The 144179-nt window shown below is 46.2% G+C and overlaps 1 long non-coding RNA gene across 1 annotated transcript; it reads right to left on the reverse strand.

Moving 5' to 3' along the window:
- Positions 1-6837: 6837 nt before the first annotated feature.
- On the reverse strand, positions 6838-98525 carry LOC109273028 (uncharacterized). The gene is made up of 4 exons (XR_002082718.2): positions 98482-98525; positions 96090-96418; positions 31962-32241; positions 6838-7072 (listed from the first exon to the last, which is right to left on the reverse strand). It is a non-coding gene; the product is annotated as an uncharacterized LOC109273028 (long non-coding RNA).
- Between the last annotated feature and the right edge of the window lie 45654 nt (positions 98526-144179).

Genomic DNA, 144179 nt, shown 5'->3' on the forward strand with positions numbered 1-144179 from the left:
GGGATGCTTAGAACTCGTTTCTTTAGTGAACACTCAGACCCAGCAAAATGCTTTTGGTGGAGGCCTGGATTTGAATCCTGACTCAATTTACTAGCTGCGTAAACTGGGGGCCCGAGACTCCATCTGGGTAATAACATTAAAAGGAGTAAATAGGGGGTGCCTGGGTGGCTCAGTTGGCTAAGCGCCTGATTCTTGATTTCAGCTCAGGTTGTGATCTCATGGTTTGTGAGTTCAAGCCACACATCGGGCTCTCTACACTGACAGCGGGAGCCTGCTTAGGATTCTCTGTCTCCCTTTCTCTCTGCCCCTCCCCTGCTCATTCTCATTTGCTCCCTCTCTCTCTATCTCAAAATAAATAAACCCTAAAAATTTTTTTTAAAAAAGGAATAAGGAGTATGAGGCATGTTGGGGCGCCTGAGTAGCTCAATTGATTGAACGTCCGGCTTCGGCTCGGGTCATGATCTCACGGTTTGTGGGTTCAAACCCCACATCGGGCTCTGTGCTGACAGCTCAGAGCCTAGAGTCTGCTTCGGATTCTGTGCCTCCCTCTCTCTGCCCCTCCGCCACTCACACTGTGTCTCTCTCTATCTCTCAAAAATGAATAAATGTTAAAAAAAATTTTAAAGAGAGAGTATGAGGATGTAAATACTTAGGGTGGGAGCCAACGTTAACTGTAATTAGTCGAACAACTTTCAGAACTCTGCCAAAAGGGCCCTTTAACACAAGGGAAAATGGGCCCCTATCTCTCCTACGTTAAGCAGCATTTGGTCTCACTTCAAGCTATGAAGAAACTCGTAGGATACCCTCTCCATTTTTCCTCCATGGCTGCAATTGCTAATATTTTCGATTGTGAAGACGTGTGTCTGCCTGAGCGCGAGTGCAGAAAGCCCAGTCCAAGGTGCAATTATGCATCACATGACTGGGTCCCTTTATTCCCGGGGACCGAAAGTTTTTCTTCCCCACACATGGCTCAGTGCCCGGATACCTGCTCAAGGAGCCACACTGGAAGGCTGGCTGACGCTCACATGCAGAGATGTGACAGGAAGGGTCCCCTTCAGGGGAACGTGCCCTTCATACCACACTCACCCTCCCAGGCCTGGCGTCCCCTACGCTGCGGTGTGCTGAATATTTGCCACCGCTTCTTCTAAAACCACTTCTCAATTACTCGTAACTGAGTTGCAGAGAGATTATTATTCTTCGTTGAAACTTGACTTCTCATCGTGAAAGCAGATTTTCCTCATTGGCGGCGGGGGTGGTGGTGGCGGGGGGAGGGTTGGAATTGCATTAAAATCTGTTGGAAAATTTGGGTTGGAACAAGGCACAAAAATGTTCCTTGCAGTTGCAGACGCCTCCGTTGTCATTCTTTAACAAAATCAGGGCTCACTTTGTAAAAACAAACATGAGCCAGGCATGTTCGCTCTTTTCTTTGGAATGTGTCCGTTGTGCTAAATTAGATTGTGCGAAAACCCTCACCAACAGCCCCAAGGTTGTGCGTGGCCATTGCTGACTCTGCAGCCGAGGAATTAAGGGCTAAATTTGTTCTGCTGAGTGCCCGGGTCTCTGCTTATTCAAAGGGCATTGGGATTCATTTTGGAAAATCCTAGAGATTACACACAGCCATCGCTCTAGAGGTAAGTTAAAGAACTGAGGATACACCCAGGCGCATGTCTTAACTCACTGGAAAAAAAACAAAAACGGAAAAACATCTGATGTGTTAGAGGGTGCCCTAGTGATCTGAAATAGGTAAAATGTCTCCTAAGGCAGCACTTTTCCCTAAAAGCTATTTTAACCCATGTGCCTCTATAGCCTCAGAACCGCACAAGAAGTACCACCTGGGGGCGCCTGGGTGGTTCAGTCGGTTGACCATTGGACTCTTGATTTTGGCAAAGGTCATGATCCCTGGGTCGTAGGATCGAGCCCCACGCTGGGCTCTGTGTCTGACTCCCCTCTGACCCTGCCCTGCTTGCACTCTCACCCTCTCTCTCTAAAAAAAACCAAAACAGTACCCTCTGATGCTCTACCATGGACTGGCATCGTTAACACAGTGAACACCATAATGGCAACTCCCAGAAACACTGGAGGGGTTTGTGTCTTCCACCTGATTGTTGTTGACTCTTACTTTCTCGTTCCATCATGATTCCAAGGGAGAGGAGGAACTTGGATGCTTAACACAGGGAAAGCCTTGAGTTTAAAACCTTTCCTGAACCTACTCAGATGGGGAGGGCTTCTGCTCATGAGCAACTGGGGGCACTTCTCATTCCCACCCCCTCCTGGACACACAGGTTACTGGGAGCCCTGCTCTTTCCATAGCAGCCTTAGCCTGAGCCTGACTCTAGATCTTGGAACCCTTTTCTCTGAGAGGTAAGGAGGGCAGACACACCCAAAGTGTGCGTGATCTATCCTTAGAATGGAGGGATGGATGCTTCTAAGGCTGCCCTATAAAGCCTACACCTCCGTCTCCCTTTACCTGCCTATCCCTGATTCCTTCTATCCCTCTTATTTCCAAAATCCACGGCCATAACCTAATTTTGCCTGATTCCTTAACCTATAAACTTAGAAAATCAGAAGTCCGCAGCTCTAACATTCCTGAATTGTGCCTGATGATGCTTTCGTTTGTTATTGTCGTTCTGTTGGTCTCTGTTCCTCCTATGGCTCCGGTGGGTCATGTCTATACGCCAGTATGGGAAAGGCAGATGTAGATTTCATTGCATTATCACAAAATGCGGTGTAAGGTCACAACTAAGAGATCTGCTATAACTCTCGTTCTATTGGTTGGACCATACCGACATCTGAGGACAACGAGCAAGTGTGCAAAGACATATACCCAAGTAAACATATCTCTCTCACACGCACGGAACAGACAGGACGGGCCTGAGGAGAGGGTGGTACAGGTCCTTGGGCCGATCCAGTTACCGAAGAGTACAAAACATGGCAAGAGTCAAGCTCTGGTTCCTATTTCATGAGCAAGCTGGCGGCGAGGGGTGGGGGGGGGCGGGGGAGAAATAATTTTCTATGGCAACACAAGCTAAAACATATTTTTAGAACAGGGTCTTAAAATTTTTAGAACACTGGGGACCCTTTGAAGAAATCTGGTCTATAACAGTGAGAATCATTTTGAAAACCAAAACCCAAACAAACCAACAAACAAACCAAACAAAAAAATGCTCTAAGACAAATGACAAGGAAAGTGTGGAAGGGTCAAGCAGTTGACAGGTCTGCTGATGGCTGTGTGCCTGTATGGACCAGGGAGGGGCCTGAGGAAATTTATCTCATGCTTTCCTTTTCTTTTTTTTTTTTTAATGTTTATTTATTTTTGAGAGAGAGAGACAGAATGCAAGCAGGGGAGGGGCAGGGAAAGAGAGGGAGACACCGAATCCGAAGCAGATTCCAGGCTCTGAGCTGTCAGCACAGAGCCCGACGAGGGGCTTGAACTCACGAACCATGAGATCATGACCTGAGCCAAAGTTGGCCGCTCAACCGACTGAGCCACCCGGGACAGTCCCGAGCCTCCGCCCCGCTGTGGTGATTCTCAGTGACAAGCTCTCCCTACCAGCCCTTGCTGCCTTGCCTGGCCCAAAGCTCCGTCTCAAAAGGTGCCAAACTCGCACGCAAGTAAAACCAAATATCTACGCACACTGTCCACAGTGACAGGATGCATCAAGATGTGAGGAAACGTTCCTAGAGACACGTTGGTTGTTCACTCCTTGTTCAACTGTTTGGAGACAAAAGCAAAATTAGGCCATCTGTGTATAAAGTGAGTCCCTGTCACCAGCATACAAATGAACCACTTGACTCTGTTTTGTCCGTATGTGTATTTTTCTGACAATTTCACGTTTTGAAATGTATTCGTTCACGAGTCCCCGGGGGAAGGCTGAACTGCATAGGATCGAGCTCGTCACGGATGTGGTCACACGGGGCCCCGTCTTCACTGGAGATTTGTAAATCTGGTTTGTAGTTTGAGGTCTTGGAACACCATCTCGTTTCATGTCTTTATGTGAACAGGTCTGCCCTAAGCCAAGGACTATTTTGCTCGATTTAAAAGGGGAAAAATAATCTCGAGGAGGGCAAAAAACAAGGGCGGCACATATGATTTGAATTACAGGCAGATAATCACCATTCATGACCAGTCCAAGCTGGAAGCAGAGCTTGAATTTCTCCTCAGAGACGTTTCCCGGCTTAACTTTTAACAAGGGCTACAATTGAGTATGGCCTTTAAGTGAAAAATAAAGAAGTTCAACTTATTTAAGGCCTTTATTGACTTCTCCAGCCTCCTATGAAATTAGCTCTTTTGGAAGAAGATCATTTATGAGTTCCATTGGAAGTGGTAAAAATAGCCCTCCGACTCCCCCCACCCCTCAGCAAATGTTCCAAAGAAAGATTTTTTTTTTTTTTTTCAAACAAATTTTCCAAGCGGCATCACGGAGCACTGCTCCGTAATTTGAAGAGCTTAAATCAAAATCTAACAGTTTCTCTCTCTAAAGGCTTTCTTTCCCATTGCCCTCCAAGATGACTGGAGAGTCATCTTACCCCATGAGCATTTAGGAATCATTTTGGCACACAGAAAGATACGAAGTGAGGATGTATGCTGTGGCTCAAAATCCTGATGACATATATGCTTCTTCTGGCTATAGTTTCTTTTCAGATGCCCGTTCACCTTTCAGAGACAAAAAGGAATGAAATCCAAAGATCTGTCTCTGACAAATACCATCAAACAAGGTGTGATGGATCCGTATGGTGTTTGTGTATCTATGGGGTACATGGTTTACGGTCATTTTTCCCAATCCTGGTTGAACAGAATCACTTGGGAACCTTAACCAAAAATCCTGATGCCCGGGCTGCTTCCTGAGCACTCATATCAGAATCACTAGGGATTCCTCTCTTTTACGTTTGTTTTAAATGTTTTTATTTATTTTTGAGAGAGAGAGAGAGACAGAGAGACGGAGCGCAAGCAGGAGAGGCCAGGGAGGGGCAGAGACAGGGGAGACACAGAATCTGAAGCAGGCTCCAGGCTCTGATCTGTCAGCGCAGAGCCCGACGTGGGGCTTGAACCCACAAGCCGTGAGCTCATGACCTGAGCCGAAGTCGGACACTTAACCGACGGAGCTACCCGGGCGCCCTGGGATTCTATTTTAGAGCACAGATTCTGGGCTCTGGAATCAGCAAAACCTGGTTCACTTTTTTCCACTGACTGGATTTTGGATGAGTTACTTAACCTCTCTGAGTTTAGATTTCCAAATACACACACACACACACGCTTAACATGCACACGCATATACATGTATTTTTATAGCTAACAATGTCTGCTTTATAAGTGGTGAAAATGGAAGAAAATATTTGCACATGACATAGTGCCTGGCTTACCGGCGATCCGTAAATGTGCAATAGCTTAATGTTTTGAAATCTTTAGCAACGTTTTTCTTCAGAATGTCCTTCTCAAACCGTCAGTTTGCCTTTCCCTTCAAAATCTCAGATAACGTGAGGAAGATAAGTGATGGTATGGACAGAGATGAAGGAAGGGAACTTGTGAGTGACAACACAATGCCCCCCAAGAACAGAAGAATAGAAAAGCGTTTCCTGGAGGCCGACAGAGTCCAATAAGGAGGCAAAAATCTGAAGGCCTCAGAATAAAGACCCCGACTGCCCCCTGAGCCATCCCCCAATCTAGTCCTGGGAAGGAATCAATCCCCAGTTAAGTTTGTGGGATCCAGGAGCAGGGGACACCTATGATCTGTTTGCTGGTAATGTCCCCAGAAGGAAAGAAATGACAGCATGAAATTTCTAGGCGGATGGGGACTTAGCCTCACAAGTATTCTATTTCCCAAGTGCTTTTGAAGCCACAAAATGACTCCTATGCAGTATGAAAACAGTGAAGAGAGCCATAGGACATGGGGTGGCCTTGTAAATGGGAAGATAAGTAAAGGAGAGAGAGCCACTGACTGGTGGCCAAGAGCTAGCCCTAATTAGGAAGGACTCGGCAGGTGCCAACGTGGAGAGATGGCGGCCGTAACTGGGCGCGCCCACACATACCCCTTTGACACTATATCAGCCTCCCGTCACTTCCTTAGACAAAACCCAGGGTAAAAAGATGAACCCAGAATAAGAAAAATAACGAAGCTGTATCTCTCACGCCAGATTTTGTGACCGAGCTTCATACCTGCTGTCAACACTAGTTACCGTGGTATTTATTTTCTTAACCAATTTTTAGGGTTCGGTGCCCACGTCATGCAACAGGCCCGAGAGGAGGAGGAGACTTTCATAATATTCATGTAAGAGCCCTGGAAAATAAGACTGGAAAGATCAACTTTTGCCACCACACGAGGGCCCCCCAGAGAAATTGAAGTGAGTCAGGTTAGCAGTAGCTGACCCTTTTACGGTCTCTGGGAGAACAAAACTCCGAGACACCATGCTAGACCCGAGCTATAACAAGCTAACACAACAGAATAGTAAACAGACAACAGGTAGTTTGGGTCGCAAAACACCAACCAGGTCTTCTGATTCTTTCCCCTCAATTGATGTATCTGACTCGGGGAAGTAGTTCTAATCCATAACCCAAGGCTCTACGACTGGCCCTGCTCAGGACGTATCTCACCGCCATGTATAAAATAAAGTTAACAACTTTTGAAATACTGCTATCGCAATTGTGCTATTGTATGTTATCCTGGATTACCATGTGGCCCACGATCCTTCGATACTACAAAACTCAGCTGGGCCGTGAGATCTAACAACATTCATTTAAAAAGAGTTAGTTGGTAATGTTACATATCAGTTCGTTGTTCAAAACATTTATTGGGATTTAACACTATGATGTAGATAAACAAGTGTTCCCCAGCTGCTAAATCTCACTTCATATATTTTAAACAATCCACTGTGCTGGCGATTTCTGAAATGTGAAAAGACGTCATATCCAATGCACGTTTTTAAATGTTTCTTCTGAAGCTACATCTGCTTCACATCGCTTGTTCAAAGTGTTCCATTTTCCTCCGGGGTTACTTAATGATCATATTAGAATGGGCAAAAGTCAAGGACTACATCCATTTTCTGAAATGCAGGGGCCTTGGTATTGCACTCTTACCTAAGAAAAGAGAGGGAGAGATCTGAAACACTAGCAAAAGTGTCAACCAGCCAATGAAACTGTAAGATTAACAAAGTCAAATTTATACAGTGCAATAAGGTTCTCACATAAAAGAGGGCGGCATGGAGGAATTTTTTTTTAGGCTATATTATTACCCTTCACGTGACTGGGTCATCCACTGAACTTTGTGCAATTTTTCAAGCTGTTCCGAACTGACTAATCGTGGCATGTAGTGTATAATATGTTGAAATGTGTTGAAACTTTGGGTAACATTCCCAGTTTGATATTTAAAACACTTGGTCAGCTAGAAAACGTTACGGAGCCATTCCGCCGCTCTGTGTGCATCGTGCCTTCGCAATTTTCATCTCATTTCAGCCCACGAGTTTGGAAATGCTGTCTCCCTCCCCGCGTTTCAAGCAGGCCCGTGTCTCGCCAGCAAATTTTACAAGCAAGAAAATGAAGGCAAACTATCACGTTTCCGACAGAAACAAAGGGAATGGTGTTGTACCCGACATCCTTGTTGGTCTCCTAGACTTTGTTCTGTGTTTTGGTTAGCAGAACCTACTCTCGATGCCCCAGGAGTCTGGCAACATGATTACTATCATGGGGGGGTGGGTACCTAAGGCTTGTATCTATGGCTCTTTCTGAGAAAAAGGAGTGGATTACGTAAGCGGATGCTTGAGATACTTCGTGTTCTTTTGCAATTATACAGCACGTGTGTCCTGAGAAGCCTAGGGCTTCCTAGAAGCAAGAGAATGAAGGTGTTTTCAGCATTTCAGGAGGGAAGGGGGCCACTGGCAAGTGGCCATCTAATTTGACCAATGTAAATAATGTGCTGGCGTAGCTTGTGCTCTAAAAATAGCCCAGAGTAACTGCAGACTGTGGCCAACCTCCCATATACATGGAACGCGGGCAGAATTTCTGGAACCTGAATTTGAAATATGGCAGCTTGAAGAAAGGTTTGAGACCCCCTCAGGCGATCGGTGGGTTTTCATTTGAGGGACCGGCTCTGAACGTTGCTCAGAAGCAGTTGCTCTGAAACGTTGCTCTGAAGCAGTGGGTAACATTAGCTAAGAGGCAAAGTGTTGTTCATTGGAGAACAGTAAGAGGTAGTAACTGAAGAGAAATGACTCGCCTGGGGAAGAGGTTCAATAAGCAGTGATTGAGAGAAAGAACTATTTTTTTTTAAAATATAAGTTCTTCAGAAGCAGTTAATGAACCCCAGGGGGGAAATTGGTGTTTTTATATTTTTACCTAAAATGTCATTACCCAGGCTAATGACCCCCTCATCCACCCAGTTTGACTCTTTGTGATTTCTGGTGGCTCCCTTCCACTCCAACGCATCACCGGAGAGCTGTGCCGTACTCCCCCGTGAGGATAATGTTAGTGGCACGGATCCTGAAGGCACCTCATAGAAAGAACTGGCAGTATCTTTGGAATAAATGAGGCCTTGCCAAAGGTTGCAATTTTGAGGAGGTCAAAACCCTTTGGTATATATGGTTCCATACGGTCACGTCCTGCTAATTTAGCAGTAAATAAAGCCGTCAGGTGGTGGTGATCTCCTTTTAAGGGTAAATGCTTCCTCTTTCTTTGCTCGAGCCTTGGCACTTCTTGTTAGCAAAGTACAGTCCGTACATAGAGCCTATTTTCCTGCTGATCCAATGACCAGCCTCCTCTAGTCTGATCTCAGCAACGCTTCCCCAGCCACAAGAACTGGCTAAAAGGACTGGGTATTACAGAAAGTGACAATGGGCGGGAGCATATTTAATTGCATGTTTTCAAAATGAGCGTATGTCCTTGAGAAGAGAAACAAGGTGATGCAAAAATTGGGGGAGGACAGAAGCAATACTCTATAGACAACTGTTCTACTAAACATTTTTAAGTAGAGCCCCTTTTAAAGTTAGGTTTTATGGGTGCCTGGGTGACTCGGTTGGTTAAGCGTCTGACTCTTGCTCTTGGCTCAGGTCATGATCTCATGGTTCGTGGGATCGAGCCCCATGTTGAGCTCTACGCTGATGGCATGCCTGCTTGAGTTCTCTCTCCCTCTCTCTGCCTCTCCCCTTTCATTCTCTCTCTCTCTCTCTCTCTCTCAATAAATAAATAAACATTTAAAAAAATAAAGTGAAGTCTTAAATGGAACTCCAGTATTCAATACATACCAAAGTAGAATTTCTCTAGTTGACTCTGGACAGCGCGGTGCCCCATACATTCTCCAAATCATTGTGCCCAAACACTTGGTTTTACTGAAGATTTGTTTCCCTGGTGAATAGAGTGGCCTCTGAACTTGCTTTATGGTTGACCCAAGGATGTCTAATCAGCCTTGGTAATAATTAATGCTCACAAATGTTCTACCTCATAAAGTGCTGTAGCATTTAAATGCGTGCACAGTACTTTTAACTTCCCCTCGAAGCAACAGCATTGGAAAGACTCACCATGATTTTTCCCCCTTATATAAACAAAAAGTTTCACACCCAATCATCTCTAGGCAGGGGGAAGAAGAGAATCAATTAGAACCTAAGACGGAAACATCCCCCTTGGAATTCAGCTTCTGACTTTATGTATGAATTGGACCATTCACCAAATATGAAATGCTCACAGCAGAGAGAAGCTTTTCATCTGTTCCAACAGGAGCTGCAAATCCCCAGTGCCAAACATTTTGCTGGTGTCAGTTAAGGCCGACTTCTCAAATTGCCACAGGGAAATCTCACAAATCTCACCATATCTTCAGAAATAGCATTTAGGGTTTTTTTTGTTGTTGTTGTTAGGGAAACAATCAAATAAATCCCTGACAAAATTGTCGCCAGCAGAAAACACACTTGTGGCAATCAAGAGATGCTCCTCACGTGAGATCAGGAGGTACGGTGGAGATCACAGCTTTGACCCCCTCGCGAGTGACCCGAACTAGCCAGAATCTTTCGCGATTAACTAAGGGGTGACTACAGATACTTCCTTTGGGAGCTAAGACCCAGTGTTCCTGGGACATGCTTTGGCCTCTAATTTTGGAAGGCTTTCTATAGAATGATAGAGATGATTCCCTCTCTCTATACTGCAATGCCATAAACACCTTCAGTAAGTTCCCGGTTCAATTCATCACAACTATGGAAACGTCGAGTGCCCATGGAGAGCTGGCCAGGAATCAGGATGGGCCGTGCTTTGTGGCAGCACAGTTTTGCCTTAGATCCATCACATAGAGGGGGCTGTGCCTGGAAAATGCCCTTCTCATTGCAGCCCAGGGGTGGAGACGTTGGTTGGTGTATCCCAGTGGGGTTTCACGCTGGGCTGCTTTCCAAATGGCACAGAAAGAAGAAACATGACCTGCAGTTAATCTGACCACGAGATTCCACGCAGATCAGTGCAACCTGTGAATTGGTTTCTCCCTTCAGCAACGAAGTTTCTTTCGCAGATTAGCGGGAGTCAACACTTCTTTAATAGCTTCATGATAGGCATTCTTCGATGGCTGACCAAGTTAGCTTTGCCTCACCACCCCCGCCCCAGGTAAGCTGTGAGGTGGGTGGGTTCATAAAGTCCATCCACATCGTTCTGTCTGGTCCACCGTGACATGTTAAATGTCGACAGAGCCGGAATATAGGTTGCCCAGGTGAGGAGCCGGCATCAGTCCAGAAATGCATCAGCCACGGACGGGAGACCTAGAAATGACTCTAACCTACAGGAAGCCCACCGGGCCCGCTACTACATTTGCGTGCTTTCCCCAGGAAGACGGTAGTGATCTCGTTGGCTAAAGAATTTGAAAACAGGAAAGAGACGGGTGCCTGCCTGGATGGGACACAGATCTGGGAAGCATTTACCACATGGCACTGGACTTATTTACGTATCTGTCCTTCTTCCACGGACAATACAGCCCTAAGAAAAGAGCCACAGTTGCCACATCGAGCACAATTCCTGGCACATGGTACGATTCAGTAAATGTCCAAAAAGTAATGATTTCTGTTTAGACTAAAGAACCATGGACAACATCACTACTCAAAATTCCTCTCTATCCACCAAATTCAATAACGAAAGGGCTAAGAAAAAAGGGTAGATCTTATTTTTACTAACTACATCTCTCTGGTAAGACAAGGCTACGTCAATAGCAACAGGTCTCCTTGGATGCAACTGAGTTTGACCTGGGCCACACTCTGGTTACCGGCATGACCGTGTCAAGGCTTGGAAGGAACATTTTATACTCCACTGGGTTTTGATGGTGGCCTTTGGGGATGGCAACAGGTGTTGTTTTTAAGTTTATTTATTTTGAGAGAGAGAGAAAGAGCAGGAGAGGGGGGCAGAGAGAGAATCCCAAGCAGGCTCCACACTGATGTTTCAGAGAAGCTCGAACTCACCAGCTGTGAGATCATGACCTGAGCCAAAGTCAGGAGTTGGACACTTAACTGACTGAGCCACCCACGTGTCCCCACAATAGGCATTTTTAAGGGCAGCTTCCTCCATTTTCCCTGGGACCATCCATCCGCTGGGTGATAGTCCTTCTAACTGGAGCCCAGACATCAGAAAACATGAAATCATTCACTTCCCAGAATCTCTGATGGGCCATGCCTGAAAAGCTGTTCCAGACCCCAGAGGCATCAGGGCCACATTCCTTGACTAAGGACTACTCCAGAATGTTAGGACTTGGACAGATAGGTCCCGGCAGTGCTCCTGCTCTGGGCAACTCATCGGCAACAGTTTCCCGCTTGGCTTCCTCCAGGCTGCGCAAAAGACCATTTTGTCTTTGTCAGTTATTTGCCTCCCTCATAGCTCTGCTTTTTCTCAACGTGGTTTTGGCTCACAAGCGGCAGAGCCCTCAAATTCATCACATCTCGGTGGTCTGTCCAAAGTGGGTTGGGTTATTTGCTTTGGGGGCGGGGTTGTGGGTTTTTCTGGCATATTGAGAAAGACAAGGCTTTGCCCTCGTGCTCCCCACCACTGCCCATGGCTGACACTGTCCACGGAGAAGAAAACCCCTGGCCATCAGGAGGCCCGTGTGGCATACTGCCCCTGCCCCAAGCTGATAAAGAAAAAGGCTCAGCATGGCTGCCTGGTCCGGGCAAGGGTCGCGGTCTCCTGAAGGAGGCCTGGGCGGCAAGCACAGGCCTGTCACAGGTTCCTTCCCAGGACACTGGGAGCAGCCTGGGGGCACAGAGGGTGAGCCCTGGCAGCCTGGGAGACCAGAGAAATGAGTGATGGTGGTCAGCAGATTGTAAGACCAGCCGTGGAGGAGACGAGGTCCCGCTCAGCATTCCGAAGGCAAGTAGAGAGGAGGGGGCTCCAGGATTTTGCTGGAAGTTCCAGAATCCAGAAGCTTTTAAGGGATGTTCATGGAAATCATTACAGGCTTGAGCATGCCCGGTTTTTCTTTTTTGTTTTCTTTTTTTCTCCCAGTCCAGGTCCTTGAAAGGGAAGGAACACAGGAGTATCTGTGCTGGAGAGGACCTGTGCTCAAGGCCCCCTTGGAGGCACCTGGAGGGGCAGGAGCCGGCCGCCCCAGACAGCCGTGTGTTCCCCACTGCCCCAGTCTTAAAAGTCTTAGGGCTTTTAATAAAAGTGGCAATAAAATAAACTTTTATTCAAAATGCATTGGATCGACTTCAAGCATTGTCCCCCAGACTCCCCACCACATCCCTTGGATCAATACATCAGAGTAATCCAGCTGGATTCATTTAAATATATCAACAGTGGCTTCCTGCAGCCTGTTCCCTGGGTCAAAAGTGATTTTCAAGACGTTTGGGGCAGGTTGTCATTGGAATACCGTTTTACAGGCCCAAATTACTAGCTACTAGAGTCTATGGAAAAGTGTTCCCCTTTAAGTAAACTTTCTTTCTTCCTTTAAAGCCTCGGGGAAAAATAACAATTCAAAAGATTTTTTTTTTCTAAGCTCTTTTTACACTGACGGTCGGTTTTTATTGCCAAAAACCATTTGCTGTGTATGAAGCACTGCGAAAGGGCCTGGGTGCCTTATCTAGATGCTATCTGCCAGGCTGGTTGCTGCAGGATAAAAACGAGCATTTTCCATTTAACTTCAAGAGTTTGCCTGGCCTATGTTACCGGAGATAAGGGCTGGGGACAATGGAACTCACCACAGTTGGGGAGGTAAAGATAAAGCCCTGCCTGAGCCGCCAGCCCAGATTCTTCCATGAAATACTAAAAGCCCCGTCGTTTGACATACGAAGTTCAAAACTCCTTTTACATATTCCGTATCTGCTATTTTGTTTGAATTTTTCATCATTCAGTGCGTCCTGCCTTATTTCCACCTGAGGCCCCTCACCTGGAACCCCTCGCTTTTCTCTGCTTATCCAGGCTCCTTTCGGCCTTCCAGGCTCTCTCGACGCTCTTAAAATTAAGGGGCCTCTTTGGAAGCTCGGCGCTGGCCTCGACCTGCGTGTCGATTTTCCCCTCCGAGGCTCATCTGTATAATGGGCTTGTCATCTCTGACCCTGCAGGGAATTGTGAGGCCAATACTGGCAAGGAACGGCGTGATGCTCTGAAGACTGTAGCACGACGCAAACGTGCTCACATCTCCTCGAGCCCGCAGCGCAAACATCTAGATCATTTCTGTAACAATTAGCTCAAGCCTCTACCTCTGCTCATCCCTTTTGCGGGGAAGACATTTGGTATTTCGTTTGTCTCTCTTTTCTTTTTAAACCTTGTTGATTTTCTTTTCTTTTTCTTTTTTAAGTTTATTTATTTTTGAGAGAGAGAGCAGGGGAGGGGCAGAGAGAGAGGGGGACAGAGGATCTGAAGCGAGCTCTGTACTGACAGCAGACAGCCCGATGCGGGGCTCGAACTCACGAACCGCAAGATCACGACCTGAGCCAAAGTCAAGACGCTTGACCGACTGAGCCACCCAGGCGCCCCCAGTTTCTCTCTGTTGTGAGGGTTCGTGGATAAGGACAGGTTACCAGCGCAGGAAAATATTCGTGAACAAACTGACAAAATGGACCATACGATTAGAAGACGTATCCTCGCACTATCATTTTTATATAAAGCTAAGGTGTGATTAAATTAGAACAGCTCAGATCCGAGCCCTCAATCGCTGATAACTGGTGGAGCAGGGCCGGTTAACAAATGAAGAAAAGGAAAGAAAGTCATCCAGAACGACGACACAAGGAGCAAAGTGGGAGCAGGAGATATAAATAGCCAAAGATGAAGAGGGGCTCAGGAGGAAATAGAAATGGCCTCTTACATTTGTGCCAGAATGACCTTCTTTGTGATCTAGATGACGAAGGTCAGCGATAAAGGGGTTGTTACTCCGAGACAATTTTGTCAGAAAAAAATTATGCCTCGCGTGCCCCAACGCTCTCTTAATTCTTTGTTCATACTAAGAAATCAGCACATTGCCTCCCGATAACCTACATTCTGCTTACTCTAAGGTACAGTAAACCTACTTTCCTGGCTTTTCGTGCCCTTGTCTTTCAGGGCAGGATTGCTCCTAGCAATTCTGGGCTTGGTTTTAAATGGTTTCACTTTTTCTAGAACCAAGTATCTTCGGATAATGAGGGTCTGTACACACCTGCCCTTTTGCTTGGTGTCCCTTCCGGACAGGAGCCCTGGCACGGCTGTCCCCGGAGCCCCCCGAGAAGGAGGGAACGATCCGCTGTGGCCTGAGGACACGAAACCCCACAGTTGTACCTGGTAAGTATTCCACAAATGATCATTTCTGATCATCTCTAGAAAAGAGGATGTCACCACGTGAGAATAAAGACTGAAAGCGTGGCACTAGGCTGTTCGCTTGTTACAAAGAGAAAATAGATTTATTTCCATGAGAGAAGAATCCTGGTCACAAACGGTAGCACAGGCTGGGGCTCTGTACGGAAGGAGGACCTTGGGAACCTGGGGCGGGCGGCCCCTGAGGACGTCTCTCTTCAGCCCGGGGTCTCTGGCAGCCTGCCTCAGCATCCCGGCTTCTGGAACCCCGCCGCAGCCGTCAGGACATATGGGGTGATGAGAAGCTAACATCAGCGGCTCCGAAGATGTACATCACGTGGGGGTCGGGAGAAGAAAATTTCACACCTAAGGTGCGATTCACTGCGGGGCTGGACTGGACCATAGAATGTATCCAGAAGCACAGCCGTGAAGACAGAGAGACGGTGATATTCAGCATTGGAGCTTCTCGGGATGGTGTCAAACTTCTCCTCGAGTTCATCATGTTAAGGCGCTGTGAGTCCACCGCGCGCGAGGAACCGGCTTCGCTGTCAGGCCTGTCGCCAGGAGCTCCTAGACCCTCCGTCATCGCCAGGAGCGCTCCGGTGACTCGGAGGTCTTTCCCCACCGCGGGCGGGAACAGCGATGCGAGGACCTGCAGGACCCTGCGGTCGTGGCTCGGAGCAGGGATCGGTCTCAACCCGGTGTAGACCTCCCGAGGGGCAGGGGCAATGGGCCAAAGGGGGTCTTGCCCCAAAACTCGACCCCCCGTCCGTGCTGAATCATGGCCGCAGGTGGGGAAGGGGGCCAACCATCCAAGGGGGTCTTCGAAAACACAGGCCGGGCTGCCCCCCTTCCCCCCCTATTTTCTTGCAGGTGAAAACCATATATTCATTTTCAAGGTCTCTTCACAAATGATGATTTAAGGGTAGAGGACACAGAAGAACGAAGTCACGTGATATGCTTTAATTAAAAAACAAGCCACGGCCTCTTCGACGTTTTGCCGTTTCCCACCAGCTGCCGTGGTGTTTACTTTAAATACATATAAATGTAAATGGCAACTTAAGATTATAAATCTTTAAAAGAAAAAAAAAAAGAAGCATGTGAGCCAAATCTTTCTTTATCTTGGATACAGAATCCTACTGAATCCATTCTTACACAGTCAACGCCGGAAGGAGGAGAGAAATTATTGAATTCCGTCAATTTCCATAAGGAGTCTGCTGTCTAGAGACGAGGCATCATCTGCCTGAGTTTATCTACCAATCTGGCTCTCAAACAAGAAAATGACGCTTATGTATTCAATTTTTATGGAAGGGGCTGCCAAAAACATGCCCGACAAAATTGAATAGGCCAATATCTGAGCTCTTGACGTGTTTGCTCGTCCAGGAGGGATGTGCCCGCAGTCAGGCCAGCCTGGGTAACGAGCTCCCGTTCTCAGGACACTGCGGGGAAGGAAGGGGCCCTTGGTAGTGTCGCTGAAAACATGTCCCAAGCTCAGGGAGCCCCTGTTCAAAGACATCGTGGTGAGCCTACCTGCGTGCCGTGACCTGAGGGGCTGCAGTGTGAGTGGGGCGGACCTGTGGGCCCTGAGTGGGAGCTGCAGGGCCAGGTATGACGCTGGCGGGGAAGCGGGGCTGTGCTCCTGAAGGCGCCCAGAGCCAGTGTAGCCAGAGGGCGGGAAGGGCCCGGTGCTCGTGGAGGAAGGCTCAGGTAAAGGCAAGAGAAGCACTTCAGAGGCCACCACCGTAATCCAGGCCAGGATGGAGAAACCAAGATCAGGGGTTTGGGGAAGGCTGGAAACGAGATAGCACAGGCAGAGCTAACACAGAGCTAACAGATAGTCCACTGGCTCGGCTGTGGGTCCGGAGGAGGGAGGCGTCAGGAGCAACCACAGGTTTCTGGCTCCAGCTCTTAGGTAACTGGCAACCGGTTCACCATGCAAAGACCAATGGGAAGGTTCAGATTTGCAAGGGGAAGGAGTTCTGCCCGCAGGAGGACATCCAGGTGGAGAGGTCAAGACGCGGTTGTTGAAAGGGGCCTGACATCAGGCACGAGAGACCCTTGGCGTTGGGAGTCACTCCTATGTGGACAGATACAGGAGTGGGGAGAGAAGGCAGAGAAAGAACAGGAAACGGGAAAAGAAATAGATCAAGGATGGAACAGCAACATTGAAGGAAGGGAGGAAGGAAGGAAGGAAGGAAGAAGGGAAAAGAGTGGTCAAAATGGAGGTTGAGGGGACCAGAGGTTTGGGCAAAATGAAAGAACAAGAATTTTGCGAACAGGAGCGCAAGATCTACTTGGTTAGTGGGGTGGTTCAGAAGGGGGGATGAGCGCGTTTAAGCCAACAACCTACCAAGGGACAGAGGTTCTAAACCCCACTGACCAGCTCCCAGGGCTCTGAGAGCTCCGCCTCCAACTTTCGAGCTTGACATCTATTCCCAGGGCAACAGAAGACCCCAAGAGGGGCCGCCCCCTGCTCACGGCAAGGATCTTGCTCCTGTGACCTACAGGCCACGGGGCTCCAGACTCAGGCCATGGACCACTCCGTGATGATGGCTCCTCCAGGGGCCCGACGGGTGGGGAGAAGACCCTCGGAACCTCAGGTCTCTGAACTTCCTGATGCCTCTACTGGTAAGTCGTCTGCTCCGCGTCTGGACTCTATGGCTTTCCTTTGCTCAGAATCACTCAGGACAGGGAAATGGGTCCTGTGTCCACAAGATCATGTCACACCACCCTTATTGTCACACCCGGAACACAGCATGCCGCTTTGAGCCTTCTTGTTCCCATTTTTTGTGCCATTAACCTTCAATGGCCTAGAGAGGAAACTTCAAACTCCTTACCTTGCTCACAAGGCCCTTCACATTCTGACTTTGCCTCCCACCATACCCTCCGGCCATGTCCCTCATGGCTATTAACCCCCCCCCCACCTCCCAGCTTCTCTGTGCTTCTGTCTATCCTCTGAAACGGCCTATCCTTTCTCTCTCTGTTTTTTTAATATTTATTTATTTATTTTGAGAGGGACAAAATAAAGAGAGAGAGAGAAAGAGTGGGGGATGGCCGGAGAGGGGGAGAGAGAATCCCAAGCAGGCTCTGCGTTGTCAGCGCAGAGCCCAACGTGGGGCTTGATCCCATGAACCATGAGATCATGACCTGAGCCAAAATCAAGAGTCAGACACTTAACCGACTGAGCCACCCAGGCGCCCCTGCCTAGTCCTTTCACAGGGCCACCGCATTGCACATAGACTACAATATAAATGTCCCTCCTCCCCACCCTCCCCCCGCCACACATGTGGAGTTGTGCAGTGTACAACCTGCACTGCCATGAAGGGCCATCCTGCCCTTTTAATGATGCCCTGCCTTTGTATATTCTTTCCTTGTTTGGAATGTCTTCAGTTCTCCTCTTTATCCCCTCTCTAAAACTTTTCCCAACTCCTCTGGGTAAGTTATTTGCTTCCCTTCCCAGACTCCCTTAGCAGCTTGAACAAGCCAATCATCTCACATACTACTCTAATGATCTGCTGACTTGTCTGTCCCTCCCATAGTCTGGGGGCAGAGTCATGTTCCATTCACTATTTTGTTTTGGTTTTGTTTTCCTTTTAAATCCCAGGTGCCCAGCCACATAAAGAGTGCTCGTAAAAAAACATTTTTCTAAGTAGGATTGACAAGCCTGGGCAAATGCTCTCACATCATCATATCCAGAGAAGAATCATTCCTAATTAAGTCTTTTTGAATAAATAGTCTTTAAGGCAGATTCCATCACCTACAAAAGTCAGAAGATTCTAGGAGTTGCTCACACTCATTTATTTATTCAACAAATATATACTAAGTGCCTGCCACGCCCCAGGCACTGTGCTAGGGGTGGGCATTCCACAGAGAACACAGCAAAGCCCAGCCTTGTTGAGCCTGCCTTCTGGAAAAGGGGAGTGGGGAAGAGTTAGACGATCCACAAGTAGACCAAAAGCCTTCTAGAATGGTAGATGGTAAGAGGTGCTAAGGAGAAAAATTATCCTGGGGGTGGGGGGAGACCTGGATGTCAGTGGCAGAAGGGAAGGACTGTGCTAGTTTAGATCTGATGGTCAAAGAAGGCGTCTGATAGGAACATCAGTGGGGTATCTGCACAAAGTCTTTACTTAAAAACTATTTTTGAGCACCATATCTGCGCTTAGTGTGGCCAAATACTTTCTCTGCTCCCTTGAAAGAGCTTTTATTTCACCTGTCTTGCCATATCCTCAGGTGTCTACAGGCAGCCATTGGTGCTGCACCTACTGACATCTGAGGACTCCGAGGAGGAAGGACCAAGGGCACTTTCCCCAAGAGGAAAGGACAGACGCTATGGCAGCCCAGCCCCAGGACTCCGCTTCCTGCTTTCTGATGTTAAGGAGGAGGACAGAGCACCCAGGATGGACCCGCTCTGCTTCCTTTCCTGCCTTGAAACATTTTATGGATGGCATGAGCACTGGGGCGTTGGCGGTCCCCTCAGGCACTCTGAGGATGTTTCCTCATTTGTCAAATGGAGATTTTAACACCAGTCCTGCCTCTCAACCCTGTCCCAGGGCCAAAGGTAAAATACACATTAAAGGTAGGTTATGAAACAAGGCACGTGGTCAGCCCTGTTGCTTTTCCTCACAGGAGGTATATAAGGGTTTCTTCTCCCCTTGTGGCCACCATACTTCTTGCCAACTCGCACCCCCCCCCCCACCATTTCCCTTTTTCTTTGTACTTGAAAGGTGCTTTCCTTTCTACTGCCTCACCTAATTCTTGCACCATCCCAGGGGGGGCAGACCTATTTAAGAGACTGGGAGTCTGAGACCCAGACAAGGGGAATGACAGGGTCATCAGTTAACCCGTGGCCAAGCAGAAATTGAATTCAGGTTTCTCCTTTCTTCTTTCCCTCCATAACCACCTTTACAGCTTCCATCACCGCGCTGGGTGAGCACACACACAGACACGTACACGCTCACACTATAGATGAGGGTCCGTAGTGGCCCAGGGTTTGGGTCTGCAAATAAAGCTATAAAAATATCGCTTTCCAGCTACCTTTGATAATGCTACTCTCATCAATGAGTTCGATTTAGCGAACCTATATTTGGGTACAACTTGAAGTCTGGGCTTAACTTATCGATTTGGGTAAAGGGCATTCTCAAAGCGCAAAGACTTGCTCAATATAAAGCTACATGCTGGTGAGTTCAAAAAATTTTTCAGAATTCCAACTTTCCCGAAAATGCTAAAATTCTAAATGAGGCAGTGACTTGGACAGACAGGAGGCTGGCTTCTTCCCCTAAGTGATTCTGCTGCTAAGCGCTAGGGAATGATGCAAATGTGGTGAGTGGCTAATAATTAAAGGATTTAATTAAGCATCGTCTGGGAACATGTCTAGCTGAGCAGCGTGTGTATTGGCAGCCCCAAGCAATCGGGTGGTTACGGCAGGGAGGCAAGCATTGTTAAAGGCAAACGAACTGATTATTTGGGGAAGATTTTCTACTCCAAGGGTCAAAAGAAACACATGTTAACTGTTGATAATACACATTTGGGGCAAGCGTTTCAATGAACATGGTAAGAAAAAAAAAGGGGGGGTTTTAATTACTATCCCATTATTCACTGTTTGTGAACCCAACATCTAGCACCTGGGAAAATGGAGGTCAAGAACAATCGCCTGTTCGTCACTCTGTTTCTGGACCTGGACACATTGTAGGTGGTCAACCAATGCTCAAGGTTGAAGTAGCAAACGAATAAACAGACACCGAAAGCAATCACACTATCATGTAATGTTTAGTCAAAATTAAAAAGGAGGAGGAGGAGGAGGAGGAAAACCTATACAGGATACAAAATCTGTACATACTGTGATTCCCATGATGTAAGCAAAGATATGGAAAAAGAATCAAAGGAAATGTTAGTGGCTATTTGTGATAGATGAGATCATGATGGGTGTTTTTCTCTTTCCTGCTTCTTGATTCCCTATAATTTTAAATTGTAACTATATATATATATATATATATATATACACACACACATACACAAAACACTATATTTTGTTATTTATGTATCGATTTATATACTTATACATTTATAATTTCTGTTATATATCATATAATTACAAATTATTATATATAACATGCATATGATATATATCAAAACCCATGAAAATAGAAAAAATAAAAATGTGTATATCAAAACCCAAAAAAGAAAATGCTACTTTTTTAATTTTTTTAAATATCGGTTTATTTTTGAGAGAGAGGGAGAGAGAGAGCGGGGGAGGGGAAGAGAGTGAGGGAGGCACAGAATCAGAAGCAGGCTCCAGGCTCTGAGCTGTCAGCACAGAGCCCGACATGGGGCTGGAACTCAGGAACCACGAGATCATGACCTGAGCCAAAGTTGGAAGCTTAACCGACTGAGCCACCCAGGTGCTCCAAAAATGCTATTTTTGATGAAGCACCAGAATCACAGGTGGATGAGACATTAGGAATGATCCATTTATTTCATTTGTTCACTCAGTCAGTCAACAAACAAGTTTTTAGGCAACTGTACCTATTATGCTTGGCAATCTGTTAGGTGTGGTCTTTGCGCTTACCATAGCCCACAGTCTTACAAACTTTCCCATCCATGGTTAAGCCCCGTAACCATTCCTATGTGGTGGGCACTATCATTGTTCTAATTTCCAAATGAGGAATCTGTCAAGGTCACACATCTATTAAGCAGGAGCCTCACCAAGGCGCCTAACCCCAGAACGGCAGCCCTTAACTGCTCTGCCCGCCAAGTCTCCTGGTGGCCAGGTCAGGCCAACCCCTCAAACTGTGACCGTCCCCAGACACTTATACCCTGTCTTCCTTCATCTACCACTCACTGGCTTGGTTCAGCCTTCAGAACCACACAGAACGAGCAGATGACCACATATTCTCTTCAAGCCCTGTGTGTTCCAGACTAAACATTCCTGGATCCTTTGACTATCTGTCGGGGTTTCCTATGACCCGGTATCCCACCACTCTCCTCCAGACTGTTCTAATTTATCAAAGTCCTTAGAATTTGGCTCCATTGCAGAGTTTCTTGCAGCAATTTGGCCATGCAGCTGAGCACACCCCACACTGCTCTGTGTGGTCTGACTAGCACAGAGGATCATCTCTCTGGACCCAGACACTGGGCTTCTATGATCGTAACTCAGAAGCATCCTCATTTTGGCTTTTCTGCATAGGACTCTTTTTAACATTGAACTTGCATTTTGTAGTACATAGCATACATATATTAAGTCCTCTGTGATAACAGACGCTGAACTAGAGAGGCAAGTAATTCCCCCAAGGCTGTATACTAAAGATTCAATTATTTGAAAGCAAAACTTTAACAAAAACACTAAAATACGTGACAAGTGTAGTCACAGGTCAAATCACCAAGCCTACTGTAGCCCTCCCATAGGTGAAATACATCCTTTTGAAATAATGTACAAAACATTAGTAAGGACTCAGACTTTTTAGCATGAAAAAGCCACTGGAACAGAAAATACCCAATACTGTCTCAGTAGATGTAGGGTCATTGTCTGGCATATACTTATACTGTTAATTATTAGAGCAAAAATATCGGACATGGCATGTCTTATTTTTCTTAAATTCCAGGGTTTGAGGTAAAGAAAATTTCACTAAAGCTGGTATAAGAGGGGCTTAAAGATGTTAAGGACTCTGGGAAGATTCTGGAAAGGTCCGAGAAGAGCATGAGAAATGCATGGTGCTGGTACGTTGTGTCTAAAGCAACTTTTAAACATCCCTGCCCTTTTTCCCGGTACAGGCTGCGGTTGTATTACTCTTGATCTGAAATCTTCCCTTTTGCTCTTCAGAATGTCTTACTTTTGGCTCCAGAATCATTGTGGGATGAAGGTCAAGAATGAGGGCTTAACCACGGGCATGCATGTCCAGAAGTCTTAGCCCAAACTGAATCGAGGGACCCCACAAAGTTGTCAGGACTCTCTCCGTTCCCTGGACTCCCCTTTACGTGACGGCTTCATTTCAGGCAGTTTCCTGATTTTTAGAGACAAAGAAGCCTCCAGCATCTCTCGGCTTACATTTCACCATTAATCACACCAAGGCAAAAAAAAAAAAAAAAAAAAAAAGTGGGCGGGAGGTAGGGCTTCTCTTTCCCATAGTTCCCACACAATTTCCAGGTTTGACTCTCACTGGACCAACCTGAGTCACATGCCCATCTCTCAGCCAATCATAAGAACTGGAGGGATGGCAAACATTGTCCCAGTCCAAGTCATATACTCACTCCTAAAGCAGGTGCAAGGGTGGGTAGAAAGGAACCAAAGCAGTGATCAGGCTTATCCAAACCAAATGGACACATGGTTGTGGAATGAAAAAGGGATGTTTGCCATCACAAACGGAGCTTGACCCATAGAAGAATGAATGGATAATAGATGGACAAAACCACCAAGTATCTAGTATAGGGAAGAGAGGAACTTACAGAGGCCCTACTATGTGACAAATGCTAGATACCCTATAAGACATGAATCATCTCAGATGAAAAGGTGGGTAACCACTTAGTAGTGAATCAGCCCACAGCTAAGAGTTAAGCAAAACCCGAGGCAAGTAGATGAGGGCCTCCTGGTGACTGGTTTAAGAAGGAAGGGAGGCAAGGAGAGTCTTTAGGGGAGACCATGGTACTGGAAGAGAAAATGACATGCGAAAGGGAGGCTCCTAGACCTGCCTTCTGTCAAGTCTGCCTGTAATAATGACACCAGAGAGAATATTGACATAAAAGCCCAACCTGGACACCATCTGGAGTGAATGGCCTTTTATCAACATGGTTTTATCACCTGCTGTACCCTTCCAAAGATTGGGAAACCACAATTCCCAGAATCCCTCCCTTGTGTGGCTCCAAGTCAGGGTTTGCCAATGAGACCTGCATGGTGCGCTGGGAACACAGGCCATTCTTCTCTTCACAGCAGACATGTGAGCAGACGTGAGATCCACAGTTGCTTCTCAGCCAGTACTTGTGAATCACCTGTTCTGCTACTGCAGACTAAGCCAATTGGCAGAAACTTCTTCTGCAGAATTCTTAACAACTACAGCAACTTCCTTAGAAGCTTTTGAGAAGCCTGAGGTCTTCAGTATCTACTTCCCTAAACTTCTGGTGCAGCTTTCCTGATTTTTTGTAGCAACTTTTCTGACCTTTGTGACCCAACCTCTTCCATTACTCATATAAACCCTAATTCCTAGCTTAAAGCCCTTTATTCCTAGAATAGTTAGAGTTGTTCCATTTCCCTGTGCAAATCCAGACTGATAGAGAACTCCAGCATAAAAAGGATCCTGTCCTGAGATGAGGCTCTGCAGTCCGAGCATGCCAACAAATGTGCCTTGCAGACTTGGAGAAGTTTTAATATACTTTTATTTCCCCTGCCCCTTTCCTACTATGTCATTGAATTTGGAGGAGGGATCAGTAAATAACTTCATTTAGAAAGTTGACTTTTTACGTCACAAATGATGTTGCCATACTCAATCAGCATGAATGACGTTCACTCCAATTACCAACAGTAGTAGGATTCTCTCTCTCTCTCTCTCTCTCTCTCTCTCTCTCTCTCTCACACACACACACACACACACACACACACACACACACACACACACACACACACAGAAGTCTCCCAGAACATTTCAGCCTCTTGAGTCAAATATATCTACTTAAAATCCCCAGGAACTAAGACCCTAAGTCTAGAGGACCCTGAGTGTGGGCAAAAATAACTAACAACAATTAAGGGCATACTACTTGTATGTTATGTTTATTGACATTTTTAACTATTTCCCAGGCTAAGATGCCAAGAGAAGCAGGATAAATAAGGAAATATAGGAGTAGGGCTTTTCTGTTGGGCCTTTATCACCCAACTCCAGTCATCTGGATGGGTCACGATGTTCTGGGCCACTTAATTAAGATGCTATGGTCTGAAAACAACAAAAGCAGAAAGTTCTTAATAAATTGATTACATTACAGCCCTGCCATCTTTAAATCCATGAATTCTTTTTTTTTTTAATTGTTTAATGTTTATTTTTTAGACCAAGACAGATCATGAGCAGGGGAGGGGCAGAGAGAGAGGGAGATGCAGAATCCAAAGCAGGCTCCAGACTCTAAGCCACCAGCAGAGAGCCCAACATGGGGCTTGAACCCATGAACTGTGAGATCATGACCTGAGTCAAAGTTGGACGTTTAACTGGCTGAGCCACCCAGGCACGTCTCCATGAATTCTTATAGAGCCTACAGGTGATGGCAAGAGGTGCCTGGCTTTTGTAAGTAGCTAGGCCTAGGTTAATATCCTCGTTTTGATCCTTAATAGATGTTTACACTGTATTTAAATTGTTAAGCCCAAGTTTTACACACCTGTAAAATAAGTATAATAAAAGTATCACTAATGAAATAGGTATAATTACTTTTACACATGAGGAAACTTCCCAAGAGCAATAATGGTCCCAGGGATAGTTAGAGGGAAGAGTACTTTATTATTTTTTTAATTTTATTTATTTATTCTGAGGAGGGAGGGGCCGAGTGAGAGAATCCCAAGCAGGCACCATGCTGTCAGCACAGAGCAGGATGCAGGGCTGGAATTCACAAACCATGAGATCATGACCCGAGCCAAAATCAAGAGTCAGATGCTTAGCCGACTGAGCCACCCAGGCGCTGAGGTGAGGGTCCTTTATACTCTTCCATAATCTCCATTAGCACCTTCCCACCCAAAAGCTTAATCTAAGTAAAAGTGATGCTCTTGCTGTAGAAATGCAATTCAATGTTGCAATTTAATGTTGAAATAAAATTCAGAAGAAACTCTTAGTCTCTTCCTAGAAGAATGCCGTTCCTCCCTCCCCCAGTTCCTGCTTTATAAGCTGCCACTTCCAAAATAAGATCCATTTGAAGTGAGAGTAATCTCTCCAAAATATTTCTTCTGATGACAATGTTCCACCCAAATTCTACTTCGATGCTTCCTATGAATACAATCACTAGGTTAATGATTTTAGATATCTGGGTTAACTCTCCAGTTTGAACCATCCCATGAGACAAATGTGAGAATGACTAGGTATAAAGTGAATTCACTTGTTGGGAGTTAAAACATGGTGAGTAGTTGAAAAGATCAATAAAATTGAAAGCCTCTAGCCAGGCTAAGAAAAATAGAGAAAACACAACTTACTGATATTAGAAATGAAAGGGGGGGGGACTTTCAGAAATGAAAGGGGGGAGGACTGCAGTCCTGGTAGAAACTAAAAGTATTATAAAGGAATACTGTGAATAACTCTATGCCCACGAATTTGATACCTTAGATGAAAGTACCAATTCCTTAAAAAACATAATCTGTCAAAATTCACGTAAGAAAAAATAGTGTGAATAGGCCTACATCCATTAAATAAATTAAATTAGTGATTAATAATATTCCAAAACAGAAAACATCAGGCCCAGATAGGTTCCCTGGTCACTTCTACAAAACACTGAAGGAAGAAATTATACCAATTTTCTATAATCTCTTTCAGAGGATAAAAGCCAGAGGAATACTCAGTAACTTATTCTCTGAGGTAAATAGTACCCTAATACCAAAACCAAAGATGTTATAAGAAAACTATAGACCAACATCTCTCTTGAACATAGATGCAAAATCTTCAATAAAATAGTAGCAAATCAAATCCAAAAAAAGGATGAGGAAAAGAATTATGCACCACAACCGAGTGGAATTTATCTCAGATATGTAAGGCTGGTTCAATATTTGAAAATCAATTAATGTAATCCATCACATCAAAAGACTAAAAAAAAAAAAACCACATAATCATCAATAGATGAAAAAAAAAAAGCGTTTGACAAAATCCAACAGCCATTCATGACAAAAACCCTCAGTAAAGTAGGAATGATAGGGAACTTTCTCTACTTGATAAAAGCTACCTACAAAAAACCCTACAGATAACATTATACTTAATAATAAGAAACTTGAAGCTTTGCAACTAAGGTATAAAGCATGGATATCTTTTCTCACCACTCCTTTTCAATATGATACTGGAAGTCCTTGTTTATATAATCAGGAAGAAAAAGAAATGAAAAGTATACAGATTGGGAAGGAAGACATTAAACTTTTTTTACTCACAGATGACATGGCTGTCTATGTATAAAATCTGAAATAACCAACAAAACTCCTGGCAATAATAAAGGATTGTAGCAAGGCTGCAAGATACAAGATTAATATGCAAAAGTCAATTGTTTTCCTACATACCAACAATGAACAAGTGGCATCTGAAATTTAAAACATACTATTGACAGTAGCACCAACAAAAAATTAAAAAAATACATAAATCTAAAAACATGTACAAGACCTGTATGAGGAAAACTATAAACCTCTGATGAAAGAAATAAAAGAACTAAATAAATGGGGAGATATTCCATGTTCATGGATAGGAAGACTCAATATTGTCAAGATGTCAGTTCTTTCCAACTTGACCTACAGATTCAATGCAATCTCAGTCAAAATCCCAGCTAGTTATTTTACAGAGAGACAAAAGACCCAGGGTAACCAACATAATATTGAAGGAGAAGAACAATGTTGGAGGATGGAGCTACCCAGCTTCACGATTTACTATAAATCTACAGTAATAAAAATGGTGTGGTGTTAGTGAAAGAATAGAAAGACAGATCAATAGAACAGAGTAGAAAGCCCAGAAATAAATCCCCATCAATCAAGTCAATTAAACTTTGATCAAGGAACAAAGGCAATATGAAGGAGCAAAGACAGTCTAACAAATGGTTCTGGAACAATCGAATGGTCATATGAAAAGAATGAATCCTACACCCTTCACAAAAATGAACTCAAAACATATCCTAGACCTACATGTAAAACACAAAAGTATAAAATTCCTAGAAGATAATGTAGGAGAAAACCTAGAAGACCTTGGGGGTGGTGATGCCTTTTTGGATATGAAAGACACAATCCGCCACAGAAATAGTTAAGCTAGACTTCAATGAAATTAAAGTCTGCTTCACACACACAAAAACCAATATCAACAGAATTAGAAGACAAGCTACAGACTGGTTGAACATTTTTTCAAAAGACACATCTGGTAAAGAATTGTTATCCTAAATACACTTAGAACTCTTAAAACTCAACAATAAGAAAATAACCTGACTAAAGCATGGGCCAAAGACTTTAACAGACACCTCATCAAAGAAGGTATATGATGGTAAACAAGCATATAAAAAGATGTCCCACGTCAGAGGTCTTCAGGGAAATGGCAAATTAAAACAATGAGATACCACCACATGCCCATTGGAATGGCCAAAATCTAGAACACGGATGAGAGCAAATTCTGGCAAGGGTGTACAGCAAAAGGAACTCTCATTCACCTGCTGGTGGGAATATAAAATGGTACATCTACTTTGCAGGACTGTTTGACAGTCTCTTACAGATTTAAACATATTCTTACTGTACAATCTAGCAGTTATGCTCCTTGGGCATTTTACCCAAATGCACTGAAAACCTATGCCCGCACAAACCCTGCATACAGGTGTTTATAGCTTATAACTGCCAAAACTTGGAAGCAACCAAGATAGCCTTTGCTAGGGGAAGGGATAAATGAATTGTGGTATGCCCAAACAATGAAATATTACCCAGCACTAAAAAAAATGACCATATGATTTCATTAATATGTGGAATTTAAGAAAAAAAAAAAAAACAAAGAAAAAAAGGAGACAAACCGAAAAACAGACTATTAAATATAGAGAACACAGTGGTGGTTGCCAGAGGGATGTAGGTGGGAAGAAGGGTGAGATAGGTAAAGGGGATTAAGAGTACACTTAGAGCGACAAGCACTGAGAAATGTGTACAATTGTTGAATCATTACACACCTAAAAGTGACATAACACTGCACGTTGACTATATCTTAATGAAAAACAAAAACCAACAATTAAGAAATGAGCTATCACCCATGAAAAGATGTGGAGGAACCTTAAATACGCAACCTAAGTGAAAGAAGCCAATCTGAAAAGGCTACATACTATATGATGCCAACTATATGACATTCCGGAAAAAGAAAAACGACGGAGACAATGAAAAAGTCAGCAGTTGCCAAAGGTTTAGAGAGTTGGGGGATACGTAGGAATAAATAGGCAAAATATAGGAAAATTTCAGGGCAATGAAAACACCCTGTATGATATTGTAATGATGGATATATGTTATTATATATTTGCCCAGATGCACAGAATGCACAACACCAAGCGTGAACCCTAATTTAATCTATGGACTTTGATTATGTGTCACTGTAGAGTTCATAAGTTGTAACAAATGTACCACTCTGGTGACTAATGCTGATAATGGGGGGGGGGGGAGGCTATGCATGTATGAGGGCAGAGGGCATACAGCTAATATCTGTCCTTTCTTCTCAATTTTGTTATGAACCTTAAACTGCTCTAAAAAATACCTTCAAAAAAATTTTAAAAATAGATATGGAAAGAAAAACTGGTAGTGGGCATTTGATCAGATTGGCTACTCCAGTGTAGAACCCATCCATATACAGCAAGTTTTTCGAAAATCTCCCCAACTCTGTCAATCATTCATCCACTCCATAAATAAAGATGGATTAATAAATTAATTACTCAGTAAAGGCTAATTAATAAGATTACGGACTCTTTGACATATGCTGTGCCAGGTTCCCAGGGGACATTCTCGTGGACAAGACAGACACGGTCCCTGTACCACAGTCCCATCCAACCCCCAGGGTTGTGTCATTCAACTTCTTTTTTTCTCCTTATTGCCCCACCACCCCACTCTACCTCCCTACCAGGAACTTTTTAAGATTTTTTTCCGGAACCACTTCCTACAGAATTTTAATACCACAGATATATGGTATCTCTGTGCTTTATACATGAAATGAATAAGGTTTTGTTCACCTTCCAAGGACTGACTTTTGCTCCTTTCAGGACAATATCGCCCCCATTGAGAATGTATAAAGATATACCAGAATAGAACAAATCCCAGAAGCTGAAAGACCTGTTAGAGCCTAACAGTCTATGTCAGGGTGGGGGTCAGGATGGAGAGAAAATATGTAACAAAGTTGACAAATTAATTAATTAAAATCAATCAAAAGCTATTGACCGCATGTCTACTAGATGTCCCCAACTGGTAGGTGTGTGGGATACGGAAGAAGCAGACACCATCCCGACTTTAAGGAATAGACTTGCAATGCCTCTATTTGGAGACCCAAGAAGAGAACACGTGGTCTGTTAGAGTAATGAAGTCCCCGCTATGGTGAGCGTTGCAGGTGCACTGGGGTCCAAGGCAGAGCGGTCAGCATGGGGGGCAGGGGAGCAAAGCAAGGCCCTCTGGAGGAGCCAGGGCCACAAAGACCTCAGCAACTAGATATTTGAACTTATTCACAATTATTTAGCACCTGCTGTATAGGGCACTGAGCTAGGAACTGGGCTTCCAGAGATGACCAAGACCCTATAAGCCATGGAAGCTGATAGAAGAACAGATAAACACAGGAAGAACTCTCCACAAGGAACAAGTGCCACAGGAGGACAAGGCCTCACGGTAGGGTGGAAAGATCAGATAGAGGAGCCAGAAATCCCTGGTTTCAAAACCCAGCTACACCATCCCTCTGAGCCTCGGTTTCCTCATCAGGGCAGTGGGGAGAAACGTGCCCTCCTGGTAGAGTTGCTGGGAGGCTGTTGGTTTGGGCCCTTGAGAAACAGACACCAAGAAAGGCTTAGCTGTGCGAGGGAGTTACTGGGGGCCAGGGAGCTGCAGGAGGCAGGCAGAGCCACCAGACCACCACGTAGCTGCCCCTGCAGAAGGAAGAAGGAAAAAGAAAGAAGAAGCAGAAGAAAGAAAGAAAGAAAGAAAGAAAGAAAGAAAGAAAGAAAGAAAGAAAGAAAGAAAGAAAATGCAAGCAGGAGGGAGGGAGGGAGGGAGGGAGGGAAGGAAGGAAGGAAGGAAGGAAGGAAGGAAGGAAGGAAGGAAGAAAGAAAGAAAGAAAGAAAGAAAGAAAGAAAGCAGAGAGAGAAAGGAAGGAAAGAAGGAAGGAAAGAAGAAAGAAGAGAGAGAGAAAGAAAGAAAAAAGGAAGGAAGGAAGGAAGGAAGGAAGGAAGGAAGGAAGGAAGGAAGGAATGAAGAGAGATAGGAAGGAAGGATGGAAGGAAGGAAGGAAGGAAGGAAGGAAGAAGGGAAGGAAAAGAAGGCAAGAAGGCAGGCAGGGTAGGCAGGAAGAGTCTTAGCCTGCTACGCAGGTTCTAAGAAAATGTCAGTAAGCCAACAGGACACCCTGGAGCCGACGTTGCACATAAAGGGTGGCCCACATCTCTGTCTGCATCCCCGCCAAACTCGGCCAGCACTGGCTGAGAGCAGCAGGTGTAAACGTGGAGAGGGACGCAGAGTGTGGCCGCTGAGCCCGTCTCAATCCTGCCACCTGCAGCGGCGGCCCTGAGAGCTTTACGCTCACGGCCTTTACAGGCAGATTATACGAGAAGAATGTGCATCCTCACTATAGTGACGTCAAGCACAAAGTCCGAGCAGCCTTGTCCATGGGAAGGGATGGTGATGATGATGATGAAGAACAGAATACCAAGAGAACACCAATTATGGGGTGTGCTTATTCATTTGTCCCAGAGGCTTTTAGAGGGATCCACGGAGGGTACACGGGGTGGCGAGGAGAGCCCTGCAGAACAGCTAAGCTTTCTTCAAGGAAGCGGACGCTTCTGGCCAGATTGAATTGACTGCCTGGGAGATGGGGTCAAGGACAGGCCTGACCCCCAGAGGCTCAGTGAGCAGACAAAGGCCTCGAGCAGCATCTTCACTGGTGGAGGATTATAAGGTCCCACCCCCCCCCCCGCCCCCCCAACAAGGCTGCTGCTTTCTCGAGTCAGCGCTCCCACCGGGGTGGAACGTCGTGGGAGGCTCGCATCTGGCTTGCCCACCAACCTCCCCTTGGAAACATCCAGAAGCCAACCGAGAAAGACCGATCACGGCACATATTTTAAACCCCTTCAATGCTATACGCGGACTTCAGAGAGTGAGGAGTGGAACACGCCCAGCCTGGGGACTAGCCCGGCCTCCTCTTTACAACCAGTTCTAAGATGAAGTTGGATCAGTAGGAAACGCTGCAGGAAGCAATTTCCATGGCCGTCCCCCGCTTTCGTGACCCGCCAGTCTGGGCACAGGAGTCATACAGCCCTCAGCTTGCCGTTCCCGCCTTCTGTCTGCTCACTTACCTTCGGGATGGAATGCCTCACCCTCCTGAAAAGCCCACTGATGACTCCCACTTACCCCTGCGTCTTCGGGGAAGGCTTCCCGGGGGCCCCCGCTGGGACGAGTACAGATCTTCCCGGACGCCTTCGTCCTCGGCCTCAGCATGTTGTGCCTTGACGTCTGGCCTGTAGGCCCAGTTCTTTGAAGAAAGCGTCCGTGGGGAAGTCACCCTTGCGCGGCCCGCACCTCATCCTCGCGGGCCTGGCTCCCGCGCGCCCCGGGGAGAAGTTTCCAGAATAAATGATGAATAATAGGCTGGTGGCAGGGGCGGGGAGACGGCAGATGGGACGTCACCACCCTGGGAATGAGAAAAAAAACAACAACACTCAAGCGAGGAAAAGAGCATCACTATCCAGAGGGGGACACAGAGAGAAGGGTGGGGGACCTGGGTGGCCCTTATGAGCCCAGGTCACGCTTTCAGGTCTGACCTCCTTGCTGGCCACTCTGGAGAGGCCAAGCCCCAGGTCCCAGAACACCTGTGAGCTGCCCGACCCTTGCTTGTCTTTCTGAAATCAGGGGGTTTTCTCTGAGCCCTCCCTGCTCCGGGGGACGTGCGGATATCTGAGTGCCAGCCCAGGGAACGTTGTGCCCTGGATGCCCAGGGATAAAATTCCACGCGTGGGTCTGAGGGCAGAGCATTTGACGGCTTTCGGTGTCAGCCTCCCTCACCAACCACTGCCCAGTTTGGGAGTGAAATAATTGAAAGATCTTGAGGGTCACATTTACAATTTGAGTCCCTCCCGGGTTGCTATTTCTCCCTACCCCGACGAGGTGCCCTCAGAACGCACACAGCAGCATCCCGAACAAGAATGTACAACAGAGAAAACGACAGGAGATCGGCTAGTTTGGTGTTCTCATTTCACGGAGAAGGAAACCCCGCGACCTGCCGAAGCTGCACAGGTGGCAAGAGGAGGCCGGGGCTGGATGTACGAGTAGACACAGTAGACTGAACGTGTCCTCCCGGAAGATGGGTGCAGGCCCCAGCCCCAGCACCCATGAATGGACCTTATTTGGAAATGGGGTCTTTGCCGATGAGGTCGACTGGTGGGCTCTAATTCAGTGACTGGCATCCTTAGAAGAAGAAATTTGGACACAGGCACATGGGGAAAAAGCCATGTGAAGAGGGAGGCAGAGGCCGGAATTGTGCCTCCGTGAGCCAAGGCCACTAGGGAGGTGCGAAACAGATGCTCCCTCTGTTGAGAGCCCCCAAGAAGGAACCAGCCCTGCTGACATCCTGAGTTTGGATTTCTAGCTCCTGAACCGTGAGAGAATAAGTTTCTGTCGGTTTGCAGCACTTTGTTATGGCAGCTGTGGGACACCAATACAAAGCCCAAGTCTGGGTTTTTTTTGCCCTCACAAGTTTCCAGAACCAAAACCTAAGGGTAGAAAACAGACTTTTAACCCAATGCTCCTACTGCCACCTCAAGAAGGAGGAAAAAGTGACCCGCTTTTGACCCCGGGTTCTGATGAGCACACAGATCTGAGACAGGGGAGATGTCCCTTCTTCGGGAGAAAGCCTGAGGGACAAGGTTAAGTTGGATGAGTGCTCAGGACTCGAGGATTGCTGTCAAGGGATGCACGTTCTGGAAGCCAAGATACGATGGTCATCCTAGAAAATAACTTGGAAAGATATGCGCCTGCCCAATTTCCCAACCCAAATGATAAGTAGTCCCAGGGGGTGCTTTAATTCTAGCGTTTCCAGTGTTACTTTGGGGTCACGTGACTTGCTACACATACACCCTTGGAACTGGTGAAAAACACAGTATTCCAAAAACATCAGCACCCAGGCTGCCAAGATGCTTCTCAATGGAGCCTGCGGTCACTGAGGTTTGAGTTAATTGTCTTCCCCTAATCAGAAAATCACAGCCACCCAAGCAGTTCCAACACCCAGGGCAGAGGAGAGGCTGGGAGGGAACCAGAACAATATTCTCCAGCCCCCTGTCGGGGTTTCCCTGGATGTGAGGAGTCAGAAGCTTGGTGGTGTTTCACATTTGCAAAGTTTTGGTCCGAATCCATTTTTCATCTCACAACCGTTCTGGATGATCCAACATGAGTAAGGGTTTGTCCGGGCTGTTTGGGGTTCTTTTGTGAGACTGTCAAAACAATGACCTCATCTGGAGCCATCTGCTGGCAGGAGGGATTGGCAGGGAGCTCGCTTCTGACTTGTGTCACTGGGGCAATCAATTCAAGATGGCCACTCTGGGCACGAAGCTTGCGAAGCGATATCGAAGCAGATAACGGATTGGTCCGTCTCTTTCTCAAGTTACCAAACATGTCAGTGTTAAGGCAGCCTCCACCAAAGGCTGCCTGCCAGGCATGGCAGAGGGAAGACATCATCCCCTGACCCAGAAACACAAACTCCTACATTGCCTGGATTGGGGTGGGGGGGGCGGGTCGTGTTTCCCCACCACATCCCCGCCTGGACGTGAACTGGCAGAGCGAAAGGAACATGACCTAATCAGAGAAAGCGATCATCTTCGGAGCAGAAAGCATGTGGGTACCATCAACACGCTCATGCCAACAACACGGAATGACCTTGAGCTGACGCCGTGCAGTTGAACCAAGGCTCTCCCGATAACGGCAGAGTCCGTGGGAAAGAATCACTCTGGGCATGATTCTGATTCAGTTGGTGATTATCTGGAGAGAATGAACGGGGACATTCGACAAAGGCACAGAGCCCGTAGGTGTTTGGGAATTGTGGCCGGGGTTGCTGAGCACAGCGTTTTTCATGGTCTGTGCAATTAGAGAGCAGGTGTGGTTTTAGGTGCTCAGGAAAAGAAGATTTCTCTCTCTTTTTTTTAATTGCAGGTCCCCCACTACCTTCATTTCTCTGGGAGAGAAAGAAGGAAGCTTAAGAAAACTATTTTTGACCCGATTCGTCGTGATTGCCAATTTGCTTCCTGAAGTGGCTAATCGGGTAAGCCCGGCAGAACATTCCGGTTTCTGCTGGGGAGCCAGCTTCAGAGCAATTCTGTGTGTTCTCTCTGCTGAGAGATGAGACGATGCCACTTCCCTCAGATGTCCTGTTATTTGTGATATCATAACCACGACCTGCGCTGGGGCCGGGCGTGGGCCGGGCCGCCTCTCACGTGGTAAAACCAGCAACTAGACATTTCTCGCAAATCTGAGCTGTCACAGGCTGCCCGGGCATGCGTTAAGTCTGGTGGGAGCCCCTAATTGTAGCCAAATGAGGTATAATTACTTGAAACTTGGCTCCAGCGTGTAGGGGCAATTTGCAAGAAGGTCACCGTGACATTATCCACACCGAGCAAAGTAAAAGGAGGGTAGCATCGAATGCATAGGATGCGCTAAGGCAAAAGTGGTGAGAGCTCGAGAGGGGCTCAGATGAGACAGGGAGGGCGGAGAAATAAGATTGTTACCTGCCTGGGGGTCTCACTCCTAAATTGGCCGGCGTCACCGATAGCAGGTGCCCAGACACCTTCACCCCGGGGTGAGTTTCGCATGAGCTCCTTTCAGCAGGGACCAGACTCCCACGTGCAAAGCAGACCTTCTAAAAATAAGACTAACGTACTTGGCAGGGGCGGGAGGAGACTGTATACGAAAGTACCTTAGCAATATTATTTCTTGACGCCCAGGCCCCCCTGGCCCCCCGGATGGGCACATGTTGAGAGGACCCGTCTGCGCTACGACGTCAAGAAATGTGCGTTCCTAAAGGGAGGCCACCGAGCCAACCCCCATAAAACACAATTGCACACGGACACCTATCTTTACAAAGTCCAAACTGGACCACGCATTTGCTGCCGCGTTTGACATCTTATAAAGGACGTTTTAGTTCATACCCACCCGAGAATGATGCCAGAAAAGACAAAGTGCCCACTGCCAGATGAGTCGCGTGTACGTCTAGGGCTCCGTTCTCCACGTCAGAAGTCAGAAGGGGCTGCTCTTGGGGCGCCTGGGTGGTCCAGCAGGTTAAGCGTCCCATTCTTCATTTCAGCTCAGGCCATGATCTCCTGGTTCAGGAGTTCGAGCCCTGCATCGGGCTCTGGGCTGACAGTGTGGAGCCTGCTTAGGATTCTCTCTCTCCCTCTCTCTCTCTGCCCCTCCCCTGCTCATGCTCTCTCTCTCTCTCTCAAGATAAATACATACACATTTAAAAAAAGAAGAAGAAGCGACTGCTCTTTGGGCTGCTGTCATTAAGGTGCACTGGAACTTAAAATACCAAATATTTTATGAACCTGTCAAAAATAGTAATTTTTACATCCAGGAATCCACTCCAGCTTTATGATATGGAGATGTTTTATGACATGCTCTAAAAATCCCATTTAATTTTTTTTTAATTTTGAGAGAGAGCGAGAGAGAGCACAGCAAGGCAAGTGGGGGAAGGGCAGAGAGAGAGGGAGAGAGAGAGAATCACAAGCAGGCACCACGCTGTCAGCACCGAGCCCAGCGTGGGGCTCAGTCTCACAAACCGTGGGATCGTGACCTGAGCTGAGATCAAGAGTCGGCTGCTGAACCGACTGAGCCACCCAGGTGCCCCCAAAATCGCATTTTACTCGTGCTTTTGTTTACGAAATCTGACAGCCGAAAGCAAGAAAGCAATGACATGACCCAGCAGCTAATGACGACACACTGAAATCAGTGATTTAAAACAAGCACAAATGCACATCTTAGTGCATTTGGCTAAATCACAAGTACACATTGAAGGTCCAGGTCGTCTGATTCTCTTGCGTGACGATCGCTAGTATTCACTGCTTAAGTGACTGCATCTTCTGCCCACACACACAATAATTCTTATTGGTAGTTGTGACTGGTTTTAAAATCCAGCCAGAGTGATTTCAGGCAAGGCGGCGAACGCAACGATTGTGTTTCTTCTGCAGGACTTAGAGCAAGATGGAGCTCTGGCAATTCTTTTGGTGAAATGAGGCAACAGGGTCCCACTTGTTAGCAGCCCAGCTGAGCGGCCCCGTCCGCCCGGTGACTGGGGCAGGGCTTTCCGAGGACCCGGTTCAAGTGGCAGGGGGTCCACTCCTTTATGAGGGCTGCTGGCCCGAGCATCTCACGGGCTGCTCGTGGGGCCAGGCTGACCTCCCGCCATTCTGCTGGAGCCGGGCTCCGAGCGGCAGACCTCTCTGCCCACCGCCGCCCCACGTTAAACTGTAACCGTCCACTAGGCTTCACGGGTCCGTGCGAAACAAACTGCCCCGGGGAATTAAAAAGGAAAAAGAAGAAGACGGGACAACATGATGCACATTTGCAACGAGTATTTCCGCAGCCGGGGTGGGGGGGGTCTCGGTTACTCTTTTCCCATGACCGTCTAACACAAGTTCCTCCGACGGCCTCTGACTCCAGGGAGGCCAGAGGAGAGCCCTCCGTTGTGCTGGCTCTGGAGCCAATTTAATTCTCAGTCTCCCCCTAACCGGGGACGTTGGCGAATTTCTTTACCTCCCCACGTCTCCGTTCGTTTCCTCATTGGTGATGTGAGCTTCGGGGAGGATCAGCGCAAAGTGGCCCCAGGGACTTTTCCACTCACCCTTGTATCTGCGAGGAACCTGCTCACGCTGGTCTCCCCCACGGCTGGATTCCTCACGTCCCAGCCGCACCGAGACTCCTGGGAGGGAGGAGTCCCTGCTCACTTGATCTCCGACGTGCGGTGTGTTCCTTCCATCGGGATTAGCACATCCTAAATTATCCCGTTGTTGGTGAACGTACTTACTGTCAACTCCCGCTGTCCCCCCCCCCCACTCTGTCACACACACACATAAACTCAATGAAAGCCGGGATCTCGCCAGCTTTATTCATCGTCCTGTTCTTAGAGCCTCAAACCAGGCTTAGCACAGAGCAGGGGCTCGATGAATACCTGTTTTTGAATGAATAAAAATGCATAGGAAGCCCTTGCGCAATATTAGGCCTTCAAAAAACATCAGCCAGCTAAATGAATAAAAAGAACTTGAGAAGGGGCGCCTGGGTGGCTCAGTTGGTTGAGCGTCCAGCTTCGGCTCAGGTCATCATCTCACAGTTCGTGGGTTCAAGCCTTGCGTCAGGCTCTGTGCCGACAGCTCAGAGCCTGGAGCCTGTTTCGGATTCTGTGTCTCCCTCTCTCTCTGCCCCTCCCCCACTCATGCTCTGTCTCTCTCTCTCTGTCAAAAATGAATAAACATTTAAAAAAAAAAAGAACTTGAGAAGTTTCTTGTCCAATTATACTTATTTGGAGGATCCTGGAATTCATGAACTTCATGCTTTCCATGTTATCTGCCTGATATTAAATGAAGGCCCTTGAATGCAGGACCCCTCTTATTACCTGGGTGTGAGCGGAGGAGGCAGAGGAAAGCCCAGAGGCTCTCATGCCAAACAGACGTGAGTCCAAATCCTGGCTCTGTAGTGTGACCACAGGCCGGTCATTTATCCAGGTCCTGTGTCTGGAAAGATGGGGTAAATGACGCAGTGTCCTCAGGCTGATACGAGGATTGATAGAAAACAAAGTTTTCCGCAGGACTGGCTACAGAAGTTGCAAGGCCTGTGAAAAATGAAATTGTGGGACTCGTTAGTCAGCATTACTAAGAACTTCAAGTTGGCCACGGCAGAGCATTAAGCCAAGCACAGCCCCTTTCTAAGCACAAGGCCCGGTGGGGCTGCTGAGGTCGCGCCCATGAAGCCAGCCCTGTGTCTAGAAAGGAGTGGAACTCTAAGAAATGAGTGTCTTTTGTTGTGTTTTTTTTTTCCTCCCCTTCCCTTCTCATTAAAAATCTGATGTAATGAAATGAGACAGATTGTAGGAACTGGCTGGACAAAGAGCTCCTGAGCAGTGGAATTTCTGCTAAGGCTAACCATTCAGGCTAACTATCCAGTTTGTGAATTATTCAGATACCTTAGTTGTCTTTCTTCTGGTTCTTTGAGTTATGTCGCAGCTGATAATTCAAAAATAAACGGTTCCATTCCCCCAGTTTTCTCCTGTACCCTGATAAATGACCACTGAAGAAACAGGTTAAAACCACAGGCTCACATATTTGGACTAAAAAACCCGGCTCTATTTATCCCTGATGTACTCACTTATTCAACATACATTTATTGATTGCCTTCAATAGGCAGGTAAAACGGACGGTTCCTAAGACAAGGACCTGGAATTAGTCTGGACTCTGGTGGTTTCAAGAGACAGAAACTCAATCAATTAGCTTAAGCAAAGAAGGGATTTATTGGTTTGCTTGACTATGAAGTCCTGGGGTCCAGCTCTGATATAGTGAGATCCAGAAACACAAATATCACGATCAGTCCTTCACAATGATCATGGGCAAAGATGAGACGCCAAGGTTAGCAAGACCTGGTCCTGTATCCATATCTGTAGTCAGAGGAGAGGCAGGATATCACAATTGTCCAGATTTACACAGGATGGGAAAGCAGTCACCTAATGGAAAGAAGGGTACTGAACACCAAAGGACAACAGGCACCCACTATTGGTTTTAATGGAAAAATTTTTTAAAGTTTACTTATTTATTTTTTTTGAGAGAGAGAGAGCAGAGGAAGGGTAGAGGGGGAGACAGAGAATCCCAAGCAGGCTCGCCAAAATCAAGTCAGATGCTCAACTGACTGAGCCACACAGGCGCCCCTTAATGGAAAGTGTTTGAAATTGGGATCCAATGAAGCAAACATTTCTAAAGTTCCAAGTTCCTTCTCAACAAACATTTCAGGAGAGGAAAAAAAAAAAAAAAGAAAAAGCCTTATTCTGAGATACCATGAAAATGCATACCATTTTTAAAATAAAACCTTTCCTTCCCTAATATTCTAGACAGAGACTTTGTCTTCATGATTCCAAACATCTGGAAGAGAAATAGAAAACACGTAGGCAATCACCTCCCTGTTCCTAAATATCCAGATGTCTGGTGTCACTTAGCCAATGCCACAGAGTGCGGGAGCCCCCTCACAGCAGAACTGGAACCAGGTTCAGATAGTTTTCTGAGAACAGAGATAACCTATCTTGTCTTGTTTTTTTTTCAGAGATGAATTAGCTCAGCCCTACTGGGAGAGCCAAGGATAAGGAGTAAAAACGAATACAGGAAAATTTTAAAGTGACATTTCCAAAGCTGACAGTGGTGATGTATTTCCTTAGTCTACCTGAATTCTGTTGTGGAAGGACGTATTTAAAAGAAAAACTCGTGGTAGCTCCTCCCAGGTTTGGCGATGAAAAATCTGCTTGAAAAGTAGATATTGTGGGGGTGCCTGGGTGGCTCAGCGGATTAAGCATCCAACTTCGGCTCAGGTCATAATCTCGTGGTTTGTGGGCTCGAGCCCCGCATCAGGCTCTGTCCTGACAGCTCAGAGCCCGGAGCCTGCTTCGGATTCTGTGTCTCCTTCTCTTTCTGCCTCTCCCCCACTCGTGCTCTGTCTCAAAAATAAACAAACGTTAAAAAAAGCAGATGTGGCGACGGGGAGAAGACATGATGAGGTGTTAAGTTCTTGCCTCCGTTTTACCCTGGAACCTTGGGTAAGTCACCTAACCCATCTGGCTTCTGCTTCTCTTCCTGTAAAGCACAGGTATTAGATGGAATGACCTTTCAGGCTTATTCTAACTCCACCATGATTATAATGAATAACTGGTTATAGGAGCGATAATAGCAACCCCTCACATTTTTACAACACTTTACAGTTTATAAAGCATTTTCATGCATGGCTCATTTGATCCCCACAGTAAGCCTGCGAGCAGTACATTCAGTCCGACTCGGTCCCTCTGTGGAGTGGCCGTGTGGCGTGTGGTAGAAATGCCCCTGGACCAGGTCTTCCCGTGCTGTGAAATAGATCTCCAAACTTCAAAAGTGGGGTTAAGTGTTCGTGCATTATTAAAATCATCTTTTGGCCCAAGCCTGACAGATTTCAGGCCATCAGGTCTCCTAGTGGTTCGCTGACTTCTGAACAAAGCAGATCTGAATTCAAGGCTTACATGAGTCATGACTTGGGGCTCCATAGTTACTCCCATTTAAAAGCCACCCAGAGAATGCAGGGTTGGGGCAGAGAAAGTACAAGAGGAGCCCGGAATGTCTTGTGGTGCCAGAAAATAAGGGAGAGCTCAAAAAATGATAAGGGCTTGTTGATGGAACAGAAGAGCCAAGCCAGAGGAGCTCCTAATGGCTCAAGCTGGAACATCTCAAGCCACGAAACAAATTAGGATAACGCTGGATTATAACTCACTGAACGGAATGAATATCCCAAGTCCATGCTGACTTACTTATATTAATTAAGGAGAAAAGACTGCTTTTCCTTAGAGTAAAATCCCAATTAGTAAGCGTAGAAGGACAAAAAGAAATAGAAAAAGTTGTGGTAACAATAGGCAAACTTCGTAATAATCATTATTGCAGCTACGACAGCTACGGATGCTAACGTTAGCGGATGGGAGTTTCAGAAACAGAATCCGCTTAGTCTCATGGGAGCTCCCTCAAGATATTTATTAACTGGGGAAGAAAAGGTAGGGGAGAAAGCCGGCAGACCACACCTTCACCAAGAGATCAAGGTAAATATCACCAGTAACAAGGTGCGTCAACAAAGGATAAAACATCATTTCTCACCAAATTCTGCACAGCCTCATTCCCATCGTGGGAAAACTTCAGATACACCCCAGTTAAGGGTTAAGCTACAGAAGACGTGGTGAGTGATCTTCAGAAGGGTCAAGGTTGTGAAGACAAAAGACTGAGGAACTATTTCAGCTTGGAGAAGACTGGGCAGAAAGAATAAGTAAGTGCGACGTGGGATCCTGGGCATAAGTGGAAAATTCCGCAAGATTCAAATATGGTCTTTGGCTTAGTTAATAGTATGGGATCAATGTCAATCTCCTGGTTCCGATCATTATACTATAGTTATACTATATACTGTCCTATACATTATACTATAATTATATAACATGCTAATGTTCTATTAGGAGAAACTGGGTGACGGATATATTGAAACACACTGTGCTGTGTTTACAACTTTTCTGAGTGTCTCGAATTAGTTCAAATACATTTTTGGATATCCCAGGAGCCATTTACTTTTTATTTTTTTTTAACGTTTATTTATTTTTGAGACAGAGAGAGACAGAGCATGAACGGGGGAGGGTCAGAGAGAGAGGGAGACACAGAATCTGAAACGGGCTCCAGGCTCCGAGCTGTCAGCACAGAGCCTGACACGGGGCTTGAACTCACGAACTGTGAGATCATGACCTGGGCCGAAGTCAGACGCTTAACCGGCTGAGCCACTCAGGCGCCCCCCTGCCCCCGCCCCCACCAAAGATCAATAACAGAAGTATATTCCTAATTTTGATCACATCTATCTTGATTCTTTTCACACAATTTCAAGAGTACGGCAACCAGAATTCTGCTAGGCTAAAACCAGTCCTTCGTTCCCATCTCCAACCCAGCAATTTCTTTGCCGTCAGTGTCTGTTCTCATCCTTAATGGGTGGAGAGCACATGTTATGGCTTCATGTTTTCCACATCTTTTTTGGTTGTTGGTGTCCTTAAAAACACACAAATCTAAATCCGTTATGCATTTCCTGAGGGTGTGAACTGGCAGCAAATTTCGGTTCGAAGCCACATACACCACTGACAATTTTATGACACTGCTCGGTCGCGCACAAAGCCACATAGCTCCAGAGCTGAGGGCCACCGCCTAGAAATGAATCAACCTCCTGAAGCCGGTGAGTTTTGTTTTGGAAACTAGACTTACATTCTCCACATGAGCCACTGATGTCTGCTGTTCCTGGGGATTTGATGGGTAGAAAGAGGGCCCTCCCTCCCTGAATTTCTACCTGCCTTACACCCTGAGCCGCTGACCAGCTAGTATCTGATGGACTCCCTTTATCCGAGTTTGGGGGGTTGGCTTAAGGGGAGGTATAAGACGTGATCCCTAGACATGAGGAGCTTACAGTTTGGTACCAATATTAGTTGATGATTTAAACAGTTAAGCCCTAAACGTGAGGAACTTACTATGTAATATTTAGGGCAGCTGGAATCCAGAAAAGGAGAGCTGAACAGTCAGGAAAACTTCGATCAGGAGAGGGATTTCATCCATTCACACAATAAATATTTAAGTTAGCTCATGTTGTGTGCCAGGCACTCCTCTAAGGGCTAGTGTCTCAGTAGAAAACGGACAAAAACAAAAACTAATGGATAAACAAGCTCATTTCATATGGAAGGAAATAAATTAAGGAAAATTAAATTTAAAAATCAAGACTGGTGGAATGTATTCAGTTGATCTGCAGACTTAAGCATGGAATGTCCAGCCGGACAAACCCAATGTCGCAGCAATTTATGTTCAGGCTTTTGGAGCTCATTCTTAGGACCCCAAATCTCAAATTGATGTAAAGCGTTTGCACATCTGCAGGCATCATGTTTCCACCTTAGACAGAAATAGGACTTGTGCCTAATAAGATTCAAACAGATCTCATCTCTGGCAGTTTTCTTTTAAATTCCCAGAATCAAGGGCTAAGGTGATTTTTTTTTTTTTTTTTTGCCATCATTTCTAGAAAGAAGAAACTATGCCAGAGAGAAAAAATGTCATTTTTTCATGGATCGTAGCCCTATCATCACTTCTTTGGCTAAGTACATCTAAGTCCATTCATTCGACAGTCAACAATAGTGATTAAACATCTAGGACAGTGCCTGGGACACAGTAGGTATTCAATAAATGTTTGTCAAATGAAGTTATCACCTAGAATTTTGGTCTTTACCTTAAAATAATACAGGGTATGAAATGTGATGGGCATGCTTCTTTTACATAGCGTTTATACATTTATGGATCAATCCATTAATGTGACAAAGAGCTTTAAAAATAGAAAGTATAACCTAGAGGCAAGTAGTCACATTATTATTATTCATGGAAGTTGTAAGACAATGTGCCTGGCGGCCAAGAGAGCTAATGAAAGTGTCCGATGACGGGAAAATGATCTAAGGACACCAAATGGAAGCCATGGTATAGTTTACAGTATCAGTCAATGTCCTCAACAATAATCATTAAAGCAAGCCTTATGAGTATAAAGAAATTGCTACAGCCTTTATGGTTTCGTTAGAAAGGCCTCCCTCACTAACCGTACTTTCTTAGCCAGCCTGCAATGGTGTTAGACATTTCTCACTAGGGAATCCATCTTTGAGGCAAAGGTTCTGTATCCTTCAGGTAGATGATGGTAGTTAGCAAAGTGGGCCTGATGAGCCCTGTCCATGGAAATGACAAACTCGATTTCACTCTTTGCCCAAAGCTCCCTTCCTCAGGCTTCCCACCTTAGAAAATGGTACTTCTATCCTCTTGGTGATTCATGCCCAAAACCTTCTTTTATTCCTCCTGGTTTCTATAAAATATATCTCATCCATTAATTTCTTTCCAGCTCACTGTTGCAATCCTACTCCAGGCCACCATAATGTCTAGTCTCAGCCGATCATGCTGGTCATTTCCCTGCCAGGAATCGATTAGCCATGAATGTGTGATGCAATTATTATCAATGATATATGAGGGAAAATCTGCTGAGAGCTTCTGGGAAAGGCTCCCACACTCCTAAGAAGAGATATTTAGGAAGATATGGACTTTAATTCAATGGGACTTTGTCATTTCTAGATGTGACAAATCGCAATAGCTATCTGGTCCCCATGGAAGAAGTTAGCCTGGGGACAAAGCCAACATACCAAGACAGGCAGAACAGGGACATAAAGAGTTAGGGGCCTGATGATACTGATGAGCCTCTGGATTAACTAACCTGAGAGCCACCCTAAACCTGAGCTACTTAAAAGATGAGATAATAAATGTCCTTAGTGTTTAAGTAAGTTTGGGCTGGGAATTTCAGACACTTGTAGCCAAAGGCATTTTGACTGATTCAGCCTCACAAGCCTCATTTCTTCTACCTTAGGCCAACTCCAAACCATTCTTCATGCAACAACCAGAGTGAGCCTTTCAAAAGATAACTCTGGGTATGTAATTACCCTGCTCAAAACTCTTCGATGACTTTTCTTTCCACTTACAAAAATTTAAGTCCCTTCACATAGTCCACCAAGCTCTTTCAGTTATCTGTTGCTGCAGAACAACAAACATCTAGTAGCTCATCATTTCTGTGGGACAAGAGCTCAGGAGTGGCTTAGCTAGGAGGTTTGGCTCAGTCTCCATAAGGTTGCAGTCAAGGTACTGGCTGAAAGAGAATCAGCTTTCAAAATGGCGCACTCACATGTGCCACTGGGAGATCTCAGCCATGTGTGTCTTCTTAGCAGGGCTGCTGGAGTATCTCCAGATTGTAGCAGTTGGCTTCTGCCAGAGCAAGTGATCCAAGAGCAAGCAAGGAGGAAGCCACAGTGTGTTTTTCTGTCCTAATTTTGAACATCACACATCGTCACTTCCGGCACATTCTAGTCATTAAGGATAGACTGCACTTAAGGGGAAGGGAATTAGAATCTGCCTTTTGAAGGGATGAGTACCAAAGAATTTGCATGGACAAATTTTAAAATTTCCCCCACAGGTTTTGCATGATCTGACCCGTGCCTACCTTACTTACCTCACCTGACGTTGCTTTTGCCTTGGAGAAATCATGCTCCAGGCCCACTGGCTCCCCTGGAGTTCAACACATCCAGCATTTTCCCTTCTCCAGCTGTGGGTACATTCTGTTCCCACTGCTTGCAATGCTCTCTTCAATCCCTCACCTGTCTGGAGACTTCTCCATCTCTCCATCTCAGTTTCGACGTCACTTGTTCAGAAAGGCCTGTTCCAACCGCCCCCGCTTAAGTAAGTCCCCCTGTTATCGTCTTTCTCAGCTTCCTGCCTTGTCCCACCTGCCATCTGTCACAGCTGCAATTGTTTGAGTCTTTTATTTTTTCACTTGGTGAAGATGGCAAGGGTAGAGGCAATGATTTTAGTCGCCACGGTATCTCCAGAGTCTACAAAAGTACTCACTACAAAACAGAATCTCCACAAATCCTGGTCGAGTGAGCAAACGAATAAACAAATGCATCATCCTTGAACACACACAAGAAGGGGCCAGTCACAAACCAGGGAGAAACATTGGATGTAATAGAACTGAGAAGTTAAAACTGCTGCCAGATGGTTGGATTCCGCAACAGAAAAGCAGAGCCAGGCTGGTATAAGGTAGGAAGTGGGTTTCACGACCCCTGGGTGTAGGTGCCCCGAACGTAAGACACGGAGCCACCCAGTGGAGACGGTTTATTGGCACAGCTCGGGCATCCACCTACCCCACTCTTCCTCTTATTCAGTCCTGTTTTTCTGCCTTCACTGACAGACCACGACTCCCAGAAACAGCGAAGTTGGGGACGGGGGGGATGGATGGACAAGTCGTGGCACTCTGCCATGCGGCTGTGAGGTCAAAGGTTAAAAGGGGCAGCATTAGGAGGGCCCGAGGGAGCAGCGTATTCTGGAGGGCAGCCTTTCACGAGGTAATTTTGGCAAGAGACGTTCTACAGACTTCTTCCAATGATCAAGGGCCCCATTATCCCCCGGCGTCAGAGGTGCCGAGATCCCTCCCCGTTCCCACGATGCTGCACAACGAGAAGGCCTCTGGCAGATGCGAGAATCTGGCAAGAAGCAGTGACGATCCTCGACCTCCTCAGCTTAAAACCTGAAGGGGGATCTTTCAGTCCTGAGGCCACCAAAGGACCAAGGGGAGTCACCCTCCTGGTCCATCAACAATCAGGAGGCTGGGAAAGACTACTTCCGGTGACAAAGTAGTCGATAGTCAGCATGGAGTTCAGTCAAGATTTCTGTGTCACAGTGTGTAGAGGAGAGCCTACTGTTAAAAACATTTTTTTTTTTTTTTTAAACAGGAGAAATGTTATGTTCTGGGTCACATCGAAGTCACCCGATCTCCAAGAGTTCTCCCTTAGGCTCTATGCCGGGCACTAAATGTGGGTCCAGATCTGAAGGTGTGTCAATGAGAAATACGATAAGCCCGGTGCACGAGGCAGGCCGTCCCTCACCCACAGGTCACCACTTAATAAATACACCCTCGGCACCTTCATCTCTGGAGCCCTCATTCCAAACCACTTCACCTCTTAGTACCATCCCCTCCACCTTCCCACGTTCCTAAACTCTGATTTGACACCAGTCGGAGCCTCACACTTGACCCCTGTTCCAACATCAAAGGTTGTTCCCCTACCGCCACCCACAGCTCCCCTCATCTGATGGACTTGGGTCCAGCTGCCCTCGGTTATTTCCCGTCCTGGTCCGGCCTTTTCCCTGGGAGGTTCCATCAGCCCCCGGGGCAGCACTCCTTGCCAAGTGGTCGCCCACCTCGAGTTAAAGAAGAATAACCAGACAAAAGGCCCTAGTAGCCCACGTCTAAACTGTCTCTGAGGGTCTGAGAGGGTCAGTAATTCAAGTAGGTGTGGGAAGCAGGCAGGGAAACGATTCATCTGACTATTTCAGTTCAAAGGTAGGATGTTCAGACCCCTGTAAGCAAGGAACTCATAGGGAAATAAGGCAGCATCTGCTGGAGAAATGGGGCCCTGAGACTAGAACCTGGGTTCGGTCTCCTTACCCACCCACTCACCCAAACACAGGGCCGGGGCTGGGTCTGAGGGCTTGATGTTGCACTGAACCTGCTGATCAAGGTCAAAAGCTCCCAGCCACAGGGGTGGATAGTGGCAGGGACAGGATGTGCAGGAAGGAAATGGAAACACTCGAGGGATTGGCTCTCAGCTCCTCAGTCTCCCGCTGCTATGATGATTCTCCTCTGCTCAAAGCTACCAACGGCTACACTTTAGAGGACAGGTTCTTAGCCCAGTGCACACCATCTGGCCTGAGCCGCTTCTCTCCCTGGTCCATCTAACTTCCAGAGAGAGGAGAACAGAGCTTCATTCCAATCGAGGCCCAAGGGGATGACTGGGGAGCAGGGGACTCCTTTGATAGAACCATAACTCCTATTAGGGTTGGACTGGCCATCAGGATTGTGTCAAGGTTGCAGGGTTTTCAGAACTTGGCAGGGAGTTGAGTTTGCAGATGGCAGAAGGAGGAAGTGTTCGGGGGTGGGAAGCCAGACATAGGTTGAAGACCAAAAAATAAAGGCAGGTAATTCTTGAAGGGGGATTGGAGATGGTTCTAGAACAGAGCAAATGGTTAGGCCTCAGATGTCCACGTTGAGGGCAGCTCTGAGTGGTCAGGGGGAGGTAGGGGGGATATGGATGTTGAATTGGGGGGGGGGGGGTGGATTCTGCCTGGGCCTCATGCAGCTTCATGAAGAACTGACCACAGCCTCTATCATGACCTTATCACACTCATACTCCAAAGACCGGATTTCCCAAACTCAGTTCTTAGGGGATTAAAGTCAGAGTATCTTTCTGTGGTGAAGCATGAGCACTTTCCCGAAGCAACAGCATAATTTTAAAACCAAATATCATCCATGTTTGCAATCTAACATATCTTTTGTGGGACATCTACGTGGCTGTCAGGTAAGCCTCAGACTTCGGCTCAGGTCATGATCTCGCGGTTGATGAATTCGAGCCCCGCGTCGAGCTCTGTGCTGACAGCTCGGAGCCTGGAGCCGGCTTCGGATTCTGTGTCTCCCTCTCTCTCTGCCCCTCCCCTGCTTGTGCTCTGTCTCTCTCTCTCAAAAATAAAATAAACTAAAAATAAAATAAAATATATTCTGTCAGCCGCAGGATATATTCTTTCACTAACCTCAGAAGTATTTCATGTAAAGTCGAATCAATCTAGATCACTAATTTTTTATAGTCCTCATTCTTAAATGAAAGAGAATAATTTGTTATTTTTTAATGAACTGTTATTGGCTCCCTTTTGTCATTCAATGTATAAGACTGTGTTGTTACAGGGTCTGAGCTTCACAAAGTGCAACTCTAGTAAGAAATCTACTTCTAAAAAGTAGAAATGGCAAACAGCATCCGAAAATATTCTGGTGCACTGGCTATGTTGTACAATCTCTTACAAAAAGAAACACATGTTTGAGAATGTGTGTGGTTGAGCAATATGGGGAGTTTTCTTACCCAGCATCATGCCTAAGATTCAGGCACTTTCCACCAACGTTGCGTAATGGCCGCTGTCACCTTCTATTACAGTTTCTAAAACATCAGGCTTCACAGAACCCATTTCCTTAGAGGTCCTTGCCTGTCATTAGAGCAAGTTCTACCCAGTGACAGTGGGTGGTAGCACTTTAGACAGGCCTTTTTAGAGATTGACATATCACCACTCACATCACCTTTTATGAAAAGGTAATGGTGTGCTTACGGGGAAAGGTTTGACTGAATTTGGTACGGCTATGATTAGAACCTCGGAAATAATTAGGTCTTACCCTACCCCAGTGGCTCCCCCCTTACTAGCCTCCCATCCCAACCATCACCCTCCAATTGCCTCCCTAACCATCTTCTCCCAAAGGCCCTGCCCGCTGCCCCATTGCCCTGCCCCATCAGACTCCCTGGTCATCTCTCTGGTCAAGCTCCCTCCATCTCTTTTCATCAGCGCCCCCACCAATGGACTTCCCCATTTCCTTCCTCATCAGCTGCCCTCCTTGAGGGGTTACTGAGTGACTTATCTGTAAAAGGAGCAATGGCAGAATGAAGGTGCAGAACCTCTTTGTTATATGCAGCAGCCCCCTACCCCGAAGAATCTGGATAAGATAGTCTGGAACAGGTAGCTGAATAGTTTGCCCAGGTGGGGCTTCTATTCCCCACACTCTCACTCCTGGGATGTCATCTTCTTGGGGAAATACCTAGAGATAAGATATTGGTTTAACTTCTCCATCCAGCTGCCCATATGAAGGAAATCGAAAGAAAGAAAACTGTACATTCCTTCTGCATCTTACACAGACATACCTGTGTATCTCCTTCAGCTTCAGGCATGAGCAGCAGCAGGCAGGGGCAAGAGAGGAAGCTGACAAGTCCCTATCCTCCTGGTAACCCTGAAGAATTGAGCACATAAACACTGAAGCAAGTTCTTACTTTTCCAAGTTGTCCATTTAGTTTTGCATGTAGGTTAAAATATTGTTTCTCAAACCTCCCGGATGGCATGAATGCCAGTGTGCTCCTGGGATGCCAACAGGAAGGGATGGAATCTGGGATTTAAACTGTATTTTTTTTAGCAAATACAGCAGGTAGCTTGCAGGAACCTTTGAAGACACAGACTGACCCTTGATCACAATTTGGTATCTACTTTCCTAATCCTTAACTGCTGTCCATCTGGACTATTTAAGCTAGTGACTGCTTCCTCTGACCCTAATTTTTAGGTCCAGGCCTGATGAAAACTCATCTAAAGCACCTGCTTTCTCCGATCCCTTCCTTTGATGGGAAGAAAAGCAGTCAGAAGATGGTTCGTTACTAATAAAATTATGCAGAGGTTCTGGGTTGCTTCCATTTTCACCTTTAATGAAACTCAAGTCAATAAACATTGGGTGCCTGGAACCACAGTGGCTCTCCACCTTACGGGCCTGTGAGCATTCACAGCGGGCAATTCTGCCCTTCCGGAGTCCCTGGCTCACTTGTCTTCCCATCTTGCCGGAAGCAAGAGCCTCGCACCAATCAGAACTGGTTCGGACCCATCCCATATCACACTGTATGGGAACAAGGCACTGGCCTTTGCCAAGTGTTGGCCTCCAGATGTATGAAATGGGATAGAAACACCTGCCATTTCTTTTCTCTGTGTGTGTCTATGCCCCTCCTGAAGGAAGTTGTTTCCAGTTACCCCAAAGATAAACTTTCAGGGCAAACTTCTAAAGGAGCTTGTATTCCGATCAGGACAGCTCTGAAACAATTCAAACAGCAAGTATACATGGCTGTAAAGGAGACTGGTGCGAGAAGGAAGTATAAAGGCCAAAGAAAAAAAATGAGCGACGCATGTGTGGATTGGAAGTTATGTTGTCAGCTCCTTACCACCTGAGTGCAAAAGGAACAAGATGTTCTTGGGTTCTCGTCCATCCCCTCCCCGCTTGAGTTTTCCGTCCGTGGAAGTATAACTAGGGTATCTACTCTCCAAATCATTCAAGTCACAGAACAAGAAAAAAAAAAAAAAAAAGCAAGCAAACTTTTTTTAGTTCCCCTCAAGTTCCCCTAAGAAGGCAGGTCTTTTTTCAGACCAATGATCGCTAAGGCTCAGGAGAACAACAGAAATCTAGGAGGCTCTCAAGATATGATGCTCTGCCCGGTGACCCTTGCTCTGTGCCCAGCTGGCCCACAGAAGGAAGTCACAAATCTGGTAGTGGTTGGGGGCGGCAGCCAAGCTTCTTTTCGGCTGCCTTTTTCTCCTCCTGGCTCCCCTCTCTTTTCTCCCGGCTCACCCTAACTCCCCGGATCTAAGGGTTCTGCTCTATAACTTATAATGCCATAATTTGGAGAATTTGGAGGTACCCTCTGACCCCCTTGCATCTGGCAATCCATTTGAACCTCCCCCCACCAGACAGATGGGACCACGACCTTCCCCCCAGTGGTCAGGACTGCCATGGCTTTGAGCCCTCCTCGCCGTGGCTGTACTTGGAACCCGTCTGACCTCCCCCCAAGCACCACGACGGGAGGTCGGATGGGTTCAACACCCAGCAACACAGCTTTGGCTTCAGATTTCAATTTTGCAAAGTTCCTTATTACAGATAAACCCCTCACCTTAATACCCTTCTGGGCCCCGCCCCCTCGGTACCTGCCACCTGTCACGGGAGAGTAGTTGTTCGTCTTCTATTTATCTTTTCACCCGGGTTTGGTGTGTGGCGTTTTCCTTGTTATTAAATAACCAGGGTATGTGTTGATTTTGCTCTGGCCGAAGAGCGTTCTACACATAACAGAACAATAAAAGCACCAAAGAGCACCTGTCACTGTTCTGCTCAACTGTGCTTAACTATATTGCCCACATAGTTCAAGGAAGGATAATCTCGCCCAGAGACAGCAGCATCTGGCCCTTGAGGCACATCTCCCTATAGGGATCCTTCTCGGGAGCCCTCACGGAACCTAACCTCCTCTGTCACTGCCACGAAGCTGTCTATCCATCCTCCTCCATTCCGCACTTTACGCCGTCACCGATGTATCTTCAGAAGAAACGATAGTGTTCAAAAGCCTTATGGACTAGGTCAGGCAGAGATCCACGTCTCCATTTTGCAGAATGGAGAAAACTTAACTCATTCTCAGCTCTAACGGTTAGAAAATGGATCTCAGGGAAGACTGGTTGGCGCAGATCAAGGCACTTCCTGTCACACCATGCTGCCCTGGCGGTCAGACCCGTGGAAGAACTCTGCGGCAGGTACCTGCCTTGGCTCACGAGCTATAGCAGTAGAGAACCTGCATCGCGTGCCAGGAGGACTCTGGATGCGGCAGCCACTGCAGAAGAATGGGGAGGGAGGAGGGTGGCAGTCGGGGTGCTCCAGGACCTGCCGTGGAGTCAGACATGCCAGGAGCAAGCAGTCTGACTTATAGGTGACGCGTTCCTGAGGTGGCACAGAGACCAGTCCCAGAACTAACGAACGACCTCACCAGTCCCAGTGAACCGCAGTGACTGCAAAACCATACTTTAAAAACAAAACACTTATTCGCTTTGAGTGAGACAGCATGAGTGGGGAAGGGGTAAAGAGAGAAGGGAACAGAGGATCCAAAGTGGGCTCCATGCTGACAGCAGCGAGCCCGATGCGGGGCTTGAACTCACAAACTGTGAGATCGTGACCTGAGCTGAAGTCAGAAGCTCAACTGACTGAGCCACCCAGGTGCCCCCAACACCATACTTTTAAAAGGGAGCCAGATAACACAGGTGACACAGACCAGAGCTCCGACTCCAGCAGAAAAACTGGCTCAAGACCATGACGCCCCTCTCCCCAAAAGAGAATTTGTCAGAAGGAAGGCAGGTAAGACCGTGCCGGAAAGATGCTGATACGGCCTTAAAATTTACATGACTTCAGTGAATGCACACCGCTGATTGGATACACAGCTTCTGCCTTAAACAAAGAATAAACTTACAGGCTGTGGGATCTGGGGGACCGTCTTCTGTCAAAATTAAGTTTTAAATACTTCTCCCTATTCCCAATCCCGTTTCCCTGGCTAAACGGATAGTAGCCATGGACCAAAGTTCTGCAGCATAATCCTTTTGGGGGTCAGAAAGTGACCTCCGGCTAGCCTCTGCTGTGAAGCACCCAAAAATGTAAATAGAAATATCCAAAAGGAGGGGCACCTGGGTGGCTCAGTCGGTTAAGTGTCCAACTCTTGATTTCGGCTCAGGTCACGATATCATGGTTCACAGGACCGAGCCCTGCATTGGGCTCTGCGCTGACAGCCCGGAGCCTGCTTGGGATTCTCTCTCTGCCCCTCCCCTGCTCGCGTGCTCTCGCTCCCTCTCAAAGGTACATTACCATTTTTAAAAAACCCAAAAGGAATAAACGGGAGAATTCCACCAGGATTACCTCCCCACCCATCCCTCAGGTCACCAAGCCTCTGTCGGGAAGGAGGGGCCGGCTGCAAACTCATTCCAGTTGGTGCAGAAGCACCAAGCACCTGCTGTGGGAGCCAGAGAGGAACGACTGCCCCCTTCTCACGGGCCTTTGCTAGGTTTCGGCAGATGGTACTAGACTCCGCATTACTAGGAGGTGGGCCTGGAAAACACGCTTCTGATACCGCGGCGCTCCCCTCTCCAGCCATAAGCCACTTTTACTCTCCAGAGTACGAGCAGCCATAGACGATGTGCACATCGATGGCTGTGTTCCAATAAAACTTTATTTACAAAAATAGGCAGCAGGCCAGATCAGCCCATGGGCGGTGGATGGCCAGCCCCTGTACTAGATTATTACCGCCCTCTTTATCAAAGCCTGCCTGCCCCATGTCCCAGTTGCTATGATTTGCTTTGTAAGCCCCATGATAACATGAGGAACTTCTGACTTTCCTGGATGGGGGCACCTCAAGCTGTCTCCCCTTCCAAGTGCCATAGGTACATTTATTAAGTTCTTCGGATTATGTGGTCCATGTCAAAGGAAGAACTCTCACACGGGTAGTTCCGGGCGTGTTTAGAGACCTAAGGGGGGCTGAGAGCAGAGACACTCAGTCACATCTTACCGTGCCCGTCCTCCGTTGTAAGACCCGGTCTCAGCCGTAGGTCATGGTCCACGTGAGTGCGTTACATCCCCTCTTGCCGTCCCCCCACCCCGTGCCTCCATTTGACAAATGAAAATGCCACATTCTCTTAATGCTATTTGAAATTAAAACTACGTCAAACATCTTCCCAACAGGGGTAATTGCTGCAATGTTTTCAAACAACACACACCCTTCCATTCCTACTGCTACCCCCCGACTACTCCAGACCCTGAAAGGACCCTCTAGGAAGAAAGAGCCCCTTAATACCTCCCTGGGATCACCGTTCCAGGTAGTTGAGATGCTATTCACAGCATTCCAGAGTCTTAAATACGCACAGAATTTTAGGGTGGGAAGGAATCCAGAATACACAGAGTACAACACCCTCTCCCCGCCCCCCATTCAATTAAGAAGTTTTCAAGACCTTCTTGTTTTGAGACCTGTGGGTCAAAAATGGGGGGCCATGATGGTCTAGAACGACGCAACGTCCACTTGTACTTGGGGCAAATTTCGGCACTAACACGATGTCTTTGCACGCCAAAGTGGAAAATGGCAGTAAGTTCTGGGTAATTCGAACAACAGCTGTCCCTGTGGTTTCGGGGCTGTGGTTCACTTCTTAATCAAAAGGCATTCGGCCTACAGGAAAGGGGTCCTATAAATCACAGGAAGTTTCAAGAAGTCAACAAAAGGATTCCAGGCGGGAGGCGGCCAGAGAGAGAGAAATCTGATCTTAGTCTGTTTTATTAAGTTAACATTTTTCTGCCGACATTTGTCTTCTCCCCTCTAAAATTCCTCAACTGACTTTAAGGATAAAGACGCAAATCTATCGTTGAGCAAACCCTAGAGTGGGTGGGCCGTGATTCTACTCTCCCCTCAAATATCAGCTTCAAGACAAAATATAATAACTCCAAATTAGCTCTTCGTCATGAGCAATAAATTATACATAAGTTGAAGTTCACAGCCAGAGAAGTTGAGACAGCCCTGATAACAGGCTAAAAAGATCACGTCTCAGGTAACAGTATAAAGGCCTCATCTGGCTTTTTACTCAATATTATGGTTGGTTTAATGGCAGGAGGTGTTCAGATTCTACCTGCTAGTGTTTTAGGAAACATTTCGCACTACTCTAATGGACAGCTCGGTCACACAGAAGCTTCCTTCCTTCCATTGGAAGAAAGTAGGCTGACTGGGATTTTAATACCAACCTTTGGGCTTCTTGCATCCATGCGAATACACGAACGCCGTTGCTCCCGAGCATCCTTTCCGATATTCCACGAGCAAGAGAATCCCCTGCGCCCACTCACATTTTGGCAGACACATGGGAGAATCCCTTTCCTTTGAGGAACACTCTACCCGACAGCTACGAGGGGGCTTGAGGTGATCAGATATGAGAGACTGCTTCTGGAACTCTCCTGTTCAACTTGCTTCCCTTCGTACTTTCAAAGGAGCCAAATTTGGGAAAATAGGATTTGACTACTGAGAACTGGGGGATTTCGCCCTGAGAAGACAGTAGGACTAGTTTCACGGCATTTTTCTTTTCACGCCACTTTCTGGCTCGTTACCTGGCTGGAGGCTGGAACCAGCGATGGTCCGGCCAACGCTCGTGTCAACACGGGCAAGGCTCCTTGGAGTCACTCTGTGAACAGACTTGGCCTGTGGGTAAATAATGTAACGATGCGGTTGCTCAAGGTCGGCGGATGGGTCCCCCGAGGCTTTGCAGCCTGGGAGATGTCCCATCTGACCCACCAGGAGAGCCACAGGCAGGGAACCACTCCTCTGTGCTCGAGGCTGGCATGGAGTGCTGCCAGTGAGCCAGTGTGGACCCAAACACTAACCCTAAAGGACTCAGTGGGAAAGAATAATACAATTGATTTATAACTACCCACCTCTTCCTAAAAAAAGGTTTGGAACCCCCTAAGTATCAAATTGTATACGCTAGAGCAGGAGTTTGCAAGGAAGGCCCCAAAAGCCTAATCCTCTTTTACAAATAAAGTTTTATTGAAACCCAGCCATGCTCATTCATTTGCATATTGGCCATGGCTGCTTTCACTCTGCAAGAGAGGCGTTGAGTAGTTGTAAGAGACCATACGGCCCGAAGATCCTGAAATATTTACGATGCGGACCTTTACCAAAAAGTTCGCAAGCTCCTGCACTAGGAAAAGATAAGAGAGAGAAAACATTGATAGCGATTTGTTCCTAGAGGTGGTTGTTATAAATGAATTCACACACCGGAGTAAAAATTAGATTCACCTTAAACAGCCAACAGGGTAGAACAATGGTTGGGGAAACATGGTCGACACGTGATGAAATAGCACATGACCATCAAAAAGTGCATTTGTAAAAAAAAAAAAAAAAAAAAAAAAAAGTGCACTTGTAAACGTTTTTAATGGCATATGGAAGGACTTACAGTATTTGTTATGTGAAAAGTACAGAATACAAAATACATTACCAATGAACCTCAACGGAGCAAAAAGGGTTTTCTGCAAAGAAGAATTACCAGAGGGAAACAATACACCAACCCTTCAGCACTTGAGAACTGGAAATGTGAATGATTTTTAATGTTTGCATTCCACTTTTAGGGTTTTTAAGTCATCTCTGCAGCAAATATTATTTCAGTTTTACAATAAGAATTAAATAAAGAGTTTAAAATGATCTTATTGCGGAGCTGCTGGCTGCCAAGTTAGAGAGAGACAGGGAGACAGAGACAGAGAGTAGAAGAAGGAAGGAGAGGAATTAGAATTAGAAGGAGGAGAAGGGAGGGGAGGGGCGGAAGGGCAGAAAGAGAGAGAGACGGCAGTGGCGGGGGGGGGGAAGGTGTTTGCTAAAAAGCATTTTCAGTTTCTAGTGAAGCCAAAATATTCTCCTGGCAGAAAGTGTTCAGGGTCTTCAGTGATGAAAGTAAAGATCTGTGGGCTGATTGCTACCTGCTTCTCAGGTTGGAGATATTTTCAGGAAGGTTCTTGAGAAAGGTGAACAAGAGTGGTCTCTTTATGGTTTTTGGAAAACAAAAAATTAGAAGCCCCCAAAACGTCTCATAGGTATTGACCCAAACATTCATGCAAAGACTTACCTGGAATGCTTAGTAAAACTTATAATATCCCCTGGGGGGAGAAAAGCCCCCAATATCAAAAATGATGCTAGTGTCTCTGCTTGAATTCATGGCGTTTTTTCGCTGTGGTTGTGATTGTGGAGAGCTGCCTAATCGCAAAATTGGAGCTAGAAAAGCTGACAGACCGAAGTGTTAAAAATACAGACTCGGCTGTTTTTCCCTAACTAGACATTGAAGCTACACGGCAGAGTGATAGATGGTTGCAGACTGTGTGGCCAGCAGAATGGACAAAGCTTTTATTCCCTATTTACTCCTACACAAAGCTTTTGACCAAAGATGCAGAAAAGAAAGTGGATGTTTATTAAATTATACCAAATCACTTCAAACGTAAAGAAAAGACAAAGACAAAGAACATAATTTCATCTATAAAAGCCTGTCAACTTCTTTATTCCCTCCATTGTGAAGGCAAAGAAACAGAGTTGTGTCTTCCTGACGTCGCGAGAAATCCCCTTAGAATTATAATCCAAGCCCATTTAGCCACATTAAATTGGGGAGTGAGGCTTGATTACTGTGAAACGCAGAAAGTAGGACAAATGGAGAGACAGTCGTATATCAACGAGTTTCTAGAGCCTTGGAAGACAGTCTTTGAACCCTGAAAAGAACTACCCAGAATGAAAAACAGAAGGAAGATGTGTCGAAAGCATTTAAATCGCTAGTCACACCATCCACACTGCTCACCCCCAGAGATCTGACACGAGGAGTGAGGTCTCCCTTACCTCTAGCCCAAGTGCAGAATAATCTTTTTACCACCAAATTCAAACACATCAGTGAGTCTCCTGGTCCTGATTTAGATGAAAAGAGAGCTGGCAACTCATATCCAGAGGGCCCATGAGTTAGCAATTGACCAAAAAATACCTTTCTCTAAAATAGAAATATTACTGGTGTCCCACCTCTTTTATGCATTGCAAGGAAGTATGCTGACGAAGAAAAAGACTCAGAGGCTGTTTGGGTCAAAAATGCAAAGACATGTTTGAAACCAAATTGGCTCTCTTTTAGAGTGGTGCCATTGACCTCCTAGCAGGGCGAGCACCTTGGGTCAGCACTCTGGCTTTAGCGGGGACAGAAAATTAAGGCTGGGTGCACAGCAGACAGTGGTTCTGGAGGTTTCTTTAGTCAGAATTTTTGTTAAAAAGACATAAAAATGAAGATGCTTTTATTCTGGTCTTTCGTAAGATTGAGAAAACATCAATTTTCCATGTTCATATTTTCGCAACATAAAGTAACTTTGGGAAGAGCATGATGGCCACCAAATCTCATCCCCTACGATGTCACCACAAGTTACTACCATTAAGAGTAGAATAGCATATTTTAAAAATACTGTACTTCATTCAGGTAAAATGCTGTTCATTGAAAGATGCACTTTCACGCGATGAGAAAGTCAAAAGAGAGAGAAAAGGAAGGAAAGGAAAAGAAAGAAGCAAGACAATTATGGAAGCAAGACACCAACGATTGTCAGATGCATCGTGATTTCAAAAATGATAAGAGTTGGGGGAAAGAATGTATATTAGAGTTGATGAAAATGTCAAGTTTTTCAAATGACTGAATGACCTACCCTTCACCAATTCCTTCAGAAAATACATGAGTTGGAAATGTGCCTTCGAGCTTTCAGGGCAAGCAATGGCTACTTACTTAGTTACTAGTAACTCCTGTACAAAAGGAGAATGGCAACCTGTTACCTAGGTTGGTTGGATAACCAGATGGGTACTTGGGTCAACATTCTGGTTAATGAAGAGTTATATGCATCATAACAAGCGTACATTTTTTAAACAATTGAGACATAGCATCATTTATTTAGTATTAAGATGATATTAAACACTATTTACTCTTTGATGATACACTTACTGCCTCAGGGTCATAATTAAGAACATATTGTCCCATGCACAATGGAAAGGGGAGTAAATAATTATTAAATAATATATAATTATATATTGCTAAATATATCATTATATCAAATATATAATGATATAAAATAATAATTATATATTATTAAATATATAATATTGAATAATAAGTCATTTCATCGGCAGATAATTTAAGGCCCTCTCTACTCCTAAAATGGTCTCATCAGAAGATAGAAATTGCCGGGGCGCCTGGGTGGCTCAGTTGGTTAAGCGACTGACTCTTGGTTTTGGCTCAGGTCATGATCTCACAGTTTGTGGATTTGAGCCCTGCTTCGGGCTCTGCCCAGTAGTGCACAGCCTACTTGGGGTTCTCTCTCTCTCTCCCCACCCCTCCCCCACTCACTCTGTGTCTCTTTCAAAATAAATAAACTTAAAATAAAGAAAGAAATAAAATAGAAATTGCCACAATTCATGGAACCAGGACCCATTCAGCTCGATATTCTGTTGCCAAGAACAGCCCTGAGTTACTCGTGGTAATGACTCTGTCCTTATATCAGCCTCCATCACAGAGGCACGGCATGGCATAGGTACTCTTATTAACTATGTCATTTCATAACCCACATTCTTTTCTAGACCCCTGTGGATTCCTGTTTTCTCCTAGCTATACCACAGCACCGTGAATAAAGGGAAGATCTTCCCCAGTCCTCTAGCCCAGCCTCACCCACTAGAGCATCCCTGGATTGCTCAGTCTCATGTCTGGCATGAAGAAAGCCCTCGATAAACAGCTGTCGAACGAGGGATCACATCACTGCCGTGTCAATATCAAAGCAGGGTCTGACCAGCCCAGAGGAGACACGGAGGAACACATCTTGACTTCAAAAACTTTATTTCCGTGAACACAGCTTATGATCACGTTACCTTTAATTCAGCTGCAACGCACTATTGGTACCTACGGAGTCAACTGAGACCCCAAAGGAGATGTAGCCCTCGTTCTGTATTTGTGGATTTGGTTCTCTATCTGTGTCTCTTGAGGCAAGAGGTGTTTAGCCCCGGGGGGTCCAGGCTGAGCTTCAACGACCAGTTGTCCTCAGGGCACAAAACAACAAGCTCCCGAGGGTGGGATTTACTATCATATCATCAGTGATGAGAAGAGGGCCTGACACACAGTAGATGTTCAAGGAATATTAACTGAATGAATGAGTCCCCTCACATTTTTATTTTATTAGATTCGGTCCATCCTTCAAGTTGCTCAAGGTTCCTGGGGACCTTGAATCTATCATCAGCGACCGTAGGAATCCCTCTCGGCATCCAGCTGTGTATACCCATGAATAGCAAACTACAGACCACAGGCCAAGTCCAACCGATCGCCTTCTTTTGTATAGCCCATGAGCTAAGAGAGCTTTCACATTTTTAGGTGGTTGGGGAGGGAAATTTCAAAGAAGAACAGTATTTCATGACAAGTGAAAATGATACGAAATTCAAATTTCAGCATTCAAAGCAGTTTTATCGGAACACAGCCATGCTCCTTTGGGTACGTGTTATCTGTGGCTGCTTCTAAACTACGACAACATGGTTGAGCAGTTGCACCCAAGACCCACAGAGCCTGAAAACTTAACTTTTTTAGTGTATCGCCCTTTACAGAGTAAGTTCGAGTGCCCCTAGTCTACACATGCCATTAATAGCCTCTTCTTGACCATTATCTAACATATGACACAGGATGAAGGCAAGGACTGAAGTCTGAACTGTGTGCATACTCTTGAGACCTCCCTCCAGCAGGGTTCAACCCACTCATATCATCCTTCGGGTATTCGCCAACTCGATATGGCTTGAGCACTCTGCTCCCATTTTTCCATCATGTCCCCCAAAGGCTCCATGGGAGGCAGGTTGCTGAAACCTAGAAGCTAGCGATGATGATGGATTTGGAAATTTCCTGAGAGTTGCAGCCCTCATTCTAACCACTCCCCAACGTAGGGCACAGGGACGGAAGCCATTCACTCACGGGCCGGTGAAGTATATGAGAGCATATGACGGTCATATGCAAGTTTACGAATCAATTCCGATAGTCAGTTCACCTGGGCAGTTGAGAATTCCTGCCGTGGACTCAGGGGTGTGCCAGACCTTGGAAAATGGGGTCCGCAATGAGGGGACTAGTCCCTGCCTCCCTCGTATTCTGCCTGCTGTTCTCTCTTTACGCACGGGATGCCTCCCGAGTCTTAACCTCTTAAAAGAACGATTTCTGAGGTTCCATGACTTGACAAATTAACATCGGCCTTGAATAACAAACCCCCTTTGGATTTCAAGGACGAGGAGGGGAGGACCCTCTCTGCTGAACTAGAGAGAGGAGATAAATGGAGATTCTGAATCAATTATCTCTTCTTTCTCTCAAATAACACATCATTTGGTTTTCATAAAGTCCTGGCCGTTGCCTTCTGGAAAAATTCACGGAGCCAACAAGAAAAAGAGAGGAAATGATTAAAAAGAATTTGCTCTCAACACTGCTAATTCGTTGAAACCCCTTCAAAGGTCTGCGCAACGGCGCCCCAGAAGCTCAGGCAATCTGATGCTCTCTGATCGCCTCGGCCGCTACATTCATCTTCTGGCAGCCGCTGGCTGCCAGGAGAAGTCGCGGCACGATGCCAGAGCTGTCTGCAGGTGAGTGTTCCTTCTGGACGGCAAAGGTCCAAAGGAGAAGAAAGGCTGGGAACACACCCCAGAACGCCCATCCAAGCTGCCGCTAGATTTGCCCGGGGAACAAACCGCAGAATGCTAAAGTGGCACTCGGTGTTAAGTCTTGTTCAGACCACAGAACCGAAGGAGGAAGGAAGAGCCGGTGGAAATGATGAAGCAGAGGCGGGCAGAGTGCACTGCGGGAGAAGTGGGTAAGAACCGCCCAACACCGGCATCAACACGAGACCCGCCTCTCCCAGGAAGCCCTCCCAGGTACCTCCGCGTCTCACGGATCGCCCCCCTGGCACACCCCCCATTGCACGGACCTTCTGCAACAATCCTTTTCACCCTTAACAGAGGGCTGCTCTGACTTGTGAGCTCAGGCTTGGCTACTCCCGAGAGCGCTCCGTGGCTAGGGTTCCTAGGAATAATGTTTTAGCTTCCTCATGTATCACTCAGAGCCACACATCGTAAGTACGTAGTATTTATCGAAACAATGGGAACAAAGAGAAAACGGCTACTTTTCGCCTTTGATAAATCTGAAGTGGGCGTCTTCTAAAAGGAGGTGCCCTCTGAAGAAGATAGACTTACCTCCTGCCCTTCTGGCTCCTATTTGACAGCTTTAAAAATGCTGTCAGTTTAAAATGGAGCTTGTCTTTCTGATGACTGCAGAAGTGACTGGCAGCTAGAGACCCCTCGGGTCACGGAGATATTCACCTCGCAGAGGAAAGGGCAATGCTGATTCCAAGCAACGGAGCTCGCCTCTGCCTATAAATGATGTCAGTACCTAAACCACAGCCCCTTTGCATATGGCAGAACCGAGACAGACGTAGGTTCTTCCACCACGGCGTTATCTCTCCTGCAACCAGTGACCTCATTGTGGTAACAGCAGCATTTCTAGATGCCAGGGGGCTCTCACTCAAATGAATATTTAAGTAACGCTTTAATCTTCCTTTTTCTGCCTTAACAGAGACAGTAGTAAGACCATAATTTAACATTAAGACATTCCAGAAGTTATTCTGCATCAGATACTGAAAAAATTATAAAGAGAGTCCTATCGTGCTCTATTCTAATAGATATTGCTTTATTCCTCTTGCTTCGGGTTGCTTGGAGACTATGTTTATCAAAATGGTAAAAGCTTTCCAGCCATGCTGGAATAGCTAATGGTAGATCGCAGCAAGAGAAAAGTTGGATAAAACACAAGACCCATCTGTCTAAAGGCATCAGAGAACGGCCAACGCATCCAGGACTTGAGAAGGCACATCCCAGAGAGAAGGGGAGTTCGTTGAGATGTGCCCAAATTTCTGCACACCTCCTTTCTCCTTGGAGCATTTGCCAGAGGAGCCAGAGGCGGACAAGCAGAGAGGAAAGAGGCCGATTAGGAATCAGAGGAGCCAGTCGAGTTTAGGCAATCTCCCAACCTGGTGAGACAGGAGTTCGGGGTCACCGAGGCAACCAGGTTTGGGGCGGACAAGATCCTAGGATACAGCAAGGTGCAGAGGGCTCAGCCCAGCGTTCAGTTTTTTTCTTCTAGAGGCACTTTCTGGTCGAGTTGCACAGAAAAGAAACGAAGAAGCCAAGTAGAAAGGCGCTTAAAAGCAGAACAGAATTTTGGGCTATCTCAAATGGACGGAGAGGTGAAAAATGTCTAGATGAACCAAAGAGGAAGGGCTCTAGGAAACACTTCAGATATTCGGTTGGAAACCCCAGAGATTAATATCCTGGGAACAGGAGCAAACCAGGAGGGGTTGAAAGAGTTGAAGACTCCAAACCAAGCTTGGGTCAGCCTCTTCCCTAACTGAAATGAAGTAATCTGTCTCCCTGTTGCACACCCGAGAATAAGGTGTATTCTCCCTGGAGGGAGACAGCATAATGCAATGCTTCTGAAAAATCCATACAGAAACAGAACTTCTCTGCATACAATTAAATTAACTGATTACACCAAAAAACAAATTAAAAAACCCACAAAAAATTTCACAATAGAAACAGGCTATAGTTAACCAAGATATTAAAGTTCTCAGACACGGACTTGACGATAACTGTAATTACTATGTTCACGACAACAGATGAGAACTGAAATATATGAAAAGATAGAAACTCTAGGATGGAAATTCTAGAACAATAAAATAGCCGAAACTAATAACTTAGTAGAGGGCTGTAGCAGAAGAGTAGATGTAACTGAAGAGAGAATCAGAAGACTCAGAAATACAGTAGAAAATGGCCAGGACGAAGAAGAGAGAGAAAGTGTATTGAAAAGTACAGAAAACAATATAAAAGCCATATAGGACATAGTGAAAGGTCTAAAATATGTGCATTTGGTGCCCCAGAAGAGAAGAAAGGGAACGAGGCAGAAGCAATATTTGAAGAGAAAATGGCTGGGCATTTTCCAAAACTAAAAAATAATACCAAGCCACAGATTCAAAAGAGACTATGAACGAACCCAAGTAGAATAGATGCAAAGAAAAATCACACCTGCAATAAAATACAATAAACACATTACAACAAAATAGCTAACACCAAAGACTAACACAAAATCTTAAAGCAGACGGGGCGGGGGTGGGGGGGCGGTGGGGAAAGGCACATTCTCTATGTTGCTAAATACACAGATACCAAATGCCCCAGCATTCTCATTTCCAGGTATATACACAAAAGAATTGCACTACTCTCTCCAAAGACTTAGGTAAGAATACCGAGGGAAGCACTCCCTGCAGCAGCCAAAAACAGCAAGCGACCCAAACGACCCATCAGCTATAGAACAAATTATGGTAATGTCCTCTAACAGAATACTATACAGCGATAACAGTGAAAACTGCCCCACTTACAATATAGATGAAACTCACAGATACAACATTAAGTAAAGGAAAGAAGAAACAAAGAGTACCTAATATATGATTCCGTTTTTATTACAGTTTTTTCAATAGGTAAAACTAATCTGATTTACTAATCTAGAGGTCGGAGTTGTGGTTAACTCCGGGCAGCCATTTTTTTGTCTTAGAATGGCACAAAAATTGTGCTAGAATGCCACAGATGGGCTATATCTGGAGCTCTATGGTAGTTACATACGTGTGTATGTATATAAAAATGAATTAAGTCAGAAGCTTAAGATCTGGGCTCTTTACTGTATGTAATGTATACCTGAGTAAAAAAAAAAAATGTAAAAACTGAAAACAAAACTGAAGACAAAATAAGGATGTTTCTAGAATAACAAAAATTAAGAAAACTAATCACTCACAGACCTGTATTAAAGAAAATACTAAAAAGAATTGTTTTTGTTCTGCTTTGTTTTGGGGCGGAAGAAAAATGACCCCAGATGGAAACTCAGTAATGAAGGAAGAAATGAAGAAAAATAGAAAGGACCATTTACGTTACACGGATAAATATAAATATAATGATAATAATAAATACTTTTGAAAAGTAATGTGTAGAATTTAAATGAATGACAATAGTAAAAATGAGGAAAGGGGGTAGATTTTTAATATTTATTTGAGAGAGCAAGGAAGACACAGCATCTGAAACAGGCTTCAGGCTCTGAGCTGTCAGCACAGAGCCCGACGTGGGGCTTGAACTCATGAGCCACAAGATCATGACCTGAGCTGAAGTCGGATGCTCACCCGACTGAGTCTCCCAGGCACCCCAAGGATGGATTTTTTAAAAATTTTTAAATTTTAAATTTTTAAATTTTAAAATTTTTATTTTTGAGAGAGGGCAGAGCATGAGCATGGGAGGGGCAGAAAGAGAGGGAGACACAGAATCCGAAGCAGGTTCCAGGCTCTGAGCTGTCAGCACAGAGCCCGATGCAGGGCTCAAACTCATGAGCTGTGAGATCACGACCTGAGCTGAAGTCGGATGCTTAACCTACTGAGCCACCCAGGCGCCGCCCCGCCTCTGCCCCCGACAGATAGATTTTTAAGTGTTCAAAGATCTTAGCATTATCTGGAGGGGAGAAAGTATTAATTTATATTAGACTCTAGTTTACAAGAATGCATGCTGTAATATCTGTATTAGCCACTAAAAGAATACACAAGTTATGGCTAACAAAGAAGGAAACATGGTATGATTTTTTTTTAACTTTAAAAAAACACTTAAAACAAATGGGAAAGTACAAAGTAAAGATAGGTAGCGATCAAAACACATCAATAATCACATTTATTGAAAATGTTCTACATATTTTCATTAAAAACATATATATTTACATATAATACATAATATATATTATTATAATATATATGCATTATCTTATAAGAGACAAACATTAAATACAAGGACATAGAAAAGTTTATAGTAAATGCTGGGAAAAAAATACTAAATGTACTACGTAAAAGTCAGTCAAAGAAAGTAGTATGTTAATATTATATAAGATAGACTTTGGGGCGCCTGGGTGGCTCAGTTGGTTGAGCGTCTGACTTCAGCTCAGGTCATGATCTCACAGTTTGTGAGTTCGAGCCCCACGTCAGGCTCTGTGCTGTCAGCTAGGAGCCTGGAGCCTGCTTCGGATTCTGTGCCTCCTTCTCTCTCTGCCCCTCCCCCACTTGTGCTCTGTCTCTGTCCCTCAAAAATAAATGTTACCAAAAAAAAATTAAAAAAAAAAAGATAGACTTTAAGAAACATCATTAAAGAGGGCTATTCCATAATGATAAAAGCACCAAACCAAAAGACAGATACAACAATTATAAATGTGTACTCATCTAATTATATGGCTTCAAATAAATAAAGCAAAAGTCAATAGACCTAAAGGGAGACTAATTCAAATTCATAATTAGAGTTGATTCTAATAGAGACTATAATTGAGACTCTATCAAATCTTTCTCCATAACAGACAGAACTCTGAGACAAAATAGCAGCAAGAACATAAGAGACCTTAACAAAATAATGAACTGACTATTCAGATGCAGATATAAATATAGAGATAGAGAACACATATATATTAATGGATATATAGAACACTGAACCCCAAAATGGAATATTTTACTGCAATGAAAAGATATTGCTACATTCACATAATGAAAACATTTCACCACCGGCATGAAGTTATACACTAAAGGAAGATCTACTATACGAACCCCAATAATACAGAACGTGCAGAAGCAGGCAAAATCCATTGATGGCGATAACGGTCAGGATAATTGAACTTGGGAGGATATGCCTGGGATGATGCCAAAGGCAGCCTTCTGAGGGGTCATTAATATTCCAGTTCTTGAGCTAGGTAATAATTATAGTCGTGCTAATTACCTGGTTTGTGAGTTCGAGTCCCGCGTCAGGCTCTGTGCTGACAGCTCAAAACCTGGAGCCTGCTTCAGATTCTGTGTCCCCCCTCTCTCTCCGCCTACCCCTACTTGTGCTCTGTCTTTCAAAAATGAATAAACATAAAGAAAATGTTTTAAAAGAGAGAGATACTTTATGCAAGTTACTTCTCTGGACCTCCATTTCATCGTGTGTAAATGGAGCTAATACTGCTCCTTCTTTTTAAGAGCTGCTGTGATGATTTAACGAGAGTCAGCCTGTAGAGACTTAAATCAGGGCTTGGCCCATGAAAAGCTCTAAGTGGCAACTATTCTATCACTATGAACTCTACATCCAGTCTGGGAAGAACAGATTTGTCCAATGCATCAACTGGAATCAGCTTTTCACTAGTGCTCTGTCATCAGAATGATTACTGGTGTTCAGGATGGTAAATATAAAACATTATAACCACATCGTATAATTTTCAAGTTAAAAATGAAATTCTGTGCAGCCGAGTTTTAACGTCCTGTGAATTTTATTGGGTCCGACTCTGAGTATTCAGAATCTCGACGGGGTACGTACGGTAATTCCGTTAACCAGACCCCGTAATTCAACAGAACACCAACAGCCAACCATATTGACTACCAGCGTGTTAATGGCGGAAAAAGAACATGAGACCCTCCTTATTATCTGACACTGTGATGATGTCCGTGCCATTTAGGAATCCCAAACGTGGATTATTGAAAATGCTCTCATGAGGGAACAAAGGAAGTTCTAGACTGTTGGTAAAAGCACTAGAAATAGGTCATGTCATTCCCATGACCACAGCCACCATATCATCACATGCTAACCACGTGAACGAATATCTGACTCAACTAAGTGACTCCCCACCACAAGATTCGCCTTTTAAAAATACTCTAAACATACGCCTTCTCTCATCAAATATTACCTACCGCCAACAGCGCTTTACATTTCGTTTTCAATGCTTCCTATTTTTTTTTTTAAAGTCATTGTTTTCTTGGGTTTGAAGCTACTCATTATATTTCCCATTACAGTGTACAATAATTCACTTGGGCCATTAACACCTGCTGTATTGTAGACGTGTTAACTACCTGGTCTCCTCTCATTATGTTGAACTTGCAAATGATTAAATCCTAGAAATGGCCAACTTTTCAAGATTAAGTTGAACCATCTGAACTCAGTTGCTTTACGCATGTGAGAGCGCTGACCATGTAAATCTCAGGCTACGCTTTGTAAGCTTGGAAGGCAGTTGTCTTCTCCTAATTTGGAACTATGTTGGTCTGTTTCACAGGCAAGCAAAATCTCCTCATATTTCATGGTTGTTAATTTCTCCATTTAATAAAGATGTGTATTTTAATCATCATAGTCTAAAAATACGTGTTTTTGAGTTAAGGCATCCTGGGCACGAATTCAGTGTGCCTCTGTCCAGTGCTATGTTAGAGTTTCATTAAGCCATGATTCAAAGTAAAAGAGAAATGTGCTACCATGAACTAAAAGATTTAATTAAACCGACATTAAAAGAAAGTTTTTATTGTTTATTGGTTATTGTTGCCATTTCCATTTTACAGATTCAGAAACTGAGGCATCGAGGTGGAGACACAAAACCAGGGAGCAGCAGAGGCAAGATGTGAACCCAGGTAGTCTGACCTCAGAGCTCACGCTTTTTTTTTCTTTTTTTAATTTTTTAATGTTTATTTTTTTTTGAGAGAGAGAGAGAGAGAGCGCACAAGCAGGGGAGGGGCAGAGAGAGCACAGAATCCGAAGTGAACTCCAGGCTCTGAGCCGTCAGCACAGAGCCCGACGCGGGGCTTGAACCCAGGAACCGCGAGATCATGACCTGAGCCGAAGTTGGACACTCCACCTGCTGAGCCACCAGATGCCCCTCAGAGCTCACGCTTTTAAGCCAACATGCCCTACTGGGCAAACAATTACAATTTGTGGCAAAAGCTATAAAGAAAAGTTAAGATGTAATCGTTTCTATTACTGTGGCTGTCTATTGGGCCACTGGCGGGGGGCGGAATCTATTCCAGAAACAGTGGTCAGGAAAGGCACCTGTAACCTAAAAAATGGTGCGGGGAAGAGCAAAAGGAGGAACATTCTAAGAGGGGCAGCACGTGCGACGGCCCTCAGGCCAGTGTGACTGCAGCACAGAAGGGTGGAGTCATGCAAAGAGGTCGAAGAGGCAGGCCAAAGCCCAACGAGGCACATGGCCTTGAAGCCCTTGTTAAGGAGACGCCTGCCTCGTATGTGTCCCCAGTACCTGACACACAGAAGGTGCTCAAAGATGGATGAATCCTTACGTTCAGCTACAGTTAAACCGTTTAAAGGCTGAATCACTTACGGTGGAGGCTGGGAACTACGCAAGAGGACCAGACCCATTTAAGACCAGACAGCCAGTTGGCTTTGATTAGCCCACACATCTGCAAGGAGCCCATCCTCATGTGAACCGGGATCAACGCTGACAGTCAGTCGCATACTCAACATCTGGTTTCCTTCCAGCTCAAAACAGGAACTTTCCATTGCCGCTGGTCACTAGCATCCTTTCTAGTCCCCAAAGGACCTCAGCAAACCCGGCACACTAATTGGATCAAGTCAGGAATCAAGGTTCCAATTAGACCAGGTCGCTCTTCTTCGTGACAGCTCCCAACAGGCACGTCCAAGAAGTGGTTCAGCCCTAGGCCCAGGACCCATGGGACAAGATTTCCTTATTGTGCCAAAGTCAGTCCAGGGTCCGGTTGGATTTTCATCCAGATACACGCGGGGATTGCTATCCCGAAAGCCTCCGGGGCCTGATGATATATTTCATGGTATATATCCCCACACTCAGGCCAAAACCAAACTGCCTGGGCCCTTCAGATATTGCTCCGCTGACAGTGACCATGAGCCAGCCTTCGGCCAAGTCAGACTACACATTCTTGACCTTGAATGTGCACAGCCCTCTTGCTCTTGAAGCCTTCGTCACGGTTTCGAGCCTTCCTTTTGGACCCTTCTTCCTCCTACCTCCAAGTGCCTGAAACATTCCAGATCTGGGCAAACAAGGGCCTTGTGGCCCCAGCACAGTCCGGCATTATGCGCCCCCCACACAGAATGACCCCAACTCTCTGTGACCATCACCCCACTCGTCACCTGTCTTCAACATCTCGTTTGCAACGCGTGGGTGGCAAGTCTGGGGTGCCCCGGACGGCTCTGCGAGAGTAACACAACACCTTCTTCTGGGGCCCTGTTCTCTCCTAGTTACCGGAGAGGAGGGAGTGGGGAGTTTTGAGGCCATCGTCCTGATTTATGAGCCTTGTCTCTGAAGCCGATGGTTAACTGCTGTAGCACTGGCATAGTAAAGCCAAACTTAAATAAGCAATCACGGAGCACGTGGATGGTCTTCACGCACACCCTGGAAGGGGGCTCCCAGAGGCGTTGTTGAAAGGGCCCAAGAGAACTGGGGGCCCGGCCAGGTGCCGGGGGCCGTTCCCAGGGTGACGTCAGGCGCCCTCGGCACAGTACAAAGCACCACGGTCACAGGTGGGTTTGGCCTGGCCTCCGGAAAGCAGGCTCAGAAGGATTCACGTTCAGATCCTCTCAACCTATTTAAATACACGCTGGTGCCATTAGAATTCTTTTTGTTTGTTAGCAACTTGTTGCACGTAGATTCTCATTCAGCCCCTGCCTTCCTCCGACCGCCTCACGTGTTTGTTCACAGGACGGAGGGGTGATATCTATACGTTATTTTAAACTGGTTCAGCGGGGAAAACCCTTCATTGTGCCTTTATTGTTCTCAGGAACTAGGTGAATTGGTCTCAGAAACAGGCGTCAGCACCAAAAAGAGATTTTAGAGCTTCTTTAAAAATGCAGCTCTGACACGGAGAATTTATTGCTTTGATTAAGCAAGCACAGTCTTGTTGGCTCTGCTGTGGTCTTTCCTTCTATCAAGAAAGGGCCAAGAAAGCTCAGTGTATGTTGTAGCATTCTTTATTGATTTCCATAATTGATGTCTGAGAATCTCATTTCATCGCTAGGTACTTTAACTCCTGCGTTTTAAAACACGGATCACTGGCTTCTTTGTGTTGAGAAAATGTTGCCCTCTTCACTACAATGAAGGCACATTCCTGGCTCCCTAAAAACCCTTAATGACTTAATAGCATTTAAAACACACCCTACTGAGTCTTTAATTATATCAAGCTACTGTAGTGGCGAAATTAACTAAATTGTAACTCCTGCAGGAATGACCTAGGTGACAAGTGGGGTGAGTTTCCAACATCTGGCCAGCTTTTCCAGCAATTTATGATGGATGGGGGTTTATTAATAAAAAACAGCTGAATGGTGGGGGACTTGCTTTTGGTGTTTACTTTGTGTCCTAGATGTATGACAACACCTGAACCCTTCTCATCATGATTAACTAAGGGAAGTTTTATTTTTTTTTCCCCCTTGGTAAAGTTCAGATTTGCAAATAAAACTTATCTGGCCTCCTTTAATAATTTACCTACCCAGGGCTTTAACTGGCTAATAAGCCCCATGCTGATGTAACTAGTCTGCAGTTCAAAGGCTCTCTTCCACAAAATGTGGCAAGACGATTTTTAATTCAGGGTTCCCTCCCTCGTGTGTTGCTGTCAGTGACGGAAGCACACAAAAGAGCAGTAAGTTATTAAGAATATATTTTAGAGGAAAACAATCGTGCTGGGCATTTGAATGTGAAAACATAATAATTCGGCAAGGTGAATCTTTATATCAAACAAGTTCGTGTATGGGAAGTAAAATAGCATAAACTGCTTGGAATATAATAAACTTAACACACACAGAACATATTCATCAAAGGAATCATAAAGTACAAGATTACCTATGTTGTTCGGATTTTTTTCAAAGAGGCCAAGATGATAGGTCTGGTGATATTTGGGTTTTCTTTTTCTTTCTTCTCGTCAGAGAGAGAATAGTTCTCACGTACTTAAATACCCCAAAGCCAATTGCTCACGCAATGGCATTTCGTTTCAGATGTTTAATTTTTTTTTAATGTTTATTTTTGAAAGAGAGAGCGAGAGAGAGAGGGAGGGAGGGAGGGGCAGAGAGAGAGAGGGAGACACAGAATCTGAAGCAGGGTCCAGGCTCTGAGCGGTCAGCACAGAGCCTGACTCGGGGCTTGAACCCATGAACCGTGAGATCATGACCTGGGCTGAAGTTGTCCCCTTAACGGACTGGGCCACCCAGGTGCCCCTCGTTTAAAATGTCTTAAGAGCCACTCCCATGAGCATGTCTACAACCAATAACTTCATGCATCAGATAAGAAGAATGGGGAGGAAAAACGGACGCCTATCGCAGGCAAGCTTGTGGTCGCCAACGAGGCCCAGATGTTTCAATGATCTCAGGATGATTTCAGTGACAGGCCTTCTTGTGGATGCACCTAAACCCAAACAGCAGAAACAAGTGCAAACCGCTTGAGCTCACTGCCGGCCGTATAAGGTCAAGTCCAGATACCTCCGCTCTTGCCAACACGTCAACAGAACATTTAGTCTGGCTCCTTGCATGCAAGCTACAGAGGGCCATTAAAGTAATTAATTATACAGATAATCCAGCTTTTTAAAAACTCCACTTGCCCCAATTATTTGGCTAGAACAAGAAAATTTAGGTGGAATTGCGGGGGCGGGGGTGGATTATTTTGTTATTTTATTCCCTTGGCGCCCTGAACGCTGCTCACAAGGGCTTGAAGAGCCGGGAACACGCAGGCCCCAGGAATGCCCGTGGCTGGCTCTCTTATCTGGAATTTATTTTCTTAAGTACTCTAACAAGGGTAGCAAGTGTGAACATCTGTCTCAACATAGAGTCACAGACTTTATTTTCACTAGGAAACATTTGCCGTCCAAATACTAATGGGTTGAACTCGCTATTTAGTTTCTGTCGGCCCATCACGCTGCACCACGAGGAGACAGGATTTGCTGGGCTTGGGGAACATGAAGGAGCCACTTGGCTTATTTTGGTGAGGTGACTGTTTGTGGGGCTGCGCAGGTCGGCCTGGGAATGGACTGTGACGGAGGTAGAGGAGGGCCATGCCCGCTGACGTATCGCTCCGCTCCTGCTGCGAGGGGATGGCAGGCGGCCTCTGCTTCATCCCTCAGGATAAGGAAGACATTGCTGAAGTCAGTTGAGGACGATGGTCCTGGGGGTGCGTTTCTCTGGAGGAAGCCAGCAGCACTGCGCCTGGGTCGGTGGTAAATTTTGCCAAGTCCCCTCGCAGGACTAAAGGCTGAAATCATGACTTTTTGTAACAAACAGAGCCAGTGGCTTTAAAAAATAATAATAATAACAGAATTGAAAAAGAGTCAAGGGGTGCCTGGGTGGCTCAGTTGGTTGAGCGTCCGACTTCGGCTCAGGTCATGATCTCGCGGTCTGTGGGTTCCAGCCCCGCGTCAGGCTCTCCATAAACACATACATTAAAAAAAAAAAACAAAAAACAGTCAATGAACACTTTCTGCCCAGTCATCTATCAGGGCTGTGCACGCACCAGACCGGATGGCAGGCACTAGGACAGTGATGCTCAGACTTCAATGTGCAGAATCATCTAGAAGCCTTCTTTAAGGGCAACCTCTCCAGGCTCAGAAATCAGGATCTGCAGGGTGAGGCTCCAGGTGATTCTCAGATAGGTGGTCTCCAGACCACACATTGACTTCTACAAGGCTTTGGAGATGAAAGATGAATTTGCTTTTATTTGTTTACGTCTGTCTCCTCTAGACTGTAAGATCCTCTAGACCAGGGGTTGGCACATTTTTTCTATAAAGGGCCAGATAGTAAATATTTTAGGCTTTGTGGGCCAAGAGGCCACATGCTCTGCCGTTGGAGTGTGAAAGCAGCCACAGACAATAATACATAAGCGAGTGAGTGTGGCGGCGGCGTGGCCGTGGCCCGGAGAACAGGCAGCATGCTGGATCCGGCCCAAGGCCATAGTGTGCCAACCACGCCGTAGTGCAGGGCCCCGATTTCACTAGACTTGGTACCCCACACCCAGCACAGTGCTTGCCAGAAGGGACGGACGTGGCTGACAAACATCGGGCGCGTGAGTTACTTGGCCATGGTTCTTGACGCAGGAATATGTATTCTGGTCCGGAAGACACCTGGCAACATACTACGTCACCTCGGTAGCAGAAGAGCCATAAGAGATTAGTGGGAATATTGAGGCAGAAGAACTTTCAGGAGTAGGGGTACCAGAAATGGCAAATAAAAATACAGGACGCACGGTTCATTTTGAGAGCCAGACAAACAATCGCTAAGTTATTTGGGCCATGTACTGAAAAATTATTTGTTGTGTTTCTGAAATTCGGATTTAACTGGGCGTTCTACATTTTATCTGACAAGGAACCAGGGGACGTCTACAGCGGGGCTGATATCTGAGCAAAGTCGAACAAGGAGGTGGGAAAGAAGGGCAAGACGTTCAGACGACAGGTTGTAACGCGTAACACAGCACAAGGTTCTGGCCGCCATTCCTTGTCTAAAGAGGAAGTGTGGGGGCGCCTGGGCGGCTCAGTAGGTTAAGCCTCCGACTTCAGCTCAGGTCATGATCTCACAGATCGAGGGTTTGAGTCCCACGTCGGGCTCTGTGCCGACAGCTCGGAGCCTAGAGCCTGCTTCCGATTCTGTGTCTCCCTCTCTCTCTGCCCTGCCTCTGTCTCTCAAAAATGAATAAAAATGTTTTTAAAAAAAATTAAAGATGAAGTGTGGCTGCAGAGGGTGAAATTTCTGGAGGTGCCCAGCATCCCACGTTAGAGGCTTTGATCCCAGGACAAGGGGTCAGACTCAGTCTTGTAGATGACAGGGAGGGAACTGAGATTTTTAAGCACAGGGGTGACTGTTTTCAGTGGCTCCTATTTAAAGGTACAAGTGTGCTCCCTGGGTTTTGCTACTAGATTAAATCCCGGGCTTCCTTGGACCTGGTCTCTCTCTTCTAGGCCATGTTGGTTACATTTTGCTCATCATGAATTTGATGATTAAAACACACACACACACACACGGACACTCACACTCCTACACACTAACTTACACTTACTCAAACACACACAACAAACAGTGGCAATATAGTGGGGGGTTTTTTAAGTTTATTTATTTGAGAGAGAAAGCGTGTGCATTTGTGGGAGGGGCAGAGAGAGAGAATTCCAAGCAGGCTCCACACTGTTAGCGCAGAGCCCAACGCAGGGCTCAAACTCATGAACTGTGAGATCAGGACCTGAGCTGAAATTAAGAGTCGGATGCTTAATGGACTGAGCTCCCCAGGCGCCCTGGCAATATAGTGCTTTTAATCAAAGAGAAAAAAAATGTGACATCAGCGAGACCATTGTCACCAATCAGAGATAAGGGCTCAGGTTCCATGCAGCAGACTGTGGGCCTCCCTGGAACCCTCTTCTGTCTACATTGCTTATTGGACATGGCCTGAGGACCACGCCATGGACTGGAGGCCAGAGGCCAGCTCCGGAATGCCAACCTGCTTCTGGGTCTGTCTGTTTTATGGTTTCTGCCCAATTGGAAGCCTGGCTCAGCCCCCATCTTCACGGGGCAGTCAGAACACATGGTGCAAGAGATCCTCTGATCACTAACATGATTGGGGGAGAAACAAAGTCAACCATTGTCCACCTTTAGTCGAGAGAAGTCTGAAAACAGGCCCACTCTGGTCCCATGATGCTCCTGCCTGACAACCTGTCAGCATGAGCTTGGCTGAGAAGAGAATGAGGGGCAGAATCCAAGGTGATGAAGGGGTGCCTTTGGGGGATGTTTCTGAGATAGACTCTCTAGGGTTTCGTGACTAACTAGACAGTGACAGGAGAGCAGAGAAGGAGAGAGGCGTGCTGAGCAAGTATGAAGTTTCTAGATTCAATTTAGTGATAGCACTGGCACAACCTAGAAAATACAAAAGGAGGCTCAAGTTTGAGGGTGGGGAAATTGCACAAGTTGATTTTGGAAATGTTCCTCCCGCAGAGCTTTTCTAATCCAGAGAAGACATTCAGAATATACATAGTTGGACATATGCTTCCAAAACTTGGAAGAGAGTGAGATTTGGGAGCTGTCACTCTAGTTGTGGCCCCAGACATCATGCAGGTGGGTCAGAGCCCACAGTCGGGCGAGAACAGGGAGAGAAGAGAAGGGGCCCACAGCGATGCTGGGAAGAACCTTGGCCCTTATGAGATAATCAGAGAAGGAGGAGAGCAAAAGTCATGGAGACATACAAGACAGACAAAACAAGACAGATAAGACAAGGCAGAGTGATTTAAAAATGTTTCCAAGGTGACAGTTTTGTCCTGGGCCATAACTAAGGAGAAAGGGTCGAGGTAAAGAGAAAGAGCCAGGTTTAGGAGCAAAGCAACCACCGGTGACCATAGCAAAGCTCCTATGTGGACGTGGCGGGGACCCAAGGGGACCTCAGCCCTGTCCTGCTCAGCATTTTGATTAATGCCACAAATGAGCACATTGCTTCATTTATTCCAATACTCATCGAGCACATGCTCTGTGCCGGGCACGTCCTAGACGAAAGCTTAGTAAATCAGTGAATGAGATCAAGCTGGAAGGGGCCTAGGTTAATTCTGATGGGAGGAAGCTACAACCATCAGCCTCTCTGATAAATTGAGCCAGGACTACGTTAGCCTACTGGCAAGCCAAACTGGGTGCTTTCGTGGCCCGATGAATTAGCAAATGATAATAAATGCTAACGCAGTCTACTTCCAGGAAGCTGCCGGTCTGAATTAGAAGGAAGTCGGAGAAGTAATTATTTTAACGACAAGTCGTTTTGTAACTCTCAAGTACTAAAATAATTCATACTTTGCTGGCATCCCTGCCACACAGGACTCCTTTAGGAAACTCTTTATGGAAAACACAATCTGATTTCTAACTAATATATCAATTGGATAGCAATAAATTTTGTCTCAGTGCTGCCGAAGCATTTGCTTTTTCGCGGATTAAGTATTCTCTCCGAAATGTCGGTTACAGTGTTCATGTGCTTTGTAGTCGAGTATCCAGAAAAAAAACAACAAGATCTTTAGAGCCAGGCTGACAGGGTTCAAATCCCAGCTTGGCTGCTGTACCAGGGATGCGATTCAAGCGAGACTGCCCAATATTGGAGCTTCAGGTTCCCGCATGGTAAAGTGGGTACAGGAATATCGGTCTCAGACGGTTCTTAAAATTAATTATATGGTAACCGGCAAATAATCCACACTGAATGTTCTCATCACGAATGTCAGCTGTTGTTAGTCTCAGACACTAAGGCAAGCGGCCTCAGCCCCGGGTACCAGATGAGGTCTTTCTAAAATTCGAAAGATATTCAGTACAGGACTCCAGGCGCTAAAAGAAAAATGACCCGGACACGGAAGGATGTTTCATTGCCATAAAACTCAGCCGCAGATAGCAGCCAAAGAGAATTTGCATCAGTTACTAGAGCCTTGGCTGGATTGGCCTGTGTCCCTCCCTCGCCTATGGGGAGCCACCTGGTGCACGAACAGCCCGTGGAAGACACAGGTGTAGTAAGTCTTGCCAGGAGTCACAGCCAAAGTCACAGGGAGACCTCTCCACGGGGATATACTGAGCACTGCCCAAGGAGATGAGGTCAACCCTGCCTCCTTCTGCAGCCAAAGCTCTTTTCCCTTTGAAGGAGCTAGGGGAGGTTCCAACAGCCAGGTCCCCCAAGAGCGATGAGGTAGCCTTGGCCCAGGATCCAAAGTCAAAGCGGCAAGAGAGCCACCACCCACGGGCATCACAAGGCCGAACCTGTCTCACCAAAGACATGTTGCATCCTTCCCTGGCTAAGGAAATAGGAAGATTGGGAAGAAGAACATACAATTTACTTTTGGTTTTAAAGAAAGGCAGCCAAAATTCTATTGAGCAGGATCTTGGGGCATTCTGGCACCAATTTTTAAATTTTGATTTTTCTAATCATCTTAACGTATGCACGGGGCATCCAAAATGTGCAGGGGATGGTGTGGGGCTCGGTGAGTAAAAGAGGGAGAGAAAGATAAGAAGGTCACAACCTCTTATGGGAAGGGGCTTCCCATCTGGTTGGGAGATGGGATAAACACATGAAGAGAGCATAACGAACCCACAGGCAGTGGCTAGACATGGGACCAGCATTCCGAGTTTTTATGTTAATCCAGTCCCTGAGGAGGGAAAGGCAGGCTCTAAAACAAAGTGGTCCTGACTCAACCACGGCCCCATGCCTGCCATACGCGGGGAAGAGGCGTGGTCACCTTGGCCACGACCGTTCCCGGTAGTTCTGGTTGCCATGGAGAAGACGACACAAATCCAGGGTGCCACACTCAGGAACTTCCCACATTTGGGGGAGTCTGCGGGAAGCCTGAGGTAGGAGCAGAAGGCTGCTAATCCAAAGCTGGGAGCACAGTCGAAAATTATCCTTGCTTTGAGGTGCCTGGGTGGTTCAGTTGGTTAAGCATCTGACTCGGTTTCGGCTCAGGTCGTGAGCTCACGGTTTCGTGGGTGGGAGCCCCACGTCGGGCTCCTCCACACTGACGGTGCAGAGCCTGCTTGGGGTTCTGGGTCTCCTTCTCTCTCTGCCCCCTCCCCCACTCGCACTGTCTCTGTCTCTCTCAAAATAAATAGACTTAAAAAAAATTAAAGTTATCGTTGTTTTGATTTGCTTTTAGTGACAACAGGTGTGTTTGTTTTTTATCTCAACCAATGACAAAAGAGGACACGAGGGGTTTGTTTTTTGTTTTTTACTTAGCAGAGGTGGCACGGTTTTAAAAAGGCAGGGGAATGGCTGTATTCACATAAGAACCCTCTGAGGCAGAAAGCAAGTCATGGGGCACCTGGGTGTCTCAGTCAGTTAAGCATCGGACTCTTGATTTCAGCTCAGGTCATGATCTCACGGTCATGGGACTGAGCCCCACATCAGTGGAGCCCACTTGAGGTTCTCTCTCTCTCTCTCTGCCCCTCCCGCACATGTGTGCACTCTCTTTAACAAGGAAGGAAGGAAGGAAGGAAGGAAGGAAGGAAGGAAGGAAGGGAGGGAGGAAGGAAGGAAAAGAGAGAAAGAGAGAGGAAGGAAGGAAGGAAGGAAGGAAGGAAGGAAAAGAGAGAGAGAGAGGAAGGAAGGAAGGAAAAGAGAGAGAGAGGAAGGAAGGAAGGAAAAGAGAGAAAGAGAGAGGAAGGAAGGAAGGAAGGAAAGAAAGAAAGAAAGAAAGAAAGAAAGGAAGGAAGGAAGGATGGATGGGGGAGAGAGAGAGAGAGAGAAAGAAAGAAAGAAAGAAAGAAAGAAAGAAAGAAAGAAAGAAAGAAAGAGGAAGAAAGAAAGAAAGAAAGAAAGAAAGAAAGAAAGAAAGAAAGAAAGAAAGAAAGATGGACTGTAGGAAAACCTGGGCCTTCAATGAATATCAATTGACTGAAGGTATAAACAAGTGAGGAAATTTGACGCACAGATTTCAGGTGTCCCGTCTGTTCTATCCAGAGGAAAGGACACATGAGGAAAGAGGGTCCTATCTGTGGGTTTGCCTCTGAAAATGCAACATACAAGGAGGAGACAGGAGAACAGGGCCCCCCCTGACAAGCCAATCACAGCTTTCCCCAGATTCCCACCTGCGCCCAGGTTCCGAGAGTGTCTTAGAGCTGTGTCATGAAGCCCATGCCGTGACAGGTGACAACAGAGGCACAGGAAAGGCCGTGGGGAAGGAACAGGGAGTCGGAGTCATGTGTGAGTCCTCCAGGGGTGGAGAGATCGCCAGGAGCACCGAGCAGAGGTAAGTCCAGCAGGATAAGGTGAGTCCAGAAGGGGCAGAGTGCAGTGCGGGACGGAACAGAGAGGAAGTCTGCTCCTCGGAGATTCGGAGCCTACGAACACCACACGCCTCGACTTTGCGGTAACGGAATTGAAAACAAACTCTTTCTTCCACTTAGGGAGTTGGGACCCTGAGCAAAAACAACACGGACTGTGATCAAAACCAATGTCTAAACACCACTTGAGAAGGGGGTTGTGCTCAGCACACGCGTTCCCAGGACCTAGAGAGCTGCCAGACATCATGCAGTCCCACTGGAGAGGCAGCCCCCACGCTCACTCACAAGGTCTCCTTGGAAACTCCCGAGCTCGGCAAAGGCCCCCCGTTGGCTGGACGACGCAGACCGTGGACAGTCTCCTCGTACGTCCCCCCCAGGTTCGTGATCTGCAGCAGCTGGAGGATGAGGTGCACGTGGAGGAGGAGCTGGAATGACCTTGGAAACGCTGCCCGGCACGAGGCGTTGGCCTTGAGCACGCCAGCAGAGCAGTGTGCTAACCACAGGGCCGCAGAAAGCCAAGGAGGGTGTTGGTGCAGGGCCGAAAGGGCCTGATGGGACAGTAAACAAGAAGCGATCCCCAAACCAAGCAGCCTATCAAACTACCCGAGGAGCTCGCTAAAAACACAGACTCCAGGTTTCATCGGGGGATTCCGCTGCTGCGTGGCCCGTGGGGCACAGGACGTATTTGCATCGGCCCTAGGGGGCTGGTCCTCACGAGGCCAGGTCTGCGCCGAGAATGGGAAGGATTGGGGTGAAGGGAGGGGGGCGCTGGCAGGTCGGACAGGAGGATCTTGCAGGTTTGGGGGCAACAGCTCTCCATTGGGAAGGGAGAGGCTGAGCCTGGGTGCCACTGTGAGCCCCTCCCCCTTAATGCTTTATGACCTGAAGCTGTAACCAGCACCTGAGCTCCACGCCGGCGGCGGTGACAGAAAGAAACAGAAGGAATTGGAAAACCCTTAGAGGGCAACATCTACGAGACTTGGCAATGTTTCCGGTACATGAAGGTGGCAGGTGCTTTACCCCCAGTCTTCCACCGCTCCCTAGCGAGGAGAGTGACAAAACTGTCCGGAAATATGGGACAGTAAGAGGAGGGGCTGGTTGAGGATGAGGACAGCTATTCAGTTGGAAGCCAATACGTCTGAGGGGTTTGCAGAGTGGGGAGCCCAGTGTAGCGGTTACAGCAAAGACTCTAAAGCCTGCATTCATAATCCTGGCTTTGACACCTACTTCACTGGGCCACTCTGGGCAGCCTCCTTCGTTGCTCTATGCCTCAGTTTCCCTATGTAGAAAATGGGGATAACGGGAGTGACCGCTTCACGGGTTATTGTAAAAATTAAAGGAGCAAGATCTGGCACGTATTAGGTTTTGTCACCAGACCTTCAGACAGGAACGTCCAGTGATTGAAGATGTTAGTCTGGGGCCGAGGAGGTTGGGCAGGACTGGAAACACAGACCTTATTTTATTCGCTTTTTCAATCCTGTCCTCTGTCCCATTAGGTGACAACTTGCAGCTAAGTGACCCATGGCAGAGGGACGAGATGCCTTTCGTCGAATGGACGCAGACACGGACGCAAAGGTGATGGCCGTTATGCCCACGGTTCAGCCCCAGCCTGAAGCCAGCCAACCCAGCACCACCCACTTGAGAAACGGGGCAGACTCTGGCAGCGTAGACAGCAGGAGACTGGGTCACGTCCCATGTCGGCCACCAGCTGCCTCCGCAGCTTTCTGTCATCTGTTACACCAAGGTGGGCACTACTTGTGATCAAACACGTTCTCCAGCCTCTCAATTTGTATTGTTCCAAAATCAAAACTGTGCATATTGTGAAGGAAGAAGGCCCCTGGCTTGACTTCCCCAATGCTGGCACGACTTGGATGGGGAACACGATTCTCAGCCTGAGCAGCAAATCATCATAAAATAGATTAAGCATGAAAGGAGGGACTGATAGGTGGGGATCTTCTGACTGGCAGTCAAGATACGAATCCAAAACACGATAGGACAAAAAGCTAGTTTCTATTCACATTTGGCCAGAGATGTGAAAAATTAAAAGGGCCACCCACTTGGTCTATAGCACAGAAAGTGAAGAGCTGACACATCTCAGCTGTGCTCCGAGGCACGTAGGCGCACACTTGAGGCAGGCTGCAGCATGGGGACTGTGACGAAGTCAGCTAAAAACCCCTCTTACCTACTAACCTCCCGTGGACCAAAAAGGATGCAGAGTCCCCCAAAGAGTCCTCTCTGATGATGAATCAAGAACATGGGGTGGGGGGTACATGGGTGCCTCAGTCAGTTGAGAATCTGACTTCAGCTTAGGTGATGATCTCACAGTTTGTGAGTTTGAGCCCTGAGCCAGGCTCACTGCTGTCAGTGCAGAGCCCGCTTCAGATCCTCTGTCCCCCTCTCTGTCTGCCCCTCGCTTGCTTGCACTCTCCCCAAAATAAATAAACAATTTTAAAAAAAGAATACAGGGAGACAAACTACAGATGTAAATTCCTTCTACAATTTACCAAGTCGTAATGTACATGTAATGTAACAGCATAGTGACTGTGGCTAACAATACTGTACTGTCTATGAGGGTAACTAAAGAGAGTAGTTCTTGAAAGTCTCATCACAAGGAAAAAAATGTGTAACTATGTGAGGTGGTAGATGTTTACTAACCACGGTGATCATTTCACAATATACATCATGTTGTACATTTCAAACTAATACAATGTTGGATGTCAGTTTTATCTCAATAAAATGGGAGAAAAAGTGGTCGTCTTGCAAATTGCTATTTCTTTTATGTTCTCTACTTTAAAAAAATTTTTTTTAATGTTTATTTATTTATTTATTTATTTTTAATGTTTATTTATTTTTGAGGCAGAGAGAGACAGACCATGAATGGGGGAGGGTCAGAGAGAGGGAGACACAGAATCTGAAACAGGCTCCAGGCTCTGAGCTGTCAACACAGAGCCCGACGCGGGGCTCGAACTCACGGACCACGAGATCATGACCTGAGCCGAAGTCGGCCACTTAACCGACTGAGCCACACAGGCACCCCATAATGTTTATTTATTTTTGAGAGAGACAGAGACAGAATGCAAGTCGGTTAGGGGCAGAGAGAGAGGGAGACACAGAATCAGAAGCAGGCTCCAGGCTCTGAGCTGTCAGCACAGAGCCCGACGCGGGGCTTGAACCCATAAACCATGAGATCGTGACCTGAGCCAAAGTCAGAGGCCCAACGAACTGAGCCTCCCAGGCGCCCCATTCTTTCCTATTTTTTATTTTTTAAATTTTTTTTTCAAAAAAATTTTGTTAATGTTTTTACTTATTTTTGAGACAGAGAGAGAGCACGAGCAGGGGAGGGGCAGAGAGAGGGGGAGACACAGAATCTGAAGCGGGCTCCAGGCTCTGAACTGTCAACACAGAGTCCGACGCAGGGCTCGAACTCACAGACCGTGAGATCATGACCTGAGCCGAAGTCGGACGCTCAACCGACTGAGCCACCCAGGCGCCCCATGTTCTCTACTTTTTACAAGGAACTTTCAAAATTGAAATATTCCATGAAACCTCGATTAACTGAAGAGCAACTAACAAGAACCCTCAATTTGCTGGAATTTGTACACTGTCTGCATCTAGGGAAGTAGCAATGGTAAGAAAATGCTCGTGAAATTTGCGGCCTCAGCATGTACTTGACTGAAAGGGTGGTCACATCTCCTTCTCTTCCGCTCTCTGGTTTTCTTTTCACAAACTACAAGGAAAAGAAACCAGGATTGAATTCAAATGGACACGAATTCAACTCCCAGGTACAAATCATCAATGGTTGTCAGAGTAATCTAATAATCTAACCCTGCCAGAACACTGTATTTTTCATTTGTAAAAATGTTAATGACACCTACTTCCTAGGATTATGTTGACAATTATAATGGAGTTGCATTTGCATTTGGGGTAGGGGGAATCAGGCCACAAAATTAGCACATTGAATTGTATTTTCCTTGAAAACTCACTGAATTGCCCACCAGTGTCCAATAGAGATACGATGACAGCTACATAAGTAATTTACAATTTTCTGTTTGCTGCATTCAGAATATAAAAAGAAAGAGGTGAAATTCATTTCTATAATACAGTTTGCTTAGTCTAACACGGAATCGATGTAAAAAAAATTGCTAGTGAGATATTTTACTTTTTTGTACTAAGTCCAAAATCCAGTGTGAATTTCACACCTATTGTACATCTTGACTCAGACGAGCCACTTTCTGAGGGCCCAGGAGCCGCCTAAAGTATCGGACGGTGCAGCTCTAGACCATCTGTGTGTCTCCTGCGGCTTAGGCCACGTCCCCGTACGGCACCCTGACCAGGATTTTCTCCAGTGTTGAGACAGATCCCCATTTCTTCAACTGAGAACCATGACAAAGTAGATGGTCTGCATTGAGGGCCCCAGGGTCCAAGGAGGAAAGAAGGAGAGAGCACAAGAAGAAGAGGGGCAGAGGGAGAGAGACAGAAATCCCAAGCGGGCTCCACGCTCCGCACGGAGCCCAACGTAGGGCTCGATCCCACACCCCGGGCTCACGACCTGAGCCAAAATCAAGAGTCAGACGCTCAACCATCTGAGCCACCCAGGCACCCGCAGGAAACGATCTTTAAGCATCAGAATCGCTGAGCAAGATGTGCTCACTTCCAAGCCACACGTCGGGACATGCCGGGAGGGACAGGCTCTCCTTGACCACCTCATACGTGCTATAGATCCCCGAGATTTGACTGTTGGTGTGCTTAGCACGTGGAGTCGAAACTCTAAGTGATATGCATATATATGCCTTCACTTCCTATGTGGACAAAATTCCAGCTCAGGGACGTTTGTTGAGCTCCTACTGTGTGGCAGAATCCAGAAAACACAAAGGCGTCCGCCTAAGTTCAGATTTTCACATAGTTACTTACTACTTTTGTAACCTGCAACAGATCATTTCATTTCTTACGCCTCAGTTTCCTCATCGGCAAAACGAAGATAACAAACGTTCTCCACTCCTAGGGTTGTTTTTGAACATTAACTAAGATACTCCTAACCAAGCACAGGGCAGAAAACACGCTTAGCTCAGTTTCCCATTCTTCAGGGTGATTAGTGCTGGGTAGTGCAATAAACGTTTGCTTACAGTGGGAAGGTGGGAAGGAGGGCCGGCTCACTTTGCGTGTGTTACGGAGGGAAAGAGCTCCGGATCCCAAGACTTCCACCCCACCCGACCATCACCACCCGCAATTTCTGAAACAACCATGGTGGGTATCACCCCTTCCACTCGTGTCATTCTCTCTCGAGTGAACAAGCAAAGGAGGAAAGTCAGCTAAAACATAAACGTCTCAGTACAAATGTCTTTTGTTCACTTTCTTCCTGCCTCGAGCTGCCCCAAGAATCAGCGGTGCTCACACAGTGGGAAGGGGCCTCAGAGGCCAGGGAGTGGACAACCTTGGCTTATACACCGTTTCGCAGGCCACGGTCAGCCCCCAGAACGCTTAGACATTTTGATTCTAGAGAGCCAATGGAAGTGGTTTTGTTTGACTGGAGATGTGGTTGAGCAAGAATACTCACATGTCAGCAAGGTTCCACGCAGACCAGCAGTTCTGGTGACTTTGGACAACTTTCTAATCTGTTTGTCAAAGTGTTTCCCTTCCGAGAAACCTTTTTTTTTTTTCTTTTTAACAACAAAGAAGCGGAAAGTTAACCTGGGACAAAAGCATTTTATGAAACACTTGACAAAAAAAAAAAAGAAAGAAGGAAAGAAGGAAAATAAGTCCAGGCCTGCAGGATCTTGCCGATGGCTTACCGAGCAGTGTGGGAAGAAGCTGTGTGTTTGCACTGGCTCCATAGCCCTCCTACAGGTAGGGGTGCTTGCTTCCTGCTTCCTACAATTCCAACGCTGTCTTTAAGAGAGGCCCCAAGAAATGAGGTGCCAAATAAAGAGAACATTTTGTTGGAAGGAAGGCACTGGGTCTCCTTTCTGTTCTCCGCCCCCCGCTGTGAAGAGTGGAGTAGGAAACTTCACATCTGGTATGAAGAGCCACCCCTCCAGGGGCGCCTGGGTGGCTCTGTCAGTTGAGCGTCTCTTGATTTCGGCTCAGGCCATGATCCCGAGGTCCGTGGGATCGAGCCCCACGTCGGGCTCTGCTAGACAGTGTGGAGCATGCTTGGGATTCTCTCTCTTCCTCTCTCTGTGCTCCTCACCCACTTGTACATGTGCTCTCGCTCTCTCTCTTTCAAAATAAATAAATTATATATATACTCATAAATCTACCTACCTACCTACCTACCTACCTATTAGAAAGAGCGACCTTCCAGGTCAGCATTTCTCCACCGGGCACCATTGACTTGGGGCAGAATATTCCTTTGTCGTGGGGGCAGGGGGCTGTCCTGTGCAGTATAGAATGCATAGCAGCAACTCCTGGCCTCTATCCGCTAACTATAGTTGCCCACTCCCCACCAGTTACGACCACCAAAAGGTCTCCAGACATTGCCCACTGTCCCCTCGGGGACAAAACTGTCCCCGGTTGAGGCCCACTGGTCTAGGTCTGGAGCAAGCTGCCATCCAGCCCAACTTCTGGACCACAACGGTCGGAGACAACTTTCTACATTCTGAACCAGATGGAGAATCACTTAGCTGGACCCTTACTCTCCATGACATCTTTTTTCCCCTACTTCCAGCAAAAGGACAGTAGAGCAACAGAGAATATAAAATGCAGCCTGGCGATGGGGTTTCTGAGCCGGATTTGGCCTTCCTAGCTTCAAAGATCATGAAACCTCTCATTTGTACTCCACAAAGCAGCAATTTCTCACAAGGATACGTTCCTTTGACTCTCTTTTAAAAGTCAAGTACAACTTGGCAACCACAGAGTACAGAAAATATAGGCTTTCTGCAAGAAGCAATTATTCAAAACCCAAAGACTAAAAAAAAAAAAAAAAAAAAATGAGCATGTCAGGTCGTGTCAGTTACAACACGGAAGATAACCGGATTCCTTCATTTATGAGCAGCGGAATGGTCTGGGTTTGTTTTTTCTTGCTGACTTTGATTATTTCTTAGAGGTATAACCCAAGCTGTCTAAAACTGTTGACACTGGGTTGCTGACCTTTTCATGTAAAAACAAGAAGGTCCACGTTTAGCATTTAGGCTTTTGCTTTAAATGTTCACCAATCATTACGTCCATAATTAGAACTTGTGGGGTAATATACCCAAATCTGCCCTCCTGGATCATTTACAGGGTCTGTAGAAGCCACAAAAAAAAAAAAAAAAAAAAAATGAACACTTCAGCAATGTTAAGATTTTTCTGGGCTGGCACAGGAAAACTCAGCTCATGGAATTTAAATCAGCAACCCTAGATCTAATTTCCACCCTCACATGTAGCGTGATTATACAAGTGAGCTGTGCGAGCGTCAAGTCAGAAACGGAGGTTTGTTTGCCAGAAGGAAGCCAAACCTTCAATTCTGTGGTTAATGCCACCTAGGGATATAATTACACAAGCTAATATCGTCTTTCTACTAACGAAGAGGAAAAGGAATCCTCATGGCCAACGTTCGTGTGAATTAACCATTTTAAGCTTAATACCAAGGCTAATCTCAAATTCCTAAGGTATTCATGTTCAGACATTTAAAAGTGAAAAAATGAAGCCTCCGACAGTAACATTAACACACTTATCGTAGATCTTCCCAATTTATCAAATGTCAATTTCAGCAATGTTCCCCAAACACTGCCTCCCATGTTGTTAAAGGGGCTTTGCATGAAACCAACCAACTTCATTATAACCTTCACATATGCGACAGAATTCAGGCAGAGGTCAAACATGCGGTGAACTGACGGGTCCCCTCGTTGGGTCGCAGGGAAGCACCGCTGGTACCTTGAACTGAAGGCAGACGCCAAGATTATTTTTATCAGAAGGCCCAAACAGGATATTTATTTGGAAAGCTTGTGGGTGTGCGGGGTACGGTCTTTGCTTTCTGACGCAAAGACGCATTCCTAAAAACTCAATTAGGCATTTGGCATGATAGGAAGCTTTATAAATGGATCACACCAAACCTCGCAGATCCCTCCTACAACATCACTACCACACAAGTCAGTACGCTTCACAACTGAAGACTGTTCTGAATGGGCAAATTATTACGAAAAAGAAAAAACAAAAACATCCTCATTAAAACTTCCTTAGTCTGAGGCACTCCTCTCTTCCATTTTACTCTCTGATGCTCGATCAGGGTCACTCCCATCACCCACGCGGACACGGGCAGGCCTAAGCACAACCCTGCCCATCTCTAGGGTGAACTGCAAAGACATATGGCAGTTTCTTAAAAAGCTGGCCATGCAGTCCCCATATGACTCAGCGATTTCACCCCTAGGCACGTATCCAAGAGAAATGAACACAGACATCCACCCGAGGCTTGCACGTGAATACTTATGGACTCTCGTGAACACTCACGAATATTTACACTGCTCGTAATAGCCCCCAAAGTGAAAGCGGCCCAAATGTCCATCAACTGATGAATGGAGAAAGAAAATGGGGCATATCGATACAACGGACGATTATTCAGCTATAAAGAGGGGCAAAGGCTGGACGCGTGCTACGACGTGGGTTTAACGTCAGAGACCCACGGTAAGTGAAAGAAGGTCACCAAAGGCCACGTCGTGTAGGAGTCCATTTATGTGAGATGTTCAAAAGTTATTGGGTTCAGGTTTAAACACCTTTCCCCAAATAGAAGTAATTCACTCCTCATACTTAAGTCTAGCACCACGCCTAACACTGGCTTTTTAACTTACCTCTTTAAATGCATCGCTTCTTGTACTGAGACAAGACCTGAAGCACCTCTATCAGACTCCACCAAGCGAAATACAGCAGGGATGCCCAATATGAAACTCCAAATATTGCAACAAAAAATAAAAAAACAAAAATAAGCTGCTTTTTAAAGAGATACTGGCACCCTTAACTTCCGCCTTCTCAAATGTTTGCTTCAAGTTCCACTGTTCCCTAAACTTCTCAACCTGGAGCTCCTTTTCAATTATGGTGAGAGGCAGCAAGATGTCAAGCATTTCAAAGTCTCCCTGAATTATCAAAGAACCAAAAATAAATCCCAAATTGCTTTTTAAGTGTGAAATGTGGGCTTTTTCCACTCTCGGCTGAAAAATGGCTGCAGAGATCGTACTCAGAGGCTCCAAGCTATAAATCTCCCTCAAGCTAGGACTGGGTATGGACATTTTTAGCCTTGAAGAATATTCTTGTCAGCAATAAGACTGCAGGAACTGAAGTTCTGATGGCCACCTCAGAGTCACCTTGGCTGCAGAGGTCGTTGCTGGAAACCGGGGTGGGGGTGCGGGGGTGCGGGGTGGGGGGGGTGGGGTGGAGGGGTAATGGAAGGTCATTATCAAAGAAACACAAAAAGGAGAAAAGTACAAAGAATCCAATCAAATCCAACCAAAGCAGTGTATGCATCAAGTGCCATAAAATGTCCTTTGGCTCAATGAGCCTGTTTTCAGGAATTTATACTAAAGAAAAACAAACCACTGCAAGATGATTTGTATCAGCAAAAGACCGGGACCAACCTCAACAAGCAACAATAGGGATCGGTTAATTAAATTATGCTACATCCTTTGATGGAACGTTATGTCTCCATAAAAACTGACCATAAAAGACATGGAAATGCACTTACAATACAATGTTAATGGGGAAAGGGTAAAAATACATGTACGTTATAATAAGCATGCAAGCAAATATATGTATATTAAAAAGCAGAAGGGTCCACATGAAAGCAGAAATCACTGTGCTCACCTGGTGGGCCTAATCATTTTTTCTTCCTCTGTGTTCCCAAGTTGTTGAGATATCATCACACAGTTCTTAGGGAAAAAATTAAGTCAATCATACAAATTTTGTGCGAAACGACTCCATTCGTCAACTTACACGGAAACCACCAACTGCCCTATTGCCTGTCCCATTTATGCTAAAACGACAGCCGTCACAGACCCCCATCCCCCACGGTCAAGATGCAGAGAAAGGAGATAACAACGTTTTCGCAGAGTCAAAACGTGGTTCCGTTATAACCTTGGTGATGAGAATAATTTTCTGTGCCATCAAAACAACACAAGAGGATCGTTCTGCTTTCTGAACTCCACACGTGTACTGTTAATCTCCTCAGTAAATTTCTGTCCCATCTCTTGGAAGGAAATCGTATGTGAGGGAGGTCAGAAGCTCCTCCCCTTGACTATGGAGCCTCGCCTGGTAACCCCCACCTGACAAACTGGTTGGACCCCAAGCGCCCTCTGGGGACGACAGAGGGTGGGAGCCAACAAGCCCACCACTCAGAATCCTACTCACATCTCACACGCAAGGACTCTGTCTATGATGGTTAATTTGATTCGTCAACCTTTCTACACCTGTAATACCGAGATATTTGGTCAAGCGTTATCCTAGGTGTTTCTGTGAAGGTATTTTGTAGATGAGATTAGCATTTAAATCGGTAGACTTTGAGCAAGGCTGATTAATGTGGTGGGCCTCACCCAATCAGTAGAAGACGTTAATAGAAAAAAGACCTAAGGAAGAGGGCTTCTGTCAGCAGGCGACCTTCAGACCGGAGCCACAGCATTGGCTCTTTCCTGGGTCTCCAGTCTGCGGCATCCCCCCGAGATTTTGGCCTCGCGCGACTCTACAATCACGCGAGCCCGTTCTTCTATGAGGGTATTTGTTAAGTGAGGGAGGGAGGAGAAGACTATTCTTAGGCCCTGGAATGGAGCCCCCTTAGGCCAACTGTTCAGATCCCTCTGGGAAAGTCATGTAGATGAAAACACGCACAAAATTATCAGCTGCTGACTCACAGAGCTCCTGCCTGTATACGAATGTTGTATACATATTTTACATGCTTTAAATGTCTGCTCAGAAGTTGTTTTGGCACTCCACCCCCCCCACACCTGGTTTGCCCAAAGGTCCTTAACTGAGCACACCTGAGGACACCAGCGATGCCACGTGCACTGCTCTCCAGGGAGATCACAACCGGTAAGTTTGCACATGACTTACTGATTCAATTTCCACTTTCCATATAAACATCTAGAGCATAAAACAACATACCCATTGCTTCCCTGATGTGAGATTAATATTTAGTCTGCAACAGAGAAGACTGCCTTTTTTAGGGTCTTTTTTTGACGAGCCCTATTAACTCTGTAAGATGTTCAACACTTTTTCATTTTCAAGATATAGACTAGCTTATGTTTGAGCTACTATTTAATTTTCTGCCTCTAATTTTTGAGGATTCTAGTCCTGCGGTTCAACCCAAAGGGCACATTTTGGGCATTAAATTTTTTTACCCTTACGCAATTTTTCTTTGAATAGTAAAATCAAGATGGCTGATTTTAATTTTCTTTAACGTTTATTTATTTTTGAGAGAGAGGCAGAGAGAGAGGGAGACACAGAATCCGAAGCAGGCTCCAGGCTCTGAGCTGGCAGCCACAGAGCCCGACGGGGGGCTCGAACCCATAAACTGTGAGATCATGACCTGAGCCGAAGTTGGATGCTCAACAAACTAAGCCACCCAGGTGCCCTGAAGATGCCTTATTTTCACACAAATTCTTACACTAAAAATTGAGTTAAGTTAGCAAAGTGTATTCAAAACATACTGACTACTGATTTAACTGATTTTTCAACTAGGGGTTTAATACCTTTTTGCTGAAGTGCATAATTTCTGTCTTGAGTGATTAGACTACCTAACTGTTTTACTAACCTAAAACCTGCTTACCAACAGGTACTCACACCTTGGACCCCAGGAGGGCAGCCCTGACAAGAAAATAATAAAGCCCCATTTGAGGCTCAGGATTGAACAAAGAAGGTCCAGAATCATCTCCTTTGGAAGGCTTGCTCTTGGGTGGAGCCCATCAGAGCAGTCTGATTTAAGGTCACGTTACATTTATGCTTTGAGGAAGTTGTCTCCGGATGAATGACATTAGAAGAACCACGAGTGCATTAACTCCTCGGGAACATAAATCCTACCACACGGACCAATAAGACGGCATCACTGCAAAATGCCCAAAATCCATTTGTACCCTCACAGCTGGCCTTGTGTCACTTCCCTCTCAGGTAGCTGAAATTATGTCCATGAACCCACCCTCCTTAAGCCATATCTGCTATTAGATCAGGGGTTCCTAATCCTAACTACAATCATCGCATCGCATTCCTCTGGGGCTGCTTCCAGAAGGCCAGGACTCCTGAGCCTCGCCCCAAAGTAAGTAAATCAGAATTGATAGGGACGGGACCTGATTCTAAGGTACAGTCAGGTGGAATCGTGCAAAGACCCACAAGATAGAGGGGTTTTCTAACAAAGACCTCGATAATCCGTTGAAGCAAAACTTCTCCTCGGAAGGCTGCCCCCAGATTATCCGGGACCACAGGCTTCACTGCCCAGCTGAGAGGCCCTGAGCTCCCAAGTTTCATCCACTGTACCCTAAAGGTTCTTTTCTAAAATGGCAAACCTTCCAAAGAATTCTCCAGAGTTTCACGTGTGCAACAGTTGAAACTATGTTGTGTTGGTTTTGTGTGTGTGTGTGTGTGTGTGTGTGTGTCTTTTCCTGAAAACACATGTGTCCTTTTGTTTCACGGTCTCACTTGGCACGAAGTACCCAGTTCACTTGCCCATCAGATTAGCTCAAATTACATGCTTTTACTGCTCCTACAAGCTAATGCAAGAGACCTACAATTAACTGTGGGCTGGTTTAAACCCTAAATGGAACTAATGTCTGCCCCGACCCAATGCCTCGGGACCTGCTTCCCCCCCGCTGTAAATTGCTATTTTTGTAGGCTGCCTTCCAGAAGTTGAGCCCCAAAACAAGTTGGAACTGTAAGCCTACTAGATTCTACTCACAATAATTATCGAATCTTTGCCGCTCGCGCTCTCTTTGAAAGCTCAGCAAAATGCACGATGTTGTCCTTGCAAAGGAAGACAGAATTGTCACCCATAATGTAATCTCACTCGCACACCAGTAGAAGTGAGAGGAAACCACCAAACGCCTCTGCCTTCCCCCCGGTAGGTCCTTGCGTTTCAAGATATAGGCAGACCCAGCAGCGCCGGTCTCTGTATCTGCAACTCCAAGAGCTAATTCATTTCTAGGGAGAAAGAAATCTATTTGGCACTCAAGTTGAAAACACCAGGAATGTTAGAAAATTCCAGCACTACCAGTTCCAAAACGACAGAGAACACAAATGCGTTCCGGTTAAACTTTGCAAATTTCAGGAAGAGAAAAAGATGAATGGAAAACAAGCATGATCCTCACTTATGGGCTTTCATGGAAAAGTAGCAAAATATCGGTATTACATTACCTTTCATTTCCATCAGCAATGAGTTACACTGTGTCAGTGCCCGAGAGGGACAATCAGATAAAATCCTACCGAGTGCCTGTGGAATTTGCTGCTCCCGGCATCAGGGCTGAGAGAGCAAGAGTGACTTAAGCAGAGCCAATTCTGCTTTTGGAGGTGGGAGCCTGGGGAGAAAGCATCTATGTAACTCATCAGTAGGGCTGCAAGCTTCATTTCTCCCAAGATCACATTTCCCCCAACCGCCATCATAAAGGAAGCAGTGGAGGCTTTCAATGATGGGAACTGGAAGTGGAAAACAGGGTGCTGAGCTTATGCCTTTGCTCGCCTGACTCTGAAGCCACGTCTTCTGGAATGACTTTGATGGAACAAGTCATATCCGTTACCTCACCTGAGAGACTCTTAGCCTGACGCTCTTAATGGTCAAGTTGGACTGCCATTTCCTGGAGCCCTCCTTTTGTCCTTGAATGAGTCATACTGGACGTATGGTATGATGTTGGATAACACAGAAAGTCAAGAGCTCCATTCGGTGTTCCTTGTGTTACTTGAAAAGCAACCATTCCTCTCTCGTTTTAGGATTGAAACATACCTTCGTAACCACGCTTGCCCAGGAAGCATGATCTGTGTCTTAAATAATCTTGTCTCCTTCACGTATATGTCACTGTTTTCAAATACACGCGTATGATATCATAACAGCAGCATACAAATTCATTTAGAAGTGTCCTAAATTTAGGACGTGCATATCGTCCACATTGGATACGCAATGTACTGGTCTGGGGGCACCTGCCAAATTCTCTATTCACAATTTCACTATTGTTCACTATGGTGTGAACTCACTTTCAGAGCCCCATAAATACCTAAGAATATGAAAAACAAAATCCAAAATGCTACAACCTTATCACCCAATTCCACATATTGGTAACGATAAATCACAACGATTATGATGATATCAAGAAGAACATATCAGGGTGCCTGGGTGGCTCAGTCGGTTAAGCGGCCGACTTCAGCTCAGGTCATGATCTCGTGGTCCGTGAGTTCGAGCTGTGCTGACAGCTCAGAGCCTGGAGCCTGTTTCAGATTCTGTGTCTCCCTCTCTCTCTGACCCTCCCCCGTTCATGCTCTGTCTCTCTCTGTCTCAAAAAATAAATAAACGTTAAAAAAAAAAAGAACATATCAAAATAACCATGACTTGCCCAATGTTGGGGAGGTCCTTAGCTTCAGAAGCTGGGGTCTCTTACTGCAGTGCTCCCCCCACTTCACGTGGTCCCCCGTTTGTCATTTCAATAAGGTCAAAGTCACCTTTGCTTAAGTAATAGCTAAGAAGGCAGGTTATGGAATCAGGCTAGGTAGGTTTAAATCCCAGTCTTCCTCTATAGCCTCAGGCAATTTACTTTACCCTCTCTCAGCCTCAAAATGCTCATCTTAAAAATGGATTCACAAACAGTGCCTCCCGTGAGATGAACCATGGAGGTTCAAGGGCGAAGGCCCTTAGTCCCAGAGCCTGGCCACATATTTGCCGTCTATATCGGCTGGTTTTCTTCTTATAATTCCCTTCAAGCAGTTGGCCAATTGATCCTTTACAATCTTTACAGAAACGTCTCCTTCAAGCCAGGCACTGGCCCAGAGCACTGCTCTCAACCTACCTCTTCCAGAAACTTCCCACATTTCAAATTCTGTTCCTCCTTGCCCCTCTGACATTTTCAAGTTCAGTTGCAGATTTGTTCACGGTACAATGTTTAAGCGTTCTGGATCTTTATTTATGAGCCCTTCCCCTTCTTGCCCAGGTATGGAATATGGAGTATGCCCCCAAGTTGCCTGTGAAGACATGGTTAACCAGAGCCTGCACGTGTGTGTGTGTGTGTGTGTGCGCGCGTGTGCACACGCACATCCAGGTACACATCAGAGACCTGTCAGCAGGTAATTATCTTCTATGCTGATGGCTCTGAATTGCTGGGTGCCTTCCAGCTATGTTCACTCTTCAAGCTTCACTTCCCATCCTCTCCTCGCAGCTGTTTCTGACTCTAGGAGCCCTGGGGCAGGAGACCTGCTCAGCCCTTTCAGTCTTGCCTCTTCTTGCCTCTCTACAGAATTGCTGCCCTAAGCTACACAATTTCCAGAGCAAACATGTAAGATACTTTACAACCCAGCCCAGTCCAGGAGCAGAAAGTTCTCTTTCTGTAAAGTCAGTCCAAGTGTTGTCTTATTGATTTGTATTTTATTGGCCAAACAGGGCTTGTCCAGACACGGCGAGGCTATTTTTATCCAGACTGTCACTTGGCGACCATGGCAGGCGATGTAACCTGGGCCTGTGTGGTCTCCAACATGGGCACTGGGACGCGGTGAGCTCCGTCACCTCTGGGCTCCTCCCCACCCCCCCCCATCTACCCTGTGTTGTCCTGCTCAAATGGAGGAACACTCCTGGTGGGTGGGAAGACAGGTCATGTGGCTGGAATCCCTAGGAAGAGAGGACTGTTTCCATGTGTACTTCCTGAGTGACCGGTGGGAAAAGGGACAAGCTAGCAGAGGGGGTTAAGTGGTTCTGCAGAGCTGGTCTGACACCCAGGGGGCTCCCTGGGGTGGAAAGACCACTCTTCCCACAGCTGAGCAAATTGTGTCAAGGTTTGGGGCCCTCAGCGCTATTCTGCAGTCCCTCTGCATTTGCCTGATGGCTTAATGCCTCCAAAATTTGACCTTGTTATGGGAAAATTGTTCTCATTTGGCACTTTGGGGATAATGTGTAATTTCAAAACCAGGGTGTGAGCACATTGTAACTATTTTGAAATCCCATCTGCTAAAATTCATTCAAAAACTTTTTTTTTTTTTTTTGGTGACTCCTACTCTGTCTCTTCTCCTCCTACCCAGTCCCCAACTAACGAACCAAATGAGCATCCCTCGTTCCTGCTTTCAGCAATCTTTGCTAAAAAGCTCAATGTGTCTTCAGGATAAATACTCCCCTGGGGCTACTTGCTAGAGAAACAAACCCCAGCCTGAAAATACCAAGGCTTTCCTCTTTTCTTATGTAAATAAATCTCCAGATGGCTCATTTGTAAGGCTGTGTTTACTAATTCTTGTTTTCTTTCTAGACAATTTGTCCCCAGTACCCATTTTAGCATTGAAACTGGAGGCAATGCTTACAACTTCATTTAGTGAAAAGTCTATCCCAAGACGTGGTCTACGGGGGCAGAGCGGTAACAATGCCCCCCCCCCCCACACACACACACCCTCAGGAAGCACTAACATTCCTCGTGCTGTTCCTGCTGTTGTCACACAGCACATATTTTCCACGAGAGTCGGAAGAGAATAAGTAATTTCAGACTTACTAGAATATCAGAGCTGGAAGGGACCACAGGCTCATCTAGTCCAAGAATGGAAATTTGCACCACGCATACCCCTCTTTCTCTCTCTCATCTGTTCGTGGCAGACCTCGCCAATCACTCGTGGTATCCTTTCCAACCGATCTCAGGGGCGATCTCAGCAACGTCTTCGACACGCGTCACCAGGTCGCTCTGAATTGGTTACAGCGAGCGCACAGGGGACTATGCACTTGCCATAGCTAAGCTCTTCCTGTCACAGATGAGGAGCCTGGGACCCGGGGACGGAATAGTATCACTCAGTGTCTCACAGCTAGTTGAGAGCATTGGTTCTCCGCCTGGAAAATTCAAACACGAGTCTGTGGTACTGGATGGGGAAGGGGAAAAGAAAAATGCCTCTTTATTTTCACTATCCCTAACTGTAATTTAGCATCTCATTCACTTAGGAAGGAAAGCGACAAACCATCGTAGTATTAGCATATCTGACTCTACCACTAACGGCAATCAGTGATATTTTCATGTAACGTTCACTCATTACAGATTTCCTAAAATATCACATGTGCTCAACTAACGCTAAATTATAGGAGTTATTAGACCTTCAGCTAGATTTTGTACATTAATGCATTAATTAAGATGCACATATATTACCATCCCACAAATTTCGTTTTTTAATGTTTTAATGACTGTATTTCAATGTATTTGGCTTCCTTTGTAATTTATATATATTTCATTTTCTATATTTAAAGCATTGGGCTGAGAAGGGGTCCAAAGACTTCATCAGACTGTCAAAAAGGTCCATGGCCCCAAAAAGAGGTAAGACGCCTGGTGAAGAGAAAAGTCAGGTGTCCTGACCGCTTATCCTCACGTTCTTCCCACATACACAAAAAAGCTCTTACCATGAACTCCTGCCATTTTTGACTGACGGTATATTTACTGCCATATTAAAAAGAGATTTTTTCCCATTGAAACAAGCTGCTGATGCTCAAGAGAGAGAGGGAACAAAGATACATAAAGTAAAAATTACAAGTTCCTAAGCTCCACTCCCCCAAGATAACTACCGTTAACAGTCTGGTATATGGCTTTCCAGACACATACACGCTCATTATGTAATAAAAATGGAATCACACAATTCATGCAGTTCTACAGCTGGCTTTTTTCACCTAACAAAGTAAAAGAATAGGGAGCAATATCATAGCTATCTTTTCTTTCCATAGAGTTGTCCCATTCTTGTTAGCAACTACAAAGTCTTCTCCTGCACAAATGTACCCCAATTCGTTTCACAACCCCCCCCCCATAAAGGAGATTCATTATCCAAAGTTTTCTTGGCAAAAGATAACAGAGGGAAGAGTTGTCATTTGAACCTGAGGAGATTAGAAATTTGGCTTTAATGGCCATTAAAGTGCTCCTTTGCAACGGGGTCGACAGTGACGAAGTCAGTGGCTAACACGGTCACTGCTCAAAAACCCACAGCCTCAGCTCTTTGGACTAAGGAAGGGTTCCTTCCTGGGACGGGCTGGTCTTCTATACAGAGGTGCCCCTTTCAGGAGGGTGAGTGCGGAGAGGGGTGGAACAGAGCAGGGGAGATCCCATTCCCCTGGCCTGGTGGCTCGCTGGGGAGAGAGGCTCAGTACAAGAGTAGAAACCAGGCTCCGGACCCGCCAAGGTCTCGGGAACACCGTTGTGGGGATATCTATAGTTCATGGGGCTGGTCTCAGCCAGATCCCAGGACACAGGTGGCTCAGACACCGACCCCTGGCAGTGCAATGATTCTTAACCCCTGCCCCCACTGTGGCCTCCATTCTGTTCCTCCCCTGGCCTTCTGTGACCCTCCCACAAACACACCGTGCACTTCATATTCACAGCTGACCTGGAGGCCAGCCATCTTGGCAGCTACAGCTCTGGAGAACAAGTGTCATCAATTCCCTTAGGGTGGATGATGGGGAAAAAAGAAGAAAAACACTTTAGTCATAATCGGTGAAAATATGACCTGGTTGATATCGCTATCCCAACACTATTGTTACAGTAAAAGCAGAAATCTCAGGTAAGGCTGGTTCAAGATCAGAGGCTCCAAACAGAAGGCGGAAAACTTGTTCTCAGAAAGCAAAACAAGGAGACGGCAAGGCAGCCTGGGGCACCCGGAGAGACCCAGGAGAAGCCAGCTCTCACCTCCTGTTAGAGCAACCAGGTGCAGGGAGCACGGGGCCAAGAGTCCCCACGGCCCAGATCCCCTGTGACTCCGGGAGGTGACTTCTGAGCTGGACCTTCGCTTCCCCAGCTACAAAATCAAGGGCTGGACAGGAGAACACTTTCAACTGGACCCCATTTCCTCTGTGCTTCTCAGTAGTCCCACCCACCTGTCTGATCCCATATCCAAGGTAAAGCGGGGCAGGGACAGACCCACCTCTGCCTGGTTTCTTTGCCTGGACCTGGACCACCTTTTCTTTTTTCTTTTCTTTTCTTTTCTTTTCTTTTCTTTTCTTTTTTTTCCCTCTCTCTTTGTGCTTCTCTAGTTCTCAGTATTAAGCTGCCACTTCTCATCCCTAACTCAAGGTAAGAATGTCTTTTTCCCCCGCATATAGGCTTTTCTCCATCACATCTTGCTGTCTCCATTCTGCCTGGGGTTTCAGCAATTTCAAATTCTCTGGCTTCGAGTCAGCGCCGCTATCGGAACCAATGCGGCTCCAGACTCTTCCACCCCCGTTCAGTGCAGGAAATGAAACAAAGCCGGGCTTGTTCCCAGTTCGATAGGCTGCGAGTCTAGGGAACGGGGGCTTCAAATCTTTTCACGATTTTGTTTTGGCACCACGGCGTCTGCGTTTAATTCTGCGTCTCCTGCCAGACTCTGGAAGCCGAAGCGATAACATCAAGAGACGAGGGCGCAGCACCGGCATCTTCTGCCTCGCAGCGGGGGGCCACCGGGGCATGCGCAGACCAGACGCGGACACGCACACACACGCGCGCGCACGCTGCCACGTGTGTTCCCATCAATATGCCACCACGCGGGCATACACACGCACACGCGTGCACACACACACACATACACACACGTGCATGCGTGCACACTGCCAGGTACATTCCCACCACCGCGTGCGCGCGCGCGCACACACACACACACACACACACACACTCATACACACAGACGCACACTGCCAGGTACATTCCCAACAAAGTTCCACCGTGTGTGTATACAGACACGACGTGCACACACAGAGAAGCACACTTCCACAAACACAGTCATGCACGCAAGCCATGAACACACAGGCACACGCTCACCTGTGCACACTCACCCACCCACAAATGCATATATTCACCCCCAACACGTATATGGACATACATGTGCACACACTCCCACAAACGTAGTTGCATGGGCACAGACAGACGGACACATATACTCACGTACGGACACACACGTGCACACACTTATTTATACACTCATACACCTGCACACACACAGGGGATAAGAAGGAAGGAGGCTGCAGGCTGCACAGCAGGGAGGCAGGGATATCAAAGGATGAGCTGTCGCAGCGACTCCCCCACCCACCAGGACCTGAGAGAGAAGTTTCTGCACACAAGGCTCCAGAAGGGCCCATTATAAAGTTCAACCAATTAAGCAGGCCGTTTCCATGGCCACGTTTACTTTTCTCAGCTCTAAAGTTCAGCAGCTCCTCTGTCCTGACAGATGTGAGTGCAGGTTGTGGCCAACGTGTGGCACACTGGAAGACTCACACATCTATAGATCACTCTCCGCAGATAACCTGCCAATGTCTTTTGTTTAAATGAGACACGGGAATGAGATGGCATCAGCTGACCTTGAGCTTCCCACCAATCAGCAAGGGCCCCTACGCAAGGCTGTCCCAGGGACTGCAAACTCATCGCTCATGCAACCACTTAGGAGACCCCTCCTGATGGCCAGCCAGGACCAAAGACACACTGGGCCCTGGTGGCACCTTGGTGAACAGCTGTGGGAGGAGGAAGTAGACATGAACCAATAATCACGCCAAGGGATGCAAAATTACAGCTGTAAAAAGAGCTCTGGTCCCCTCGAGGGGGGAGATTGGGTAAGAGCACCCGGTCCCACCCAGCTGTGTGGGTCTGGGGCCAAGTGAGGCAGGTAACGGGCCCACAGAGGGGCCTCATTGCTGTTGCCATTGAACTCTCTAATACCCAGGACCCCAGAGAGCAGCACACTCAGACCATCGAAAGACTCACGATCAACACATTCACCCACTGCCGGGGATGCGCGTAGCTGCAGACGTTTTCGCATGGTTTTGGCAGGAGAAACTGATAGAGGAGAAATAGGTGTGAGGAACAAACCAGATAGTGAACCTGCCATGTGTACCTTGCACCCAGCACCTACTAGCAAAAATAGCTGGCACTATTTCATATCACCCCTCAGAATCCTATTTATGCTTGGCTGTGGCTCTCCAGCAAAGAAGTTTGTATCCCTCCGAGAGAAAAGACCCTGCAGTGGGGGAGGAGAGGCCAGACGTCCCAGGGAGGGCTCAGGGGTGGGGCAGGGTGGCCTGGGTGAAAATTCAGCCCTGAGTGACCGGGGAAAGGAGAAGCCAGGATTGATTCAAATCTCCTCTTCTCTGTGACGTTTCAGACCCATTTTGAAAATGGGTTATACAGAAATATGGACAGGAGAGTATTAGAGTAAACATGTTGAATGGTGTTATGAAACAGGGCAGAGTCGGGACTCTCTTCTAAACACCGCCCTCTGAAAGCAGTTCATATCTCCCCTGCAGCTGGTAGCCCATGAGTACTGGGTAAGAGGGGCAACCACTGGCTCCGGGGCATTGGTGGCCAGTAATATAGCCTCTCCCACCCTCCACCGAGCTTGCCTAGCCGGATGCACAGGGCCCTGCTCTGATCCCTTGCCTGCCCTGTTTCCTTATGGAGGCAGAGACCTGTCCTGATCTCAGGTCACTGATGCTTACTGGCAGGAAAGCAGGGGGGTTGAAATTTTATCTGTTTGTCCATGAAAAACTGGATAATATACTGACCTCGAATTCTGAAAATCTTTGATTTAATCCCACTCTGTCACTTACTAGCAGAAGATCTTGGGCAAGTCATTAACCACTGTTAGCCTTTGGTTTCCTTATCCATAAAATGGGGAGAATAGTAAGACCTACCCCATGGAGTTTCTCTGAGAATTAAATGAGCCCATGCCTATGAATAGCACACCATCGGACACATGAGAAACTCTCTGTGAATGTTTGTTTATGTATACTCCACCTTTATCCAGAATACGAGCGTGTGTGTGTGTGTGTGTGTGTGTGTGCGCGCTGAGCAGGGTGGGTAGAAGGGAACAGGGATGGATAAATAAAGCTGATTCAGGCATCCCATAATGAATCCCACAATAACACAGGGCAGGCCACCAACAAAGTTCTTGCATGTTCTTCCTACAGCCACCCCCTAAGGACATACTAGTTGTTCAGCAGACGTGTTACATTTCTTACTGGTAAGATCAGACAGAAATTCCTCCTAGGGACACTTTTTTTTTTTTAAATTATAAACATATTCCAATCAGTGTCTTACCATCAAAATGGAATTCAAACGATCTCTTATAATGGTCATTTAAAGCTTATTAATCACTGTAAGTTATGTTGACACCCAAGTGAAAAGTTTTCTGTGATGCTTTTAGAATCCCATTTTCATTTAACATTAATTAAAGGCCACTAACCGTGAAGTATTAATAAAATCAAATTCCCAAAAGGAGCTCCCGGCTCACGGGCTTCAGTTCTTGACAAGTTATGGGACCCTGAGGGAAACACAGGCCATAGTGAAATGTTGACCATGGAAATGTAATCAGCCCAACTGTGATAAAGAGAGGGCGTCTCTCAGGAAGATAACAGATACTTTCAGTAATAAATGTTATGATCGTCATTAACCTATCTCTAGCAGCTTATGGCTATTATGGTTATTTAGCAAAAGACTTTCAAATCAAACAGCCTTACTAACATGCTATATAGTTGTTTAGTGGCTTATTTGATTATCTTACGAATATCACACCCAGGATACATATTGCAGGGATAGGGGTGGGGAGGAGGGGGTTGGTCCTGGTGGTGTCACAGCATTGAAGTATGAGGGCTGAGACCAAAGCCAATCTCTGATGATCAGAAAACAGAGAGAAAGACCTAGGTCACCCTCACAGAGTGGATGTTCCTACAAAGTCAAGTGAAGTCAATTGCTCTGGTGTTTCTTTAATCTTGCCTTGTTTCATCTGGCTATACACACCTCCAGCCCAGCTGCGTGGTACCTCACTAATGGATAGAAGATGGAGCTCACCTTCTCTGGTGAGCTCCATATTCAAGACTGCCCCATGAAGCCACCACAGCCAAATTCATGGCCTGAAAGGCCCTGGGGGAGTGTGTAGGCACACAGTTAAGAGCATCTGTGCAAATCTTCCCTGTTCTCCTGAAAGAGCTTCAAGACATTTGCCAAGCTGCCTTTTCCCTTCTCCTTTTGGACAGTTGAGTTGAGCGAGGAAATTTAAAATGTCTATTTCCGGAACTAAAAGCTATGATTTTATACCTTAAGAGACTTTTGCTTTAGCCCGTTTTCATCAGAAATACTAATGACATTGAAACAGAGGCTATAATTTAAAAAGCTATCCGTCCAGATTCTAACCTCATCTTTGGCATCACTAGACGGTGTTCTTTGGGCATAAGGAAAGGTCTTCCATTGTCTTTGTGGCATAAAGTTTCCTTGAAAACCTGTTCGCAAAATATTTTTGAGTGTCCATCCCAAATGAAAACATCTTTTGTGCTAGAGGTGCCCCAAAGACTAGGTCTCCCTCCAACAACTTGATGACCTCTTATTTCACTTGGCTCCAGCCCCATAAGAGTCCCTGGGAAATGTATCTTTAGGGCCATCTCTAGATCTGTGGAGGAGAGAAGGAGGGATTCAGATATCCCTCAACCACATGTCTTTATATAGGATAAATCTGAGTAATGCATAGGGAGCATAGGGATTTTCGCTGGACAAGGATCAGACCCATCCACTACCTCCAGAAGAAGGAAGGATGTCCAGAGACACTAATTTCATCCATGAAAGTGTCCGGATGCATGAATACTACCTTCCCAATCACTGCAGTTACTTTTCGGTCAGGGACCACCCCCCCAAAGCACATCTCCCCAAAATAGATCCCAAGACCCCCAAGAGAATACCGATGCCCTTCATCTTTAACAAACTGTTCTGTCCACTTAGATGGACAAGGAGATCTGTCTACCATTTTGACTGCGAGCTTGCAGGGTGAGCAAGCAACAACAAAAATGAAGAGCCAATGGGCAACCCCATCTGCCAAAAGAAGTGATGACAGGCCAGCCCTAGGCCCCCACCAAGTCACTTGAGATGGGACTCTATGGTCATGTGACCCGTGTCTTCACAAACCTGTCAGAACCTATCCATCCAAGTGATTGCCGTTCTCGAGGGGAACACCTTAAAAGGAATTATAATTGTTCTTTTCCTCAAAGCCACTTAGAAATCCATCCTTAGAAATTAGTCACCTTCTAAGTCACTTGGTCAAAGTAAATCTTGAAGATTAAATGAGAGGATTCGATAAGGTAGGTCTAACACATACCTCCCATGGGGCTAAGTATATAGTAGGCACATAATAAATGTTAACTATTATCGTGATTATTACTCTTGCAGACTCTTAAGATGTGGTTGGATGCCCTTTTACAAGGAAGTATAAGCCTCAGTGGGTAGAGGACTGATAGCCTCTAAATCATTTCTCATTTATTCCCATGAGGCACTGGGAGCACATGATGCAAATTAAGGAATAAACCACAGTCTTGGGTTAAATCATGTTTCTGTGGTAAAAAATGACGACAAGGCAAGCGTGGATCAATGTCTTCAGGAGTGCAATAGAAATTACAAATTTTCTTCTGAGATCTACCCAGCTCTACCATGAGGGCTAAGAGTAACCATTTGGCCTCGTTCTCTTCATCTGTTTCTTCTTCCTGGCCACACAGGAAGACTGCATTTGCAACATCCTTTGCAGTTTGGTTGGGACCACAAAATTTCTGGTGCCATCTTCTTTGTGTTCTCTCTCTCTCTCTCTCTCTCTCTCTCTCTCTCTCTCTCTTTCCACCCCCACCCCCAAGCCATAAACATGGACTCTGAAGTGAAAGCCAGTGATGGAGGAAAGCTGTGTCACAGTGTGGAGAAGAGGCTTTCCTCCCAGCAGAGCCTCCAGGAACATCTATGTTAGACTTTGGATGAGCAAGTCATACAATTTTATTGTGTTAAGCCACTGAGATTTGGACTGCTGTTAGTGTAGATACGCTGATTAATATAATTACCCTTTCACTAAAGCTCTTGATAACTTTCTGTTTAAGAGAAACCATCTCAGGGGCGCCTGGGTGGCTCAGTCAGTGAAGTGTCTGACTCTTGATTTCGGCTCAGGTCATGAGCTCACGGTTCATGGGTTTGAGCCCTGCATCCAACTCCACACTGACAGTGTGGAGCCTGCTTGGGATTCCCCCCTACCCCATACCCCTCCCTCTTCCTCCTCTTCCTCCTCCTCCTCCTTCTTCTTCTTCCTCTCTCTCTCTTAAAATAAATAAACTTAAAAAAAGAGAGAGAAACCATCTTGGATATGAAAGACCCAGAACAAGAAGCAAAGTTAGCTAAGACCCAGGTAAAGATACTCAGGACTTTTCTCCATCCAAAGCAACTGGAACCCTAAACTTCAATTCAAAACAAGTTCTGCTTTGTGCAGAGAGGTTGGATACATAGAGAATGATGAATAACTTTGTAGATGATCTATTTCCTACTTCCAAACGAATTTTGCAAGTAATAAAGATACCAATCGTAGACGCTTAGTTTTAGAGCTAGAAATGTACCTTAGATCACAGAAAGAACTGGACTTTCGGAACTAGGGGAGGGTTGGTAAGTTGAGGCCAATTTGAGATGGGAACATTGAAGCCAAGAGAAGGTTATGTGGCACACGTGAAGTCACTCACCAGTTAGCAAAGTGGCCAGAATCCTTGTCTTCTGATTCTAATCTGTTCTACCCTCCCCCTTTATAGTCTCAAGAAGTAAAGCCTCCATTCTTAAGTGTGAGTGAAACACGAGACTCGGGTCCATTTATTTCTAGTGCAGGCCCCAGGTGGCTCCAGGGGATTCTTCATGAGCCGCCCCTTTGAAAACCCATTTACTGGTTGATTCTGTACTGTCAGGACTTGACTGAAGCCAAACAAAAATCACTAAGTAAAGTGATGAGGGAAACAAACAAAAGGTAATAGCTTCTCCAGAGAAGCTGCCCACCTTGTGCTTAGAATTTCACTGCTGAAGGGGCCTTGATTTGACACAGAACAAACAAGAACCATCTTCCAATAAAGGGAAGGACGGTATTCTTTCATCGATGCTTAGGACAGTTCAAATACTGACTGAAGTCAGAAAAGACATTTTCCAAACTCTCGATGTAAATACTTAACCTGTTGTTAAGTAAACGAATGGTCAAGTAAGAAAGCATTTTTTTTTTTCGGTTGCAAATTCACAATCAACAACTAATGTGGATGTTTGGCCCTGTTCCTCCGGGGAAGAGGCTCCATGTCAGAACAAGCAGCACAGACTGGAAACAAAAAGCAGAGAAAAAGTCCAAGCTGTATACACACACACACCCTTTGTAAATGGGGAAAAGGAGACGTAATTGGAGAGGCACGACACGGTCCTTCCTGGTCCTTGACTATCTCCTTAACAGAGGCGAAATCCAACCCAACTGAACGTTGAGTCTTTCTGATCAGGACTGCAAACCTCTGAAAGGCAGTCTCTTTCTGCATAACTCAGATTGCTGGGTATAGTAGGTGAAATGGTGGCCCCCCCAAAAAGATATGCCCACATCTCAATCTCTAGAACCTGTGAATGTTATTCAGAAAAAAAAAATCTTTGCAGATGTAATTTGGTTAAGGATCTCGAGATGAGAGCACCGTGGATTACACAGGTGGGCCCTAAGCCCAATGCCAGGTGTCCTCTGAGAGGCAGAAGAGGAGACGGAGAGAGGTGAGGGTCGTGTGAAGGTGGAGATTCAAGTTTTACAGTGAGAAGCCAAAGAATTCTTGGGCGACCAGAACCCGGAAGAGGCAAGGAGGGCTTCTTCACTAGAGTCTTCAGAGGGAAAGAGACCCTGCCGACAACTTGATTTTGGACTCCTGGCCTCCAGGAGAGGGACAGAACCAATTTCTGTTGTGTTAAGCCATCTACTATGGTAATTTGTCATGGCGGCCCGAGAAAAGGCATACAGGGGGCTGCTGGGGAAGAGGGTCCGAGGAATATCCATGAACCTCCTCAAATCCAGCTAGGAAGTCGCCGCTTCTCTTAGCACAGAGTCTCCGGGAGACGCTCCACTATGACTGATCTATTCATTCACTCAGCAAACATATGCTGATCAAGATGTCTCTGTACCCTCAGCTGGCCCATAGTTTGGCAGAGAAGGCAGGCTGGTACCAAAATAACGAGAATGGTGTGAGTACACAACAAAGGCGATACAAAATGTATGGGTGCCTCCAAAAGGAGCTTGCCCATTTGTCACCTAAATTCCTTAAGGAACGGACAGTTCTTCCAACCCAAGAATACCAGCGCAGTGAGCAACATGCCTACTCCATATTTCTTCCCTTCTCTTCTCTCCCTCCTTAAAGCTGGGTGGGGAAGGAGCAGGTGGAGGGTGGCAAGGACGATTGTGAAGCGATCTCCGTAGAGGGAGCAAGACTCAGATTCCCTCAAAATCCTCTCCCCAAGCCTCAGGTTGAGACCACAACGGCCATTGACGTGGGGGCCAGGTGCTAATACCTGTAATGTCATAAGGGGAAGCAGGGCTCGGTCTAATAACATCTAGAACTCAAGTGCCTACCGGAAGCAAGGGCCTGCATGAGAAAGTCCTCCATCAGAGTTCCCTATCACAGTCCTCAAGTAAATATGAGGGCAAACGGGAAAAAGAAATCCCACAGAAAACCCACACTTTCCACTTGGTTTTCCTCAGATTGGAAAATGAAAGGCCACTTACAATCTGCCGAAAATAAACTGTTCAAAGAATTTGCAGACTCTGAGCACGGAAGATCAAATGTTGCAATCGAAGGGAATGAGGATGTTTAATCTATAACCGGAAGACAAAGATCCACACTGCAGAACAATCCGAATCCACCGGGTCTGGGCTTCTGTGACGGGAAACCACCGCCTTTCACATCAGAAATGTTCATTCAGAAATCCAAAGTCTTGGTTTCTCATGGCTCCGGCCCTTAGAAAACAGTGGCAGGGGCCGAACCAGCAGGGGCAGAAGGGCTGAAGAAGTGAGAGTTGAGAGGGCATGGATGAGACATGGGTAGATGCCTCCGTGACATCCAGAGTCAAGTTCAAGTAGGGTCGGGGGTCAGCAACCCAAAATGAAATCGCACAACTGGTCAGCAGCCTTTGTCTGAAACCACTTCTGGGGAAGAGGCAATCTCCCTGGAAATGTTTATAACACATACTGGCTCCGTTCTTTTCTGCTCTCCAAGGAGGACTGAACCCATTTTGCTCAACACAGCATTTTTAGACAATGTGGGTTTTATGGTTTTTGTGAAACAGAGGGAGGAATGAATTGCAAAACCAAATATAACTGGAAATGTCTTTGTAATGTTAAAATAAAATAAATGAAAACAGTTCAGACCAGGGAATGCCCTCCAAGAGTGGAAACCCAAACACAATCACTTTCTGCTGAAATATAGGGGAAGGAGCAGAAGTAAATCCAAAGAGACTGAGATCCAAAACTTAAACCCAATAAACTCTGTAGTAGAAATTAAATACAAATTATTAAAATCTTACCAATTCTAGAGGCTAGGAGTAAAAAAAAAAAAAAAAAAAAAAAAAAAAAAAAAAAAAAAGCTATTGTTCTTTCAAACTTTTAAGGACAAGCATCAGATTTGGATTTTAAAAGTTTCCAACTGTTTTGTGACTACAGATATTTGTGTTGTGACAAGCAATTATATCTGAGCCATCTTGTCTCCAGTAGCAAAAGAACCAAATGAGCTGCAAATGCTTTGTAAATCCCTCACTAAGCGGGATATGGAGCTGTCTGAATTGTTCTACCAAGGCAAGGGGAGGTATAAAATGTGAGTATTCTATATTTGCTCAACGTGTCTAAATGTCCTGAAGGTAAATGGCTGAGTCAATATAGAATAGCCACTTAATAGAATAACATACAGCCCTTTGGAAGATAATTATAAAGCCTGTATTGCCATATACAGACTGCTTATTGTACAATGTCAAGTGGAAAGCAGGATTAAACATGCACATGTGCTATTAGTGAGGGCACATTAAAATCTATAGGAAAGGAACCACACCAAAATGTTACCAGGCACTCTCTCTGGGTGCTAAGATTAGGTGAGACTTTTTCTTCTTATTTTCTGAATTTAATAATGTAATTATAATGAAGATAGATAGTTGCACGGATGGTTGGGTGGGTGGGTGGGTGGATGGATGGGTGGATGGATGAGTAGGGAGAGAGAGAGAGAGAGAGAGAAGCTTTTAGAAGCTTTGAGAAAAAAAAAATACAATTCTAAATTACTCTATTAGATATCACCTTTCTAGTAAAGATGTCAAGTGAGAAGTTGCAACAGGATGAAAATGAGAACTCCTTTCTTATCCTGAAGTCTTCTCTGTGCCTCCCTGGAGATAAGTTTTAGGAAAATTGAGTCTCGTTTTGGACAATTTGGCATTGACGTGCCTGTGAGACTCACAAGGGGCAATGCCAATTGAGAAGTTGAGTCTGTAAGTCTCTATCTAAGAGGATTCTTTTTACTTTAAATATGATGACCAGGGGATCCAGGTGACAAACATATTTTCAAGCTTCATCACCCCAAACAGCGTACAGCCTTGTGGTCAATAGGCACACAAGAGAGAGAATTCCGATTGGCTCAGCTTGGTCACATGCTCATCTCCTGGCCAAGACAAGGCAGGGCACCTCAGCGGAAGGTCCCTCCGTTCTTGTGCATGTTGTAGACGGATGTCCACCTAAGAGAAGGAAAGGACCCCGGGCAGGGAAAAAAATCAAGACCCCGTCGTGTTCCAAAGCTAAGGCCAGATGCTCCACACACAGTGTTTTATACAGATGTGGTGCAGAAAGAAAACGAAAACAAGAGTGATAATTGGCTCCACGGAGGCTTATCTAGGTGAGGCCATGTGCGTGACCCGCCCCCCCCCCCCCCCCCCCCGTACGTGGATCGACCTGTCTGAGAAAGACTTGGAGCCCACACGTCACACACACAATTCATGGTCCAGAGTTTTCGAACCCCAGACAAGAAATGAGTACCAAAGACAGTGACTTTGCAGTCATGTTTATAAGCCGTGAATTCGAAATTAAATGAGCCAAATAGTAGGGTGGGGGCGGGGGGAGCTCAACCCTTTGAAGGTAAATGCCTTGCAGAGCGAAATTAGTAACAGAACGGGTCCCCTGGTACCACAAGGTTGCTGTGTCGCCTTGTTTTCTAACTCTACTGTGAACACAATGAAAGTCGTGTTTTTTGTTTTTGTTTTTGTTTTAAGAAAACAAATATTTTTTTCCTCTCCCGATACGACACAGAAACCTCTGGGGCAAAGTAAAATAAAACCTCATTATTCCAGATTCCACTCATTCCAGAATCCTAATAATTGGGGCTTTGGCTGCATTGAAGCCTGCCTTTGTAGGCTCTTCGAGAAGTGGTTTCGGGGAGCAAATCAATAACGCAAATAAGATGGCAAGGAGATGTCTTCAAGCTCCTGGAGGAAGGCTTCAGTGAGCAGTTTGTATGCAAATAACAGCGGCTTGTTACAGAGGCATCTTAGCGCTCGTGAAAGGAGAACCGGCTTGTTAGCAGCTAGTTCACATTTCCACGGGCCCCGTATCTCCTCTAAAACCCTCTATAAGAGACTCTTAAAAACTGAGAACGAACTGAGGGTTGATTGGGGGGGGGGGGGTGGATGATGGGCACTGAGGAGGGCACCTGTTGGGATGAGCCCTGGGGGTTGTATGGAAACCAATCTGACAATCGATTTCATATTTGAAAAAAAGAAAATAAATTTAAAACTAAACAAATAAAACCCTCTGCAATTCCAGTCTTCCGCTCACTCCGGTGCGTTTTCGCTTCGTTACTCTCACCAAGTGATGTGCGGCCATGTGCTCCGGTGCCGAAAGGTAAAGGGTGAAGAACTTTTTTGCCAGCCAGCCTTAAAAAAAAAAAAAAAGCCACAGCCGCCGAAGTATCAAAGTGAGACAATAAGAAATGGCGAGCGGACAATGCCAGCAAATATCTGGATCAGGAGGTCTTGGGAGAAATATAAATCCGTATAATCCGGTGACAAAGAGAGTAAATTGTCAATAACGCGCTTTCATCTGGAATCTCATCTGAACACGGGAGAACGGGTGCGAGGCACCCATGGCAAAGACGGGATGTGCTCAACTCCTGGGCTCGCCTCTCTACTTGCTGGAAGGGGCGCTGCCCTCTTCACCAATCGCCTAATGAAGCCCATGAGAGCCGCACGTCTACTTGGTTGAATTTCATTGTTCCCCCTTCAGGGGAAGGGGACTCACACGGACCGTGAGCAGAGACGATGGGTGTCACTTCCAAGTCAAGGCGGTTAGTAGGCGATGTGTTTCATCCACCGCTGGGGTGTCTTTGAAGACCCCATGACGGCTCAGGACAAGACGACGAGACCTTAGACCTCTGAGTGACCAGGCAGAAGAGAGACCCCTTCAGTACAGGTCAGCCTGTTCTGACACACCAGCGATTACTGTTTCTGTCTCATAGATGAAGAGGCAGATTCACAGGGGATCTACGACACGTTGAAAGTCAAACCCATAGCAAGTAGCACGGCCCAGAACAGAACTCGAGACTTCTGATTCCATGTTCTTTCCCGGAAGACACAGACGGTGTTGCCTGCATGCATAAATTAATGACCAGCGAGTATTCAACGACCATCTGTTTTATTAACGTGCGATTTCAGAAAAGCCACTTCCACTCCCAACTTGTCTGTATAATCCAGGGCCTCTTAACTTCCTCACTTGCAGGCATCAGAGAATAGAGGGGCTATGCACCAGAGATGCCTAGAACATGCCATGAGCCTCCACTGCGTCTCATTCTCTTTTGCAAAGGCTTCTTCATAAAATCAAAAGACTATTGTTAGGGGTGAGTGGTGAGAACAGTCTTGGGAACAAAGAAAAAAAGTAAATATAAGTCCAATTTTTCATTCTGCCAAATTCAAACAAACATCATTTTAATGACCTGGCCGCCCCCACAAATTCAGCAGCCACCAGTTAAATAAAAAGCCCATTCATTTAAGAAAAGAAGTGTCAACACAGGCATTTAACATAAGTCAGGTCTCAACAGCAGAGTGACCCTGTGTGCGGTGACAGGCATATGTGGGCTGGGATTAGCTAAGCGGCATCACCAAAGTAAATGCAAGGACAGTCTAGAAACTATTCCTCCATCCCTGACCCCACTCACATACCATCTCAGGGACCGATCTTGATATCAATATGGGGAACTTTATGGGGATTTTCAGGGTCCCACAAGTTATCAGTCTGCGAGAATGTCTCCACCAGTATTCATAAGTAATAAACTTTTGGTACCAACTTTTTTGGTAAAAAAATATAAGTTGGCACAAGACCATCCAGAACAATCCAGCATATGCCTCGTAAAACTACAAAGTTCCTACAAGAAGACTTAGGAATACATCTTTATGACCTGGGAATAGGCAGAGATGATTTAGAGGGGACCCAGAAAGGACTAAACATCAAAGAAAAATACAATTACGGAACAAAGTCAACATTGTGCATTTCTGCTTGTCAACAGACACTGTTGAGAAAATGAATAGGCAGGCCACAGACTGGCAGAAAGCATTTGTAACACTTAGATCTGATAAAAAGGACTTGATTCTGGAATATATAAAGAATTCATACAACCCAATAATAAAAAGACAAACAACTCAATAAAAACTGAGCAAAAGATTTGAACAGACCTTAACCAAGAAACGTTCGACCAGAAAATATTCAAATAGCTAATAAGCGCACGAAAGGGTATTCGACGTCATTTGTCATCAGGGAAATGTAAATTAAAACTACAACGAAATACTACGCCATGCTCACCAGAATGGCTAAAATGAGTAAGACAGAAAACGCCAGATATTGGCAAGGGTACGGAGCTATCAGATCTCTAATACATTGCTGGTGGGAGTATAAAATGTTACAACCACTTTTGTTGTATAGTTAAATATATAGCTATCCTATGACCCAGCAGTCTCCTAGAGAAACTTTTTTTTTTTTAAAGAAACTTCTAAGAGAAGTGAAAACATATGTCCACGAAAAGAACTTGTCCGTAGCAGCTTTACTCATAATAACTACATGCTGGAAACCACTCAAGTGTCAGTCACGGAACGGATAAACACATTGTGGTAGATGCATACGGGGGAATACTATATGCCAATAAAAAGGTGCTAATTGCAGAGACACGAAATAATATGGATGTACTTCCGGAACGTTATGCCGAGAGAAAGAAGCCACATTCAAAGATGATTCCATCTACACGGCGTTTTCAGTGCGAGAAAATTAATATGCGGTGATAGAAATCAAGCCAGTGATCGCTTCTGGAGCTGGGGAGGGGGGTCGGGGGTCGATTGGGAAGGGGTACAAGGATGCTTCTGAGACACTGGAAAATATTCTCTATCTTGCAAGGGGTGTGGATTATATGCATTTATCAAAATGGATAGGAGTACTTAAAATCTGTAAATTTCCACTACATGTACATAATCTTTTGAGTTTTAAAAAAGCATTGAGAGAAAAAAGGATCCCTTCTATTTTAGGCCAAGGCTAAGAACAGCCCTCTAAGAGAACTCTAGAAACGAAGGGAAACCAAGGCCTCACCCAGATCAGGGGAGGTGGCAGGGTATTTCTCTTCAACTAATTTGCAGTCTTGGACCAGGGCAAGATGAAATTCACCAACCCACCCATCACAGTGACTGCACACTTCTGAGGACACCAGTTAGACTAAGGCCAGTGCCAGACGCGTCCCGTGTGCCTCTTCAAATCTTCCGGTTGAGTTCTTACTCCAGGCACCTTTGTGATGACCCGTCCTGAGCAGGCTCAGGCCAGCTTCCCCGAGGACAGCCTGATGGTGCCACACCTCACCCTTTTTACTCTGCCATGAAGCTTCTCTGAGACCCTGGGGTAGAACGCAGAACACGGGGGTATATCCAGGAGGGGCAGATGAGTTACGCTGGTGCAAGCTGGTGGACCAGTGCATCCCTCTGTATTTGTGTGGGGCACTTCCCAAGCTCCTTGCAAGGTCCCTTGGGACGCAGCGCCAGTTACCCCCACAGCGATCAGCTCGGTAACGGATCCCTTTACTGACTTGCCCTCCTTTGCTTCCTCACTCCCTCCTTCTTTCACTCCCGCTGCCTAGGGTCACTTTTCAAATAAACCATCTGCGTGCAAGTCTTTGTGTAAGGCTCTGCCTTCAGGGGAACGAAGGTTAGACAAGGCTTGTGAATATATGTGTACAGAAATACGCATCTACACGTATAAATGCTTCCTTGGGTGCGGAAACCTTGTGTAACACAGACCCCTATTCAACTGGCTGCTTGCCTGGAATGCTGTCCCTGGTATAAACTAAAAAAGAGACCGATAGCCCCCTGCTAACAGAGTCAGCTCTTGCTAAATACACACCTTGAGAGGAAACATAGCAAGAGTCCTTACCCAACATCTACATCGTAACCACTCCCTTCTACGTAAATAGTGAACCCATCCCTGGGCCGAATTCAACCCTGGGAGTGTGAGGTCACTGGAGTTGTGCCACGGATCCTGATGCCACTGACAAATCACTAGATGATCTATGGGATATTATAGCTTCCAGGGGGCACCCAACTTGTCAGAGACAAAAACCCGAAACTTAAGGTTTTCATTTTCGAATGGTTCGCTTTCTCACGCACAGTGAATTATAGCGAAGTATCAAACCAATATTGGAAGATTACAAACATGTGGCAGGCACTGGCTGTTTCTGGTTGTACCTCTTGTTGGGTTCCATGGTCTGGCCAGTCCTCAACCACTACAAAAGAGGGTACTTTTTATTTATGCATCTATCTAATACCACCTTGTTACACAAAAAGAGAGGGTACCCTTTTTTTTTAAATTGTTTTCAATGTTCATTTATTTTTGAGAGACAGAAAGAGAGCGTGAGCGGGGAAGGGGCAGAGAGAGACAGGGAGACACAGAATCCGAAGCAGGCTCCAGGCTCTGAGCTGTCAGCAGAGAGCCCGACGCGGGGCTCGGACTCACGAACCGCGAGCTCATGACCTGAGTGAAAGTCAGAAACAACCGACTGAACCACCCAGGCACCCCAAGAGAGGGTACTCTTGAGGGGCAGAGGAGGATTTGGGTCTGGTGGGCTCACATATCCCTTCTTCATTCATTTTTTTAAATATATATTGTGCAGATCATGTGGCTCCAGGAAAATATTTTCAAGTAAGGAATTTCTTTGTATTTCTTTCTTTGGGGAAGTAACTCACCCTTCTTTTTTTCCTTTCTTTGTCTTTTTCTTTCTTTCTTTTTCTTTTTTCTTTTTTTTTTTTTTTTTTGGCTTTAAAGGAAACTAGTTAATGAAAGACAGAGTGCAAATATGACAAAACCTCTTCAGCGCAGATAGTTCATTACAATCAAATGGCTTGTTACAACAGGCTTTCAGCTAAATTGCTTAGTGTATGTTTTATTAAAAAAAAAAAAAAAAACTTTACAAGGCATCTGCCAACGCTTAACCAGAGTGGCGGGGTTGGTGTGTTGGTTTTCCTCTGCTGGGAAGATTCTAGAAAGTGGTAATGGGATGTGAAGACAATTACATAGAAGCATGTTGATGAAGGCTGGAAAAACAAATGAGGAGCTATTAAATCTGCTAGAATTGGGGCCAAGCTCTCACCGTGCAGAGACGCACAGGCTTGGGCTCCGTCGAGGCTCGGTGCCATCGAGGCCGTGAAGGATCCGTCAGCCGCCATCGTGACCACCACCACTGCTGTCGACCCCACGCGGCCACCCCCAGACACAGATGGCTTCGGAAGCAGAGGGAAGCCCCACAAACACGGTGTTCGACAGAGCCGCAGCGTGGACTGGGGAAGGGATGAAACGCGCCCTGATTTTGATTGGGTTTTCACAAGTTTACAGATGAGCCTAAAAGAGACTCTGGGTTTCTTTACCCAGAGAAAGAAGGCACAGATGTCTGCTGAAGGGGGGAGTCTGCCATTAAATGCATGAAACGTTGCTCAGGACTGACGCTGTCCCATCTGAAACAGGAAGACGTGATCGCAAGCATGGCATCCGAGCCCATCCCTGCACATACCAGCTGGTTCCTCGCTTCCTTGGGTTTGATCATCAGGCCCTCCGCTGCGAGAGGCCACTCTTTCTCGCCTTGTCCCCAGGTCAACAGCGCCTCATCGTCCGTGACCCAGCTCCTGGCTCATCTTCTCTAGGAAGTTTTCCACTCAAGCTGTTCCACTTGGAACCAGACTCGTCTCCTTCCTCTGTGTCTTCCTACCGTACCCTGTCCACCCTCCTGTCTCACGCCCTGCAAGTATTAGAAAGCAAATTCCTGGGGTGCTGGAAGCTGCCTGACTCCTTTCTGCATCCTCACCGTTTAACATCGAGCACACGGTACGTGTTATGACTAAAGAAATTGATGTTATTTGAGGCAATTTGATTTCTTGACTTGAGAAAGTGAAAACATATTGGAAAACATTCGGACATATTCAGTGCTACAGTCATCTACGGGCTCCAGAAGATCTCACACAAAGCCCTGATAGAGCCAGGGAGGAAACACACTCTGCGGGATGGTGGAGGCTCCCCTGCTCAAGCTGGTGTCAAACCAGCCCCAGTGCCTGGGCCGCCCCTTGCGCCCCTGCTCAGTCCCTGATCAAAACACACCCTCGATTTCCAGAAGAAAAACCCAGTTGGGGCAGATGAATGGGGAAGATGAGAGAAAGCATTTGGATGGTACACAGGGGAGGCTCTTAAAGTCTGCACTTCTGTAACTTCCGCAAATATTCCTTCCAGAAGAGTCTTTGAGAGGGAAAGTGCACTTTGATCTTAAACATGACCTCTTTGGAATCCCCAGGGTGGTGTTGGAACCCACCAAGTTGCTAAGCAGCCACGGATCCACAGGCCCCTTAGTCTAATATGTCCACTCCCTGCTGCCTCCTTAACCAGACGGCTACACGACAGAGCTCCAAGACTGAAAACCTACCTTGAGCAGAAGTCAGAGGACAATAGGGACAGAACCGGCCCAGAGAAAAGAACGTAACGTAGAAATACTTCTGCTCCTACAGGGAGAAGAAGCAGTCGTTTTGCCGCATTCAAAACGACGGTTTCCTGCAACTGGTCGCAGAGATAAAGCCAAACACACCAGACCTCTTGGTTATCCCCCTGGTCTAACAAACTCCCGATGACAACGCGAGCCGATTTTGGAGCAGGCGAGGGGATTCGGGCCACACGCTCCCCAGGGGAGGGAAGGTTAAATCAGCTGGAAAAAGGTTGAGGCATACAGTTCGGTAAGCAGAGTGCAAACAAGCGGGGATAATTTTAACTCCCCATACAGCTGGACTGACCACACAACTGTCCCCTCATATCGCGCTCGTAACTGAGAAACCACAATTATCCTTTTGAGCCCATTTACGAGGAAGCACGGGGAGCCCCAGGCGTTATGGGTGAGACCATTTAGAGCAGGTGGATTAGGTCCATGAGCGAGGATTGTCACATGTGCTTCCCTGCAGGGAAGGAGAGAGGAAGCCAGAAGGCCAGCTCCACAGCAGCCCGTACTATAAAAGGGACAGGGCAGAGAAGAGGCAGGGATGAAAAGGAGATGGAAACGGAAATAATAATGGAGGGAGCCAAACAACAATCACTGACTTCTTTAGAAATGCCAACAGCTTCCAAAGACTGATGAGTCTTTGAGCCACAGAGGTAACTCTGAAGGGAGGCAAAAGTCTTGTTTCTTTTTGTATTTCCCCCGCACAGGGTGAGTTACCCCAAACTCAGTCTGCCTCTCCCCTTCCTCTCCAGTTTCTAAGCCTCAGGCAGTGACACCTGCACGCTTATCTGTAGTTCAATCCTACACTGAACTACAGCCTCAGAATCGGACACGATTCCTGACGCTTCTGACACGTTTTGGATCATTAAGATAGATAACGAATCATTTACATTCTGCAAATTCCTTTAAAACTTTTCCAAAGAAATCATTTGAGTATGCCTCCCCCACCCACCCCCACCCCCAGATCTGGAGGCAAGACGACTCCTGTCTCCGTGTGTCCCCAGTCGCTCCCTCCAGTTTGAATGGAGGACGACAAACAAGCAAATTCTCTGCTGCTTTCGCCATTACATGATTTTACTGCTTGTTCCCACTTAAAAACCCTGGGACGTGAACATCCCCACACATTTCACCTTGCTCATAAATGCGTGAATGAATGTGTGTGTGTGTGTGTGTGTGTGTGTGTGTGTGTGTGTGTGTCAATTTTGAACTTGGCGGGGGTGGGGGGGTTGGGGGGTGGGAACTGATAAACCAAAGCGCTGGCTTATTTTCCAGGACCGGAAGACTTCCACTTAAGCCATTCTCAGAGCGTGACAAAAGATTCTGGCAATTTCTACCAATGAAGCTAGACGTCAGATGTCTAGGAAAGCCAGACATGTAACAACTCAGGTGACAAGACAGGAGCTAAATGCTTAGCATTCCCAGGGAATCCTACTTGGAGGAAACAAGTCCCTGATGCTATGGAAGAGACCAGCAAGCAAGCGAGCCTCATTTGTCCCTCGTTCACTTGCACTTTGTTCCTTTGCACATTCATTTGCACACCGCTTTGTTGGAATATGTCTATTCCATGAAGCCAGAGATGTCTGCATTGGCACCCAAAACAACAACAGAATCTTTCAGAAGTTGTTTTCTCCTTTACGCAGGAGAGAAAAGCGAAGTCTTAAGTCCGGCAAAAAATTTCAGCCCCCTTCCCTTTTGACCTCGTGGATACCAGTGGTTCCCAAAATAGGCTCCCTGGACCAGCCGCGTCAGCGTCACCTGGGAACTTGTTAGAAATGCAGATTCCCTGGGGCGCCTGCGCGGCTCAGTTAGGTGTCCGACTTCGGCTCAGGTCATGACCTCACGGCTCATGAGTTCGAGCCCCGCATCGGGCTCTGTGCTGACAGCTCAGAGCCTGAAACCTGCTTCGGATTCTGCGTCTCCCTCTCTCTCTCTGCCCCTCCCCTGCTCGCTTGCACACGCTCTCTCTCTCTCTCTCTCAAAAATAAACATTGAAATTTTTTTTTAAAAAAGAAATGCAGATTCCCAGGACCCTACCCTCCCCACCACACACACACCAGTCATGCCTGACTGATGTGGAGACTCTGGCCCCGGGCCCCACAATGCACGTTTCCATAAATTCTGCCAGTGAGACTCATTCAAGCATGAGAGCCACTGCTCTCCTTTATCCGTCTTCCTTCTTTGGAACATCCACTGCTTACAGGCTGACCCCTCACTGCAATGAGGCCGAAGAGGGGTGGCCCCATAACGTGCTCTTAGGTAAATGCTAACGGTTGGGTCTCCCCCTCCGGTCTGTTGCTGGGTATGCTATATTCTCCCCACTTATTTGATGGGCACACGTGAAACCCAGAACATTTCTCTACAAAGAGTGTCGGCATCTTGCGCTGACTTCTTAGAAACTTTCAGCCGTTTCAGGCAACAATCCCCCACGTGGCCTTAACACCCCGAACTCTGGTGAATGTTACGATTGTTTTGCAGACAGGAAGTGACTGCAGCATTAACACTATCCAGAAGTGAGTGGTGATAAACTCTGGCACCCCTACAAAAAAGAAAAACCAGGCTCAGAGACGCAGGAACGTAAAGAATACATTTCACGGTTGAGAGGAAAAACCCACACGAACTCAAAACAAAACCGGTTCAGATAAACCGTGTTCCTTGCCATCTATAAACAGAGCGAGTTCAAGGGAGAATCTTTTGGCCCCCAAAAGAACTGTGGAATGAGATAAGATGTTTTCTCCTTCGTTTTAATGTGTGGCTTGCCTTAGCGCCCCATTATAAAGGCATTTCAAATATCCATTAATGATTTAATTGACTGAGGCCCCCCTCTTCCCTGACGACCCTATTGGGTTTATCTGGGCAGAACTTCCTGCTATTATCTTAAGTCTCTGGCAGCTTAATGAAGGCTGTAGGTCAGCAAACACTTTTTTTTTTTTTTCAAAATTGGAGGATAAACTTACAAGGAGTAAACATTCCTTCAGATGTTAGAGGACACTCCTGCCCCAACTTGACTTGAATGTCTGACACGCTGCTCCAAGAAGTCCACGTGGCCCCGGGCCGTTAAATCCTGTTCACGTAGGACATTCCTCTTTGGGCTGGGAATACAGTCCAGTTAATGAATTTACCTTCTTCACGTATCACGTACGGGTCAGAATACCCACCACGAAACCCTTTGTGCTGAATACTTTCAAGTCTGTATCATTTTGAATTCCTACAGGAAAGTCAGCAACTCGTTTTGGCCTTTCTTTCTTTCTTTCTTTCTTTCAAAAAGGAACACTCACTTCCAATCTGTTGTGACACATCTGAACTGTGAGACCTGGCTGCGGCAGGAGCAGTGACTAGAATTCTCTGTAACCCAGCTAAACTCCTTTTGACGAGTTCAGGGGAATCGGTGTGTTTGTGTTGGCTTCCTGGGCCTTCAAGGCTCATAGACTTAGCCGACTCAGGCACAGGTCGGCAGCCGGAGAAGGCATTAGTCTCCCCCACGTATCTACCCTGCAGGCTTCATGGTCAAGAACTATGGCAGGGAGTTCAAGTGATTACTTGCTTTAGGAAAGCAAAAGCCAACAACCCAAGAATCAACGACCCCAAGGAAAGGTCAATAGGCCTCAGTGCTGTAATGGATGTAACAAATATTTAAAGAAGGATAATATAAAAATGCATTTGCTCATTTTGATTTATTTCCAATGACTTGGCTTTCACTCCCCTGCGTGGTTCGCAAATTCAAACTTGATTTCTGCTGACTTGTTTAGCCACACCACCTCTCTTTTCCTTCCTTCTGTGTGCCTTTCAATCATATTTCACGGTCCCTTCCAAACGGACCACAAAGTATAGCACCAGAGATATTCTCAGTCTATCAAGTAACTACATATTAAGTGGTTTTATGAAGCAGGGAATCTGAGCCAAGATTCTGTAGGATGCCGAGGAAAAAGCCAGGGCTCTTGGAAGACTGGTCCAGGCCACAGTGAATGGTCAGACTCAGTTCATTCCCAACCAGAGTAGACAGAGGAAAACAAGCCAGGAAGGACAGTGACCGGGGAGGTGCTGCCCTGTTCTCCCTCCAACCCACCCAATCTACGTGAACCCTAAACCACAGCCGAGGACCGTCCTGGTGCTTGCTGGGAAATGATCCCAGCGCCTTCTTTGGGTCAAGTGAAGTATGCGGGGGGAGGTGGAGATGCCAGGTGGGAGATCCGCACAGACTGGCACTTGTCCCCGCCTCCATATGCGTTCCCACACACCCTGTCTGGAAACCGAAGCGCATGGTGCCTCTCTCCCAACCTCTCTCCCAACAATCTCCCACGAAGCTTCCCCGGGCTCTCCAGCCCCTCTCTGAGATTCTCAGCCCCACCCTCACCATCACCCCCGCTGCCCCCTCTCTTGTCCCCGGCTCTACTCCCACCCCCTAGAACAGCACCTCATCCACACTAGGTATTTAGCGAGTGCTTGCTAAGTGAATGAAGAAAGTCCTGTCTCGTAGGTGAGGAAACTGAGGCCTAGGGAGGCCACCCAACTGGTCATTCAATTTACTCAAGGTCATCCAGCTGATCAGAGGCAAAGCTGCCTTGCAAACACAGCTATGTTTTTATAAGTACATGGAGACAGAGATGTGCTCGTGATCAAGGGAACTGGAAGCTATACAGACTCCTGATTCTTCTGCCCAGGGTCCATGTAGCACAGGTGTGCTTACTGAAGGCCCTGACCTCTGTGACCCCTGCACTTGTCCTGCCGAGAAATAGGAATATTAATACTTTCGGTAGACGGAGTATTCGACCTTAATGGCATGTTTCTACAACTCCAGAGAGTGGTCACCTGTTGAGAGACATCACCTGCCGCTACTCATCCTATTTGAGTGACAGAGACTGAGTCGACACCCAACCTAGAGGAAGCACACTGGGGACCCCAGATGAACCATATACACCACCGTAAATCCCATGTGCGCGCGTAATAACAAAATGAGTTATTATTAGGAAACCTGCTAAATGCCTAGAATTACAACCTTCCCCGGTGTTATCACCCTTAGAAATGTTGCTATAACAAAAATTGATTAGGGAGAGAAATAAAGAGTGCTTGGGGAACGATTAATGCGCTTAGATTCAGGAACATTTATTGAACAAAGGATATTTTCCAGATGCTCTGTGTTTTCATAGAAATAATAACCGAAACCTGTCTCCTGGAGGATGTGGGAATCGCTATAAAGAGGAAGTCCCTCGTGAGAGGGACCAAATGAAGGTGGGAAAACATTACGGCCAAGAGTTTTCTGGAAAGAAGACCAATACACCGGGATAGTTATAACCTAAGCTTAAGGCAGGAGTTAGATGAGCTGGCCCATCAGGGGCCTCATATTTGTTTTTTGTTTTTTGGGTTTTTTTTTTTTTACCTTAGGAGGGGATAAAGGCCACTTCAGAAGAGAAGGCCCCCGACGTTCAATTAATCTGCTTTGTACCAGGTTACAAATAAAACGTAAGGAATCTAACAGACTCTTAATGAAAAAAATAAATCTTGAGAAGTTATTATCTGGGAAACCTGGACATTGTCTGAGGACCTGGTTGCCTGTAACAGCCCGCATTCGCCTGGAGGGATTGCCAGGGGATCAGATATCAGACCATAAAGTTGCTAATATAACCGATGCAGCTTGATGGGAGGGAAAACATCAATCAATTAGGAAGTCTGTGTGGGGTGGGAGGTGCCTGTTGGAAAGCCTTGATTCTGAAAACAGAAGGTCTCCGTGGAATTTTTCTACAGGCTACAGTGGAAGGCCAAGTGAAACCAGGTGCGGGGACAGGTGATGAGCGCCAGACCCGACCTCTCTAAATTCAGGATGTAGACTACCTGTTTCCTCCAAGTTGCGGCGACCGGAAATTTAGTTCCTTTCTTCCAACGGTGACTTCAAAGTTTAAGAACCACCTATTTTAAGCTGTCCACGTTTGGTGGCAAACAAGAGAACACACACGTGGCCAGGAATACCCACACGTAGTTATGTTGGCGTTTGCTTTCTGGATTTCAGGGGCAGGTGGTTGAATTGGTTTTACGCTTCAGTTCGTAGGCTCTTATCGGCGTCAATCCAGGCCAGTCTGCACTCTTATTTACTTATTGCCTTTCTTTTCTCTCCCCCTAATTTCTCTCTCCCATTCCCCTCCCCCCACAGACCGCAGTTCTACCACATTTAATATGTATCCTCAAATTTGTAGGTATCGCTGCAACAAACGTAGAACTGTGTTGTGTGTATATAGGCGTATTTTAATTTGCATAAGTGGCAATGGTCTGTGTGCACTTTTTGTCCTTTTTTAAAGAACTCTCTTAAATGTTGATTTTTGAGAGAGAGAGAGAGAGAGACGGAGCACGAGCAGGAGAGGGGCAGAGAGAGAGGGAGACAGGCTCCAGGCCCTGAGCTGTCAGCACAGAGCCCGACGCAGGGCTCGAACTCACAAACCAGGAGACCGTGACCAGAGCTGAAGTGGGACGCTTAACCGACTGAGCCACCCAGGTCCCTCACTGTTTGTCCTTTTTAAATTCGGTGCAATGTTTTTGAAGCTCTATGCCTGCAGCTGGGAGCACACCAGTTTGGGGCCTCTAACTCCCGCCTCGTGTTTCGTGATCTCCACCCACCACATTTTACTGAAATGTTACTCTTCTAATTGACCCACAACCAACTCCACAAACAGTAAGCATCGGACATGTGCACCTCTGTCTTCCTCTGGATTCGTGCAAAGGTTTTCCTCTGAGATCACCCACGAGTGGGATTCTGAGCTCTGTGTAAATACATACATCATCGGAGTGAGCACTGGTTCAATTCCTCTTTCGGGTGCCTGACCAGTCCCTTTCCTACCAAGAAGGCATGGGCCTCCTATTCCCCATATCCCACCAACCCTTGCATTATCCAACTAAATTGGTGATAGTTTCTGTCAGTTAAAATGGCACAGGGGCGCCTGGGTGGCTCAGTCGGTTGAGCCTCTGACTTGAGCGCAGGTCATGATCCCGCGGTTCGTGAGTTCGAGCCCCGCGTCGGGCTCTGTGCTGACAGCTGGGAGCCTGGAGCCTGCTTCGGATTCTGTGTCTCCCTCTCTCTGTTCCTCCCCGGCTCCCCCCCTAACTCTGTGCTGTCTTTTTTGAAACATAACTCTTTAAGTTGGGTGTAATCAGAACTACCCATTATTCACCTAAAGCTTTGTTCTTCTGAGGTTTTTCTTTCCCCCAGGCCCTAGGTTTTCTCCTATTAGCATTCCAGTTTTACTTTTCCCATTTAGACTTTCCATCCATCCAGGGTCTGTTCTGTATATGGCGTGAGATACGGGTCTAACTTTGTTCTCTCTGTATAATGAGCCAATTTTCTCAACACCTTCTATTAAGTCATTTGTCCTGTCGACCATTGACCTGTAGCCTATCAAACTGTTATATACGTATCTACAGAGAGAGGAATCAGTCCATACGATCTCTCTGTTCAGTTGGCCTACTTCTCTGCTGTTATACCAATACCACACCGTTATTTCAACGTGTCTTTACTGTGTCGTAATATCTCGTAATGGAAATCTGCATTCTTCCTCTGCTTTTCTAAAGTGACTTAGCTACTCATGAACCTATATTCTTCTGTGTGTAGAACAATATTGGCACATCCCTTAAAAATATCTAACTGGAATTTTGTTTTGGATCCCACTGAAATGTGGGAACTGATACCTTCATAATGTTGAATCAAAACCCATAAGCATGGAGTAGCTCTTCAGTTAGTCATTCTCTTAAAATGTTATCCACAGATATTATGTATACTCTATTAATTTCTCGATAATTTAAGATTTTATTGCCATTATGAAGGCATCTTGCTTTCTGTTTTATTTTCTGATTAGTTACTGGTGGTATGGAGAGACACAAATGAGTTTATCTGTGTCTTGCAAATTTCTGTTACTTCTTATATACTTCTGTTTAGATTATATCATCCACCCGTGGATGACAATTTACCACCCTCCCTCCCAATCATTAGGCTGACATTGTTTTATTTTGGTTTTATCTTACAGAGTCGTCCAGGACCTTTGATACTATGTTAAACAGCAACAGCTTATGTTCCTGTTCCTAATGGGGATGAGTCCAAAGTTTCTCTTAGGTCTGTTATCTGCTGTTGGTCAGAGGCGGAAGTCTTTTTTTTTTTTTTTTAACATTTATTTATTTTTGAGACAGAGAGAGACAGAGCATGAGTGGGGGAGGGGCAGAGAGAGAGGGAGACACAGAATCTGAAACAGGCTCTGGACTCTGAGCTGTCAGCACAGAGCCCGACGCGGGGCTCGAACTCACGGACCGCGAGATCATTACCTGAGCTGAAGTCGGATGCTCAACCGACTGAGCCCCCCAGGTGCCCCTATCAGAGGTGTAAATCTTGCCCACATGAAGGAAGGGCCCTTCTAGACATAAGGTACAAGATATTTTATCATCTACTGATGTTGAATTTAATAAAAAAGCTTTTTTTTATATGTGAGATGACCAAGTCATTTTTCTCCATTGGATTAATGTAGTAATACATTTTCTGAGGTTAAGCCATCTTTGCTTTTCTAGGCTAAATTTTTCATGATCACCTATTACTTTTACCCTTTTATATTTTGAGCTGATATTTCACCTTGCATTTTTGTATCTGTGTTCATGTGCCAAATGGCCCATTGTACTGACCCTGACAAAATTGGGAGTGATTGACGCTAGTCTCGCAAAATGATTTCTAATGCCGTCACCTTTTTCTGTTTCCCAGAGTTGTCTAATTTTTTTGACTTTGGGTAGAACTTACCTATGAAACCACTGGCTCTGGAGCTTTCATGGCAGAAAGACTTGATTACCATTTTATTTTATTTTTTTTTTTATTTTTTTTTTAACGTTTATTTATTTTTGAGACAGAGAGAGACAGAGCACAAACAGGGGAGGGTCAGAGAGAGAGGGAGACACAGAATCTGAAACAGGCTCCAGGCTCTGAGCTGTCAGTACAGAGCCCGACGCGGGGCTCGAACTCACGGACCGCGAGATAATGACCTGAGCCGAAGTTGGCCGCGTAACCGACTGAGCCACCCGGGCGCCCCTTGATTACCATTTTAATGTCATTATTGCTTACTGATCTATTCTGGTTTTGTTTTTTCAGTTTCTCTTTACACTATTTTCACATTCTAATTTTTCCATAGAAGTGTCTATTTCATGAAGTTTTCACATCTGGTGGGGGGACAGTTGTTCCTAATATTCTTTCATTTCTTTCCTCAGTTGTGTCTACTTTATTTTCCTATTTTTCATTCTGTGCTCCTGTTGTCTCCTTATCCTGATCAGTTTAGGCAGAGGACGCCTCTCTTACGGTGTTTTCAAAGTGTCCGATTTTGTTTTTACTAATCTCTATTAGGTATTTCTTAAATTTCTTGTCTTAAATTTTTATAGCCATCCTTCTTGTTTGTGTTTGTTCTTTTTCTGGCTTTTCCTCTTGAACCCTAAGATCAGTTGTTTCCAGTTTTTCTTGTTTTCAAATAACTGTATCTAAAGCTATCCTTTCCCTTTAACGCACCGTTAGCTATCTGACAAATTTTGAGAAGTAGTTTTTAAATTACTGTTTGATTCTAAGCATTTGATAATTTCCCTTATGATTTCTGTTTTAACCTGAATTCGTTAGAGTCTAGATGGGTAAAGTATTTTAGATTTATTTCGACATTGGTTTCTCGTTTTATTACATTTTTTAGGTTTATTTCTTTATTTTGAGAGAAGAGAGAGCACACAAGCAAGAGCACACAAGTGGGGGAAGGGCAGAGAGAGGGAGAAAGAGAATCCCAAGCAGGCTCCACTCTGTCAGTGCAGAGCCCAACGTGGGGCTCCAACTCATGGACCATGAGATCATGACCTGAGCCGAAATCAACAGGTGCCCCTTATTTTATTACATTTTGATCAGAAAACACATTCTGCACTAAATAGCATTCTTTGGAATCAGAAGCTTCCTTGGTGGCCTAGCAAACTAGTGAACATTTTCTTGTGAATGATCCAGTCTCCAAAAAAAAAAAAAAAAAAAAGCATACCTTTACTTTTTGGTGGGTATAGAATTTCACACGTCTATTACTTTCCCATCTTAATGTCTCATTCAGATCTTTTACGCCTTTGCTTATCTTCAGTCTGCTTAATCAGTTTGAGAGGGCTGTTTTAAAATTACTGTCAACAACCGTTTGACTTAACTCTTTTTTCCCCCATAGTTTTATTAGTCGCCATTTTGTATATTTTCAGATGATGCTACTGGGTGAATTTAACTTCATTATGACTATGTCCTCATGCTCTATCGTTGCACTTATAAATACGTCACATCCCGCTTTGCCCTTCATGCTTTTTGCCTTTAATCCTATTTCATCAGATATAAATATTGTTATTCCAGCTTTCTTTTGGTTCGCATTTTTCTAGTATTTGTATGTATATATATATTTCACATATATATGAAAAATATATTTTAATCTTTTTGTCATTAGTCTCACCAGATTCTTTCCTTTCACTAATCTCTTGCTGACAAGATATCGCCACATTTTAGGTTCTGTATCCAGTCTGAGTATTTCTTTTGATTGGTGAGTTAATATTTACTGCAATTGTGTTTTGCTACATCAAGATTTATATCTGCCATCTTGTTTTACTTTTTTCCCAATTACTGCACTTTCTCTTGGTTTTCCTTCCCCTTTCCTGCCTTCCCCTGGAGAGAGCAAACTCTTTGTTTGAAAGTGATCCATTCTATTTCCGTCTTCTGATAGCTGCTCCTAATTTTTTAGGATTCACAATCCTATCTTCCGTTCTCCATTTCTTTAAGTTATCAACACGTACGTCTTTTAGTGAACAAAACAAGTGCCTTGGCGTGCCTTCACTGGCCACTGTTCTCACGTTCCTGCTCTAGCCCATCAGCTGGAGGTCCGCCATGTCTCGGATTTCAGTTCTGGGTTGTTACGCACGTCAACGATGACAGTTCTGGGGACATGCATCAGTCTCTCTTCTGGAGGTTGAGGACTTCAAAGATGCTTCTCCAGGCTCTTCCTTCTTTACTTAAAGAAATTTGAGAGTGGGCTGCATTCTCCTGGTAAAATGTGGCATAGATGTTGACTCACAGGCAATTAACAAAAATAAACTTTACCACATGAATGAACACCAAATCATCACAAACAACACTTTAGCCTTGGAAACTTCGTGGGCGAGAAGGGAATGTTTCACCATTCCCAGGAAACGAGCGATCTGCCTCATTGCTTGATGATAGCCGAAGGGTGCTGCTGGACCCAAAACTCAAACCACACTCCTCTAAACAGTAGGGCACGTGTGTCCATAAAGAGTTCTAAGTAGAAGGTGCACATTAAGCAAATATGCACCGAGCCAAGATATGCCCACAGCATATAATTTCACACATAGACGCTGCGATACAGATATACCTCACTGGTAGTTATATGCGTGGTTCTACCCAGATACACACACTCTAAACCCTACTCTCGGAAACACTGTAGTCAAACCAAACTATCCAATATTCATTCTTTTACCATAACAGTCAATATTAGTGCTAGCGCTGTGACTTAACAGCAAACAACAGCTATTCTGCTCAAAGAGAACATCTAAATCAAAGATCTGTAAACTTTTCTGAGGCTGCAACTCCGTACATCTTCACGTCAGCCAACTCGGTTAGCCCAGTCCTTCCCTTCCATGGGTTCTTTAAATTTTTTCCTAAATCCTTACAGAACTGGAATGTCCCTTGGCTTCCCAAGCCTTTGGATATAAATGAGACTATATTAAATTAATGCCCAGACTCTTCTGGCTCCAAAATTTTAGCTGCTTCTCTGTAAGAGATGAGCCTTCTGCCTTGGTCTTCCCCAGCCACTGCTGGGAGACCACAGGAGCACCTCACTTATTTCCATACCCCAGCCTCCCTGCTGGCACCCGCTGCCTAGCCCCCCCGCTGTGGGATGAGGCACGTAATCCTTCCTCCTCCGCTGCCGGGATGATGTCGCGCTCACTTGGGTAGGACTCCACTGCGTTATCTACCCATAGAGGGTGACGAGGTGGATGCGTTTCTCTATCCCCGTGGTGTTCCATCGCCATCAAGACGCCCACGCGAAACTACTTTTCTATCCAGAATCTCGCAAAGTCTTTTGTTCAAAAAGCTCCGTCAGTTCTTCACTTGCAACCCTCTCTCTCCCCGGAGCTCAGAACTCTGGGTCCATGAAGGCTGGCTGGGAAACAGGGGTAGGTCACTATCATCTCCGTCTCTCCTCCCAGAGACACAGATGTACAAATATCTTCACACCAAACCCTGGTTCTACAACCCTCTGCAGCATGGGCAGATATTAAGTTATTATAGGTAGGAGAGTAGATCATGGGAAGAGACATGGGCGAGGCACAGTTCAGACACCACCGAACCCTAAATTTTGGTTTAGACCAAAATTTCATTGGAACACCTTCTATGCTGATGACTTTTGGGGCACCTTCCTCTCCCTGAAAACCTTCTGGGTGTTTTAAGACATTCATTTCATTCTGAAAGTATTTTTGAAGCCTTGTCATCAAAGTCAATTCATCCTATGAATTATTTATACGTGGATTCATCAATAATAGCTTTTTTTTTTTTACCCCCCCCCCCTTTGGTATTTCAAAGTTGCGGTAATGATTCAGACTGTTAACCAGTATTCTGGCTCACTTCCTCCCAGGTGCACGGTGAAATTGTCCTTCCCTGCCTTCCTGAAGTTAGGTATGGCCTTCAGGACCCACGACGTTGAGGCCACTACCTTGCACAACTCCAGGGAGTACCATTAATGCAGCATTCTATGAGACTACCCTCTGTGTGCTACGTTCCGCCCCCTGGAACTAGGCAGCACTCTGGCACTGAATAAATGCATGTATTTCCTGAGTTCTCTACCAGGTTTCATTCATGAATGGGAGCATTCTTATTGGGGTATGATAGTTTTGTGCCTGCAGAAGGAATATATTATGTATTACTGTACTTTTTACTTTTTTTAACGCTTATTTTTGAGAGAGACAGAGTATGAGCCAGAGAGGGGCAGAGAGAAAGGGAAACAGAATCTGAAACAGGCTCCAGGCTCTGAGCTGTCAGCACAGAGCCCAACACAGGGCTCGAACTCACAAACTATGAGATCGTGACCCGAGCCGAAGTCAGACGCTTAACCGACTGAGCCACCCAGGTCGTCCCTGTATTTTTTCATTTTTGAGAAAGTTCTTTCTTCACAGTGCCATCAAGGTATTGGCTTTATTATAAGGCAGTAGTCCTCAATGGGGGCAAGGCATAGGGGGAATCTTGCCCCTCAGGGGACAGCTGGAGATCTGTGGCAGCATTTTTGGTGGTTGGAAGGGCTTTGGCGCTGGTAACCAGTGCACAGAGGTCAGGGTGCTGATCAACATCATACAATACACGGGAAGGTGCCCGCAAAAAAAGGATTAATCCTGCCCCAAATGTCAAGCGGGCCACTGTTGCGAAAACTTGCTTTAACGCAAGCCTGAAGGAAAATACCACCATCCTTGTATCGATAACTCTCATTTTGTGCTGACTCAACACTCTCCTTCGTTGAGAGTAGAAAAGAGAAAAATGTAAAGATCGTATAGAGCTCGAGAAGACGTAGCATAGCTCTCCACTCCTTCCGAGCAGATAGCGCATCGTGGCTTCCTTTCTAAGAGCACGGTATGAAAAGAGGGGAAAGAGAGGCTTTCGGTGGAATAACCTGGAAAATACTACCCCGGCCAGGCGGTCAAGTCGAACTCCAAGAGTAACAAGTTATGTTGACAGTATGTGCCCTGGATATGATGTGATTAAACGGCACTTTGCCTCCCCAAACCCAGCGCCTTAGTCTTATCATGAGAAAAACAAACATCCAAAAAGTCCCGACTGATGGACATTCCATAAAATGCCTAACCAGTACCCCTCAAGACCGTCACAAGTCATAAGAAATAAGGGAACCCTGAGAAGCTGTCACAGCGGAATGGAGTCGAATAACAATGAAATATAATGTGGTGCCTCGATGGGATTCTCAGATGGATAAAGCATATTAGATAAAGACAAAGAAGATCAGAATAAAATACGGACTTGTTTAATTATAATGTATCAGTATCGATTCATCCATTGTGACAAATGTGCCACACTAACGTCACATGTTCACGGTAGGGGACACTGGGTATGGAGTACATAAGAACTCTATAATCTTTGCAATTTTTCTATAAATCTAAAATTATTCTATTTTTTAATCTTTTTTCATGTTTATTTATTTTTGACAGAGAGAGAGAGAGAGAGACAGAGCACAAGTGGGGGAGGGACAGAGAGAGAGGGAGACACAGAATCCAAAGCAGGCTCCAGGCTCTGAGCTGTCAGCACAGAGCCCGATGCAGGGCTCGAACTTACAGACTGCGAGATCATGACCTGAGTGGAAGTTGGACGCTCAACCGACTGAGCCACCCAGGCGCCCCAATCTAAAATGAGATTCTAAAGTGAGATGTTTATTTTTTTGAAGATGAAATAAGGAATGTAGAACTATAAAGAATGTTCCAGAAGTTTCAAAGGTTAAAAATGAAATTGCTCGTAAAGAGACATTACAGAAACATGTAATGAACTGGACCGGTGATCATTCATCACGTCTGATTCACAGCAACGCTCTGAAGACCAACCTGTCACCGACTGAACAATTTTTTGGCCACATAGTACGTGCAACGCGTAATAAAAGTGTGCCACGAGAAGATATTAATCTGCTCAAAGACACAAGAGCCACACATGATACAGTTGAGCAGGGCGAAGTAACTTCTGATAATGTGAGCAGTGGTGTTCAAACAGGGTTCTGTGGAACCCAAGTGCCCCACAAAAGCCTGGCCTGGATAGGCTTACGTAGAGTTTAACTATTTTTAAAACTGTCGTAATAAAGCAACACAATCTTGCAACTCTCTCCCTAACCCAACACACAAGGGATCCATTAATGAAGGTGCGGGGTGGTTCACTTCACGTGTCAACTTGACTGGGTCTCAAGGCGCCCTGATATTTGGCTCAACGTGATTTCTGGTGGGTTGGCGGATGAAATGAGCGTTTGATCCGGTGGATTCACTAAAGCGATTTGCCCTCCCCGCGAGGGTGGGCACCAGCAAATCCATGAAGGGACTCAATGGAACAAAGAGGAAGAGGAAGACAGAATTTGGCCCTTTCTGCCTGATTGCTTAAGCTGGGACATTGATCTCCCACCCTTGATGCTACTGGTTCTCAGGCCTAGGGAGACAGAGCACCTTCAGGTGGCACCTGTCAGGTCAATGGGAATTCTCAGCCTCCATAAATCCACGAGCCATTTCCTTATACTGAATCTCTTCATTCATATATATACACACGCTCGGTATATCCTTACTTCACATGTCTGTCTCCAATATCTACATCATGTATGTGTGTATACGCATATCCATATATCGTACTGGTCTTGTTTCACTGGAGAATGCTAGTACAAAGGGGGCTTACGTTTGGTTCCAAGAATGAAGCTTCTCCTGCCATCCCCGAACACACCTGTAGAACATCTTATGAAGCACCGTCAACTAGGAGGGATGGAACTTCATGTTGTCCTACAAACTCCCGACTTGGAAGGCCCACTTCGTGCCGTCCGCAGGTGGAGGCTCCCTCCGTACGGTACTGGGAAGATTGCTCACTCACACCCAGTCTCATCACAAGTTAAGACCGGGGGGAGGAAAGATCCGTGTTATTGGGAGAATTAAATGGCCTAACTGACACAGAGCCCTTAGCATGTCACCTGGCGCATAATAAGTGCTCAATAAACCTCTGGCTTTCTTCCCCATCACTCTACTTCCAGCCTGTCCTACTCACCAGCCCTGCGAGAAGAGGCCTGTTCCCAGACTTCTGTGTGTTACCTCGCTCGCTCCCTCTGCCTGTAGCACACTTGCTTTGTCTTCAAGATGCTACTCAGGTGGGGATGAGGCCACCTTCTGCAAACCCGCCCCTCCGACACCCCAGACAGAAGCAGTCTCTCTACCGTGTTCCCGCAGTGCAGGGACCATGCATCTCTGACAGCCCCCATTTGGCCATAGCGGTTGGTGCCTTTCATTTACTTTTAGGGCGGTAAAATTCACATAACATGAAATGAGCCACTTAAAGCGTGTAATTCCGTGGCATTCATTACATTCATGGCGGTGCAGATTCATCCCCACGAATTCTAGACCTTTTTGCCATTCCAAGAGGAAAGCCTGTACCCGTGGGGCCCACGCCTTCCTCCCTTCAGCTCCTGGTCACAGCTCCTCTTTCTGTCTCTGTGGATTTACGTCCTCTTGATAGTGCTTGTCATGGCGTCATTCAACAGGTGGCTTCAGTGTCTTAGGTCTTTTACCTAATATTTCTGAGATTCATTCATGTTATAGTATGTATCTGTACTTCGTTCCTTTTTATGACTGAATAATATTCCATTGTACATCTCTTCTTTTTTTATGAAATTTATTGTCAAATCGGTTTCCATACAACACCCAGTGCTCATCCCAACAGGTGCCCTCAATGCCCATCACCCACTTTCCCCTCCCCGCCACCCCCCATTCCACTGTACATCTCTAGGCCACATTTTGTTTATCCATTCATCGGTTCATAGGCATTTGGGGTGTTTCCTTTTTTCTTTCTTTTTTTGGCTGTCATAAATAGTGCTATGAAAATGCATGCACAAATTTTGGTCCGACACCCTCTATTCAATTCTTTAAGGCATACACTCAGAAGCGGAATTGCTAGGTCATGGGCTAATTCTAAATTTAGCCTTTTGAGGACCCTCTAAACTGTTTTCCACAGTAGCTGCACTATTTTCCATTCCCGCCCACCATGCATAAGGGGCCCAATTTTTCCACATCCTCACCAACCCTTGGTATTTTCTGTTTGTTTAACTTGTAATCATCCTGGTAGGTTTGACATGGTGGTAACTCATTATGGTTTTGATCTGTATTTCTTTAATGACTAAAAATGTTGAGCATCTCTTCATGTCAGTTGACCCTTTGAAGGTCTACCTTGGAGAAATGCTGGTTTTGGGGTTTTTTACAGCGATCTCCCCTTCAGGCTGTGGACTCAATGATGGCAGAGGATGACATTTCTTCTTCGTGTCTTCAATGCAAAGGACACCCCCGGTACACAGCCAACATTCCAGAAAAAAACAACAAACAAACAGAAACTTAAAGAGGAACTGAAAGAAGGAGGGACCTCAACGGGGTGCCTCGATGGCTCAGCTGGTTCAGCGTCCGACTCTTGGTTTCAGCTGAGGTCACGACCTCACGGTTCCTGGGTTTGAGTCCCACGTCGGGCTCTCCACGGACAGCATGGAGCCTGCTTGCAATTCTCTGTCACCCCATCTCTCTCTCTCTCTCTGCCCCTCCCCCACTCACTGTCTCTCAAAATAAATAAATAAATTTAAAAAAAGAAGAAGGAGGGGCCTCAAGGTGTGAGTAAAGAAAGGCACAAAGAATGCTCCACGACAGTAGAAGATAGAAGAACCAGGGTGGAAGACGCTGCCCCTGGGCCAAAGACTGTCCAGAGGAGATGCGACTTTAGCTGGGGCCTGAAACATGAGCAGGATGGGATTCTAGGCCCACAACTCCTCTTTCGTCTGCATTCGCCCATTTGTTCTTCCACGCAGCACACAGATCCTGAGTAGTGAGGTCATGCTGGGAGCCTCGCTGGGCTTCTGTTCAAGACGTGGGGAATCTGCCCTCGCCACCTCCTGCCTTCCCCAGGGCCCCTCTCCTGTACCTTCTCCCGGGCATCCGATGCTTCTCTCTGCCGAGGCCACTCTTTACCATCCCAAGCCGATGGGCCTCTAACACGCGGAAATGAGACAAGATGAGGGACTCGAAGCACTTCGTCGGCTTACGAGGTCCAGAAAAACATCAGACGTGGGCCTGCTGCAGATTTCTCGTTTTATTTTTCCTTGCCTTTGCCCACAATCTGCTTCCCACCCATCCTCCAAAGCCAGTCTCCCAGAGTCAGAGCTGGAACATTTGCCTCAGCCTTTTTTCTTTGACTCTTCAGTGAAAGAGCCTCGGGAATCTTCAAAACTGCTGAAATTCTTATTTGCCAACGCTTCCTAACCGTGGCGCTCACCGGTGACCCTCAGCTCGTCATTGCCCTCAGTAAAAGTCCTAATGCGTCTCTGCTTGACTGCAAGCTGGAAAACACGAGGTTTGCAGGCGAGTCAAAGGAGAGAGGTGATTTGCCCAAGCTCACACTGCCCATAAGTGATGAAGCCAGAGCCTCATTTTAGCCCTTTTCCTTTGAAAGCTCCTGACATTTCTACTTATCCATAAGAGCGTAACAGTAATTACAGGAGAGGAACAAATTATGTGTTCTTAACATGGTCGAATTCGCCGGCGATATTCTTTTCTCACGGGTTACTAAGAGTTAAAATTCGGTGAACTGAATTCCCTGCCTTAGTTTCCAATTCTCTTAACATCTTTCATATTTAACTTTTGGACGCCAATTTCTTGGCAAGCGATCCAAACAAAATTTCAAACCTAAGCGGTACCCTTAATGAAATGACTGCTTTTCCCAAAATAGTCCCTGGGCAAACTGTTACACATTGTGCTCGATGACCAGGGACACAGCTGGCAAAAAAGCTCCGTATAAAGTTTCTCTCTTTGCCGAGATGGCTTCGTGCTCGGTCCTCACGGATTGCTTTTAATAATTTAGTCACGCACTCCTCTGCAGTATATTGCTTCCACAATACTAATTTAAACCATGTCAGGGTGCTTACGATATGACTGACAATAGCCAAAGTTTAAAAAAAAAAAAAAATCTGTTCTTCAATTAAATGTATACTATTCATCTGTGAACATCATGCTTGAGTTGCTAGTGAAAAATTCTCTTGCCCCTCCTCCCTCTCCCTCCTTCTCACACTCTCTTCTCCTCCTTCTCTCTCTCTCTCACAAACACAGACATACACACACACTCTCTCTCTCACGCACGCACACACACACACACACACACACAATGCCCGCTGGACAATTTCCAAGCGTCTAACACACACTTTCCTGAAACAGGCTGGATTGGACCACACACACAATAGCAAATTGCCTAAATAAGTCAGATGCATAAGCAAACAGCCACTCAAGTGCAGAGAATGTTTAAACTTTAGGGAAAAAACAATAAATTAAAGCACAGCCTTTCTTCTAAAGTGATTCCTTATTGAGGCTTCTGCTCTGAATTAGGAGGCCGTGTCAGAGGGGTATACATATCTGGGGCCCACCCTGAACTTCTCCAGGGCAAGTCATGGCTCCCCAGGGAGGTGCAGCCCCAGAAACCGAGGGTCCACGCCCGGCAACAGCGGGGTGAAGGCCAAAGCTTGGGCTGCGTTGCCCTGCATTCTCCTAGGGTTGCCTTTAAATCCTTCGAGAAAAAGCCTCTTGGGGCTCAGGTTGTCCTTCTCCCAGGTTTGCAAAGCTGACCTCCCGTGCTTGCCCACCTGCCCTTCAACAGATACCACACGCGGCCAGAGTTTCCTCGTGAAGATAAAAGTACACGTCCCCCCACCCCCCACCCCCCCTGTGCTTCGCGCCGCAAAGCCCAAACCCTCCCCGGGACCCGCGTGGCCTCATGTGAACAGGCGACCGCTTACTTTCCAAGCCGCCCTCCTGCCGCCCCTCCAGCCACACTGGACGACTCTCTCCCGTTTTGTCCAGCCCTCCGAGACCCTTCCGCTGTGGGGGTCTCCTCCTGGACCCCGCGCCTGGACCCTTCCTCAGGATCATCACGGACGGCCCCTTCTCTTTGTTTAGGCGTCAGCTCGACGTCACCCGCTCTGAGGGTTCCCGAGCTCTCTGGGGTGGACTAGATTATGGTTCTCCCTGCTCCCCAGGAAGAGGACGAAATACCAGGCCAAGTGCCTTTTCGGTGCTTCTTCCTGTAAGCAGAGCGGCTTCTCCCCGTTGATAAGGGTCACACGGTTGGCTCTGGCCCGTGAAATGTGGCTTCGAGTCTCAGTGGCCAGTGTGAGCTGAGGCCCCAAGGGCCGGTGCGTGTTCCCCTTACCCGCTTGCTCTGCTGACACAAGTACGCTCAGACGCTCAGCAGCCAAGAGTGAATAAAGGCCCCTAAACAAATGAGGAACCTCAAAAGAAACCCTTGCTGAAGCCATTGCGATTTGAAGGTTGCTTGTTACGCTGGAGGAATAAAGCTCATATGCTGTGCAACGAGAAGTAGCCCCCTCAGTCTCTGCTACATCACTGTGGTTTCATTGCAGTGTTTACGTTCCTACCATTTATTTATTTGTTTATTGCCTCTTTCCTTCCGCTGTAAGCCCCGTGAGGACGCCATGGCCCCAGCCTCTAAGACAGTGTCTCCCACACGTTAGCCACTCAATAAATATTTGCCGGGTGAATAAAGGAGGAGATCCCAGTTCTCGCTCTTGGAAGGTTTTACATGTTTTCTAATTTGAAGACCTAAGCTAAGACCTGAAGTAAATGCTCTATTCTTTTCTTAGTTAAAAAAAGGTCCGCTGACCAGCAATATCAACATCCGAGGCAACAGCACCAGAACTCTAGATGTTCATCAAGAACCAATGAACAGGGTCCCGTAACGGGAAAATACTGACGAGTCCTACCGTAACACCAAGGGGAAGGTTACCCTGATGATGATGAGGAGGAGGATGACGGTGGTAGTGGTTGCGATGGCAATTCTGGTCAACCACTCCGACCCAGCTAGCTGGGTTGCGTATGACCCTATCCTACCCTCAAAACTGGCAGGGGAAATCAGTGTCTACTGACTGCTCCTGGTAAGGAGACCTCACTCAATCTGCAACGTCAACTATTGTATTGATAGTGGGGGCAAAAGTAAGCAGAATCCCTGCGCTCACAAAAGTCACAGGCTATTGGAGGAGGAGAGATGAATGATCATGTCAGCAAAAATGTCAGGTTGTAAGTACGAGAAGGGCTACGAAATCACAGTAGAGTGTCACAGAGTCTATAAGAAAGGAAGTCAACCTAGCCAGGAACGTTGGGCCCAGGCAGTGATAAGAAATTGATAACTACGAGTGAGTAGGATTCAGCAAGCAAAGAAAGAGTGAAAGAGGATTCTAGGCAGAGGGAATAGTGTAAAAAGAGCCTATGATGTGACGGCCAAAAAGAAGACCCGTGTGGCTGGAGTGGAGACAGGGTGGGTAGTCCTTTAAGAGAAGTCAGCAGAGGAGAGAAGAGGCCAGACTCAGCAGGATCCTGTAGGTCAAGTCAAGGAATTCCATTTTTATTCTAAGTAAGAAACTGGAGAATTTTAAGGCCACAGGGTTGCCTTCTGAAAGGACTGGTTGGTCTGCGGTGTGGCGAATGGGGAGCAGGGGGAAGACGGTACCTTGAGAAGATTGGGCTACGATGGTAATGGTAGATATGGAGAGAACCGAGCACATACCAGAGCTATTGAGAAGCCAAGAGAGTGCCAAGCTAGATATGGGGTGGAGATCAACAGCGAATTCCCCATTTCCTACCTTGTGTGATGGTAGAGATAGCGGTGATACTCACTGAGGTGGGAAACACTAGATGAACGACCAGGGGAGGGAAATTTTGTTTGGACAAGTTGACTCTGAGTTCCCTTCAAGAGAGCCAGGAGAAGAGACCAAGCAGATATTTGGGGGAAAAGCGACGTCGGTGGGCAGAGAAGAAGGAAGGTTCTGACTCACCTGTGCAGAGGTAAAAATGGCAGCCGTGGGAAAGCATGGGGTGTTTCAGGAGGAGAGCAGGGAGTGAGGAGATACAAGCAGCTGAGGCAGCCTTGTGGAGCCCCACACTTCCTGGACAGGGAGCAGGTTAGCCTTCTAAGGGACATGGAGGGTAGCAAGTGGCAAGGAGGAAACCAGAAAGGGTTGGAAACCTAGGGATGAGAGGGACACGTGACCATTTTCCTGAGGGGGCCTCCGCCTCCATCCACCCCCCAAACCCACCACACATATTGCAGAATTCTCTTCATTTGTTTCAAGTTGTTTTTTTTTTAATATAGTAATATGAATCTTTCAAGAGAAATAGCAGTTCTGAGTAAGACAAGTGTGTTGAGACCAGGGCCGCGTGCTCCCGTTTGGACCAAAGAAGAATTTGCTACGTAGAGAAAGGCTCCCTGAACAAAAAAACTCTCCCTCACCTGCTAGAAGGTGCTTCAAGTGTCCAAATACTGTTATTAAAGAGGAGTCGCTGATTCAAGCCAAGCAGTGGCATCAACAGCCGAGATGAGATCCTCCCCGCCGTTAGCAAAATCCTACAACGGAAATATCTTTACTGAGGACGTTTACCGTTTTAAAGTGTTCTCCTAGGAGCACAGGTGTGGGGAGAAGGAGAACGAAGAGAGGTAGGAAGGACCCTGGGAAGAAGGCAAATAGAATAAGCTTAGGATTTAGACCTTGAAGACCACTTTCAAGTCCTGTCCCAACCACCTGATAATCTGTGTGGCTCAGGCACGTCACTTAGCTACTCTTTACGACCTCAGTGTCTCCATCTATAAAACAAGATCAATAACAGTTTTTTCAAAAGGTTGGCGTAGCATCAATCGGCTAGCAGGCGTGGAAGTGCGCCGGAAACCAGGAAGGTGGCGGTAGCTGGCGGTAACCATGGAAACGGGGCACAACCAGACTTCACACTGAGTCCTCGGCCCCAGGTCTTGGCAGCCACATAATTGAGTGCATGCACAGTAGAGCCCAGCACGGGGCAGTTCCCAGGATGGTTTAGGCATTAATTCTCAATTCTCTGATAGAAGTCATCCAAACAAAATAGGTGATCTGTTATCCTATCGGTTGGTTGGAGAATAAAACCAACAACCGTATAAGCATCTTGAAAGAACTAACACCGTAGAACCAGAAAGGCAAGCTTTGATTTCTGTCTCTGCCTCTTGGGTGCCACGTGACCTTGAGTAAGTCGCTTAACTTCTCTGATTCGTAGTGTCCTCAAAGGTAAAGTTGGGGCAACTTGCTGGGTCAAGTTAACTCCCTTCCAGTCTCCTTCATCTATCTTTCCGTGTCTTTTCTTCAGAGAACCGACCACTGCCTGAAGTGACCGTATGCACGTTGCTTGTTGCCGATTCACTCGCACCTCCTTGTAGACCGTAAGCTCCACGAAGTCAGGAAAACCTCGTCTGTCCTAACCCTGGATGTGTCTCCCGGCCCTGATACAGAGTAGGCATGCGGAAAGTGTGTGTAGGATGGGTGTGCAAAGGAATGAACGAATCACGCTGAAGGCACGCATCCTCTCTTACAGCTGGAAGCTGAACTCAGAGAAACGAGACTTGCGGAAGGTTGTGCTTAGGAGGAGGGAGAGCAGCGGTTCAAACCAAGGTCTGGTTCATTCTCCAGTCCACCGTTTCTCCAGGACACCACTTTGTCTGCCAAATCTCGAGTCTGCTCAGCACTCCTTGGAATAAAAAACCCCGTCTCCTCTGTGGTCTGTGAGCTCCTGCCTGCTCTAGCCCCCCGCCTCCTTCTTCGAGCTGGTTTCATTACTGCCCCTCACACGGTTCCAGCTTCATCAGTCTTGTCTTTGTTTTTCAAACACACAGAGCTCGCTCCCACCCCAGGGCCTTTGCACTTGAGCTTTGCTATAACGGGAGCGCTCTTCCCCCAGAGCTTCCTAAGGGTGGCATTTTCCTCGGCACTTCAATCTCGGTTCAAACAGCAGGTCAAGAGAAAGGCATTCTCTGACGACATCAGCTACGAGAGCCCCTTATCTCCACCCGCCCCCTCCTTCATCATTCTCATGTCCAACCACCTGTTTTAACTTCTCGATACTATGTATCAATACTAGAGCTTATGTTATTTATTTTTACATTCTTATCGTCTACACATCCCCCAAACCCTCCCTGGAGTAAGGGCTTCGTGAGACACCAACAATCTGCAGCAACGGGAACGGCATCTGGCACTCGATACCCAACGAACACTTGTTCCACGAATAGTATCATTCCTGTGACAATCATTCCAATAAATCTCTGCTCCAGAGTGAAAAGAACAATTCACGTTCTCAGAAGCAGTCGCTCTCTGTTGATACTACAATGAATTTAAAAGCCTGTTTCGGGGCCCCTGGGTGGCTCAGTCGGTTGAGCGCCCAACTTCGGCTCAGGTCGTGATCTCACCATTTGTGAGTTCAAGCCCCACGTCGGGCTCTCTGCTGTCAGCCCAGAGCCCGCTTTGGATCCTCTGTCCCCCTCCCTCTCTGCCCCTCCCTCTGCTCGCACACACTCTCCTCTCTCTCAAAAATAAACAAACATTTAAAAAATAAAATAAAAGCTCGTTTCAAAGACCCAAATGACGTTACATTTTACTCAAAATCCAGATTACAGCCTTTTAAAAAGGTAGCTACTGCACGCATACTATGTCCTACAATCAGGTGATAGCCCCGAAGATTGTCCCCACCTCATAAAACTTAAAGTCAAAGGCAGATGTCTAAGCATGTAATTACGAGAAAGCCTGGCAGGTGTTGTGACAAGGCACAGAGCAGGGCCACCTGCTCCAAGGGAACCAGGGAGAGTGGGGGCGGAGAGGTGATATTTACGCTGAGCGCTAAAGGAAAGGGTGCAGAAGGCGACTTCAAGCAGAGGGGACCCAAGTGTGAAGGTGACGAACGCGAGTGAACCTAGGGTTTCAGCAAGCCCCGCAAACGAGCCTGGCCACAAGATACCAGCACCTGAAACGCGCAGCCCAGCAGATGTTGTCAAGTGTTCAGCCAGCTGGCGATTTTCTGTGCGTTCCACTTTTTGATAAAGACGGGAACACAGAGAAATATTTCTCCACCCTAAAGATACACATCAGTGTTATGTTACATTGTAAACGAACGCTCGGCCTCGGAGGCAGGAAGACAACAGGGCGTGGTAGGGACTATGGATTTGGGGTGAGCACAGGCTCCGGGGAGACCCTGTGCGGTTAGATCTTTTGATGTTTTGAGAGAAGCTAGACAGGAGTTTTTTATTCTGAAGATCTTTTTTATGTTGAGTCAGAAAATATTTAAAAAATTCATAAACCTGAGGGGGAGGGGGGCGCCTGGGTGGCTCAGTCAGTGAGGCGTCCAACCTCGGCTCAGGTCATGATCTCACAGTTCGTGGGTTCGAGCCCAGCGTTGGGCTCTGTGCTCACAGCTCGGAGCCTGGAGCCTGCTTCGGATTCTGTGTCTCCCTCTCTCTCTGCCCCTCTCCAGCTTGTGCGCTCTCTCTCTCTCAAGAGTAAACATTAAACAAATTAATAAATAGTTCATAAACCAAGCACAACAACACCCTTAGAGGGAAGATCAGGTCTATAGGCTTATAAAAATAGAAGAAATAATTCCTACGCATACTCATTTTGAGTTTGGTAGCACCTTGAAACTACCATTCACCCTGAAAGTTTCCTCCGGTCAATGGTGCCAATAACCAGCTCCTTGGTAGAAATTCTTACTCAAGTAAGAATTTTACCGCGAGTTTTAAGTAACAGTATGCAACTGATCATCTAAATCTTTTCAAAACTCCCGTAGTACCACATACACACACAGGCTACATTCAGTGGACAATTACTAGGACCTGAAGTGCAAGAACCATGTTAAAATTGGTTTCTTTCGAGTTTCTAATTGCAGACATCGCAGATTTAGAGAAAACGTTGGTATGAAAGCCATGCTAAGTGTCTCCGTCTAGCGTCCTAAACTTAAACATGATATGGAATGCCACCAAGTAAATCATTAAACCCCTCCCTGCCTTCTTAGAACGGAGGTGGTCTTTTCTGACATTCCCCCCACCCCCACCCCCACCCCCCCCCCCGCCGCCCTCCCTTTTGCAAGTACGAATTCCATTGAGCAAATGCGTTCTGTGCAACTATCCAACTCAAACACCCTTGGCATTCTTCAGCAGGAGCTTTATTTAGAAGTTCCCAGAGAAGTAAGAGTGAGAAAACCCAGTTCATAAAGGGAATGGATATAAAGAGCTCCATTAATACAGCTGCTGGGTCTGGGAAGTCAACAAAGGCTGATAATGTGTTTTATTTGGACCTATCCTCTGCTGCGCTCTGGTGATAAGGAGGTACTTGAAGCTCAGACACTCACTGCACTCGGGGGACTCAGCCCCTTATTGATTCTGAAACAATACTGCCTTTCAGATCACGCCCACTTAAGTGAATAATAATGAGGCGATGCCGGGAGCTCCCAGCGAGGGGAGGCAGGGCGGTGGGGCTTCAGTTCAGGTGCTGCCCCCTGCCTTGCTGAGTCACCGGGGCCGCCCCATCGACCCCCCCCCCACCCCCCACTCCATACCCTCCTTTCTCTGTTCACACCAGCTTGCAGCCACAATACTCCCGTCCAGTTAAGGTGGCCGGCCGGCCTCTGGCCCGCCAGCCAGTCGCAGAATCCGATTTGGAGGGGTGTCAACCGTCACCTGCTCCAACCCTGGGGAGTTTCTAGTGCGTTACCTGCCGAGTCAGGTGGGGCCTGGCAGGCCCAGAGCCCGGCACTCTCCTGGTTTGGGGGGGTTTGGGTTTGGTTTGGTTTGGTTTTCACTGGCTGTGTCTCATCATCGGCAAATATCCCACTAACCACCCAGTTGGATCTGTTTTCCAACTTGCCTGTAAAACAGCCCCCTTCCTTCAGAAAATGCAACTGGAATTATAAATCAAATTTTAATCAGAGCGCTAAAGAATTAGAACAGACACAAATCAAGAACAGCAGGTTAGTATTTTTTTTTTTCTTTAAATCAATGATGGGAGGGGGGCAGAAAGTACTGTCTGGTTTATTTTTCGACGTGATTTCTCCTCCGAATCCCACCTGGTTTAGGATAGCAGAAGGAAATTTCTTTCTCGAGCCTCAGAGCATGCACTGACTGACATGTGCTACCCAGAAGCCGAAAATTTACGTCAACTGGGATTAAACATCTTGCTATAGGTAACTTGCAGTCAGTGTGATCCCCGTGGAGATCTCGCAAATAAACTTGTATATTCACCGGCAATGGCAAAACCCCCAAAGATAAGACACTCATAGTCCTCAAGCAAATTCAGAGCAGATCTGAATTAGAATATTCTTTTGAGGCTGGAAAATGTTGGCATTTCTCTAGCTCAGAAAAAAATTGAGAAGTGGATGTCCTCAGCAAGACTATTTGCTCTAGGTTTTCTGTTCAATCCAAACCCAAAAGCCATGGAAACACATCAGAAGCAGAGTTATGTGTTTCATCCCAATTTCCACTGTGGTTGGGTACTTTCGCGCAGGCAGAGACCTTGAACGTCTCGGGTCTACTTCTCCAAATAAAGTCAAACCTCAGCGGTTCTTCCATCATGAACCAGCACAGCGCATGAATGGAATTAATCTGACACTTCAGTTCGCTACATTTCTCAAATCAAAAATGGATGTGAAGAGAGAAAAGCTAAACTCACTGAAAACCGAAACACGGATAACCCAATAGGTCCCTCCCACCCTCCCGAATACTTTGGTCGGGAGAAGTCTGAGCGTCTGCTCTTTAATAAGGATGATTTGGGGCTATCCAACACTCCTTTAATTTTGCCCACATTGAGTGATGACTAAAAGTGTTTTTGATCTCAGACTTAAGTCGGCTTCAAAGCAACGTCTTTCCTAGCCTGCTGGGGCGATTGGGTATCGGCCCGGGCTCTAGCCAGTCTTTAGAAGAAAATCAGAGACCCAGGATCGTGGCCACCGCTCACTGACAAAACCATTACCCATTTCATGCGGCCTAATGCGGACTATACTCTACGTGAAGACACCCTCCCCCGCTCAACAACTCCTTCCATCTGGAAACAAGGCTTCGAGCAGAAACACAAAGGCCCCGGGAAAGCTGCTTGGATTTGGTGTTCCTGCGATTCCACTGTTTGGTCCGGCTTGCAGAGGTCAGAGAAGAGCTGAGAGGTGGACAGAGTCC

Source organism: Panthera pardus, unplaced genomic scaffold, assembly GCF_024362965.1.
Source record: "Panthera pardus isolate Hobbes unplaced genomic scaffold, ASM2436296v1 HiC_scaffold_22, whole genome shotgun sequence".
NCBI lineage: Eukaryota > Metazoa > Chordata > Mammalia > Carnivora > Felidae > Panthera > Panthera pardus.